Consider the following 119903-nt stretch of genomic DNA (forward strand, 5'->3'; position numbering starts at 1 on the left):
CAAGATCTGCAGTGCTGCCATCCATTTCAGGCAGTGATTTAAATGAGAAAAATGTTTTTAAACTGACTAGCTACTTGAATTTTTGCCCTCTGGCTTGTTCTCCCTCCCATTGATAGCAAAACAAAATCCCACCAATTTTTAACAGTTCTGCACTTCATTCTGTGATCATGTTTTAGAAGACTTAAAACACCACACATGTTTTAGAAGACATTTATAAGGTAAAAGAGATCTATTTTTAAGCCACATCTTGCTGTCTACAACTATCTGAAAGGAGGTTGTAGCATGGAGGGTGTTGGTGTTCTCCCAAGTAGCAAGTGATAGGATGAGAGGAAATGGCCTCAAGTTGCTCCAGGGGAGGTTCAGATTGGATATTAGGAAAAAAATCTTCACAGAAAGGGTTGTCAGGCATTGGAACAGGCTGCCCAGGGAAGTGGTGGAGTCACCATCCCTGGAGGGGTTTAAAAAGCATTTAGACGAGGTTCTTAGGGACATGGTTTAGTGCTAGAGTGAGGTTATGGTTGGACTCGATGATCCTGAGGGTGTCTTTCAAATGAAATTATTGTATAATTCTATGATTTTGGCTGTCACCATGCTGTACATTGTGATGGCCAGGTGATCTAGGCATGCTGAATAAATAAATAAATGCTGTGTTAATGGTGGAAGTGAGGTTATTTGTATGAGCAAGGTTTGCTGTCCTGAGCCAGGGCTGCAGGATTAGGCCCTACATTGCTCCTTCTTGGCAGGGTTTGATCAGTCTATCCGATAAATCAATGAGGGTTTTGTCACTCACTTGTTTACAAACAGGATTGAAACCTACATGGGTTTCTAAAACAGGCAATAAAATCATTCCTAATCTGTTATTTACTTTCAGAAATGTCAGTGTAATCTTAATCTTTGTAAGGAAATGTAGTGTATCCCAATAATTACCGTTTTGACGTCTTTTTGATTGTTCATGCTTAATTTCATGTTGGAAGACTCATTAAACATCAGGGGGGGGTTTAAGGTTTTTTTCACAATCTGAAAAACAGAAATGTATGCAAGGGGAAAAATAAAGCTTTATGGCAACATTTGTGTAATGCCAGTTACAGACTAAAAATGCAAGTTACTGCCATTGCTTTATATAGTGCTCTCAGATTTAAATAGAGATCTTTGCAACACCCTCACAGTATCATAGGTCTTGAGTGACATTAACAAACTCCAAATGAGAGGAAGACACAGGCCCCTGCAGTTTTTCCCTGGTCCTGTCTACACACAAAAATCACTGCAGTAATTAATGTGTAAACAACTGCATCGCTGCCTCTTCAAGTTATCCTCCAACACCCACTTTTGTCCTGTTGCAAGCTAACACATTTGCCAACAAGCAGTAATTAAGCAGAGAAGCCGTGGGTGACAGTTTACAGCATCAATGTCAACTTGTCTGCGACTCTATTGGGCTCCTGCTCTCTTGTTCTTGAGGTGAATTGTCTTCAACATCGGTGTCTCTTCCAGAAAGGACTCTGTTAAGGGAACACAGACAAGGCAGAAACCTAAACATTTCTTCTCCCCTATTGCAACCATGACCCTGGGTAGTAAATTAACTTATTTTCCTCCTCTGATGGTATTGCTCCAATCTTGTGTTATCACCAGCAGAGGCAACTACAAGAAGCAACACCAAAATGTGCCCAAACTCACAGAAGATGGTAGGGCAGGGGTAGCTGGCTGCTTGCCCTATTCTGCCTTCTCAAAAGGTCAAACCAAGAACTTCACACATGGGTCATGAATAATCCCCGCGCCAGTAGAGGTGAATTTACCCCGCTGGTGTCAGCTGTTATTTTTCATGCTCAGAAGCAAGGAGCATATCCTGGGATATGGTAGATTTCAAAAAATGGTACCAGATGATACCACCACCTGTCCAGCCCCTAAACTACCACTTCCTACCCCTGAGCCACTGGGTGTTTGTGGCCTGGAGGATGAACACGCTGTAATAATGTCAGACATGCAGCTGCTCTGTGGGTGGCCACACTTGAACAAGTTTTAGGCAGGAAGGATCCTGCCAGGCTTGTCCCATCCATCTTGCCATAGGTTCAGTTATTGTCACCTGAACAGGATGGGCTCATGGTGCCTGTCCTCCCACACCAGTAAGGCAGCATGACCACACGTGTCCATGCTGTGTCCAGCTCCTGCCCACTCCACCTTTCTGTGTGGATGCTGTGACCCCATGGAACAGGCAGGATTCGGACAGAGCATGGACACAGCCCCCCAGGATTCTTGTGGGACCCAACTCACAACAGCTAGTGGGACTGAACCAAAGAGGTGGAGGATGCATTGGGAGATAAGGGAGGTAGGTCTAAAACAGTGACTTGGGAAGTGTGAAAAAAGAGGACCCAAGGTAAAAGAGTAGGCAAAGGAGAATAAGGAAGGTGGGAAATAATAAAAGATATGAACAGTAATGCTTAAAAGCATACTAGAGCTGCAGATATTAAAACGAATTTTCCATTTCAAGGTCTGCTTGTTAATATTATCAGCTGTACTCAGCAGACCAGTCCCTGCTTTCCTAGGCAGTTTTACTCATACTTTTAACTGGCGCTTCCTTTTGCTGCTCCCAGATCTAGATGCCAGGTTTTACAGGAGAACCAGTTATAAATACAGCAGGTAAACATGCATTCTCCCAGGCCTGAGGAAACTGAGCCGCTGCCAGCAGTGAGAGACAGTTGGCCATTCCCTGGTGAACATCAGGGAATTCACTGAAATCCCAGTTCGTGCTTTAAGCACAGTACAAAGACACAGTGCCTTACCCCCAAACGCTCACAGCCCAAGCAGAGACGGGAGATATAACACATCATGCAGAGAAAGCTGTGTGAGAGCAATACATCATTGCCACACCTTGAGAGAAAGTGGTCAAATACCAACCCAGAAAATTTAGAGTGAAGAAAAGGAGAGAATAAGAGAATTATAGAATGGTTTGGGTTGGAAGGGGCCTTCAAAGCTCATCTAGTCCAACCTCTGCCATGAGCAGGGACATCTTCACTCAGATCAGGTTGCTCAGAACCTCATCCAGCCTGGCCTGGGATGTCTTCAGGGATGGGGCATCCACCACCTCTCCAGGCAACCTGGGACAGGGTCTCACCACCCTCTAGCATAAACCATTTACTCATGTCTAGCCTAAATTTACCCTCCTTTAGTTTAAAACCATTATCCTGCTGTAACAGGCCTGCTAAAAAGTCTGTCCCCATCTTTCTTAGAGGCCCCTTTTAAGTACTGAAAGGCTGAAATGAGGTCTTCCCTGAGCCTTCTCTTCTCCAGGCTGAACACCCCCAACTCTCTCAGCCTGTCCTCCCAGCAGAGCTGTTCCAGCCTCGGATCATTTCTGTGGCTCCTCTGGCCCCTCTCCAACATGTCCATGTCTGTCCTGTGCTGAGGGCTCCAGAGCTGGATGCAGAACTACAGGTGGGGTCTCACCAGAGCAGAGCAGAGGGGCAGAATCACCTCCCTTGACCTGCTGGCCACACTTCTAAGGCTAAGGAGTTTGGTAGGAAACTGAGGCAAAGGCGTTTTAAAAGAGGAGGAGAAAAGCAGATGAAAAACAAACGCAGCTGCCCTCCAGCCCAGGCCAGGAGAGCGCAGTGAGGGAGCAGGTCTCACTCCAGCTCGCTGCTTTGGCCATAGCTGTCCCAACCTACCCGTAACAAACAGCCCCCCAGCTGTTCTCATCACAGAATCAGAGCCTGAGACATGTCATGTCCCTCTGGCCGCAAAGCTAAAGTGCTCCCCACAATACATTCAGCTACCCAAGCAGTGTCTTGGTGAGGAACTGCAGCTGTAGTGCGCTTACAGCCACGTGATGGCTTTAGAAGGACAGAACTCATGAGAAACTACTTGTTTCAGTTCTCTTTTTCAGAAACAGTTACAAAATGGCTTCAAAAAGCAGCGTTTCTCTTGTAATATGAGAGCAAAAAGATCTCATCTGCACCACAGTAGTCTCATCTACCTATTGGTCCAAAGTCCTTCTTAATATTTTTGGCCAGTGATGGGTTACATTCCCAGCTGCTTTGCAGAAGTGATGAGAACTGCACTGAAATATGCAGTTTAATTTTCAAGACAAAAAACCTCACAGACTCAGTGAGAATTCTTAAAAATAACATTGTAGCTAGTCAGTAATTAACTATGGCTCCCTCTAAGCTTCCAGGCCTTTACTAACTGCCAATTTCAATGACTAAACTTCATCCAAGAGCAATAAATACAAGTGCTACTTAGCATTGCTTCACAGACTGGAACACAAGCTAACACCACAATCTGCTGAGTACACAACTGGAGACTGTTGTTTATAACATTAGGCTGCTTTCTCCCTGCCCCCAAAATCATTTTTAGTAGCCCTTTTCTCCATCAGCATCACGCTGTTTCAGATTTTTTATTTCAAACACAAGGATGAGACTTTTCACTGTACAAAATCCTCCCCAGGAGCTGTTTGAAACTCCCCAGATGAGCAAAGTGCATTGATCTCCCCATGACCACCCCCCAACACTCTCAAGACGATGGCAAATGAACTTACCACCCTGGAAGATCTCCTCCTGCGTGGTTGTCCTGCCGTAGCCTGACGTTACTCCCAACTCTACTCACCAAGAGGTAGCATACATGCTTTTCGTCAGCAGATTTATTTCAGAGTCTTCTGGTTTTTTCCTCTTCCTGCTGCAGATTACTTCCTCCTAAACACTGCGTTTCACAACACGCACTGACAGAGAGAGACCCGAGTCATCATCTAGCTGTTACTACCCAGTTCTTAGACTCCAGGTCCTGATCTCCACCTATTTGGTATAACTTTCTGCAGAGCTGGACCTGGCTCAAACTCTGTTGAAGGGCCAAGTTCCCACCATCTTCAGTGGTATAAGATCAGAGCCTTTTCAGTTCTAGAAGACACTGGTTGAAAGGACTGCTCAGCTTTCAGTGGTTTGTCTCCCAGACACAGCAGCAACGCCATTGCTTCATTCTTAATCCACCAGAAGCTTCATTTTATCCCAAGGAACAAACCCTCTAAAACTGCCTCTCTACCCAGTTCCTCTTGTGAGCACTTTCCTGCCCAGACATCCTTGGACAGACATAGGAGAGCAAACTAGTTCATTTGAAATAATACAGCTTTCCTCTTAAACAAACGGTATGTGGAATTCACAGTGACATTGTTGAGGGAGAAGGTTATATGCAATGTCAAGTTTGAGACAGTTTCTAAGAAATTATGTAGAAGTTCTGTACAAATCTAAAGGCTGCACCTCAGTTGACGCAGCTCAGTATGCTGCTGTTATTCTCCAGGCAGTCCCTCGATCCTGTTGAACCGAAGGATGCAGTTCCCTAGCTCAGTACCTGAGGAGGGCTGCTGTAGGGGGAAAAACAATGGAGAGACAGCTGAGAGGCAGCAAGGATCGCAAGGCTTTATCAGACTTTGTGTTAAGCTGCTGAAGATGGGAAAGTAAGAGGAGCCAGAGGATAGGTGAGGTACGGAAGAAAGAGGCCTTTCTCTGGGAATCTGAAGGTGTCATGAATTCCCTGCTTCCTCTAGGAGTAAAACGTAGGCACTAACTCAGCGAAGGCCAAAAGTGAGAGAAAATAAGATAGTTGAGCAGATAGGATCCCTGTCTGACCAGCCAGCTCTCTCCTGAATTTAGTGCTGTACACACATCTCCTGTCACTGGGGCTACCCCAAATCTCCATTAAATCACGTCTTAAAAACAAGGCAAGGGCTAATGCCACCCCTTCAGGCTCCAGTTACCAGAAAGCTGAAGGCAGAATCCTGCTAGACCAAGGCTTCATCTGCAGTCAGGGAAAAGAGGCAACTCCAGTGAGCCACTATGCTAAAGGTCCAAATATCCTCTGGGAAGTGTCCCTGTTCCCCGGCTGACTCCAGAGGCTGAGCATCCAAACTCAGTGTTTCAGCGGAGAGCCCTACGCGCTGGAGCCCGTGCGTGTGCTGTATGTGCCAGCGAGCTCAGCGAGGAGCTGCCGTCCTCTGTTTATCTGCAGGACTGAAATCCCAGCATGAACCGCACTGATATAAATCGCAAAAGCTCTCACCAACCTCAGTGAGTTCAGGATCAGACCACACAAGCAGCAGCACATTTGTTTGAAGTTCAGGACTTATCGTTTGTTGCTCCAGTATCACTAGTTCTGTTCAAACTGGCAGAAGCTGGGTCCTGCCAGGGGGGACAGCAGCTTCCAGAAAACAGAATTACATTTCTCCTCCTCCTTGGCAGCTCTTTAACCACTTACGGCTTTGATTAATCTCATCATCCTCCTTCTCTCCAGCTTGCAAAGGCCTGGCTTATCTGATCTCACATACCAGCTCAACATCAACTACGCATTTCTGATCCCACGAGCAGTGATGTAGCTCTGAGGGTTTAAGGACGGAAGCGGGTTTGTGGGGAGAATTGGGAAGAACATGGTTTATTTGACCAATTCATGCAATCGGAGAGAGGAAGGCAAAAAAGACTGCCAAGTTTCAGGGCAAACAAGTAATCTTTTTTATTCCTTCTCTTCCCCGTCTCTCAGACAAGGCTCCTTCTACCAGTTGCTCTGGTTGACTTGCCGCCTTCCCACACACACAGCAAATACATTTCTCACCGTAAAGCTGGATGCCACGCTGTGGTTAACATCCTCCCTCTAGAAAGTATGATTGGGCTCCAGTTTGTTAGAACGGTACGTTAAAAGATACCGTGAAAGATCTTTTAATGCCTATGTGGGAGGTTTGCTAAGAAGAAACTGCAAATTAACAGGTTCTCATTTACAAGAGCTAATAATAGACAAGAATGTCGCTATGACTGCAGAGACTACTACAAAACTACACTTTCCATTTCACAAGGACTGGGTGGCTGGGCTCCCAACACCAGCAGAAGGATGGGAGGCAGGAACAGGCAGGGTCCTTATGCTTGAAAAGAAAAATGCTCTATTTATACTTTGTGCCAAAAGTCTGTATATTCAAATGAGCTGCGGAAAAAAAAAAAATAGAGAAAAGTCATTTCGGGACAAGAATTGAGAAGTGATTCAGCCAACAAGCCTAGAGAAAATGTCAAAGTCTAAACAAAATGGTGATTCTTTCGTTTGGAAATATTGTTAAAGATTTACTCAATTTCCACTTTTTTAAAAAAATCAATAAATTAACTAAAATATTTAAGCATGGACTTGAAACATTTAAATTGAACTATTTTAACACTTCTTTGTTCAACCTAAAATTAAATGCTTGTCAGCTGTATTTTGTTTTGAAAATATCTCAACAGGAAAAAAAAATAGAAATAAACAAAACCCCCACCCAAACAAAACCAACAACAAACACAAAACAAAACAAAACAAGAAAACTGCAGTGATTTGCATAGCTCAAGTGATTGCAGAGCGCCTGGTACCGTCTCAGTTTTGTCACTCCTCGTGTGGCACTCGCACCTGGGAGACATGACCTACAGTTATCAGGAAAAGCTTTGGTATGTGCTGCCTGGCTTGAATGTGACTTTGTATTACAAAAATCACACTCTTTCTCTCTGATTATACAAAGCACCTGGCAAGCCCGATGCAACCACTACCTTCACATCCTCCTGAAGATAAAGAACATCTCTCTTGCTTGCACAGAGGTTGCTTTGCCTGTGGTGAAGGTGTGTTGTGGGCTGTGTCACGACCCATCTGCTTCCATCCAGCCCAGCTACCAGTGTCTAGGGGGAGATCCACTCCCTGGGAGAAACGTTCCACCCAGAGACCTGCTATCTGTGGTTATGGATGTGCTAAAGCCACAGGTCCTCTTGCTGAAACCCAATTTCACCCGTAACTCTGCATCTTTCCCTATCTACAGTGTTTCCAGGTGCCAGGCGGATGCCACATTTTGGGTTTGTATTTTTTTTTTCCCCCTTCCCCTGGCTCCTGTGAGTTGGGTGTTGCCAGAGGCAGAAGCGTTACTGTTGAGCAAACCTTTTCTGGCACTCGCTCTTTTGGCAAGTACAGCATTTTCAGTAATTTCCGTTCAGAGGAAGAACAAAAAGCTTAAGGAGGGTAGAGTTCTAGTGAGAACTATTTTCCTATGTTCATTTTTCTTGGCTTCCCTTGCTCAGCCCATGCCATTCAGAGACCTAAGAAATCAATGCATTAAAATAAATAACTTTTTCTAGATGAAGCGTGCTCCGCTGCACAGGTGCTCCAAGTCTCTGCAAAGCTGCATCCAAATGGGTACAGCCCCACAGCCAAACCACCCACTGCCACCCCATGACAACCCCACCCCACCAGCAAGAGCTGAGACCAGCAGGGCTTTGCTCTTCCAACGCTCCACAAAGGCCCTTGTTGAAAAAGGCTCCACACCACTGCATGGGCAGGACCCATCGCACAAAGGTCTACCAGTAGATCTTCACATGACATCAAGCTGGACATGACATCAGGCTGGAGAGTTGAGCGGGGAATAACCTAATGAAATTTAACAAGGGAAAGTGTAGCGTCCTGCATCTGGGCAGGAACAACCCCAGGTTCCAGTATAGGTTGGGAAATTACATATTAGAGAGCAGTGTAGGGGAAAGGGACCTGGGGGTCCTGGTGGACAGCAGGATGACCATGAGCCAGCACTGTGCCCTTGTGGCCAGGAAGGCCAATGGCATCCTGGGGTGTATTAGAAGGGGGGTGGTTAGTAGGTCGAGAGAGGTTCTCCTTCCCCTCTACTCCGCCCTGGTGAGACCCCATCTGGAATATTGTGTCCAGTTCTGGGCCCCTCAGTTCCAGCAGGACAGGGAACTGCTGGAGAGAGTCCAGCGTAGGGCAACAAAGATGATGAAGGGAGTGGAGCACCTCCCTTATGAAGAAAGGCTGAGGGAGCTGGGGCTCTTTAGTTTGGAGGAGACTGAGGGGTGACCTTATTAATGTTTATAAATATATAAAGGGTGAGTGCCACGAGGATGGAGCCAGGCTCTTCTCGGTGGCAAACAATGATAGGACAAGGGGTAATGGGATCAAGCTGGAACACAAGAGGTTCCACTTAAACTTGAGAAAAAATTTCTTCTCAGTAAGGGTGACAGAACACTGGAACAGGCTGCCCAGGGGGGTTGTGGAGTCTCCTTCTCCGGAGACATTCAAAACCCGCCTGGACATGTTCCTGTGCGACCTCACCTAGGCGTTCCTGCTCCAGCAGGGGGATTGGACTAGATGACCTTTTGAGGTCCTTTCCAATCTCAAACATACTGTGATACTGTGAAAAATGAGGACATGTCTCTCCAATGACTTTAAAGCTCCGAGGAAGAATCCTGCGAACCTTGCTCAAGGCAACACCTTCTGGTGTTCCCTTCTGCACACACAGAACATCAGGCTCTTTATCTCCCACTGCAGATGAGGACGTGGAAGAGCTGGGCAGGATGTCAGCTGAACACTCAGTAGGAAGACACACAGAGATTATTACTTTCGCCATCTATCCTTCATTTTTAAATTCTGCCAGAGAGCATTTTCATTATGTTTCAAACAGTTTTGGCCACAGTTCCACTACCTCTTGTGCTTATTCAGTCGGACTGTTAAAAATTAATGAAGTGGATGCACTACTGCTTTCTGAAGGGCACTTTGCAGAGCATCCCGACTCCAGGACCACTCCACACTGCTGGGGAACTCATGGAGAGGCAACAGTCAGTGTGTAACCCAGTCCCAGATTTTAGAGAACACAGAAAACCTTCCCTGCAGCCACAACACACACAAACTAAGCTTAAGAAAGCTTTTTTAGGAGACACAGAATATTCTTTTTTTTTAAAAAAAAAAAGCACAAAATCCCTCCCTAAAACCTTAAGCATAAAAGGGCTCATGTCCAAGTATCTAATGCAAAGGTCACCAGGGGATGGGAAGTCTCCCACTGATCCCAGTTAGATACTAATATTATTCTTTTTCCCTCCCTTGTGTTTTAGTTATTGCTGGCAAACAAGGCGATGTTTTTATCAGCACAGCTGTGCCAATGCAGAGGAGGCGGTGGCAGAGTCCCACACGGCACCGAGCAGGCGGGGGGAGGCTGCAGAACCTGAAGGCTGCGCAGACGGGAAAGAGGAATTAGTGTTATTCCAAAAGTGCCAGAAGGATGAAAAGGTCAGACAACTGCAGGAGGGAAGAACAGTGATGGAATGAAGGGACAAAAAACAGAATAATTTCACAAACTCCAATATATATACATATATATATATATATATAAGGTGAGAGTAAAACGGTGATCACAATAATGTTTTTCTATAGTCACACACCCGCTGGGGCTGGATTTAACTACCACTGTTAATCATGGCAATGAAATAAAGCAGTACTAAAAATTAAATCAAGTGTCACCACTCCATAGTCAGAAGCAAGACGGGGTGACGGGGACTTCCAAACTTCAACCCTGTGACGGTGGCGACAGGGAAAAGGGGACTCCAGTACGACTGCAGAGGGATCTGCCCCAGCCAAAGGTGTCACCAGGATGGACCCAGCTACACCGTGACTCTTCAGTTGCTGACAATTCTTTCATTACTCTGTATTTGACATCAATGTAAACAGGCAGTTGAAAAATTTAGTCCACCAAACACATACTCCCTCCCCCCAAATTAACATACAAAACCCAGAATCATTGTCACATGATAAAAGAATGATTTATTAGAGCAATTTTATGATAAAATTATATAAAATAACAATTTGCTTTTTAAAGACGTCCACAATATCACCTTGAAACAAAATGTACAGATACTGCCTATAATCCAAACAAAAATAAATTACCATTCAAAAAAAAAAAAGTGAAAAAAAAAAAAATCAGGGCAGGAGAAACAAATCAAAATTATACACAGCATTTCAAGAGGGTGTGGAAAAGAGAAAGTCATTAATTGATTCAAGTTATACAAACGTGTTTCAGCTTTACTCTCAGACAGCTCAGCTTGCATTTGTGTTGCATGCAAATGGAATGATCCAGTGAACAGTTCAGAACAGCAGAATCAGCAGCATAACAACAGCAGAGAGTGAAATAGGCACAATTCAGCACGGGGCACATTGAGAGTGAACAGGTAGCTCTGTCTGGTCTTTGCAAAAGTTATACACATTTACGGAACTTCAAAAATAGCTACTGTGATCTGCAAAACAAGAAAAAACTAGTAGTATCTTGCACTTAAATACTTTACACTTTGTCTTTTTTTTTTTTGTCTCCTCTTTTTTTCAGTAGGCTGTATGTAAACATTCCACTAGTTGTACCTTTACTAAAATACTCAAAGATGATGCAGACGTTCTTTTCTCCTGGAGCACGACCACGACGGGACATCACCACAGATCCATTTGGGTCCCTGCTCACAAAGCTCGTACATTCTCGCTGGAATTTACATTCACGCCATGAGCACAGAGTAACAGGTTTTTACATTTGAAAGCATCGAACTGAGAACATGATTTTCAAGTATACTGGAGGAGCTGAGGGCTGGGATTTTGAAAGGTGCTCACAGCATTAGGCACCCAAGAGAGCCTGGAAACCCAAAAAAAGGACCTGAGCACTTGTCTTCCCTAAGACTTTGAAAATCCCACCCTCCATTACATTTCTTTAGTCAGACACAACACACAGACAGCAATATGGTACGAGAGTGACCCACGGGGCAGTGTCACCCCTACCGAGCTTAACGCAAGGCCCATGCGCAGCTCTGGGATCAGCCAACACTGACCCTGGGCCACCCAGAGGCATCACGACACATCTGTGACAGTCACACCACATCTGTGACAGTCACACCACATCTGTGACAGTCACACCGGGGTCACACAGAGGCATGTTTTTGTGGTTCCATACAGTACTGCTTGTAAGAGTGAACAGTGACTGAGGGAGCTACAGTCAGGTGCCTCGCTCTTTGGCTTATGTGGAGCAGACAAGTGCAAATGGGTTGTACTTCCAAAGCAGCGAATACAAGAAAAAAATACGTTGTGTTTCGTCATTGTCTAGCAAAACTGTTCTAAATGCAAAGATCCAAGGATGGATGTTGTGTCAGGACATAGCAGCGTTTTATAGTTTGGCTGAGTTGCAAATCAAACAAATCAAGCTGCACATCCTCCCTCCCCTTTCACACACACATTTCCAAATTATAAACAGACACTGACTGTTGCACCCTTATCAGTCACTTGAAGAGGTACCATATTTTGTGGGTTGATTTCACTGATGTAAAGTGTCTGCGGGCTCTCCCTCATGTTCAGAATAGAGCAACCAAGGAAGAGAAATCCATCCCTGATGTGTTTGTGAATGAAGGAAGAATCAAGCAATTTTCATGTGAAAGTAAACAGAAGTCCCATCAAGGGCATGGTGTAGAGGAACAAAATCCACTAGAGCATAGCCATGAAGATGTGGGAACATGGGTAACCAACACTAAAAGTCAGATGTCTGAGTAATTCACGTGTCTCTACAGCAAAACAGAAACTAACAGCAACACCTTATCTGTGAAGGTCCTTCAACTCCTAGTGAGTTGGGGTAGCACCTGGTCGGTTCAAACCCTAACCAAGAAGGGCTCCAAAAATTGTGTCTCATTTGTCAGGAATGATACCACCACTTACGATATTCATCAAGGACACAGTCAGGTATTTCAAGAAAAGACAGATCAGAATAAATGACTGAATGCACACGTTCAGATAGTGCGCATATTACAGGCAGAAGAACATCAAGAGCAAATTCTTTTTTTACTCTGCATTCATCTATGCGAAATCTTCATGGAAGAGTATCCCCACACAGGCAGATGAGTCTTATAACCTACTGGAAATCTTGGAAGGATATTTGCACCTACTGTTTACCAGCCAGCATCTTGCACACTCAAAAGACACTAATGGCCTGTTGGCAGACTCCCATTTGGGGAACAATCCTGTTTCTGCTGAAGTGGATAGAAAGCTCCCACTGGCTTCACCAGGAAAGCAATCACGGGCTTCACTAGTGAGATCAAAGACTTTGTGAGCATCCCTATTTATTTAAACTACTTTAGCAGGTTCCCACTGTTATGACATTCTAGCAGAAAAGCTCAGGTAACTACTGAAGCTAACTAAGGAATCCACTACTCACCCCAAAATATAAAGTCAGCACACAAGAAGCAGTCAAACTTGGGAAACCATTTTCACTGGTTAAACTACACACTGTATGAGGGCAAAGTGGAACTCATCTGCTCACCTTTCCCAGTAAACGCATCCTCTGCAGCTACAAAAGAATTTCTTTACCTGATTACTGTTTATTAACCCGAATGAATGAAAAAGGAATCGATACAAGACAGAAAAAACTGGGAGCAAACACATTTGGAAGAGGTCCCCTCAAAACCAAAACTTTTGTTCCTGAAGAAACAAAAATTGGTTAGTGTTCTGCGATTTAACAGAAAGACAGAATACAAAACCCAACTTTTTTAAAACAAGAAATTGCTCAGTGCAACTGCACATAATCCTTAGTGTTTCTAGGATTATAACAGACCAAAAATAAAATCCAGACAAAAATCCCAAATGTAGCAGAGCTCAATACTGTTGAATAGTTTCTGAGGAACACCACAAAATGGTCTTCAAGAAACTCTGAATTGAAAAAGAAACTCATAACAGAACCAGCCATCACGGTGGAGCTACATTTAAGCCATTATTCTTTTCAGTGCTGTCAAGTGAGCACTAGTTCACAGCAACTGTGCAATTAAGTTTATTACATGAGCCATTGGAACAGATGTTTTTCCTAACAATCAGCTAATTGCAAACATCTTAGTCTCTGGCCCAACCAAGAGCATTTGTGGCTCATTGTAAGAAGTCAGTATACTTTTTTTTTTTTTTTAAAAAAAAGCAGCTTAAAGACAATATTTGTACCGAAATAATGAAAATTTGGTAAGCTAAACTGTAAAATCTGACTTTTTGTACCTGCCTCAAACTTTGGGCCTGAAACACCATCAAAAGTATTAGTAATTTTTACATTCATAGCATTAGTAATTTTTACACTTTCCCAAGAGAAAAAACAAGAGGGTTTATTCTGTCTTGTTTTGGCATTTGACTGAAAAAAAGGATGCAGAGCTTCAGTGTGGTTGCCTTTTTACAACTGCTGAAAAGGACTTTACACAACTGCACTGAGGGTTTCTCCTAGAAACCCGCGATATTGCACCATCATTCTGTTGGATATGCACATTGATTCCAACATATGCTTCACTTGTACACTTTGAAATAAACCCAAACAAACAAATAAACTGAATACAGTACCAAAAAAAGTGGTTTTTTAAGTTGTGCCTCATTACAACTGAATAATTATAAACAGGCCAATGCAAGAACACTTTAGCTTCGGCAGTACTGAATGGAGTGTATGAAAGCCTGTTTTCTTATGGCACGCTGGAAGAATAAGTGAGTAATTTTCTAAAAATCAGTTTGCCTCTATGCTGAATATGTGCTGCTCCACAGTGCTCGTCTTGTTTAAAAGGCATAAACAGACTTTCCATCCACCCTCACAGCATAGATTATATTTTGTTTTGTGCAATGTGTTAGCAATCTAAACAACTGCTTCACACAAACTGCCCACAAACCACTCATACACAATACTAATGCGACAGTAGATTACAATATGATAGCAATACAAAATATTGTATCAGATCACATATTTCTCTCCGTCTGGAATGAAATTTGAATCTTGTAAGCTAGAAGACCCACAGTTCGATTTCTGCGTGTAGTTTCTCATCTGTGCTGGGGACAAAGTCTCCAGTGTGGGCCCAGAAGTGTTAGCAGTCCTGATTTTAGTGGCTGTAGATTGTTTAGCAGCAGAAGATGCTTTGTTACTGGCAACTACATCCAAGTTTCCAGTAGGGTCAACGATAGCGTTTATGACTGGGGAAAAATAGAAGAAAAGAAAAAGAATAAAAAAAAAAAAGAGAGACATATGAGCAGCATTCAGCAGTTTCTAAACAGAAGGTTGTTACCTTCATTTTGAAGGCAGCAGAACTGTAGGCAGTACTCTCATTCATTTTAGTCACGATATTTTCTTCATTAGTACCTTCAGGCCTAAGCTGCTTTAACAAGCAAAACGTCTCGCAAACTGAAGCTACAAGGACACTGAACTTTCTGGTTAAATTGTGAAAGACAAACTGCAGCAGCCAAATTGCAAGCTTTAAGCACAAACCCCAAATGATGCCTTTATGTTTTAGTATGTCTTTATTAAGCCTCTCGATGATGCAAGAGCCTGTCTTGCCTTTTCTAGAGCTCTCTGGGCAAAACTGAAGTTCAAAAAGCATAGCACAGCTTATTAGCTGAAAGAGCTGTCAAATATTATTTCAGCTAAACAGACCTTTGTCCATTCATCTTACGGGAATATACTAATTACCACAAACAAAACATTTCCACAGCAACAGCTTCCACATTTCAAGAGTCAACAACTTTCTCAAAAATTTGGCAGCACAAGATAATCTAGTGTTCATTCCATATGCAGTTGTCAGAGAGCACCGTGCTAACAAACTAAACTTCTGCGTCCTTTCCCATCTTTCACTGGTACATCAAGCCACATTATTTTATTTTGTGCAAGTTACTGGCATCTGAGATTAAAAAAAATAAAAGAACATTTTAAATGACCAACCTTCAAGCTGTTTCTGAACTCTCCTGAGCTCCTTCAGGATAGAACTGATTTCCTAGAAGCAAATGCATGAGAATAGAAAATTAAGCAACAAAGTACTCAACTGATGCAGGAATGTAGTCTTACTCCTGCCTTATCTAATCAAGAAGATTCGGAGTCAGTTCCAGCCTTGCTTGTTTAACAGAAAAGACGAAGCTAGTTGTCTGTATCGAGGTGCACGGGGACCTTTGCTCTGCATCATTTCACCAAGTGCTACACCACCACCCAGTTCACAGCCACAGTGGTTTTTAGATTTGAAATGCTGGTCAGGTCAACTGAACAAAGTCTCCTCCACTTCCTCCTTAATGCCGAATACGCGAAGATATTTGTAAACTCAACTCTTAGACCAGACAAAGCAACTGGCCACATATATACTGCTGTAGCACCGAGCTACACAGGTCCTGCACGGTGTTAAATGTACATTTAGGATTAATCAGATTTGCTGGGTCCGTTATTGTACTTAACTCCCCACTCACAGTCCTCACCAACAGGAGGTCACGAGCACAAACACCACCCTGGGACTGAAGCTTTTTTCTCGACCTATTATCAAACTGCTACAGGTGAAAACAAAGATCCAGGACAAACAACTGTGTAGGACTGAAGCTGTGGCAACCACATGGCAGGTGAAGCTTTGGTAGACGTTTAAATGAGGCCTAACGACCCTGAACTTGAACACCTGCTAAGGGACTGGGTCTTTGAAGACGAATCACAAAGGGAGAGGGGAAGAGTGTGGTAAAACCCAACAGCTGAAGGAACACATTTTGTCACCCTTCAAACAGCAACAAAAACCAGCAGTTCAACACATGCAAATGGACTAGAAATTTCAGAAAATTATTTGAAAATGGCTAGAGCTTGTTATTTTGGTCTCTTACAAAGCCTTCATGGACAAAGGCCCTCCATATTTCATTTGTTTGTATGGTCTTACCTTGTTAGATGTCTTCAGAATTGGCACTTCATTTTCTGAATTAATTTTGGCCTCCATCTCCTCCCAGGTCCTTTCTGAGTTTTGAAACAGAATCCTGCAGCACAAGAAGTGGAGCAGGTCTTAAAATTGCCATCCAAAAGCTGCTTGTTTAAAAGACTTAATTATCACAAGATGTGGCAACAAAGGAGATTAGTGGATTAGCAACTGGACAAAGCGCCTTTGAGCTGATTTAGGAACAATCCAAAGTCCTTCCCTAACTGATCTCTTCTAGAACTACAAGCTTTGAAGAGACTTCACAAGCTTGGTGACCTGCAGGCTCTCCGAGAGCCTTGGGACAGAGAAGACAATCTACCAATTTTCTGCTGTATGTTTGCAAAGGCAATATTTCAGGGTTAAGGCAACAGGCATTACAAATCCAGCATGAAAATTTCAATGGGCAAACATATGAGGAAAAGAGATGGCAAATAATCATACTACCCCTTGTTCACTACACACACAGTTTCCTACTTCTAGCTTCCCTGTGTCTTGACAACCAGACTTTCTGAAGTGACAACAGCCTTATATTGTTCCCAAGTGGCCAGCCCCTCCTTCCATGACCTGTAAACTCCCCTCTTCCCCTTGAGCTTACCCAGCAGCTCCCTGTTTAACCACGCGGGTCTCCTGGCTCCCTTCCTTGACTTCCTACGTGTCAGGATGCTCTGATCTTGAGCCTGGTAGAAGCACTCCCTGAATGCCAACCAACTATCTTGAGCCCCTTTACCTTCAAGTAGCCTTTCCCACTGGATTTCCCCATACAATCGTTTGACAAGGCCACAGTTGGCCCTATTGAAGTCCAGGGTTGTAATCCCACTTGCTATTCTGTTCCTGCCACATGAGATCCCGAACTCCACCATTTCATGGTCGCTGCAGCCAAGGCAGCCCTCAACCTTTACCGCTTCCACCAGACCCTCCTTGTTAGCGAGGATGAGATCCAGCAGTGCACCTCTCCTATTCGGCTCCTTCACCCTTTGCATCAGGAAGTTATCAACGCACTGGAGGAACCTCCTGGACTGTGGCTGGCTGGCTGAGTGGCCCTTCCAACAAACATCAGGGAAGTTAAAATCCCCCACAACAACCAGGGCATGTAATTGTGAGGCTGCTCTCAGCTGCTTATTATCTTCCACAAGTAGCAAGTAACAACATTTCAGGGTAGAGACAAAGTTACTTACTTCATTTTTTCAGCTAGGTTTTCTGTATTTTCACGGATTGTATGTGATAACTGGGACACCGGGTTTAACATCAGATTGTCAAATATCACCTAAAATATAAGGGCAAATCAGAAAACTTTTTAGCAAAAGTGGCATATTACAAAACTGGAAATTTTTTACAGTAAGTGATCTCCACTGAAACATCTTTATCTATGTGGATAATACTTGAAGCTCAAGAGAGATTAAGATGATGTGCAGCTTTGTTGCAGCACTTTGGCAAAAAAATACTAACTCATTCAGATTTTTTTTCTAGAGACAGAGAGACATAGCGGTCTGCAGTAACGCCAGTATTTTAAACATTTCTGAAAGAAAAGCTGAAGGCTTTCCAAGACTCACAGGCAGCTCCCCCCCAAAAAACCCCCAAAAACCAAATCACAATGCAAGAAACCATCTAATGTGATTTATATGAGTTCAAGTCACCTTCACAGCCAGGTATCACACCACGTTACAGTCTGCTTTACTAAAAACAGAACCAAGAAATCTGAAATATTCAAGCCCTGTGGCTCAGCAGGGCTCCCCGGCTTCTGCCGGGAAAGCCCATATCAGCTGAGGGCACTCTGAACCCACACCTTTTATTCAGCCTTGGCACCTGTCCACAGCAGCAGGACACTGCTTCCACCAGCCATGGGATAGGACCAGTACCTCCCAGTTCTCCCCAGCACCATCACCTCGCTACACCTTGAGTTTCAGGTTTCCTCAACCTTGAGCATCATCACAGTGACTACCCTGCTCCCACAGCCCAGAAAACCTGCATCAAATTGCGTATGTTGGAGGGGGCGATGGAGAAGAAGCGGCTTGCTGTCTGCACAGCACAGCATCCAGCTGCGCCGCAGCCCTCCAGCCCAGCTGCAGAAACTCCTCCTAAGGTCCAGATTCTGCCACTGCTGCTCCATGGGCAGCTCTAATCAGGATGCCGGTTGCAGTTTCATGGCATCTTATTTTTCTATCCGCGCCGCAGATTTCAAAGTTGAGATTTTTGTGGTTTTCTTTAAAATAGCAGTGAAATAGCACTTAAATTTGAGAAAAAACTTCTTCTCAGTAAGGGTGACAGACACTGGAACAGGCTGCCCAGGGAGGTTGTGGAGTCTCCTTCTCTGGAGACATTCAAAACCCGCCTGGACATGTTCCTGTGCGACCTCACTTAGGCATTCCTGCTCCAGCAGGGGGATTGGACTGGATGATCTTTTGAGGTCCCTTCCAATCCCAAACATACTGTGATACTGTGAAATAGCTCAAGTGGGCTCTGACACTAAATGCCTCCTCCCAAACGAGTGGAGTTTTACACAAGAGAGGAAACTTCCAGTCAGTATGGGCAAGTAGGGTGATTCTGTTTCACCCCCCCTTTTATTTTTAAACACTATGCTACACCTACAAGTCAAGGCTAAAAGCCATTTTTTTTTAGTAGCCTCCTTTGGCAGTTTAGAAAGACTAGGCACATATACTGCAGCTTAAAGAAATGTCACAAATAAAGTAAAGAAAAAGGTGGCCTGCCTCCTCACGGTTTCTTGTCCTTGTTTTTCTTGAGGGATCCTCTTCTCTATTATCGTTCATATTTTGGTCAAAATCCTTCAGTTCCACTGATCCCGGAGGCACCTTCTGGTAGTTCAGACTTGCTTCTGGAATGTGCTGCACCAACTTGGAAACAATGAGTAATGAGTCATTAAAAATGAGCAGGGAAGGAGGCACACAGGCACTCACTGCAGGTATTACAGATTTTCAGGCAAGCCCCAGAGAAACACTGATTCATTTACATCTTGTTCAGACAGGTATGGGTTCCTAAGCAAATTACTAGACCCCAATCCTGCAAGCATCTACCCACTGGAGTAGTCCTACTTAGTGGAGCTATTCCACTATAATTTTGAGTCTTGAGCGCATAGTTGAAAGTACATCTTTGCCTTTTTTGAATTTAGCTAAAACTCAAAAAGGGCCAGTTTTCCCATATCTTATGTTTTAATATATCAATGCAACATTAAAGCCACACTAAAATTAATCAGAAACCATTTAGTAACACATGGGAGAGATGAAAAAAGCAATATAAAACCACTGATAACACAAATAATTAACAGGAAGAACAGAAAAGACAAGACTGGTTGACTGACAGGCAAAAACTAAAAGAAGGGGAGGAAAATAACAGTGACAAGACAGAGATATAAAAATAATGGGATGGAAAGTGCACCTGAGATGGATATGCCAGCCGAAAAGATCTACGAGCAATCTGTGTTAAAACAGAAACAAAGAGATCAATGCTAGTGAATGGCTGTGACAGCAAGTATCAAAGAGAACACGTGGTTATTTTGTGTTGACGTTCCCAAAAGCGCATTCCTGAGGACCAGGGCTCGATGCCCACCCCCCGCATGCACTGAAGCCCATGAGGTCCTTGTCACCAACCGTCTCTGTGGCCTTGGGCAGCTTCCCAGTTACTGCAAAATGGACTGTGCTGAGTGAAATCCAGCAGCCCTCGGAGCACAGAGAAGGGGCTGAACAACCCATCCACGTGGCCCTTTGGTTGGCAAAGCACACGGCTCTTGCAAGGAGACCGTGTGCCATCCAAGGTCCGGGCTCCCCACACTCTGTGCAATAGCACTTGGGTTACACACAGGCAGAAGGCAGGAGATATGATGGCACAGTGGCACAACAACCAAGATATTTAGCTAATCAGCTTCTCCCTTTCAAGCATCTTTTTGCAAAGTGCAGAAACAGTAAGTCAGGCTGCTTGTAGCAGTGAAACAGTGCCAGAAGGGAAGGAGATATTCCTACAGTCCAGTAGTTCTCAGCACAACCAGCTGAAAACACAGTGAGGACAGCACCTGCTCCACCATCATCAGGAGATTTCATATGTCACCTGCTCTCTTCTCCTCACACCTTCTGTTCTGTCACACCCGTAAGTATTTCCGCTTGTCACACCACCACTCATACTGAGTATGTCAAACAACAACTTAACAAACATAACTGGGCTCTTGGGTTTTTGCTATATCATTATCAACTTTAAAAAAAAAAAAAAAAGACCAAGCAAAACGATTCCATGCAGAGCTAAAATTTGCAGAAGTGGCCAGTGATGTGGGGTGACCCACTTGACTACATTCACAGCAGCTGCTCGGCTGTGCAGAAAGCTGAGTCCTGTAAAACCCACACACCCACAACCCAAGGCTTCCCAAACAACCCCTGCCTTTGGTAGACAGGAATCATCAAGGTTTCATCCTTGCTGAACTCTTTTTTTGTTTGTTTGTTTTGGGTTTTTTTGCTTAATTTGTAGCAGTACTCAGCTCAGTATGCAAAGAATCTGGGTTATTATAAACTATACAGCTGGGGCTACAAAAACAAACAAAACGGCTCCCAACATGAACTGGGGAAACTGAAAAGCCAACACTGGACCTGAAAAGACAGGACATGCAGATTAAGGTTTACATTTAAGGCTCCATCTTAAAAGTTAAGAGAACACTCATTATTTTAATCTTTAACCAAGCTTTGTAACAAAAGTAATTTGAAAAGCAACTCATTTGAGGCTGACAACTGCTGTGCCACACACTGGTCCAAAGTGAAGCTTCTGGTACAGCATTAAACCCTCAAAAGTGATTCCAGCATCAGTACTTATTTTTCCTGCATTTTTCCCCACTTTTTTAGAACAGATATAAATATGTAATAGTAGAAAATTGAGAGCTACCAGAACGGCACACAACACTGCAACAGCCAGAGTGGTATACGAGACAGTCACACGCAGCAAACATTTCTTGTTCATACACTTCCTTTATCAGATGTTTCAATACATAACTACTATAACCACAGCAGCTATTTTTCATTATTATGTCCTTTCCTAGGATATTTAATATAAAGTTGTTTAATACACATTCACAAAATTCACAGTGCTTAGCATCACACAGACTGATCTTCAGATACTTCCTAGCAGCTTCCCTGCAATAAGCCCAACTAATTATTTTAGCACAGATTAAGCAGCACCTAGACGGAGGGAAGCATGTCCGTTGATTCTAGTCCAGTTCCAAAGACGAGATGTGTGTTTATTAAACCCACATCAGTTTATATTTCTCCCATTCATAATGTGACCCCCAAGCTGCACTTTTCAGCATCCCAAGCTATTCAGGATTCAGCTTCACATCTCAGCGTCGCCAGCAGAAACTCCTGCTGATTTAACCTGCTCCTGGCTATCGCTAACACAGGGAAGCTCCACTGATGTGCAGTGGCATTTTGGATGTAACCCAAATGTGCTCCCAGCCACCGGCCCTGCTGAAATCAGGGTGCTATCCAACCCTGTTTGGAATGGATCTACTTTAAAGCCTTTAGGGTGGTTTCAGTCACCACTGGCTGAAGACACCAAATATTATGGCTCCTGATCTGTCTTCATAGGCTCCTGCCAGTGCTTCTTCCTTTACACCACTGTGAGATCTCAAAAACTGGTCAACCACTGGGTACTGCTGGGAGCATTGCCTACAGTGCGGCACAGCCCTACAACTGCTGTCCTGACTGTGGTGAAGGGATGACGGGTATGTCCCAACAGCAGCACTGTGAAGCCACATTGCAGATAAACCCCCAACTCGCCTGGGTCTGAGCAATCCTGGCTTTGTGATCCTGCCATTCAGCATCACAACCATCATTTCTGCACCAAAATATTGTGTTTTGCACGTGTTTCTCCTCTAGCAGCAGAGGACGTGTCCCTCTGTATGGGCTGACTTATGGTTGTACCCTTCAGTGGCACCCAGCCAAAAAATTGGAAGGAAGCGAGTGCTGAGTACCGGCCATTACCAACCCACAGCAAACATTTCATTTGCAAGTCAGAAGTAAGGCAGACATGTCACCTTAACTGCTTGAAAAGAAAGGCAGTTTTTCAGGTGTGGCACTTGCAAGGAAACAAAGCAACAAAACACTATCTCAGAGCCTAAAGTTATTGCGAAACATTTGTGCACTGCAGCTCCAAACAGCCTCAGGAAAAACCCCTCCCTGAGCAGGCTGCAGCTCACCTTGGCTTAACACAAGCACAGCCACACTGCCCTGATCTGCTGTGTATCTCCCTAAACTTCTGCTTTGCACCCTCAGTAATAACCACAGCAGGGTCACAGAGCCCCCAGGTACTCTCTTGGCAGGGTAACAGGTTTGGTCCTTAGCTTTGAACTCTGTTTAGGACAGGTCTGCAGTTCTCACAACAGAGGGTCAGAAGGCCCATCTGAATGGCAGATAAAGAGAGTTGTGTATTTTAAGCCTGCACTGATGGTAGACAGGAGGGAATTTGGATTTAAATAGCAGCAAAGGCAATTTTGCTTTGGCAGCTGGAGCAGCCTGGTGACCTTGCAGCCAAGTTTGAGCTGAGCCGAGTCCCGGCGCTGCGACACTGGTGAGCCAAATTAAGAAATTGCCTCTCCCTTCCCTGCTCCAGTGCAGACAGACTGTGTTACGCAGTTTGGGAGCTTCACTCAAGTGCTGGAATACAGCACTTCCCAAGCTAACTTGCTTTCTTCCTCGCCTAACTTGACGGCTGGAAAGCAGAGCCCCTGCCCTTGCCCATCAATACACAGATGGAGAGGAGTCAAGAAACACCTGCACAGCGTTTCAACAGCCCTGGCACAAAGGACACAGCAGAAGTACAAAACACAGAGTTGATACAGAGCGCACAGCCATCAGCGCCTTGTCATAAACAAGAAGGGAGGCTCAGGCTCCCTGGTACAGCAGCACAGCAGCGCACACCCACCCCATCCTGTTCCTCAGATGCAAACTTCAGCAACATTAATCCAACTGGAGACCATGAGATACTCAGCAAATAGTACGAGGAATCTAACATTTTGACACTGGGGCACTCCTGCTTTCTGGAGGCACTGTAAGAATGCCCCAAACAAACGCTAAACCTTCCCAGATCTTGACCCATGCAGCCCACTCCCACCTCTTGCAGGGTGGCTTGTGGCACAGGGGAAGGCAAAATAAAGAGCACCCTAAATAGACTGCGGTCAGTCTTTCTGGTGGTGTTTTTAAGGGATGAAGGTTTTTCAGTGCAGATGCTGCCCTGGTCTGCCACCACAACTGTGCCCCACATGCTTACAAGTGTTCAGAGGCAGAGATTTCTGTCCTTTGGGGTCTTACCTCTTCCCTCGCTGATATGGTGGAAGCAGGAGTGTTGGGCACAGAGCTGAGGGAGGTGCTTGGTCCCGTCCCCGATGAACTCTGCGAGTCCCCATCTCCAGCAACATCGTGAATCTCTCTAGCAAGGATGGCAACATCCTTCACCAAGGTTTGGCTGAGCCTAAAGCACAGGGAAAGCAGCAGAGTCATTAGGATACATGATGCGACAAGCTTCATATTCATAAAATATAAGAAGAGCAGCCACAAAAAGTTTGTGGGAACTTCTGCAGAGGCTATGTAGAGCAGGTTTGCTTTGGGGGTGCCTTGGCAGAGTGCCAAGGAACACTGTCTGCATACAAAATACATCTGCTCTCCTCCTGAACCCAGCTTCAAAGTAGAGATTTGATTAAAAGCTAATTCTACTGACTACACACTACCAAAACGTACTGGAGACAATCCATAAAGAAGCTTTATGTTATTGCTCCCCCACGCATCCACTCTATTTTTTCTTCTCTCTCACTTTTTTAGGAGGACACAGTCAATTTTTATTCCTGGGACTTCTTTGTTACTTAAATAAAAAAATAGCAAATCCTCTTTCCTTCTTTCTTGTGGTATATATCAAACTATGCCTCCACGTTCTCCAGAAGGGCTGAGGGATTACCAGGGTAAGCACAGCATACCTTAGAGAGATCTGGTTTTCAGAAACCAGGTCTTGAGACTTCAAGCCCCTTGACAGGTGTCCAGTCAATACTCAGTGATTGCACCTTACTTGCTCTAGATCTCAGAAATAGTTTCTAAGTCTCTGGATTGTTGCTAGCAGAGCTTAAAAAAACCCCCAAACCTTCAGACCAAAAGTAGCTGTTGTGGTAATGTTACAGAAAAGTTTCTGAGAAAAAAAATAAATCTTACAGCTAGCCAGCTTCATCTGAGACACTTTCTTTAAATGGAAAAAAAAAAAAAAAAAACAAGAGAAGTGATAAAACCATCAGTTCATCAAAACATGTCCTCAGAAAGAAAATGCATAATTGAACTAATAAAAAGCAGTTTGATATGCCTGCCTAAGGTGCTCCCTGTCCGTGCTGGTTCGGATAGAGCTGTCACCCAGCACATCCATTACGTGATTCACTTACGGTAAACAAGTCGCATTTTCCCTTTTAACTCTCTCTGACTCCTCTAAACCCCTCCCAGATAATTTGGGACCAGCAACGGAAATCAGAACTGCAATTATGAAGCAGACTCTGTGACCGAGCCCTGCAATGTGCAGCGCCAGACAAGTCTGACGCAACCATTTATTTATAGCTGCCACAACCCAAAGCTGGGAACGCTGCCGGGAGGGAAACCAGTGTCTCCCGCATGCGGAGTTTGTGTGGCACAGGTAACACGGACTGGTTTGGAGGCTGACACACTTTCTAGCAGCCTGACAGCAACGTTCATGCAAGAAAATCCCTTTTGAGATCAGTGCAGCAAGTGACACGAGTGACGTAGAAATGCTGACCCAAAGAAGACGGAGGACGGCTTCCTCAGTCAAAGGTATTTCAAGTATGACCAGTACAATGGAAGACCAGTATTTCTGGAAAGTTGGCATAACACAGTTGCATATTAGAGATGTCAAACCTCAAATGCCACTGTTTAAAAAAAGAATCTATTTGCTTTACTGCCGAGAGGTCCTCCAGGCAACCACCAGACCACCAGTACACAACAGGCCCCGTATCCAGGAACATCAAGCTAAGAAATGACTCATTTATACACAGGGGCCCAGACAGATTTTCTTGTTTGGATTCAATTGTGCAAAGCAAAGGGGTTTCTGCCCCGCAGTGACTGTTGACTGCTCCCTCACCCGCCTCAGGCGGAGCAGCTTCAGCAGTTTACATGTTCAGTCTTTGCTAATCCATTTGACTTCCTCTGCAGAGAATTAGGACAGTTCACACCAACCAGTCCGTGCACACACGGTGACTTCCAGCAGAAAGCAAAGATAAGCAGGTATAGACAGGTACATCTTTTGGCAGAGCTAAAAGAGGATACCCATCCACAGCTTGAACAAGAGACAAACCAAGATACAACCCATCTTCCCTGCACCTTGGCGTTTGCTAGAGAGATGGTGCAACCAGCACAGGCTGTAAAACTTCATTAAAACCTTCCAAGTTTGAACATACTGATGTTCAGATACATAGGAGATGGGGGACATGCAACAAGAGAGAGTGTCTCTTCTTCTGCCTCCACCCCTCCATTTGTTTTGAACATGAAAAAAACCTCAATCCATTTTCAGCATGAGTCAATGCACAAAACCCCACCTCACCTGGCTATTTCTGCGATCTCTGCTGTTTGCGCCATGAAGTTGTAGGGGTCTGGGTGGTCATCAAAATCTTCATCATCATCCGTTTCTCTGCCGTTGTGCTTCTGCTTGCTCAGCCCAGAGCCACGTAACCTCGGTGTCTGAGTGGCTGTTGAAGTATGGGAGCGTTTGTGTTTAGGGGAGCTGTGATTTGAGCCATATTCTTCCTCCGAAGTAGAAGTGTAATCTGAACCCTGTGGTCTCCGCCTTGATGCTTATAAAAAATGAATTGGTTTCAGACCGAGGACAGTAGTAAAGAATAACTACAACAGGGCAAAAAGGTAACACAAAACAAGCCCGAGAACACACTGAGAGTTTCTGTGCAGATTTTAAGCCAAACGGCACATTCTCAGAGCTTATTTCAAAGCTGAGTACTTCTATGGCTCCCATTCACTATACAAATTCAGAGTGGGAGATCCCAATGGAAAAGTAAAATGACTGTGTTAACAACTTCATGTAGTAAATTATCACAGACTTGGCTTTCCATGCACAGAAGCTCTGTGTATAAGTAGCACACATTTGAGACTCCTCATAGTCCCACAGAAGTCCTCTTCTAAAAAGAGCCCAATTTTCAAGCCTGCAGACGCCTTTCCAATTAGCTGAAAGTACAAGCAAAAGGAGGGGTCTTTGAGTGAAGAACAGACTATGGTGTTTGGTGTTATTTGCAAGAGTCCACACCCTCACATTCACCTCCTGCCTCACAATTCACCATTAATGTGTTCATCCAGTCAGGTCTGGCTCCGCTGCCCAATTCTCCCAACTGCTTCTGCAGATGTGGAGACACCCAGGTCCTCCTTGTATGGGAAGGATCGAGATGTCCTTATTTGAAAACTGGGCTCCTGCTGTTTGCTGCCTCCCTACACTCTCTACAAACACGGCTTCATTCCCTTCCATCCTTCCCTGGAGAATGAAGACCCACCAAACACAGAACCAGCCGGGTTGTTTAAAATTACAACACCTAAAAGCTTCACTGTGTTATCAAGATTATTATAACACTGAAATACTGCAAGCAAATTAAGCCAGCATAATAGATCATACAAACAAAAGTAATTTGGCATATAAGATGCAGGTAGAAACTATAGATAATTACTGTGTAGTGAAAAAAAGTATTCCTAGATATTGCTATCTCGGCTATAGCTATATAAATGTCTTGTCTTAGCATTTATATATATATATATATATACATATATATATGTAAAGAAAAAATAAATTTGCTCATACTCCATCAGTAGATACATAATTTATTTTAAATACAGGTTTATAATCAAGAGGTCACCCGGTCATTGAACATCAATTTTGAAATGAAGAGCCTGATTTTCAATCCCTGTACACCAAAGGAAATCAGAATTAACGCCCTTCATACAATTCAAATTACACTGTGTAAACAAATCACATACACAGAGCAGCAGGGGAGACAAGGCCCTTAGCTTTCCAAATTGGTAACTTGGATTATTCTGTTATCTGTGCATTTCACACGAAGTTACTTCAGATGGCCAGGCAATCTACTGGCATTTCTTGTCTCATGGCCAGATAGTTCATTCTGTTCTCTGTTAGCAGGATTAACTTTCTCTCACTGGGAGAGTTGGAAACTATTCTGATTAGCTAAACACTTTAAGAAATCCTTGAATAAATCAGCCACATCTGCCTCCTTACTCCCAGGGCTTTGACACTCAACACTTGTATCATGCTAAAAAATCTCTTGATGCCACAGTGCAATACTTTGGTTTATCAATGTTTGTTCCAGGAACAGGGTGCTAGGTGTTGATTCATTATATCTATAATAGCATTAGTACAGGAACACACATCATGCACTTGGTGCAGCACTAGGAAGCACGAAACACACCAGCACACTGAAAGCTTGTGCAAGGCCCACAATCCGATCAAGGAATTAGGAGGTTAGTATTTTAAGAGAAACTAATTCAGAGGAAGGATGAGCATCATCTGCTGCAACTATGCACAAAGGAAGGTGTTAGCGTGCTGCTACAAAGCGCTGGAAATCAAAAACCAATTCATTTAAACCAACTGATCATTGTTCTCCAAATGATTTGCAGTCTGTGGTCCAAAGGCAGAGAGGGTGCAAAGAGTGCCTCCTGTATGGAAAACTCTGACCACATGATTTTGCTTTAAATTTGTTACTGTTTAACAAGAAGTCAATAATAGCATCATCTCAAAAAAGGCAAGAGAAGAGACTGTACATACTCTTTTAGCTTGTCCACATTCCGATTTACATGCATATACAAATGTGTAAGAAGAAAATCATTGAAAGGGAAGCTGGATGCACTAAAACAATCCAAATCAAAACAAGCAGCAAATAACATTTTTAGCATGCAATAAAAATGAATACTGCAAGAAGGATAATTATTTTAACTGTATGAAAGTATACAAAAAGTATACAACCCAGAACTCTATGACTCCTTACAAAAAACACAGATCGCGTGAAAATACCATCCCTCTCAACAGGCCTGGGAAAACCAGCCAAAGGTGTCTTCCCATCCCTTGTCCCCTCATCATTAAAGAACACCTAAGCAAACACATCTGCTTTGACACATCCATGGTAGGTCAAGAAGTATGGGTATAGACCAGGACTTAGACCAAAGGTGTCGGGGACAATCTCTGATTTCCGATTACCAGGTCACAGTGGTCATCTGCATTGTCCACACTATTTAATTAAAGGCTGATTTCAATATGAGAAACATTGATATTGCAAGGGTCTGCTGAGTGCACAGCTAGGGGACAAGACAGCCCCCAAACCTCCACCATGGGGGAAACACAACTGTGCACCTGCCTTACCTATGGCAAAAGGGAAAGAAATCACACAGTAGCGCAAAATTCCTGGGACAATCAACGTGTAGTGTCCAGCTCCACATTTGCATTTACAGGAAGAACATGGGAACAGCTTTCACAACAAAAGGGCATTTATTTTTTGTTCTCCTGAAGTTACCTGAAGTTTCAGGTAACTTCAAACCTGTCACCTGGGACACCAGCTACCATCAACACCACTGTAAGCTCTCTTGGAGTAAAGTTTGAATCTTAGAAGTCAAACTAAACAGAACAGAAATCTTTGTAGCACTGAAAAGGCACTAAATTCTTCCTATTTAACAGAAAAATTGCTAATGTGCTCCTGTCAAATGGCAATTGGTAATTCAAAAAACAGTCACTGAAAAAAAAACCTAAAACATCGCTATTTGCAATATCCTCACAGACAACGCCACAATAATATCTCACTGGGTATGAGAGATGCTCTGCTGTCTACAAACCCACAGGAAATCTCAACCTCTGTATCACTCCTTAATTCTGACTTTTGTACTCACCGATGCAACGCTCGTGTTACTGAGATACCAATCCTGGGCAACCATGTGCAGCCTATAAATCAGAAAGAGGGCAGTAGGAGATGAACATAAAGCACGAGCACTTACTGGATGAGGAGGAATACTTGACACTGCTGGAGCGGGTCCTGCTGAAAGGCTGCTTCACAGAGGCAGCAGCTGCTGTTTTCCTCGCTGCGGCTCTCACCTCTGAAACACCCGTCTTCCGATAGGACTCCACACTGCGGCCTGAAAACCCCGTCCTCGACTGTGCCGTCTCGGAGTCACTGGGCACTGTAAACGAACCCGCTCGTTTCCTCGGCATGGCGAGGATGTCCAGCCGGGAGAGCTTCTTCGTCTCTGTAGACTGCTTGGGGCCCTGAGTGGTGGCTTCAGGGTTGGAGGCTGTTTTCTCAGTATCAATGCACTCATTGTCTGAAGCATCTCCCAGCCGGGCACGACGTAGCTTCGAGGCCCTTGTGGGTCGTGGGGTGGACAAACTGTTGGAGCGGGTGAGAACTTGCTGGATCTTCTGCACATTCGATGTAGTTTTGCTGTGGTCCTCCTTGGTGGCCTGAGTAAAAGGTTTCCTTCTGGGAATTGGCCGGGTTACCGAGTGCTCGTGGTCAGACACAACCGCGTCAGGGACCGGCAAGTAGGGCAAGCTCGAGCTTCTCTCATCATCCGTGAAGTCGAGTGACCCTTGCGTCCCAGCACTCCGCTTCATCTGGAAGCGTTTGGTGGCCTCCACGTGGTTTGACGCCTCTGGTGCTTGTGTCTTCCGCTTCTCCGTCAGCCTGTCCCGAGCGCTGGGCTGCCCACACTGGTCCTGGATGGACGGTGTGGAGGAAGATTTCTCCTTCTGCAAGCTCGCAACTGCTTTGCGCTTTGAGGCACTCGTTGGGACATTTTTGCCGCTCACCAAGCTGACCGTGCTGGCAGTGTCCACGTCCGAGTCCCCCGACAAGGAGTCCTCCAGCTGACCAGCAGTTTCCGAGGGCTCCAACTGTTGGCTTTGACTAAGTAATTTGGCTTCCAGTGCTGCCAAAGCAGTTTCAGTATCCTTAAGGAGAAGATGAGTCTCCTGACCAAAGTCCATACGAGTTGACCGAACAGCCTCTAAATCCTTAAGCAGAGGGTGACTTGAAATATGTGGAAGTTTATTTTGAGGAACACCAGTGTTTGATTTATCTTTGGTAAAACTTTCTTGTCTAACAAAAGATGATGTTTCCTTTCCTGCCATGTTTTCTTGATCTTGAGGAAGAGTCTGATGAAGGGAAATAACCACTTTCCCAGCTGCATTTATGTAAGCACTAACATCTTTGACTGGTGGTTTTCCAGGAGCTGGTGTGCCAGCAGACTTGAAGGAAAACTCCTGATCCTTGCTGTCTTTTTCTGCTCGAGCATGGGACACACTCAGAGAGAACTTGGATGGAATCCCCACATCATTGCTGTCATCACCAATGTAGAACGAAGTAGAAACTGGCTCACTTACAGCTCTCACATTTGAGACTCGGGAGGATCCTGGCTGCCGGCTCTCTGATCTTGTGTCTTCCCCCATCTGCTCTAGCATTTTATTGTTCTCTTTATATTTCTTGCCTTTTTCCAGGCTGAAGCCATCGTCGGATCTGCTGGCATCACTGAGGCTATCTGGATCCAAGTCTTCTTGGATGAAGAGTCGGCTGCTGGTATCACCATAGGCTTCCACACAGTGGTCCTTCACGATGGTTCTCTTTGTAACCTCAGAATAAGAATCTTGGCAAATCAGGACCGTGGGAGCGGGGCTGTCTGACTTATCGCTTGGTGGGAGTTGGGGAAGAAGGCGCCTTGTTCTCAAGGGAGCAGAGTTTTCTGGTTCCCCAGGTTTTGGGGCTGCACCACTTTCTGAAGAGAGTTAAGTGGACAAGAATCAACTGTTGTACAACTATAGCACTTATTTATTTAAAAAGAGCTTGATCGCACAAAGTACAAGTCCACAAAAGTGTTTAGAACTAAGCTTTTATGCAATACGAACAACAGTGGGGCCTGGCTGGTGCTTGCAGCCTCAGGTTTATCAATACAGACACCATACTTAATTCCTTCGGTGGATCAGAGTGCTCAACACCTTCCCTGTCTCAAGGCAGGATTTCAGGCTCATCTTCCCAAATATACCTCTCAGTACAAGCACATACTTTAGAGGATAATGGCGGTGCGGACATTTATCTACCATAACGGCTGGACTTGATGATCTTAGAGGTCTTTTCCAATTAAAATGATTATATGATTCTATAAATCAGGCCACGGGAATAAGACGAAAGGCCATCAGGCAAACCTCTGCAGTTATGCAGTGTTTCAGGTGTCATTCTACACAACACAGCCCATTTGACTAAATAGATGATGTTTTTCACAGTGTAAGTTCTCATATAATCATATCCCACAGCAAAGTCTGAAGAGAAAGATCTCATACCAATTAAGAGGTTTTGAATTAGAGCTCACCGCCCCAGTGTGGGTGGGCTTATCAGTACGGACACATTTCATAAAATGAGTGCTCTTATTTCTCCCATATCTGATACTGCCTTTAAATACCAGGATAACTGGTTATTTGACTATGGTAATATTTCAAACACTCCAGGAGTCAGGTTCCCACACAATGTGAAAACAGTGGCAGTGACCTCCAAAACAAAGGTTTCTTCTAATCTTTACTGTGTCTCTCTATAGCTGTTAATGGCATGAGGGTAATGGCAAATATTTCCAACCAAAAAAGGGTGAAAACGTTTACAAAAGCCAACAAAACGTTCTTCCTTTCTCATGTTTCAACAGGACCTGGGGCTCTGTAAACTGCCTTCCTAGCTGCAAGAGGAGCATGATCTCCTCCCACTCCCCTTCTCCCCTCCATATCCTGTTTTCTACACTAATCTCCACACTCCAAACCTGCCACCCTACAGCAAACCCCACAACAGCCTAAAATTCCCAGCACAGCCAGACACAAGAAAAGCAGAAGTCAGCAATTATGTCCAAGATAACTTGTAAATGGTTTTCATTTGGCATCACAAGGCAGTCTCAAGAATCACTACTCAGGGCGGCTAGTTAACACCCAAGAAGGCCCTTGTGATCTTTCTCTTTCCCAGGTGCTCTTTAGTCATATCAAACATAACATTTAAGAACTTCTCGGATGAGTCTGAAATGCAAACCAGAGGCTATCTCCATCATTATTCCACTGGGAACATTTCACTCTCTCCTTCTCATCCCCAAATACATTAACTACAACAGAAAATAAGTCACAGCCAGATGCACAGGAACCCTTAATTTCTGCTTTTCATATTCTTCTGGCTTAGATTCAGTCATCTTCAAATAGTGATGTCAGCATAAGACTTACCTGCACCTCCATCACCCTGCCCAGAGACAGATTCAGAGTAACTGTCCGCAAGGCTTGCCCACCTAGACACCCACTTCTGGCTCCCCTGAGATGCTGCAGACATCTACAACGAGATGGGGAAGGCAGCGTGAGAAATAAAGTTTGTAAACCAAACCCAGGCCACAAAATCTCACCTCTCATACACACACCACTCAGCATCCTCAAAATGGAAATCAATCTACGCATCACATTTCCGTCCAGACGGAAAACCCATCTACACCTCCACCATCCCAGCAAATCCACCTGGACTGCCCGTACCTGCGCATCAGCCTGAGATCCACTCACAGCTTTTGAGGCAAGTGCCTGGAGCAAGGGTGACTTCTGACTAGTGCCATTTTCACTGATTAGATGCTGATGAGAGCCAGAGTCATCTTTTTCTCCTTTAATTATTGGTCTAAAGGCTGAAGAGATTCTGGAAAATTCAGGAGACTCAAAAACACCAAAAACCTGTAAAGGTTTGCAAAGGAAAGATTAAAAACCAAGAAAACTGAAAAATATTAGCCCAAAACCTAATCCATAAAGCATTAAGTCAAAACCCAAAGGGCCAGAAACACTTGCCAACACTTCCATGCAAGCTAAGTAAATAATTTTCTTCTCTGTTCCACAGTAGCAGCTTTAAATACATTCATTCATAGTTCATCCCACTCACTCCCACCTTTCTTCTCACCCTCATTATTTTGGTGCATTGCCTTTAACAATAATAACTTTCACTGAAAAGGAGCCCCTTTTCAACCCTGAGAAATTCAGGATGTGTCAGGAAATCTATCTACCAGCTAATTCACCAAGAATTAGAAAAAGCTGAGAAAGCTCCATCTCCAGGGTCTTTCAGAGACTGTAACAGCAAGTGGGTTGAGCAAAGCAGCCTCACACTGACACGTGAATTCCTGGGAAAAGATGCACCTCAGAGTGGGGTGAGAGTTTGAGCTGGCTGGCCAGGTTCCCTCTGGAGAGGCTTTCCTAGGGGAGGTGACCAAGATCCATGCCTCCAAAGGGCTTGTTTCTCTTCCCTGACTACAAGTAGTTCAGAGGAAGATGCCACCACGGATAGTATGTAGGCTGGGCTGAGATGGCCTTAGAAGTTCTCCACTCTCATTTCTATTTGAAAAAAAAAAACAACACGTGCATGGGGATTGGGGTGGGGAGAGTCACCTCAAAACCTCAGCGAGTCCAGAATTCATATAATCGTTCTTCCTGAACAGAAACACTGAGGTCCAGTTACCAGCTGTTTCCCCAGTGGCAGGTCTGCACTGCACCAAGTCCGTGGCAGAGTCAAGAGCAGAACTTGGCCGGCTCACCTGCCTCAGTCACACGGCTGCCAAGAGTACCCTCCAGAAATAATTGCAATTTTTGTGGCATTTTTCCTTGTATTTCCCCATCAGAGCAATTACCTCATGTCAGGACTAGGGCCTTGCTGTGGCTTGAACACCCTGCCCTGAAAGCTTCCGATCACATTTCAAACAAGATTTAAGGAACAAACATAATAAACAAATGAGGGAAGCTAGATCCAGGCTCACAGAACACTATACACAGCTCTAAAGCCAGGTTCAATTAAGGCTTCCTTTAAACCTCACCATCCTCCTGCCTACATTTCACTAAATCTTCATAGCCACTTGCCAGTTTTGTTTTCATCATAGACCACAGATGAAAGTTAAACCTGAAAAATCAGCCAAACTTTGGTTTGCCCTGTGGTTGCTTAGTTGCGGGGCAGGGGGGGGGGGAGCGCGGTTTAAGCCTCTCCCTCATCTCTGGGTTTTGGTTTTTAAGGGTTATCATTCAATTTGCAAAATTCAAACAAGTAGAGATCCATCTAAGATTGCCTCTGCCCTAGACCACACCCTTCACTAGCTCTACCAGCTGCCACTTGCCCTGCCAGCAAGCTCTCCCCTTTCTAACCAGGCACAGCCAAACACAGAACCACCTACCACCAACGCTTGTGAAGGACCGAGAGCAGCAGCTCCTGGCCTGCATTTCCTTTGTCCCACCACGGGATGCTGCATCAGTGATGGGATGCAGCTCCCGTCTTCCTAACAGCGGGCAGGAGGTGATGCAAGGCCAAGGCAGAGGCTTGCGAGCAGCCCTAGAGAGCAGAGCTGCTCTCAGCAGTATCAGCCACATCTTCATTCTGCTCTTGCCTTTCCTCTAAACAGATGGCAAGCCTGCTCTTGCACTTTTGCATCCAAATCCCATTTTGGAAGCAAGGCAACTCTTTGCTGTGGGCTCACCTTGCCTTCCTGCACTCTGTGGGATTTTTGTTTGTCATTTTGTTAGTTTTTTTTAAAGATCAGCCGCTCACTTTGTCCAGGCCTATCCTTAACACAGGTCACCCAGATTTCCCAACCTTAACCATAAATCCCCACTGCTCCTGACAGCTAATGAAGTTAGGCCCTCCAGCACAAGGGCAGAAGCCCAAGCCTTCACAGCCTTCAGCTTGCTGACCAAGCACAAAAAACCAGCATTTACCTGATCTATCATTTTTCGTGCTTCCTCCACCTCTTTATCCTGCGACTCCGTCTCAATGGTGTATGTACCTGTCTCGCTCACGCTGTCCTCCTCATCATTCCTCCTGCCCTGGGCTGACTTTACCTCCGGGGGTGGGGCAGGGGCAGACTCTGGTTCTGATGATATAACCACACGTGGAGCTACCGGCATGGGCAGAGGCGCTGGTTTCTCAGCGCTTGGCTTCCCAGACTGACCAGTCTCCCGCAAATACTCAGCCATAAAATCCTGAGCCATCTTAGACTTCCTCCCAATGCTCCCGTAAGTTTTGGCTGATGTTCTGGAAGCAGAGGAGGACGAAGAGTTGATTCGATCTTCTGTCTTCTCTCTCTTGAAGGAGCCAGACCTTTGGGTCCCGGAGGAGCTGTTATTCGGTTTGCCTGCCTGGGCGCCAGAGTGGGACGGTGGTACCGTGTTTCCCAGCTTCTCTGCTGGCAAAGCATTCTTACGCTTCTCGACCTTGGTCTTCAGCCCCTGATCGGTGTCGCTCTGGGAGGAGTGAGCGCTGTGCGTGAAGGACTGTGACCGCTTCTTCCGTGGCGTGTCCTCAAAGAACTCGATGACGAAGGCCTGCTTGTTGTGCAGCATCTCGTGGGGATCACGCCTCATCTGGCGCTGCAGCTTGGTTTGCTCCGCCGCACGTTCGCTGCCCGTTGTCGTCTCCTTCTCCGCCTTGGGTGCCACAGGGTCTTCGGAGTCACTCTGTGTCCCGTCCTCGTGCCTATTGCCTGGAAACAAGGTATGTAGATTTGACTTCCATATTCTCCATTGCCGTGGCCCTATCATTACCTCCCAATTGAAATTTAGCTTTTCAGTTAGAAGAAAAAAAACTTATAGGATTAAACAACTCCAAAAACACCTGCTGTGGTACAGGGATTGCACCCCTTCGGAGGAAATAAAAGAGAAGGCATCTGTCTCCTGACCCCACTCTTCACAACGGATCGGCTATCCAAGTTATTAAAAACCAATTCAAGAAATCATTTCAACCCCAAGGGTTTCTGATTTTGTAACACTGATTGCTTCAGATACCTAATGTTTGCTTTTTCTTTTTTTCATTTAAATAAAAATGATGACATTATTTTCCATTCTGTCCAATTACTGTAGTCCAAGATCACCTTGTTAGGTTCTCTCTGTCAGAGAGCAGAAATCCCTCTCTAGGATCAGTAAATAAATCCCATACGCTGCATCCCATGAAACCAAATCCCCATAATGAAAGACCAGATCAGTGCGTTACAAGTGCATGCACCTCTGAGCACCCACCATATCCCATTCTACAAGGGTGAAATAAGCCAGATACTAACAGAAAAGTGGGATTGCAGGATTCATTACTTTTTCTGAAGTTTTAAGAACCACACCATGAAATCCCCATGAGTTACACCATCCTATCATCAGCCAAGCAAAGGTGAAATTATTACTTAGAGTTCACTAAGCTTAAATAGTTTATTTTCACCCATGTTAGTGCCAACCATCTTTACAACCTTCTCTTTGTATCAGTGATGCTTTGCCCCTCAGCACCTTAGCTCAGGAATCTCAGAAAGTAAGTTAAACAAAAAGTTAAAAGTAAAACAAAAAACAAACCTTTTTTTGGAGAAGGAAACGGGTGTGAAGGCACACAACACGATTCAGTCAACGACCAGGAACCTGTCATCGGGAGAACGGGGAAAGAGGTCTCTGCGCTCTAGACTGTAATATGCAGCAAGATATACTGGCTAAAATACCACGTGTTTGAAAGGAAAACTGCTCAAACCTACTTTGCAAGTTCTCCAGACACATGGGTGAAGACCATTTATTACCTCGAGTTAGCTGTGAAAGATTAGAATTTAATACAAGATCCATTCAACCCAGCAGTCAGTCCTCTGAAGAGTCTCCCAACTCCCTCAATGAGGGAAACCAGCAAACTTTGCATTGTGCCCAAGGGCTGATAAGCTTCGTCCTTAGAAGGGAAAGTTCTTAAATTAAAAGGTCTTTGCTACGATTGCTGCTGAATGCAAAACGGTGAGGACACAAGGAAAACCACCCACCATGTGCATGGATGTCCCAGCAGAACACCATGCATGTGCCCTCACGCTGCTAAGGCCTGAACTCTCTAGTCTCGACAACAGGCTTTATGTTCACATTGTTCCTGAAAGCGAGCAAATGTTACTAACGAACCCCAACGGTGAGCGTCTCTGATTCTAAAGACCCAAACCTGGTAAGCAGCCAGCAGTAGCCTCCAAGACATCTTCAAAATTACCCCTGTCAGTAGAACACGTTACACAGCTATCGCAGATAAATGACACCCTGTCCTCTGCAAAGCAGAGCTGGATAAACTCCTCAGGCCACCAACACTGTAGCTTTTAATCACATGTCCAAAGAGTTCATTTCTTGATATGCAAATTATGCATTAAATCACCCCAGCTTCTTTCCATGCCTTATGGACTGTGAAGAGGCAAGTGCTGCCAGTCTAGTATTCCTGTGCATTGCTCAGGAAAATCCTAGGATGAGCAGCACCTCCCTAACTCCCTAGTTTTCTCCAAGAGGAATGAGCAAAACTACTGAAACACACTTGTATTCCTGACAATGTTCTCCAGCAAGTCAACAAAATCCAGTATCATAATAACAAAACAAAGAAAAAACACAACACACCACCAAAACCCTCCATCACACAGTTACAGTAGACTGAAAATTAGACCCTAAATAATCAAGCAGGGCACTCCAACACTGTCCCTTATTGGGAAGAACTAGAAACAAGCAATGACAACAAAATAGTTCCATTCGCTGGGGCTGGAAATGTGAGATCTTTTGGACCACAGGAGCTTCTCAAAAACTGTACATAAAACAGCAAGTTGGAGATGCAATAGGTAAAACTCTTCATATTATGAGGAGGTTTTTTTTCCAACAAGGACCAAGCAAATACTCCTGTAAGGCAAAACAAGGTATTGTTCTCTTTTAAGAACGACCTCAAGCACAAGTAGGTCTGGTAACCTTCAATACGATTTTATCGCTTAAAGGTGCAGTTAAAACCGACAGCTTTTCCAGAGGTCTGCAAGGCAGTGAAAACGCAGCAATCAGTGGTCTCCTCCTAGCTGTTCAGTGCATGGCCCAAGAGAGACATCCAGGCAAGCCCAAATCTTGCAAAATACGTGAGAATCATGCGACTCCCACCAGCTGCACTAAGAACCAGACCCCAAACTGCAATTCAGACCTTTGAAAATCCCCAAAGAATCTTCCACAGTGACATATTTAACAGGACACAGGTCCACAAAACCTGAAGTTTTTGAACAAGGCAGGATTTCAGTGAAGCTTTACTTTAAGAAAATAAACATTCTACAAGGACAACAATTTCCTTCACTGGTGATGACATATATCTCAACTCTATCACTAGTCTCCATGTTAGGACATCTGGTCATCCAATCAAGTAGCTCTGGTCATTACAGTCATCAGGATGATCCTACTTTGCCCATGCTGGACTACAGTTAAAAAGAAGTCATTGATCAGCTAGGAGGAGCCAAGAGAAGAAAATCCACTGAAATACCTGTGTTCACCAGTCTGCCTGACCAGATGGAAATAATTTTAGACATTTAAAAATCAAAATCCTTTTTCTAATCACTGTTACTGCTGAGCCAGCATTACAGAGGTAGAGGAACCACATTAGAGTGTCCCCAGGCCAGCACCACACATGACTTCAGGGCCAGGTGAAGAGCCTGCTTGCTGGATTCAAAACCATTAACAGCCATTAAAGAAATGCTCTTTATCTTGCAAATCTGGAGCAGAGACAATTAAGTCTAGTTCTTCTTGGCAAGAGAAGGGGTTTCCCCCTTTATTATGCTGCATTTGCACGGCCAACAGAGAACTATGTCCATATGACAAGACATTTACTCACCTTTAAGCGTCCTCACATGAACCGGCAGGTCACTCTTAGTACTGTACACATCTTCTCCTGGAGATTGCCGTCTCATCAAGCTTGGGTCATTCTGGACAAGCCAGTCGGCCACTTTGCTCTCCGCTGACATCACTTCTGTATGAGCCGGTTCCTTACTATATGGTCTTCTCTGTCTGAGTGAAAATTTAGTTACGTGATCTTTTATCTTTATTTTACCGGGGGTACCATCATCAAATTCAATGGTGAAAGAGGCGTGACTCTGTACAACAGGGGTTACTACGGCATCAACATCCTTTGTTGGGATCTCATGGACCTGTGTTTCTGGAGATTTTGATGGCTGCTGAAATTCTTTAGTTGGAATCTCAAAGTAACTTGGCTCTCTCCGGAAGGCAAACACAGACTGTTCTTGGGCATCTCTATAACCAGAAATATTACCATTCAGTTCCTCTTCATGCTGGGTTATCTCTTTTGATCTTTCTACAAAAGGAAAAAAAAAAAAAGAAAAGGCAAAACCTTAAATACACAAACATTAGCTGAAATGGATTAAAGAAAAAAATACAAGTTCTGTTTTAGATACCTTTGTACTCTGGCCTCACCACTGAAATCTGTGATTACTGCACTGCTGCAGCCTCACCAATGTTTATTATTTTATTAACTTCGTCCTTTCTTCCATTGCCCCCCAAAGAGAGAGCTGAGCACACACACACAGTTGTACGTTTTGACAGAACCTGTGTGGCTGGTGGCCTTTAAGGCTGCCTTAAGGATGCCTGGGCTGATGCAGAAGGAAGATCCTGTTTGACTTTGCTGAGCTCACTTCCACGCACACCTGCTCAACTTTCCACAGTTCAAAGGAAAAGCTTGAGTGTGCAAAGCTATTCAAGGCATGGTTTTGTTGGAAGAACACCTCATTCTGTAACATCACCAGCAATAAAACCACATTTTTTTCAGTAGGACCCAAACATCTTGGCTAGAGGGTCACTTACTTACCTCAACCTCTTGGGAGGGCTGCTAATCACAAGCCCTCTCTGCTAGAGAACAGATACGCTGCATGCGCATCAAAATAAAACGCCCTTTTGTGCAGTAAAGCATATGCTTGACAGAAAGATCAGGTTTAGGGCACATGTGAAAAATAATGCATTTTCCATGCATACAGATTCACAACAGGACTGGTAAGACTAAATGGCTTTCAAGGATGATGAGGTGAGAAACAGATTGCTTCCACATTAATCAAATCCAGCCAAAGCATCAGCTCTTAAAGCACCTTCTAGGTAGGAAACTCCTGAGAGACAAAGTGGATGTTTTATCTGGGTGAGTTACACACAATCACAGATACAGCACTGCTGTAGAACTAGGTCTCAAACAAGCTTACCAAAGCCTTTCTCATCCATACTGCATTATTCCACAACTGCCATTTCAAATATTTTAGGGGAAACACTAATTTTCCCTTATTCTGCTTTCATCAGCAGCTCTCTACACATAAGAATGTGCACATACAAGCACCAAAAAAAATAGTAAGGAAAGCCTCAAAGCAGGATGGCTTCACACAGTAAAGATCAAAAGCATGCAGAAATTGTGTCCACCCCCATCTTCTTCCACCCCAAATCACCTCTGTTACCTGAGTAATGTTCTTCTTGCCTTCTGTCCTCCTTGTTATTTGCATCATCTTCCCCCCACCAGGAGGGCTGCCCATAAAGAGGCGTGCGGTAAGTACTGGTTTCTAGGAAGAGGATAAGCAAATATTTTGGCACAGAAAATATCAATTTACCAGGTTCACAGAAGTCAGTCACATGCCAAAAAGGGAAAAGCAGCAGGATCAGATGACATCATATACCTGTCACATTGCAGTTGTAACAACAGCAAATTGTACATAATAATGAGTATGTCCCACCCCCCACTTTTTAATTTTTTACATTCTGCTGCAAGATGCTGACTCCAGTGCTTTCTGTTGTCTTTCATAGCTGTGTTTCCCAAATACCAGCTTTTCTCCCTCTCTAGCCTCATTATGCACAGAAAATTGAAAGGTTTTGGCAGGACAAACTGTGAAACACCAACCACAAAATTGTCTGCAACTCATCTGCAATTCAGGTGAAAATCAGACTTCTTTCCTGGTCTTAATTAGGAAGACTTTAGCTCTGCCCTTTGTCGCCCCACCATATCCTTGGATGTTGTGAGGCCAGGGATTTTTTTCCAGCTACTCACCACTCCCACTCTAAAGTGACACACAGCCACAACAGGAAATTCTTGATGCGTTACAAATTTAGGGAAAATGGTAAAACCACCTCTTTGCACATATATAAAGAAGTAGTAAACTCATGCTCTCTAAAGCTTAAAGTAAACCAAGTGGATTCTAGAGTCCTTGCAGGACAGAGGTTTTTCTCATGGAGAAGCTTCCCCTAGAAGAGCCAGACTTGCATCGTTTTCTCTGCTCAGTGAGGATGCACTGGCAGATCAGGGCTTTGCTGCAACAGCTGGTACCCAGAGGAGCTGATCCACTGCTTCTCGCTTTGTCTTCCACAAGATTGTGTTTTGGCAGTGCCTTGGGCTGCTGCTTTTTATGCAACAAGAAGAATACACCTCAATTTACCTGTGGTATAGTTATTAATATTATGTTTTTATAATAGATTAAGAGAAGCAAATAAAGCAGCTTTTGATCTTTCATCTAGAGGTGATATAGACGCAAGGATAGGTCAGGGGCTGAGGTTAAGCTCCAGCTTTGTTAACTGCTTCTGCCTCTACCCATAACAGCCATCAGCACACACTTTACAGGCCACGTTTTAAACGCTGGCTGCAGCTACAGAGCCGTAGCCAGGCTTCTACCAACAGCTGCTGCGCGCTCGGCTTGTGGTTTTAAAACCACACGCTGCCCTGTGTAAAGCAGCCCTCAAACAGCCCTGCAATTGTGCATTCCCTGCTTTAATAGGGACATGACAGAAAGCAGTTGTTAGCATAAGGGAAGCTGGGAGAGGAAGGGGATTTAAATAAGTCGAAGGAAAAAAGGAGCCTGATTTTATGCTGCTGTTTCTAACGCTACACAGACCCAACAGCCACTACATCACATGGATTTTTCTAGAATAGTTCCAGAGATATATGAGCTCATACATTGACAGTCCACAGGCAAAAATTTTGCTTTACAGATGCAGCCCACAGGCCCTTTTCAAGAGATCTTCGTGTTTCAAAATTAACCACGCTGCCTCCCTTCACACTGAGGATCAAAAGAGGCTGAAAGCATTGCTCCCCTTTCCGCCTCGAGTGCGTGGAAGACAAACCGTGTTCACTTTATGTAGGCGGCCTTTGAAAGTTCAAAGGAAGAAGCATTTCTCACCATGAATAAATTGAAATTGCTAAGCAGTACGTTTCATAACTGAAGATGGGTAAACCACTCAAGGGGAAGGGGAAGAAAGAAAAAAAAAAAACCTGTTCACAAGGCTGTCAATGAAGAGAGGCACTCAAATGCAGGGTTTGGTCTCTGCTGGGCTGAGACCTTCTGTCATGGAACCTCTTCATGCCATGACTTGCCCACTAGACCCCCATTCCAACCACACAGGATCTACTCTACTGTCAGATACTTCTTTTGGGCACACACTGCAATGGACTATCACCCCCTGAACTGCAGTATTGATCTTAGGGTTGACAGCCAAGTGATAGTGAGGGTCAGCAGAACAATACATCGGGTGACGCACAAATCCCAGCTATGTCTGGGGTAACTCATGCCTGAAGGTGAATGGGGCACAGTGAGGGGCTCAACTCTGAAGAAACACATGAGATTTTGGATACTTGTCTCAGATGAATACAATCAATTCTGAAAGCTCATCACTGGTTTATTTTAAGTTGCTGGTGGAAGAAATCCTGAGCATACTACCCTACAGATGAAATGCAAAGACTATCCCACACCCAACTCTTGCTCAAGCAGCATCTTTCCCAAGCACAGGTGCTGTTACCACTTGCACCTTGCAAGGACTTGCCTCATTACAGCTCATCCAGCACATCCCAGCCCCTCACAGGATCCCAAAGCCCCCCTAGTCTAGAAGCTTCTAGTTATCTGTTCCAAGAAAATTTTGTTTCCAAAGGGGCAGAAGTGAGCTAAGAGAGCTCACATCCATCTTGCAGGACAAAACTCTTTCCAGAAGCTGCTCCAACCCCAAGATCTCTGTCTCGCCTGCGTACTGGACACAGTGGCTATTGCCTTTGTCCCCAAGAAGCTTTTCTACTACAGCGAAAAGGCAGCTAGGGGAGCAAGTCAATCTTGGTCAGACTTTTCTGTTGATGGGGAACTTTGGGATTGCAAGGAAAGCTGAAGGAAAAAAAGATGATCTATAAAGAATAATGAGCCAGCTCTTCTGCCTTCTCAATTTTCCCCCTCTACCCTAAAGACCCTTAAGAAGTCCTTGGAAATTCCCTCTCTGACAAAAGTTAGCACAAAGCCAAAACCTCAGGGCAGGTCAAGGAGCACAGACAGAGAGAGCATCAGGGTGGCCAGAGTGCACAGATCTGTCCACTGGGGATCCTGTGTCATGACACCGAGCTCATGTGGCCCCACCTGCACCACTCTGTCACAGCGTGTGTAACACTCCTGCTCGCTTCTGTGGGGGTTTTTTATATTCCTTCCCTCTCCCAGTCTCCACAATAAACTGGAACTTCATTTTAAAGACTGCCAAAAGCACAGATGGAAAGCTGAGGAGTCAACGTCTTGATATTTGGGGACAGTTTCAATATTTTAAGAGCAATTAATGTTTCCACTGAGCCTTCATATTAATTTGCATTTTGAATAATATTATCAAGTGACACCGCCACGCTCATTCTTAGCTACTGCTGAAAAGTGGCCAGATCCTCAGCCAGAGTAAAATATCCCTGACTTCAGAAGAGCTACAGGAATTTGCTGCCCTGCTTATGTCAGAAGCTTCTGCCCCTTCTAATTTGCCAGCACAACCAACCTGATGCCTCTCCCTGCAGCAGCTCTAACACAACAATATTATATACAAAGGGGAGGGGGGAAGGCACGACAGGAAGGCAGCTCAACCAGATGGCTGTGACAGAAGCGGTGCAGGGAGCAGGTACACACGTGGCTGTGCCAGGGGCTTTGCTCTTCACCAGCAGGGATTTTTTTGGGCAGCAACCTCAGCCCAGACCTGCAGCATCCAGAGCAGCACATCTTGTGTGTCCCGAGACACACAGTGCCTGTCTGTTATATTTTAGTGCAAGATGGAAGCTCTTACAAGAGCAGAGAGACTCAAGGCTTGCCCAAGTCAGCAGTGAAGTGAGGAACACCAATGAAGACTAACTGCTCAGTCGTTTCAATGACACAATACTCCTTCCAACTGATGGCAGCTTGTTAACACCTCTCCCCACTCTGTGCCAGGCTGCCCAGATGGTGCCAATTCACTTAGACATATTTCTTGGCTCATCAATTCAGGCAGACAGCCTGAAAGCCATCCTTTTGGATAACTGAATTGAGGTCAGCACAAGCATTCAGCCAGATAAACACTGAGCTATCTGTGACGGTGTAATACAGGGAAGACCACTGACATGCACCTGTTCTGCTCCTGCATTTCAGTCTTTGAGGCAGTCACTCAAAAGAAAAAATGAAGGCTATTTCAGCACAGAACAAGGGAAGTCCATTTGTTTCACAAGTCTGACAACAACGTGGCCAGTTAAATTAATACAGAATTATTGATCATCTGAAGAACAGGCACCGCCACAAGAGAAAATGAGATGTGTTGATAAAAAAAGATGTATTTATGGAGAAGTGAATCGCACAGAACAGCAGGGCAGGACCAAAAATACAGTCCAGGTGATAAAAGGGAAAGGAGAAAGCCTGCGTTAATGCCGCTTTCCATCAGCAAGCGGGCAGAAGAGCTTTCATGACAAGCAGGCAGTTCCCACAGAGAGGGGTCTGATTTCCCTTGAAGGTGTCACCTGTAGCCAGGACAGGACCGAGGGCTGCACTTCACCCAGGTCCTCACAAAGCTTCAAACTATCGTGAGAGAGAGAGACAGACAGCAACCACAAATTTCTTTGCTGACAGAAGCACACACAGCTTTGAAGCTGTCTACAGCAAGTCATAACAAAAGCATGAGAAATCCTGCTTGCTTTAAGTCAGGCTGGTTTTGATTCATTATTAATAACGTTAATGTCTATCTTCAGAAGATGCAGAGTAGGCTTCTTACGGCAGAGGCCTTGGGGAAAAGAGAAGATAATCTAGTTATAACTTTTTAAAATTAATTCCTTACATCTCTGCTTTTTTCCTCCTCTCCAAAACAGAGAATCCATACCTAGTAGGAATAAACAGAAAGGAATTCTCTGACTCTTTGCTGCGATATATATTTCACATGCACATAGCAAACCTAAGCCCTGATCTTCTTTTCTACCTGCTGTGAACATACACTTCCCAGAGGCTTTCAAATCAGGCTGATAATCACAAATTTATTTCCACCAATTACACGGTCAAGCGTTTAACATGCTGCAGGTACCAGCACCCTAGCTCAGATGAAAAGCAGATACACCACCAACCACTCCCCTAAATTAAAGGCCAGGGCAGAGCTGTGTGTCTAAATAGTTATTACCATGACCTCATGGGGAAAGCAGCCAAAGACCATGGAAACCACTCCACAACTGGGCACAACTCGCACTGCCTCCGTCCACACCGCCTGCTGACCTCAGCCCCGGACACCAACAAGACTTTCAAGTCAGCAGCTCTGTGAAGGCCATTCCCTAATGACATGGCCGCTAAGTCAGCGAGCTGGCCTATTTCACAGATCCCAGGAGAAGCCCTGCTCCTGCAGCTGGTGATGCCCATTGCAGCTGGACACTGCAGGCGCCTCCACCCCTGGCAACCCAAGCCTGCAGCAGTTATTCTGAGGTTACTCATCAGGTCCATCTAGTGCCATCAACCCGTGAGGGCCTTAAAATAAAAAAAATAGATTAAGATCAGCCCGAGGATTAACTACGTGTTGAGAAAAGAAGAAGACAATGTAGCTTATCTCATCCAGTACCTCAACTCAGGTAGCAACAGACAGAGATTGTGAGAGTCTTAAAATCTGCTCAGTTCAAGGCTGTACCTGGCCTCCTGATCACTTAGACATGAGAGCTAATGGCTATTTTTAGCACTAACTAGCTGAACTGTGGGCACTTTTCTTATTCATACATTCATACCCATATCCAATGCACAGGGCTTACCAAGCTCCTTGCTTCAAACATTTCACAATGATTTTCTGCTCACAGGCAACATACACCCAAAATCTGGGAGTTCAACCGCATAAAGACTAAATGGCTGAGGCGTTTCTCATTCACTCTGGATCTCTTTATCCTCAGCCCTTCACCTCCTCCCATTTCTAAGCAGCCCCAATTGTTCACATTGTTTTGTTAAACCCCCTCCCTGAAAGCTTGCATTCCCTTTGCCTCTTTTCCACCCGGCCCTGGGAAGAGATCCTTCTAAAGGCTTTTGTCATCCTAGACCTTGTTTCAATTAGTCAATGCAAATTCCCAAATACCTATGGGCTTAGCAAAGCAGCTCTCTCCCCAAAGCCTCTTTCTGCTGCCACTAAGCAAGCCCACTCTCAGTAAGAACATTACATTCTTCCTTCCACTAATCATTTTACATTGTTGCCACTACTCCAAGCAACCAAGGAGAAACTGTGCATGTGTGCAGCTGAAGACAAGGTGAATTAGTCACACCACAGATGAAAATGGGACCCACTGATCATTCCGCTCGCTTAACAGAGACGCTTTCTGGAGAGCAAGGTGCTGATCTAACGCTCAGACTCCCTCCCTTGCTTCAACAGGCTTCAGTCCAACCCAGCAAAACATTTCTGACAAAACATCCTGAATTCCTCTGTCTTCACAGATTTTTTTTCACATCTGTCAGTCCCACCGCACATGACACACTTCAGCACTGGCCCCCAGTAAGTACTCACAGTCCTTTTTGCCTTAGACCTACGGTCTGTGCCCACTAACGATGACAGAAATGCAATGCAGGTCTGCAAACCACATGCTAGAGAACTGGGTCACCTTGCTGAAGAGTCACTCAACATCCTGATTTCGAAGGTGTTCCACATATCAAACACTTACACTATGTAGGTTAAAACCAACCGGTGTGTATTTTGGAAGGTGGCAAGAATAAAAATGAGAATGCTCATAAAACCACGCAGCAGCAAACACATAATCAGTTATTGTTAATGCTGTTTAAGAACCGCATGTTCCTTGCAAGGCAGCTGGAGAGTTCTCCCCCCCATGAGGTTCACCTCTTCTCACCCTCCGCAGTGTCATGGTTAATCACCACCAACTTCATCCCTTTAACCGCACGCTTGTGAGGCAAAGTCACAAATGCCACATCCATAGGGGAGGACAACACATTGACACAGCTAAAGGAACGCTAAGAAAGGTTTTGCAGTGTGGAAAATCGGAGTAGGGCACAAAGGCGCGTGTGCATGTGCTTCCTTGCACAGCTGGAGGCAACAAGACGACCAAGGAGAAAAACTGTGCCGTTTTAGTACACTGTGTCAGCTCAGAGGGATTTTCATAAAGACAATACACAGGAGATTAAGGTCAGCCAACCCACTCCAATTAGTTATCAGGAAACCTTAATGGATTTACGCAAAGTTGTACACATTTCTAGAAAGCTGCTGTCTCTATCTCTAGGTCACCTCGCCCAAGGTGATGTCTCACCCTTTTACTTGCCCATCCCCTTCCCTCCATTCACACCCCCCGAGCTCTTTACTCCCAAAAGACCAGCGGGCAGTCTTTCTGGTAATCCTGAAGTTTTCCAATCACTATGCCATGTGGCACTGCTGGCAGTCATCTGTCACTATGATACTTTAAAACAATATTTGTTTCTCCTGTGCATCATCAAGCTCTAGAAGGCCACCAACTGATACCTGAGCAGAACTGGGGAGAGACCTGCCAGGGTAGTAGGTACAGGAGGTGGGTGAGACAAGACTGCTGGGGAGGTCTTAACCCACTATGATGGGGAACAGGGAGGAGGCAAGTCTGACAAAGGGTCTTTAAAGGAAGGCAGCAGTGGGTATAGAAATTGGCAACGAAGGAATTTTTTAAATGGAAAAGGTTTGCGGCGAAACCAGCGAACCTGAAGGAAACGACTCCCAGCTTGGCAGTCAGTTTCAATCCCACACATTGGCACCTTAGAAAATACAGCCATTTTAAGACCGTACATGGCTTTGGGAATTAAATGGCTTATTGTTTCTTTGCCTGTCTGCCTGCCAGCACCACACCACAGCAGCCATACATCTTCTACTCTGAGTCACCATCTCTGTTCAAACACCAGCTCATGATTAGGAAATTAAAAATGGACCAGACAGGTGCCAAAGAACTTACCAAACCTGCTTGGCCCCAGGTTCTCCAGCAGACACACAGTGACAAGGCCTGCGTGGGCCACCAGGCCAGCTGATTTTTTTTGGAGGCTGAACCTCCAAAAACTGAGAGTCTGGCATACTAAGACATTTAGTAAGATGACCCTTCTGGAACTGCTCCTAGACGCAACCCACAACACTGCACTGTCAGAATCGTGACCCAGTGCAGGGCTCAAGCTGTACTTTGTTCTGAATCTTGATTAACTGGTTTCTGAGCAAGTACCTGTAATTGCTTTCCTCTCTCCTTTCTCCAGCTTTGCTTGTGGGGACTCTGTGTAGACACCATGCTCCATGGGCTGCTCTGCCCTCTTCATCGCCGTGCCTTTGTAGTTCATCTGAAGTTGGCTGGTGTACTTCTCATGCTGCAGAGACACAAGCAACAGTTGCAGGGTGCCCGTGCGACCTGTGTGCCAACCCAGGGGAAAGATAAACCACCCTTCCCCACAAACAGATCACGCAAAGATCATGCTGCAGCTATGTTCCACAACAAAGAGAAAGCACACCTGAGCAGAGGCTACAGAACAGCAGAAATGCCATTTGGAAGACATTAAGTGACAATTCTAGTCCATGAGAAGGTCACTATGACTTAGCTTGCAAAATAGCTAATTAGGAAACCCTTTAAAGAATAAACTGAGAAGAATCAGAACTTAAGCCACTTTCCATTCAGGATTCAAATCCTGAAATCCCCTTTGTTCTTAAAGCAACATTATAAATTATTTCAGGGCATTATCTCAGATTTTCAGCAAAGGCAATTAAAAATATTTAAATTACTTCTCTCCAAACCCTTTCTCCAGCTAGGAAAGTGATTCTGCCTTAAAACAGGCTCCACATTAACATAGTAAATGAGCTATTTAAAAGTGGGTTTATTACAAGTAAATTAATAAAAGGGTGTAGCCATTCAGATTACCCCTGAGTAAGTCCAATGAATCATTTCCCCAATTCTAGCTGTTCTATTTCCGATCCTTTCCAAGTCATAAACATGGAACCAGGACTAAGACAACAGTACCTACTATGCAAGAGGTGATGCTTGGCACCAACAGCCGGGTCCCTCAGCTGAACATACAACTTTCTTGCCTAGAGGGGGTTGCCTTTCTGCCTTAGATAAGAGGATGCTTGAATATTTCGTACCTGCAACTGAGCTCTTTGTTTAAAGAGCACCTCACTCCTAAGAGGACTGCTCAGTAAGTAAAAATTGGGAGCTTGGAGGCAAAAATGAGATGATATACAGGAATAAATTAAGCAAAGTTCAGCCTGCTGGAGGAAGCGTGATGGAGCTGGCCTAAGACACCGTGCTCAGAAAAAGGCACCTGTGCTCCACTTCTGGGAGAGAACAAGTTCTGCTGTGCTTCACCCACAAGTTAATGTGCTGACTGTTCTTTAATATGCTACAGTTTTAGTAACCCTCTTTGTTGGCAGTCATGAAATCATAAATAATTTCATCTACATGTTAGCACAGGGATAAGAGAGATCAAAGCCAAGATAACTGGGAAATGGGTCTGTTCTCAAAGGAAGGTTTTAAGTCCCAATCCAATGTGAGCCTCACACTGTGGAACATTTCACTGCCATCAAGAGTATTTTATTATTTCAGGCTGTTTGACCATTACTAGAGCACTTAACAAAAAATAAAAAATAAATAAATAAAAGGCACCTGCATCCAGACATCCTTACCTTTAATGCTTCTTCTGGGACTTTGTGTTGAATTTGCTCCAGGACGTACATGTTTGAATGTACAGAACACATTAAGGAAACGGCGAAGGAATCGTATGGACAGAGAAATCTAGCATTTAGTCATAGAAAGAAAACAACATCATAAAACCAGAGAAACTTAAAATACACAGGGAAGCAACAGTTACCTGTGCTGCATCCCCACTATAGTCTTTGTCATGAACATTTTGCAATGGCCTTTCAGCCACTGCAGTTTCCTGGATGAAAAGTAAATCAGGTCATGAGCTGCTGTGACCTCTTAGGAAGGGAGGCATTCAACATGATTGAGCCTAGGCAATAATCCTCAGCAACACCATGTTAATAAAAAAAGGAAGCATCTGGTAATGTCATCGTGAACAACCCAAACGGGACAGCAGAGAGTAAAGGGGAAGAAAAAGGAAAGATGGAAAATGTTAGACTAAAAATAAACCAAGTGATACCGGCATAGCAGGGAAACTCCACACAGCCTGCAAGTGAAGCTGTAAATGGAAAAGAAACAAATGCTCTTTGAAACAGCGCACAGCCAACTCGAGAGCTCAGGAGACGCTGCCATCCACACGGAGCTGAACGTGGTGGGCGCAGAAAGTGCCGCTAAAGAGAGCGACACAGAGGCACCAAAGGAGAGGAAGAGATTGCATCTGACACAGTAACTACGCTGAAGCAGAATGATTTGTCTAAAACCTACATTCTTTAAAGTTTTCCTGTTGAGGGCAATAAATTCTACAATTCATAAATGCAATCATTCATTTCACATGAATATCCATGTAAGGGCTGCAGGACTAAACGCTCCAACTCAGCTGCTTAGTGCTCGCAACTGCATTTTATAAAAAGTTTAAACCTGCATCGCAGCCATTAAAACCTACTTACGCTCTAGGCACTGGCTTACACCTTTGCTAGACTGGAGCTCACAGCTAATCTTCTACGAGTTTCCACACACATCTAAGGACCGGAAAACACACAGCTACATCAAAAGAACATTTGCAAAGTTGCAAAGTGAAGGAAAGCTGGAACAGAGGTTGCCGATGGGACTGTAACAGGCTTCATCACGCGTGCGTGGAGAAGCCACCTTTAATGACACAATCCCAGGTGACAGTGCTCTTCTACTGGGCAGCACTGAGCAAGGGGCTCAGACTTTTCTTCCCCCATGCATGCCTGAACCCTCATCAACTGCACCCTGTTCACATGATGATCTGAAGGCAAATAATCTTAAAAAAAAAAAAAAAAATCAGTAACTACCTCTATTAAAAACAAACAAACAAAAAAAAAACAACAAAAAAAACACTGTGAAGCAAGGATTTGTTATTTCTAAAATGGGGAGAGACAGAACAAGACCAAGACCAAAAGTATGATCTTACTCAGGGCCTAGAACACCCTCTTTTCCAGCAGATCCAGGATTGCATGTATTTACACATCCTTGTTGCAACAGCGAGTGCTACTGAGCTGTCACTGCTTAGAGCCAAGGTATCCAGATCCCTGGAGCACCGGGGAGGCTCAGCCTCTCCTCGCTGCTTCAGCTCCCTGGGCTCCAGCAAGGTTTGGGGTATTTCAAGGGTTACAACATGGCCAAGCACAAACCCTTTATCATGGGGACAACAAAAGACACAAGGATGTGGCCCTGGGGTCAAGGATGCACAGGAGTTTTCCAGCAAACACCTCCTCCCTCAATGGTAAAATTTAAGTCTCTGCCTCTATTCTCAGAAGTGTCTGGACTATTTTAACTGAGATTTCTCCACAAAAGGAAAAAGAAACACGGAAAAGATACTTGCTACTTCTACATTCAGCCTGAGTGGTTGAAGTTTGGCAGATAGAAATAATGGAAACTAAAGTGAAAAAAAGGATTAGATTACATGAAAAGGTAGCAATAGGAGCCTCTACTTAGCACTGTCATTCTACAGGTTCAGAAAGGCTTTGCTTATAGTCAGTCATATGGTCACATCAGGATAAAAATGAAATGGATGAGGGCAAAGGTGTTTTAGCGGACACAAGCAAGATTTGTGATTCTGTAAATAAAGCAAATAACTGCAGCCAAGCCTCCCCCCACAGAGGTGGAATCTGCTATTGCTAAAGAGAGATTTACTCTTGCATTTTGTGGCAGAAGCAATTTGCACAGGCAAACTTCAATCAATACAGAGTCAAGGGTCTGACCACAAGCCCCAAAGCTAAATGTTTAAGGCTGAAGACTTGCAAATTGTCTGAAAGCAAGCCTTTGGGTGAAATTATTAATAAAAACAAGTTGGAGGAAAAAAAAAGTAAGATATTAATTCTTACAAAAGCATATGAAATATGTTTGTTCCCTGGGTGGTACCAGCTGCAGCTGCCATCCAAATAAAAAGACAAAACCACAATTCTTCCTTAGAAAGAAACTGAAGAGGCAGAGCCTGATTCAAAGCCCAATGAAGGTAGCAGGCATCATGTTAAAATGCTCTGAATCAGGTCCACGGTGGAGAAACAAAAGCTACAAGCCATCCAAAGGCTCCAGGAAGCAAAACAAACACCCCTACTCATTAGCCACAATTAATACTGTTAACTCTCCATGCAGCAAAGAGCAAAAACCCAATGAAAGACCATGTCCCACTCCATCTTTGGAGGAGAAGGATATCATAGCCGAAGCGAATGACATCATTCAGTTTTAGGGTGATGTACTTCTGGTCAGGAATCCTCACGTCATTGACGAACGTCTGCAGGAAAGAAACAGAGGAAGGATTATTGAGTGAGGGTATCAAGGTGACGCATCTCAGATGGACGGTGCTCCCGGAGGGCACCCATGACCATCTGCCAACGGCACCGCGCACATTCGGGGTGCAGCAGCACAAAGTCAGCCAGGAGAGGAGCTAAGTCCCCTAGAAAAACCAACATCGGCAAGTAGCTCCCATTGGCAAGTTAAAGCACCCAAATTATGCTTCAAAGCAAGGTGCTCTGAAGGAACCTCTGGGGAGATTTACCCTTCCACCAACTGCAAATGAAATTTTAGCCCCCAACTTGAACACATAAATGAGGTGCCTGAAGTCAAGAACTCTCAGTTCTTCTCCACCCTTCACAATCAACAAGTGCAGCAAATGGTGCAATAAAAGCTACAGTAAGTCGTACTCTAATTACTGAGTGGGGAATCAGCTTTCTGCTGGATGTCAAACAAGACCAGTGTTAGCCTTAAGGCCTGATAAGTTAACAAGCAAAACCTGTCACAGAGGAAGAGAGAAATGAAAATGCACAGGAAAACAAGCATTTGCAGTAGCATCACCAGGATGTCTGAGGCCACATTGTCCAAGACACCATGTATCAGTACGACAGGCTCCTCACGCAAAAGATTCACATGCCCATTTTTCCTGTGCCCCTGGCAGTTAATTGAGGCCCAAAGAAACCATGTTATCCTTCTAAAGGTGCAAGAAATGTATTAATACTTCATAATTGTGAACAAATGTCTCAGATGCCCGCTCTCCAAGGGGACCCCCTAAGGAACGATTCTTGCAGAACAATGGAGGAAGAAATCAAGCACTTGTGGATACCCTTCGCAAATAAACGCACATACTGTTGTGATAACCTGGGCCAAATAACAATAAATCAAGAATTTGGGTGAAGAAGCACCAGCATGCTGATGGGGATCAGGCACCCAGTCACAGCTGGGGCAGTCTCCCCACGTTGTGAGGTGAGATTCACCCAGCCCCACAGATCGGGAGCCTGCTGCTGGGTCTTTGTAGCCTCACGACAAACGCAGCTTGCTCTAATGAACCAAAATTATGCTAGAAAATTAATTTACATGCTTTCACGACTGAAGCACAGTCTTCTCCTTCTGCCTTCTCACCTCAGCCAAGCCAAACATGCATGATAAGACCAACTATTAACCACAGAGGAAAAATAAATGGTAGAGCAGGAAACTAGAACCTCAGCAGACAACAGCCCCCAGCTTCCTGGCAATTTACAGAAGAGCCTGTAATTTCAGAATAAAAGCAGGGCAGGTGGTTAAAAGGCACAGAATTCCTATTTGCATGATTTTTTTTGAATATTTTAAAATCCTGCAACAGTCAGATCTGGAACAGACATAATTATTTGCTGAATTCTGTGCAAAACCAAAGTCTGCAAGAAAACTCATTTTGATGTTGCTACCTGTTTGTCCATGGTTACTTCAAATAAAATAACCCAAGGAAACTCTTAATTGCAGATAGAAAAGCTACCTTCAAAGCCAAAAGACCCTTAAGAGAGACTGCAGAACCACATAGCATTATAATAAAAACAATATAAAACATTCAGAAAGTTAGTATTAACCAGATTATCCAGCAAAGCCATGTAATGCACTGTTGACAATACATGAAGTAAACACACAATAAAAGCAAATACTGAAAATGGAATTAAAATCAAGGTCATCAAAAGTGATTTCTTTAGTTGCAGGGGGGAAAACATGAAAATTTCATGAAAATTTTCAAGTTAGGACCTACCTTTTTTTCATGCAAAATAAATTCAGTTTGCCCACAATAGTCTTCTCCAACAGAAGTGTGTTTGACCAGCTGCAGAAGACACGCACTGCTGTGCCTTTTACTGCGCTGCCTCTCTAAGCATAAACCTGTTATTAAAATGTTGCAAATTCACATTCTTTAGTCTGAGAAGACAAAAATTAGTGGTATGGGCCTCCCTTCTCTTGAAAGCAGAATTTCCAGCTGCTATTTTTGCCACCATGAGTTAAATACCACAGGTTTTGAACCAGGGATCTAGCTAGAGCCCAGACCACTTACTGGAAATATTCCCATTTCAGCGGGGCTCTCTGCCTTCAGCTATTAGGCTGAGAAGGATTAACACTCATTCTTGCTGTTTTCGGATGCCAGAAGAGGCAGAACAGTTGAGGTTTGCTTTCAACACCGTTTTTGTACAAGTTTCGGGGTTCATCTTGTGGTTTTGTGGCTGTGATGGTGAAGGGCTTCTGTTTCTAAGCCCAAAACAATGACTGCAGTAGAACCCCTACTGGGAAGACAATTATGTGAATCTAGCCTGGACCTGCTCCTACAGGGGAACAGCTCTACTGGTATGAAGAAACAGCCAAAGACAGGAATGCTGTGACATTGGGACAGTTTTAACTATAATGGCATATTTTTTAAAAAGAACACAGAATTCAGGTAGGCAGACAAAGCCCTCATTGAGCTGCCTGACACCACTGTGTGAACTGGAAACAGAGCAAGGGTTAAGATTCAGGCAGGCTCAGCTCTCTGTTCTGGGCTCACTTTATCCCTTGGTCTTCACACAAATCAGGCTCAAGGCCGTCAAAAAAGCCATTTTTATTATTAAAAAAAAAAAGGCGGTTTTAAATAGTTACTCCCCAAAGAAATTAAATATCTCATCATGCCATAAATCACCCTATGTACTGACAACTGAATTGCCAAAAGGTCACCCTGCTCATGCTGAACAGCTGCTCCAGAATCTTCACCAGTTTAATGTTAAAATCCACAAAATGAGACTGAATTTATTTCCTCCTCTTTTGCAAGAGGCTCTATGATTTTGTGAGCCCTGAAGTGCTCTGCAAGGACACCACAAGAGATGGAAAAAGAAATACAATATTCACCAAAGCCTTCCTCTTCTAAGATGAGATGCTATATAACCTCCATCTCAGGCCTTGCAAATAATTATGTATGTTTAGCTTAACTCATGCCAACAGTAGCAGTGATCCAAAAGGGTCTAACAGTAGAATTAAGTAATTGCACAAGGGCTTGCAGACTCAGCACATTGCTCGTTCACCTCCATCGGGCAGGAGGTTTGTTACTTACGCCGTTTAAGCTCCCGAGATCCTTCACCCAGTGCTCATCTTTCTCCTTGTCATAGTTGATTACAGCGTGCTGCTTATCGACACTGCGGGACTGGCAATGAAAGCACAATGAATGTGAGACTGGTCAGGCATAGGAGACACTGTTAATCAAAGCAGCATTTAAACATTCATTTGTTGTGGGATAAGGACAGAGTCGGGGGAAAAAGCAGGAAGGATTAAATATTATAAACAGTAAATGCTTCCATGATTGTTCTAAACAATTCACTGAAGACAATACACTATTTGCATTGAGAGAGGAAATAATAATAAAAAAAAAAAAAAAATCACTGAAGGCTGTCAACGCTATGCCATAATTTCAATAAATTATATCAATACACACTGAAAACAAAACCAGTCAAACTGAAAGCCTGGGGGCAGGATCTCAGCCAGTGTGAACTAGAAGAGCTCCATGTTTCATCAGCTAAAGCCAGTGGCCGCATCACTAGGGACATTCCTATTTCAGATTATTTCTTCTTATTTTTCAAAGAGAAAAAATAGTTTTCTTAAGTTACAAATCAAACTTATTCACAACAATGCATATACTGTTCCCAGGACTATGTCCCAGAGTTGACTTAAATTCTAGGATGTTTTCCAAGTTGAAGGGAGATTAGTAAACTTGGGATGAGAAAGAAAGCTACTCCAGGGAAATTCATATTTAAAGCTAGGTTTGAGAACACTGAACTGGGCTGTGATTTGGCCTCACTGGCTTTGCCACAGTGCACAAGTACCATCTTATCATCAAAACAGGGTATGACACTCCAGTAGGAACAGCCTCAGGCTTCTGAGGAAGAAGTGTTAGAACAAAACCTCTGACTTGTTTTGAAATATGGCTGAAGTCTTATGGCCATAAAGACATCAGGCTGTCTGTACTAAGATCTACTGCTTCTCGTAGCTTGAATTCTTCCCGCGGTTGACCCCAGCCAGTCTCTGGAACCAGTCACTCCATAAGCACACGACACCAAGACCTCCCTGGTCTCTCAGGCCAGGGGAGGGCAGGACATGCTACCAGAGCAGGGAGACGAGCCAGGCTCTAAATCAGCTAATCCCCCTTATCCTGGGCATCTACCAACAAGTTATTGGTGAAAAATCCTTCCCTTCTCCCAAGCACAAACATGCTGGTTTCCACAGCACCGCTCTCAGCAAGCTATTACCTACTTCCTTGCAAGCATGCAGAGGCAAGGACTGTTTCAGGGGAATTCCCTGGTGAAAACAAAGGTTTTTTTCTGGACAAACTGCTGTCTTTTGCAAGAATTTCTTCCGCCCTTGCCAATGTCAAGCACACTAGTAACATAACAACAGCTGATAAACAGCAGCTCCTCCCGTTGCAGAGCATATGTCAGCCCAGGAGACCTGTCGTCCAGAAAAACCCTGACGTACCAAGATGAAGTAAGCACGTACTTGGTCAGAAGACCCTTCCACCTTGTGATGTCCCTCACATCATTCACAACATGTCACTGCAAGCAGAGACAATGAGGAGAGGGGCAGGTGACTCCAAACCTCCAGCGGCCTCACCAATACATCTATCCACACACTGCTGAATTTACAAGGTGCCAGCTCACAAGAAACTTTACACTGAGGGTGGTGAAACACTGTCCCAGGTTGCCCAAAGTGGTGGTGGATGCCCCATCCCTGGAGACATTCAAGGCCAGGCTGGATGGCACTCTGAGCAACATGATCTGGGTGAAGATGTCCCTGCTCATGGCAGGGGTTGGACTAGAGGACCTTTGAAGGTCCCTCCCTACCCAAACCATTCTCATTCTATGAAATAAACAAGGCAGCATTTGATGCTTTGCTGCCCAGCTGATGGTGCTCGAACAGCAATCACTCGCCAAAGAAATAACCATGAGCTGGTGGGACAGGCAGAGATAATGTGGTCATCATCCATGGGCATTTATATGACTACATTTCATCCTGCTGGAGTCAGACAACCATGCACAGGGGTCCTGCCCGCACAACACAGCACAACAGCTCTTCCCCACTCCCTCTGCTACCAAAAATTGTGGACATCGTTGTTGCCAATAGGACATGAGGGAACGCTGATTAACTGGTGCAGCAGTGTTTGCTTTAGCTTTTTACAGCATGTCACAGAGACTCATTTAAAGATTAACAGAATTTAAAGGCAGAACAATCCCTCTCTTCCCCTTCCAAGGGCAGAAAGGCTTCCACCCCAAAAAGGTAATCCAGACCAAAAATTAGGGTAGATTTTTATCTGGTACAAAGTCACAGGTCATTTTAAAAAAAGAGGTTATTTCTGGGAACCAGCTGTCTCCCAGAAAGTCAGTCTGCCCTAGATCTGACCCTGATGTAAGTCAGCACAGCCTTTGGGCTCTTGTGTTTTACAACAGCTGACTACAGCCACCCAGGGGTCCCGAACCAGACAAGGGTCATCACAGGGGAGCAGAGATGTATTCCAGCAGCATGACGTTCCCCTACATAAAAGCAGGAAGAGGTAACCAAATAAACCAATTTATCCCAAAACTTCCCATCTTCCAGAGAAGTTTCAGCTGTGTTCAAGACAGAGTCAAAATAATATGCAAAAATTTGACCCATAGTCCTGATACTGCCTCTCAGCATCTCTTTAAAGAGCACATGAGGAAGGCAGCAAACTGTTACACAGATCGCACTTCTGTGAAATTTCATGCTTTTGCCGAGAAGAGAGGAATTTTCTCAGTTCTGTTTATGTTCAACCAGCAAACATCACAGGAACTGGCAGCAGGAGTTCCTGAGGGCTCGTCTCCAAGGAAACTCAACTTAAAATATCTAAAAATCAGACCTTATTTATTTTGATGCAAACTTGCCAAAGGTCACTCTTACTTGAGAACTGAGGTGTGGTATAATTCAACATCAGTCACATTTAACATAAACCGCTCTTGCGTGCAGTGATAGCAGCAACCCAGCAGCTGATACCGCTTTTGTTCTCGGAGAGGAGCAGACTGCCTCTATCCCACTTCCAAAGAAAAGACTGACCAGTTTCCAGACTGGTAACGGCTGAGAGCCTGAGAAGAGCCCTGCAGAAGTCACTTCAGCCCAGCAGGCCTGTGTTTCCTAATGCATGATCCACTGAATAATATTGAGTGACATAAGAAGCCTGAGACAACAGACATTACAAAGCAGCCCAGGAGTGCAGAGCTCCCAGTGGTCTGTGATTCCACTGGAAAGATTTTAGGCATCTGTAAGTTGAAAAGCTGCACTTAAGTTGACCAAATAACAAATCTAGGAGGACTTCCTAGCTGAAATGCATGCTTGCACCAAATACTGAGCCTTCCCTAGGAACAGTCACAACCTCCACAACAAAAGGCAAGATGGATCCGTCAGGAGGGGATACAAGGGTCCAAGCAGTAAAAAAAAATAATGATTTCCAATACAGTGTTAAAAAAACTTGAAGTTCCTACATCCAGATGTCAAAAACAGAAAACAACTGTCACACCCTTGCAGTTAATGTGCTTTACCAGAGAAGCACTTGCGACGGAGTGACCAGCACTCCTCAGCTATGGCAAAGATCACCAAGATTCTCCTTGTACCCAAACAGCAAAACCGGAGCTGGAGAACCTCAGATGAGATCGAGAAGGGGAAAGAAGTCAGGGAAGGGAGGTCTCCTCCTAAGCACTAGTTATCTGCAGGCAAGAAATATGACTACACTCTGAGAGGCTGGGAACAAAGGAAAGAACACAGCATTCTCACCATGTCCCAACACTGGATCTGTTATCAAATGAAAACAACTCTCAGAAAATCAGAAAAGCACACATTGTGTTTAACAACATTTACACTTCTCTGAAGGGAAAGCATGGACACCCATTTGTTACTACACTAAGCTCATTCAGGGTTTACATTTCCAGACATTCAAATCACTTCCTAATATAAGGCTGTATTGCTTCTCCCATCATACTATCTACAGTGCATCATGTTTTAAATACCTAGTAGATGAAATGCACATGTGGCATGTATCTGAAGACAAAGTATTTTATAGCTCTTCTTACTTCCAAGATCATATTAAACAGCACAACTCATAGAGAGGCTTGGCACATCTGGGTCTGCCAGTCCCATACCAACACCATCTTGGATCACCAGTCTCCAGTCAGTCACGCAACCGTCGCTTGTGATTCTCAAAACTGCATGTGTCAGATCAGCAAAAAGCACCTGCTTAGCATGGGAGCAGCAAAAGCAGCTTCAGAAATCTCTACAGAGGTATATACCACGCTGGCTACGTGTGCTGCAGATGCCCCACAGCTTTGCATTTGGTCTGATACAGAGAATAGGGCACTTGGGATGAAACCACAAGCTGCAGAGATGACAAGCAAAACCCAGCAGGAAACAAGACCTGCTTAGGAAGGCAGGAGGAGAAATACAGCCAGACAGCCTGCGTTTCCCCACAGGGCCGGAGAGCAGACGCAGTTCAGCTGTCTACATAGATACAGATGCTGCTTTTTCCCCAGGAGAATTCCCATGGGCAAAAACCTACTGCTTGGGGTTGAGATTTGGACCTCAGCCCTGCCAGTGCCACAAGGCATTGTGGTACTGGAGATAAAATAAACAAACAAGAGCAGTTTCCCTATTCCTCACTACGGTCTGTTGTGCATATCTGGCACAAGATAACTGCAGCACTCGGGCGGCAGCACGCAATAAACATTTGCTCAAATACTTTCCATAATGAACAGGTTACATTTCTGCCAGCACTGTGCTCTGCACAAGTGTCCCAGTAAGGAAATACAAACCTCTCCCAGTGTCCCACTTTAGAAGAGGGACAGGCAAAAGCAACTTAAAAAAAAAAAAAAAAAGACACACCACCTTGCATTCTGGCCTGAAACGTTTTCTGCTCCTCAAAAGTAAAATCCTAGATAGTATTTAATGATAGATATGAACACTGAGTCTCCCTCTTTCACCATGATGCATTTCACAGAGTTGTGTGTATTTGCCACTTCAGTACTTTTCCAGAATATCAGAGAGCGCTCCGGCCTGCCCCAGGCTGTTTGCAAGTGAGACACCCCCACGAGAGGCAGCCTGATTGTTCCCAGGGGCATCTGCTACCGGTTTCTATAATAAATGACTCTTCCTAAGCGGACAAATGTCTCTTCAGCAAGCGTAGCCACCGCACCCTGAAGCTGGACTCACATTACAGCTCTCAAGCTGCAGCGGCTCCTGCCTTCAGCTTTGCTGCCTTAGTGGATCTGTGGCAGGGCCAGGGCCCGAGTATTCATGCAAAAAAATAAGGCACCAAACAAAAGAGAGAAATCCCCTAGGAAAATGAAACCGTAATCCCCACAGCTTGGCAAAGAGATTCGGAGGCTGGCACAGTTCCCATAACAACTTAACCCGTTATTTTAGGGTAGAATGGGTTTTTGCTTACTGGTTTCCTTTTCCCAAAGCAGAGTGCTGGTCAAGTGCCCCAGGGTCAGATCCTGCCCACGGGCAAGGAACATGCTGCCCACACATGCACTGCCTTTCCCTTCATTTTACCTGCCCACCCAGGAGGCATGGAAAAGCATCATCCTAGGTGGAACAGAAACCTGAATTTCTACAGTGCCCTCGAGGTGTGTGCTAGTGCCTGGATCAGGATCTCAGACATGGAAGGGGTCTCCTTTTTCCAGCCATCTCTGGAGAGGGACAAGCCCTCCCTCCATAGGCCAGGCTGCCACTACCTTGTCAGCCTTGTCTCACCCCTAATAACCACCTGCCTGCAGTGCCACCATCACCTCTCTCCCTACCATGACTCCAGCAATGAACTTCCTCCTGGGTTTGCCAGGTCCTGCCATGCCTCCAGCTTCCTCAATCCACATTTCATCGGACAATGTAACCCTCCTGCCAACTGCACAGTAAACAACTGGAGAGGCAAGAGTCAAAAAAACAACTCCAGGCCTGGAAATACAGGATGTGCATCCTTCCTCCAACAGCTGCTGCCGAGGCACCTGGAAACACTATCTGTCAAAAAAGCGGAGCCTTCCCAAGGCTAGATCCCCTTCTGCCCGTAAAACACCCACTTCTCTTGTGACACATAATAAATGACTCTTGGGATCACTGCAGTTCTCCTGGGAATAACCTAAGTGCAGGTTTACACCCTCTGGATAACTGCAGCAAAACAGCACGAGCAGGACATCGCCCTGTCTCAGCTATAACTTCCCACTCCAGCCCCGCACCTCCATGGGGAAAGAGTTTGGAACATAAAAGGCAGCAGAGATTCCCTGTGGCTTCTACTGGGGGCTCCCAAAGCAGGAAATACCTGAGTGATGGAGGGATACAGCTTCTGCACCACAGTGAATTCATCTAGAAGTACCCGGAAAAGATAACCTAACAAGTTCACACCATCCTCTCAGCATAATGATGTAGACAAACCACACCACACCTATTCACACTTGTTTATGTATATGCTTACTAAACTATGTAGGAGAGACATTATATTATCAAGTATGGCCTGGGGAAGGTAAGATACGTCAGGTCAATGAAACCTTGATGTGACCAGATGTCACATACAGGCAGAGTTCACCATCCCGCTGTATTATTTGCAGAGTGTGCCATGCATCCTGCTCACCAAACACGGAACAGATCCTGCGGGGAAAAAAACGTCCAGTAACGACACAATAACAGATTGCATCTTCATGCCTATGTACACAAGGGCAGAAGCAGGATTACACAGGCAATATCCACACTGGTATGTCGTAACTGCTCCGCAGTTATAAACACTTGACTTAGCAGCCATAAGAATGTTTCTTCAGTGCATAAAACATTTGTAATTCCCTAGTTTATTTTACCAAAGCAAGCTAAAAAGAGGAAAACATCTATTCAAGCAGTATCAAGTTACCATTTATCTGATTCACCAACAAAATGAACGTGTATCTTTAGCTCACAAGCCCCTACCACTTGAACTGACTAACTGTTACCACAAGCAGCATGTGATGTTCCATATGGACCAGCGACAGATGCTTGGCTAGTAGCACTCACAGCTATCTGCTGATGACAGAATAAAACCAAGTCTTGAGCCCACCTCAGGCGTACAGGAGATGCTGCTCAGCAGTCTCGTCCTGTAGCGTCCACTTTACCCATGCGGAACAGCTTCGGCCCGATATGCATCACTCTCCACTTTTCCAAGTCCTGCTGCTCCTTCTCTCACCCTGCACAAATGACAGACTCCTTGTGCCTCCCCACTCAGCCAAATCTTAATCTCCTAGTGAGGCTTTAGAGTAGAACCCCAATGATTAAATGCAAAGCTCTGGCTTCCTGAAACACAGGTCAAGAGGTTGAGCAAATACTCTGGAAGTATCATTATACTCTTGGCTTCTCCTCACACTTTCCTCGACAGCTGCTTTGGCCACTGACTCAGAATACCGGGCTAGATACACCTTGATCTAATCTAGCACAGTTGCTCTTAAGTCTAAACCCCAGCCTTGTGCATCCCTGCACCCAGTTCCTCTGTGTTCAACCTGTGACAGTTCTGTCCTCCAATCTGTCCCTTTACCAGCCTCACCCCCAGATGAAACATGACTTAAAACAATAGTGTCAAACAAATCCCTGCTGACCACATGCAAATTCCAATTTTTTTAAAAGGTTTGGAACTTGGTCAAATATATTTATATTATTTATTGGGGGTGGGGGAAAAAAAAAAAAAAGAAAACATGATCACCTCTGACCTAGGCATTCACTCTTGAAAAGCATCACCCCCAGCTCTACAATGCCATAACTTCAAGGAACAGGCTAAATATACTTTTAAACATGAAGAAAACTGCATTTTTTGCTTAGAGTTGCTCACAACAAAGACCGAAGAAGGCAGCTGATCATGTCTAGAACAGACTGCCTAAAACAGATGACTGGAAAATAAACTCTAATCCCAAACAGTTACAAAGTTTAGCAGACTTATAAGCAATGGAAAACAGTGTCTCCTGATAGGAAACATCAAGTTGTCTTAAAAGACACACAAAACAAAGGCATAAACCAGAAAGCATTGTGCCATCTGCACCTGCTCCTGCTGTAACTCACACTCATGTCTACAACCTCACCCAGTGCAGGACAACAGCACGCCCAAACCATTGCTTTAAGGAGAGGGAAATACTCAAGGGAACACTGGGTAAACATTTTGCTTTCCCTGTTTTTCCAATAAACATTTCTTGCTCAAACAAAAACAGGGAAAATCATGACCTTGCTTTCCCTTCTGTTAAATATTTACATTTAGTAAAAATGAAAAAGAGGCTTTGTTTAGGGGCAGAGGGAAAGGTCTTAACGGTTAAGTGAAAATTTTGAGTTTGCAAAATGTTTGTCTCCTGGGTAAATACCCATCACATTAAGCAAATGATGAAAGCTAATAAAGCAACTATATTTCCCAAGAAGAATGTGGATGTGGAGGGGAGAATTACTTTGTTCAAGATGGTCCAAAACCCTTCTTATTTTTGGTTAAAAATAAAAGGTAAACCTTTTCAGATAATTACTTTATACCACCACCAACCTTCACAGAAAAAAACATGCTAGTGCAAGTTAGTGAAGGTCTAGATGTCCACACTCCTGCTGAAGGGAGCCAGTGAGACTGTTGAAGAAACCCAGCCCTGTTCTTCAGAAAAAGGGCAGAACTGAGCTCTTGACTCTCTGTAGCAACACTGCGCACGCCAAGCTACATTACATGGCACTTTTCCCCCATGTATTAACATTCAAACCCAATGTAAATCTCATATTTACTTGTACTAAAAGCTTTACAGAGCTGCAAAAACATTTAAAATATTTCTAATCCTCTTAGTAGGTATAGAAGACATGAAGGTAGATTATGTTTTTCCACTATCAAACCTGCTTAATTTGAAGCTTGAAGTCTCTGATTTTCTTCACCTCTTTGTTAAACAAAAAGGAAGCTAGTACCTGTATGAATAAGTAAACACAGGTGAAACTAAAGCGTGATTGCTTGGTGACAAAGCCATCATTTTTTGCTCTTTAGGGATCTGATACCTTGAGACAACATGTTCCAAGAAAATTTCTAAAGACAAGACACTCCTAAAATAGTAAAATGAGAAAGGTGAGACTGCAAGGTCTCCAGGACAAAGGTTCTCGCTGTCGTATGTTTGTGCACCTTCTAATACACATGGTCTCAAGGAGGAACCACAAACCATATCATGATGAAATCAGAAAGCAGTAACAGTCTTAGAGAAGAAAAAACACTGATCAGGTCATCCAGTTCATTCCCCAGACACTGCCAGTCTGCTCCCAGTTGTGTGCTTTATGGGATTAAATGCCAATATCTTGAAATATACAAGCAAAATAACTGTGCAGTGAATATACAGTTTCAGGGTCAGCACCACAGAAATACTACAGGTGCAAATACTGTCACAAGAGCTCCATCCATCTGCTTTGATAACTGCCCTGCTTCCTAAGCTTTCCCCAAGATAAATGATTGTGCCAGTCTGCACAACGATTTTGTGACATGGGCAGTCACAGTAGGAAAAAAGTCTATTTTTAGATCTCATCCTCCATCTGCTCACACACAACTTTACTTGGATATCAAGTCCCCGTTCACAGTCTGTCTTCTGCACTGAGTCTTACTATAATCACCTCATTTGGAGCACAAGGTAGCTCTGCAAAACATCTTTATAAGCAAACGGCTAGGAAAATAACACACTGTGCTGTTCAAAATAAGACCTTATATGTGAAACAGAAAATGCTTTACGACTAGAGACAGTAAACTAAGATGTTTATAAAGGGCCACATGTAAATCATGCCACAAACACAAGTAGCTGGCTTTTACAGACAATCCAGAGCCTTCATTCTAGTGAAATAATGAAAACCTCCTTTAATGCCACCACCTATGAGCCCCCAAACACAACTGCTTCACTCTCACAGATACTGCAGGCTCCTCCATGAATCTCAATTAATTTACCCTGTAGAAAAGAGCATGACGAATGTAGAGCATCACAAGGTTGCTAGTCCACACGCAATGCTGACAAGCCAGCTCAGACTTGCAAAGAAGCATGGAATACTCCACGTGGTATGGAGTGGCTCACAATCCATGCTGTCCAGTTAACCCCACAAGTAGCCAGAGAAACGAGCACTGCATTTTAAGCATGACCGATATTTGGGTACTTTTATTTTAGAGTGCACAACTTGAGACATGATTCTCAGAGTGCCAAAACCTGATGTTAAAATAAAACCCACAAACTCAAGTACCTTCAGAAGGTATTAAGATGTGCAACCAAAAACTCAGGCTGTTTTTGTAAACTAAGGCCACTGTGTACGTTTTCTCTCCTCAAGTTATTAGAGAACGCAGGAATGGGGTTTCTAGGCAGTCAAATGCAGAGTTACAGAAAATATCAGGATATTTTTAATGTTTCACCCATCAGACACATACAAACATGAAATAAAAGATAGTGTGAGTCATGGGAAAACCCAACCAAATGATCTGCTGTCAAACAGGAATATGCTTCTGAATCCATCACTGCAGCACAGCCGTGCCATTCGCTGCCAGCTAGCAGAGCAGTATAAACACTGCAAGCTCTCCTTTTGTGGACACTAATATTTCATTACAGCTAGACAACACCTTGCCTTCCAAGTACACCTTGTACAAGAACTTCTAACCCCTAAACAGGCCTGCTAACATGTCATACAAAACCCTGCAGTAACTACAAACACAGCCTGCCTAGTAGAACATCAGCAAAGCATTTAGGACATACCTGTGAGTGGGTTAGCAGTGGGAATTAAGAGGAGGGAGTCCTCATTGTGCAGGCAGCTTCCTAATTTTACCACCAACAGGCACATTTGCCACCTCTGCAAAGGGGCAAAAGGGGGGCAAGCAGGCGCAATCAATCTTTTTTTGCATTTCAGTACTCATGCCATGGGTCTACCAGAAACACTAATTGAATTCCAAGCTTCTACAAATTCCTGAGCTAAACTGCTCCTGTCAAAAGCTCTTAGCGAGATTCCAGCTCCATTTGTTTGGAGTGACATCCACTACATTATGCTGTCAAACATCAGACCACAGTCAACGCTTCAGACATGCTGGATGAGGTCCAGCAGAAACCCATGCTGGTATGGGAAGCACTAACACAAGCTGCAGGTTTGCCCAGGTAACACAATTATTTTGGGAAGAGGTCACCACCTTACCCCACCAAAATAGCGATAGTTTCTCTGCTAAACATCACGATTTCCCACCATAATAAAAACAACTAGGTGAGAGGTACAAGCACTGACAATTTAATCAAACCTACAGGGAAAAATAGGAAAAAAAAAAAGCCTTCCCCTACTCAAATCACATATATTAGTAAACAGTGCATATGTCTTAAAAGCTACAAAACACAGCAGCATAATTGCAGATCAGGACAGAATGGTATGTCTTTGCTTACTTCCAGTAGCATGAGGATAGTTAATCTATTTGATTAATCTCCCACCACTACGGCTCCTATCCATCTGATGACAAGGCAATTTGAAAGGAACCTCACTTGCACTTTCACAAACATATGAATTCTTCATGAGAACTGCAGACTCAACACAAAAAAGGAAGTTCCTTTTAAAAGATGTCATTTGAAGAAAGCATGCAACATCTCCACAGATCCCCAGCATTACATTCACACCTACTGCATCTTTAGAAGAAATAACAAAAACGAAAAAAGCCATGTTACCTGGAGCATCAGTTCACAGTCATCTCTGCCAACAAATATCATCTCCCGAGGGAGCCGATGGCGAATGCCAGTGCTGCTCACCAAGAACCACGAAGTCACGCTCATTTTGCCGCTTGGCATTTAATCTTTATACATCCTGAAAACAAACAAAAAAAAAACCACAGCACAGTGAGCTATTAATGAAGTGTGGAAGTACACCAATGCATAGCTGCAGTTCCAAATTCCCCTGCGCCATGGGACCCAGTGCTGCTTTTTGCCCTTCATGTTCATGTCTTGAATTTCTCGTGCCAACAAGCAGTTGTGAAGTGTGTGCCAGGACCTGCTGCCCATGTGCCACACGTAGGAGCTCTGCAGCCCTTGAAATATTCCTGCAGCAAAGTAAGACTCTTGGTCTGAAGAAAGGACTGTTTAAAAGATGAAGCATGCAGCTGAATCTAATCAATGAAATTATAAAATGGGGGGGGGAGGAGGAGGGGGGGAGACATCTTTCCAGAACATTTCATCATTGCTAGCACTGAATCACAGCTTGAGCTTCCCTCATCAAAGATCTGGACCAGCAAATCAGTAAGGTGACACAACCTGGCTCCTTTAACCTTTCACACTATGCTCCCAGGAGCAGTTACATCGGTGCTGGGGAGGAGAACACCCTCCCTATTGCTCATCCCACTTCCACACTGATATAAGCTGGGAGCCCACAAATCACTCCTTCCACACTGCATGAGCTGGTCCAAAAACCAAACCACGCTGCCAGCCCAGGACAGGAAACACAGGCTGCAGTTCCCACCGGCGGGTTTTGGTGTGCACGGCCCCCCTGTCCCCTGCAACAGGCAGCAGAGCTGTGACCTGCGAGGGCAGCACTTATCGGGACTCTCCCAGCCACACCTGTTTGTTGTCGCTGCTACAGCCCGGCTGCGGGCAGCCTGTTCCTGCGGCCTCTCCTCCTCCCTCTCCCACAATATCGCATTTTCCTCTCGCTGGCTGAAGAAAAAAAATTTAAAAAAATAAACTGGCACACATCAGGCTCTCGTCTTCCCCTCACCCACCTCCTGGGATGGAAATTGCATTCCGAAATTCAGCGAGGGAAGGAGATCTCCATTTTATCTGCGCTCTCCGGCCTCCCCCGCCCCGGCGGCCCCGGGGAAGCGCAGGTGACACCCGCGGGAGGATGAACGGCCGCCCCCGGCGGGGCGCGGGCCCGGGGGCGGCGAGGAGAGCCCGCCGCCCTCTCTGCCGCTGCGGACAACGAACCGCTCCGGGAGCCGGCGGTAAAGGCTTCCGTGCCGCGACATGCGGCCCCGCCGCGCCCGTCGCACGGCCCTGCCGAGGATCCGCCGCCTCCCCGACAAAGCGCCCGGACAGAGAGCCGGGGCCGCCTCGCACTGCCCCGAGCCGAGCTGCGGGGCGGCCGCCGCGGCCGGCTCCGTCCCCAGGGCCCCGGCTGGGCCGCGCTCGCTGCCGCGCGGAGCGCAGGCAGCCCCGGCCGGAGGGGCCGCGGCGGGGCCAGGTGCTGCGCAGGGTCCCCCCACCCTCCTCCGCGGGGCGGACACGGCCCTTTGTCCGCCGCGGCCCGGCTTCCCTTCCCCCCGCCCGGCCGGCCGGTGCTGCGGGAGCCGCCCGCCCCCCGCCGCCCCTACCTGCTGCGGCCCTCGGCGCGGTGGCAGGCCGGGCGCCGCGCCCCGCCAGCCGGCTCTGCCTGCCCCGCGGGCCGCTCCCGGCGCCCGCCCCGCCCCCGTGCGCGGCAGGTTCCCGACGTCAGGAGGCGGCTCCAGCCGCCGGGCCCGGCCGCGGCCCCACCGCCCTCCCCCGCTGCGGCCCTGCCTGAGCCCATCGGCGCGGAGCCCCCTCCGGCCCGGCTCCGGCTTCGGGCCGTGGCACCTGAGCGGCAGGTGCGGCAGGGGCTGACGGGGATTCTGGGTCGTGGCTGCAACGCAGGAGCAGCCGTGCCCTGGTTCAGCGTCCCTCATTTCAGGGTCTCTGAGACGCTCCATGGACATCAGTGGAGCCTCACAAGACCTTAGTGAGGTGGATACGGCTGTCTGCGACCTCGGGAGGCCCAGCGCTGGAGGCTGTGGGACAGGGGATGCTGCCTCCACTTGCCAATGGAGAGAGTCCCAACATCACCTCTTCCCTCACACAGGTCACAGCACCAGCCTCTTCCCCCAAACATCAGACCACAGTCAGCGCTTCAGACATGCTGGATGAGGTCCAGCAGAGACACATGCTGTGAGCTGGATCTCTTTAGCTTGGAGAAGAGGAGACTAAGGGGTGACCTCATTAATGTTTATAAATATGTAAAGGGTGAGTGTCAGGAGGATGGAGCCAGGCTCTTCTCGGTGACAACCAATGACAGCACAAGGGGAAATGGATACAAACTGGGACACAGGAGGTTCCACTTAAATACAAGAAGAAACTTCTTCACAGTGAAGGTAATTGAGCTCTGGACCAGGCTGCCCAGGGAGGTTGTGGAGTCTCCTTCTCTGGAGGCATTCAAAACCCGCCTGGACACCTTCCTGTGTAACCTGATCTTTGGGTTCCTGCTCTGGCAGAGGAATTGGACTAGATGATCTTTCGAGGTCCTTTCCAATCCCTGACATTCTGTGATTCTGTGATTTTGTGGTATGGAAAGCACTAACACAAGCTGCAAGTTTGCCCGAGTAACACAATTACTTTGGGAGTAACACAGTTGCTTTACTCCCCCACCCGGGTCCCAGCACCAGCCTCCTCCCTCTGACCCTCCACCGGCTGCAGGGAGTAGGTTGACATCCATCTCCACATGCTTCCCTCAGGTCCTCTCACAGGGCAGTACCTAAAGGCGGTTGACAGGACTGCATCAGTCTCAAGGATCTGACCACTGAATAAGAGCATGAAATGGGTGATGTGAAAGGATGTGCCATTTTATGAGCTGCAGGTAACTAGAAAGTTCCTGAAGAGCAATAAGTACAGGGAGCAATGACAGGGTTTTTTTCACTATCAGGAGGAAAACTGAATATCATAATGGATCCAACTATTTGCCACTGCAAAAGCTTTTTCAATAGAGCCCACAGCTCCTGCAGAAGTCAGTGGAGCTTCAAACAGCAGCAACTACACACTGGCCCTCTGGCTCCAGCTAGCACAGGCTGCTGAGGAAAGACTATAGGAAGACAACAAGTTCATAGCAATATTTTCCAGAGTTTATATTCCAGACAGAAGAGACATCCTTGCATTTATATGCTGTACATCTAGGTTTGAGTACCATTTCTCTGTTACCTGCAGGAGCTTCCCTAGGTGTCTTCAGTGCTGTCTTTAGAATTTTGGCTCAGGATGTAGCCTTAATAATGTCTGATGGCATGGAAACCATAGGTCCGGTATGCCACTTGCGGGAGTCAGTCCTATAGCAGCATCACCCCATGGATTTACTCCTGTCCTACAGCTTACAGTTGAGTTAATGTTACTGTGGCCCAGACAGCAGAGGAACCTGTCCCCTGGGAAGGGTGGTGGGGAAGGTCAACCACTGCAAGGCTGAAGAACCAAGGAGGATGAAGGAAAACAGCATTTCTTCTTTTCCTTCCTCTTTCTGAAGAGCAGGAGGACTTTGTTATTACCTAATTAATGGTATTATTGCCTTCTTTAATCAACGTTTGACTTCTTCCCTGGCAAATACATCATGCCCCAGGGTGATTTCAAGGTGTGATTATCTTCAAAGGCTTCTGAGCTGGCTGAGGCTGCAGCATCTGTGTTTTATTGCAGTGCTCTTGCTGTCTCCTCGGAGCGGAGCACCACGCCCTTGCAGCACGCCAAGTCCCTTGGACGCCAGGCAGGAGGACGGGGTGAGCAGTGGACATTTCTGAGGTGCTTTAAAGGCTTTTGCACTGCCACAATGCAATAGAAATCCTTTATGAGTAAAAATGGACTTCCACCTTATTTGCTTGTCTGTCCTGTCATTGAGTGATGTTTTATTATTGATTTAACTGACCTATAGCTTAAGTTCTTATAAATATTATTCACTTCTTTCTGAACCACGTCTATTTACTGGTGAGGTTGCTGTATGAGCTGATCTTCAGAGCATCTGTGTACTGCTATAAGGAAGTACAATAATTTACTTCTTTATACAAGCCTGCCATCTAGGCAAATCTTTGTTATAAGTTACTATAAAAAGGTTAGTGTTTGCTTTAGTCTCTCTTTAAGTCCAGTTTTACAGTTCATGTATACATGTGTATTTATCTGAGCAGTTGGTGCTTCACTATTTATAGAGAAGAAAAACAGTCCTTGTTCCCACCACGTGCCTTCTGACCTGATTGAAGATGCAGTTGAGGCCAATACACCGGTCCTGGCTGAATGCTGCATTACAGTCTCTTTATTTTATTCCTGTAATCTAAAGGGAATTAAAAAGCTAATAAGCGGAATTCTTCCTTCTCACTCTCCTCACCCCTCCCAAAATAGTATGTGGGCACTGGGGGCTGCAGAACAGCCTGGTGCTACACTCTCATTTCTACATTCTGGGCAGAAGGAGCCTCTGTGGGAAAGAGAAGCTGTTGCAATGCCATACTTTGATTTTCAGTTTTTTTTTCCTATTGGAACAAGCCTCGTTGGCAGCCGCTGCAACCAGAAGGCTGCTCTAGTTTACACCACAGGCTGACCAAGCACATAACCACCTTTGAAAACATGATACTACAGAAACATCTTAAAACCACCTCTTCCCGCAGGGAGGAGGGAGGGTCTGGGAAGACCTCAAGAAGTTGGGTGCAGCAGCAGCACCATGTGCCTCACGCTAAGTTTGTGACAGAAGGTGCTTATCATGCAAGTCTCTCTACATTCATTTGCAGCACTGTCACCTCCAACTACAAGGGACATGCCCATGCATGTATGAACCTACACTACCCAGGTGGCAGGAGGTTCATTGTACTGTACATTGTGCAGGTGCAGAGTAAGGACCAGTCCCTGTCCCAAAGCACTCATCTTCCCAGTAAACAGGGAGTCTGATGGTGAGATAAAATGTCCAGGCAGAAGACTAACAGCAGGTCACAGGCCTGTGGGAAAGCCAGGTTTCTCTATCCAGACAGAGCTGTTGAATCAGGTCATCTGCTCTACTGAAATACCTTTTGTCTGACACTCTGGACCATCGCAGTTTGGAGCAGAACCACTTTAGATCCCTGCCTCAAAACAAAGGTCCCACCATCCTCGGAGGACCTGAACTAAATCAAGCTTTTTCTGCCAGGGTCTGATGTGAGGAAGATTTTTGACAGAGTTCCCAAACATGAACTGTCTTGCTGCAGAGGAGGCTTCTGGTCCTGACTGGTCACAGATCTGATGCAGATATCCCCTGTGGCTTCCCCTGTGAAGGACTGTTTTCCCTGTGGGTAAGCTAAGGGAAAGAAATAATTTTGGTTCTTGCTTAAATATTCACATGATGGGTAGTTTATAAGTAAAGACGTGCAGTACTGCTAGGTGAACTCTGCCCATGTAACCTATCACAGGCTGGTTGAGCTCCAGTGTGCGCAGCTGCATGCACATATATTCACAGGCACATGAGTAGCTTGTGAGTTCCTGACTGCTTTGCACCAAAGAGACTGTAGAAGTAGACGTCAGGTGCTATTTCCCAAGACTATTTCATTTTCTCTTTGCTAACTTACTTTAAGATGCATCAGGAGAGGTTCCCAAGTAGGTCGTACAGGGTTTCTTCACATCCTTCTGCATGGGGGTGGATTCTGCTCCCCAGTGATGACCTTCTTTTCCAGAAAGCCACAACTGCAGCCAGGCCAGTTCTTTGGGCCCCACTGCAGTGAGCTGTGCCTGCTCCTGGTGTGTGCCTGCAGTGTTCTCACTTCAAATCAGGATTTCTGTGGTGATTTTTCATGCGAGCAGGAAAGATCTGTGGACTTCTGCAAGCGGATACTGCAGGTCTGAAGCTGTGTCTTCTATATAGATAATGGTGCTAGATAATAGATATAAATAATAGATCATGCTAGATAATAGATATAGATAATAAATTGAGCCTTTTCCTACAGAGCCTGTGACCAAAGTTTTTCATCATTGGTTCTGGGTATCAGTGTGCATTGGATCATCATAAAATGCAAATAATCCCCTTTCTTAATAGGCACTTTTTAAGTGCCATTTTGAAAATCTTTGCCTTGATATTTTTGTTCATTTGTTTGTTCCTTGATTGGTTGATTTTTAAACAACCAGGTATTTGTCAAGAGCATGGATGTTTATCCTGATTTTTGTTAGACTGATGTAGCAATGTTGCTGAACTGAGTCTGGACCAGCAAAAGCTATCTGCCCCTCCTCTCTGCCCTAGCATCAATCTTTCGCTCTGCCCAAAATCTTGGTTGTGCTGGTTGCCAACATTCCCATCTCCTGTACAGCCGGGAACAGGCCCCAGTCCTGCCTCGTCAACTGGAAAACAATAAGACCATTCATGTGCATGGTTATTCACTTGCATAAATGTTTGCAAAGATACAGTCTGCCTGGGACAGGCCTCCGTCATTTGAATTCTACAAGATGGATTTTCACAAGATTGGTGTTTTAAACCCATTTTTAACACGCTATTGAGACAGATTCTTAGCTGGAGTATAGTAACACTGAGCAAAATGCCTTCAGTTTGGTGTCTTTGTTTTATACCAGCCGGAGAATGTTTTTTACCCACGACATAGTCCCATGTACCAACATGACATTTAGTTTTACTACTGTGGAATTTACTGAAATAAACCCCTATATGTGTTAACACTTGTTTCAGAATGTGCAGTATGGCCTTCTCCAGTCATTCGCTTTTATTCTCCTGCTATGACACAGAAAATATTTTTTTTTATTATGTAGCCTAAATTGTAAAACTATTTTTAATTTATGATCCTCATAACTTGGGGGGAGGGGACAGGCAGGAGGAAATATCAATGCAATAAAAGAGTGGAGCTGTTGTAGCGTGAACATTGTCAGAATGTCTCATCTAGGATTTGTGTGGTATAAAAATTGCTGAAATAATTAAAAACATACGCTTAACTGGTCTCATTTTTGGCATTTTTAATTAACAAAAAATCAGCCATGATGATGTCGTGCTGTCTGATGAGATTAGGTCAGATGATACATGGCTGTATGGTGTGGCATCTTAAATAGAAATCACCTTATGGAAAGTCAGAGCTATTTTGATATCCCATTTAAAGAAATCGCTTCTCAGGGAAAGTTGATTGGTTTCATAAGAGAAGCAGCAGGGTTTTTAGGACTCTTGCGTGGGAGAATTGGAACAACAGGCAGCTTGAGATCATCTCTATTTCATTTTTTTTCTCTTATTATTCTTCAATTAATTTTCGTGTATGTGCGTATTTCTTATGAGAAAGGTTGCAAACCTCCTTAAACAGAAACAACTATTTAATGTGGCCAGGAGAATCCGATGCAATGTGCATGGTCAGAGGGCTGTCCTTTGCTCTCCAAACCAGGATAGAATTCCTTCTCCCATTCCTCTGTGGTTGTTATTATAACGGGAAGGCAAGGATATTTGGTTGAATACCAGACATGTGAGATTTCCTCAAGCAGTTTTGCTCCAGTAACCACCTCTGGTTTTCTTTTCTTTCCTTTTCCCCTAGTACTCCACTTGTGCTCTTGTTCTCTTGTGTATTTTCAGACCCAGCCTGAGGTTTTCTTTGGGAGTACATGCACGGCAGACTGTTCTCTGCAGCTGATCCTCTACTACCATGTCCCGAGGGTTTGCTTGTTCAGAAGATGCTTTATAGACCTTCTCCCATTGGATCAATTTCAGGCCTTTGATTTATATTCATGAAGAGGATGAAAATCCTGGTTTGAATTTAAACACCAGTTTACAGTAAAGAAAACTGATATTGTCATTCAACAGGTTCTCACTGATTTATGAACTGCACAGAGTTGCTCATTGCCTGAGACTTATTAAGACAAGACTTAGAGAATGAGAACTCAAAAACCCGTTCCTGTATGTTTTGATCAAATCATTGTATTTTACTGGAAATGCAAGACTGCTGAAATTTCTTTGCTGGCCTTATAAATAAGGCAAATAAAGAAAGTAGATTTTAGGTTACAGTAGACAGTTGCATCTCCAGAGGAATCATTACTATTGCCTCTGTAGCCAAGTGTTTGCTTTGCTAACTGATACTAGATCATACCTTTCTGGTTAAATGAAAATGTTGGTTCTGTTTGAAACTATCTGTCTTACTGGTTTCTTGCACTATATTGCATTATAACTTTTTCCTGCAAGATGAAAAGCTTTGATGAAATATTTAACAGATACATTTAAAACACAAAAATCATAATTTCATTTAAATGGAAGGGTATATCTACGATAACGTTTAATGTAGAGGTGAAGGCCTTACAGGCAGAGAAGGTTCATAATTTGCTGGCCTGCAGGGAACAATTTACTAAAGCACTTGGAGGTTCACCTATTTTCTGCCCCGTGAAGTTCAAACCATATTCAGCTGTGCTGATCTTCACTGTTGCTCTTCCTTCACTTGAGGATGGTGGAGGATAATGTTATGAATATGGATGAAAAACTCAGCAGTGTCAGGACGAGCCAGCCTGCTTTGATGGGGTCAACTGTAGGGGCAGCTTTAGTAATTTATAGCATATAAGCCATCAGTTGGAGATCTATGTGCTTGTCAGGCATTTTATAAGAACTCATCAGAGCAATATTTATTTCTTCAGGGAAAACAGTTGGATCAGCAGCACCATAGCAGAATAAAAGCCACCAAAAGAAGACCAGCAGAGCAGTATTTTAGAGATGTAGTAGTAGTGGATTCATTACATGCCAATCCTTAAAAGCTTCAGGATACTTTTGGATAATCTTCTTTATTCAGCAGGTGCGTGAACTCCCATGTGTTCCACATGCATTAAATCATCTTAAAACCCTGCAAAATATGGGTGTTAGCTAACTGCACATGCATGTTTGGGGCTGTACTTGTCAACAAAGATTTTATAGGCAGAAACCTCATCCATTTCAGGTAAACAGAGTGATCCCTACTGACACAAGCTCTCAGGTAAGCTGGGCGTGGACAATTTTATCATTTCAACATTCCTGGCAAGTCTCAAGTTCCAGGGTATTTCCATGCTGATGAAGTTAACTCCTGAGAACGGGTTGTGGGCTGGTGAGACGATTGAAAAGGTTTGCTTAAATTGTCCAGAAAATACTCAGAATAACTCTCACCTCCACAGAGTTTCACCATCCTGCAGTATTTTTCAAGATGAATAAAATTCTGGTCCTTTTCAATACCTACACGCAGCAGATGGATACCTGCTGGGAAATAACGGCACCATCCAGCTGCCATTGCTAATATCAGCTGCAGTGTTTGGGGGTGAATTGCAATTTCTACAGGAAAAGCTTTAGAAGAAACAACTCTGAACTGATCGCATCTGGCCACTGCAGGCAGAAGGACTATGTTGTAACTCACTAGACAAATCTAATATCAGAGGGCACAGGAGCTTTGAGAGGAGGATCCAGTCACCAGGTTTGGCTGATGCCACTCCTTTCCCTGGGGCACAGAAGATTTGTTCAGGTTTCTTCTTATTTTCACTGACTTGAGCTCCTCCATGGCAGCAGTTCAAGAGAGAAAAGGAGGCAGATAACAGCAGGAAATGGTGCCTTTGGGAAAAAACAGTGATTGTAACACCAGTCACGGCTGTTCACACGTGCCCTGCAGCTGAGTACTTAGGGATAAGAATGGATTATACTACTAAAGCTCACTTAGGGGCTGTAGCCACCCTTTTTTTGCACTGGGACATGCAGAATAGGTTCTGCATCACATCACAGGGCAGAGCCTTCTCCACGGCACATCACCATCTCAGCCACGTCTAGCTTCATTTTGCCGTTGCCACTAGCTGTTACAGGTCAAATTTCTTCTCTTGAGATCTTGAAGAAGCATCCTAGAGCTTTCCACCCACTCTGTGAGAGTTGAATTTAAATACAGAGACATTAATTAGCACTGTATTTTATCTTAATTTCTCATTCATACTCAAGGGTTCTTTTCCCCTCTCTACACCAGACATTTCTCAGTACCTGGGCTTGCATATGCATCAGCTCAAGTGGAGAATGGAGGAGCCAACACAGCAAAGAGATGTCATTAAGAGGTTCCTCCAAGTGATGTGCTTTGAGACTGGATGGTCGGGAAAAAAAACAAGCATGAAAGAAAATGCATGGAGAGTAAGAAATGCTGAATACTGTATGTCTAGGTGCTGTACAAGACTGAGAACAGGTGGGACGTGAGAGTTGCCCCACTTTGGAGCTATTTTCCCCCCTGTCATCTGGTACCCAAGTAGACTGCAAACATTTTGAGTCAGGGACTGTCTCTTATACTTTGTACATGGCATTGAGCCTCTCAGCACTCCTACAATACAAATAATCATTCAAGAGAAGCCAGTATACCTGGCAAGGTTGAAAATCAGATCCCTTCGAGACCCTATATAAACTGGAGATAACTTCTTATTAGAATTTAACTATGAAGAAAATAAAGTGAGGAAGGGAGAGAGATGATGGTATAGTTAAGGTTAATGACATGATCTATAATTTATTTGATGGACTGGTAATACCTGAGCAGAAAAGAAAAGAAACTGAGCAATGTCTTTTAATCAAATGATCACATTTATAACAAGGCATCTTATTAACAGGAAGAGAAGATGAACTGGAAATTTTCCAGCGTGTAGTTCAACTGGTCCTATGATCTGTTGTTCAGCCATAAGCTGGTTGCTCGGGACACGTCTGGACAAGGAGAGGAGCTGAGGTTAACCACACTCTGCACAAGTGCCCTTTTACAGTGAATTCAGCAAGCTTTATGCAAATATCTTTTGCAAGTATTTAAAAAGGAGGAAAAAAAAACAATACAATACTATCCTGGTGGCACAAAAGACTTTTGAAATTTCCAGTTAATTCTTCAAAGCATTTTGAACTCTGACTAGTGTATTGGCCAATTATTTGCCATGTTTGTTTGCTCCATCCCTCAGGATGAAAAGTCAGGCAGGAACACTGCTTAGGCTTCCTCACCCCTACAGATCAGCCTCTGTAAATAGAAATGGGCACAACAGCTTTCAAACAGATTACTTTTCCTGCTTTAAAGTGAAACAAACAAACAAACCAAAACACCCAAAATAGTTATCTTTTAAAATGACACTTTTCGTTTTTCCCTAAAGAAAAGGAGGCTGGAATTGGAGGGTGAGAGCGACTGTATCATTCCTGGTACCCTGCAGAGCCCCAGCACAGTGAGTGCGAGGAGAGGCACCACACTGGTGGAATTGGGGTGCTCCCACCGCAGGAACCCCCTGAGTGGCAGGAATGTGGCCCCTTCCCCTCACCTGCCTCACAGCAGCAACCGGCTCAAGCCCAGGGGTGCCCATGATGAGAAAAGCCTACCCAATGTACCATAACCCACATGAAGGGATGTCGGTACCTTCAGAGCCCTCATCACAAGGTCAGGGCACAGACCATAGATGTTGACAGCGTCAGTGATGATGCCATTGGCCATCGGGCACTTCCTCGCGGTGCACTGCTGTAGCTCTGTGCTATATCTGCGCTGTGCCATCAGACTTAAACAATTTTCTTCCACCTCTGAGCTACAGCTGGTTAATTTTTTACACTAGAAGCACTTAGAGCGGATGGCGCATTGAAACCAGCTTTTAAAAACATGTTATGAGAGCTACCCGCTGTTGCAAAATAAATTTAAGAATGCCATTGGTTTAAGAAAAGTAGTGTGCTGACTTTCAGACTAATTTAAAACTAGAATTGAAGACATTTTTAGCTTTGAGAAAATCAATAAGACCTTATGCTGTGTCAGTCATTGCCTATTTCGATGTTTGAAGTTATTTTGGCAGCCAGTAGCAAAGATACCAACGTCTGGGAGGTTGAGTTCACCCCTGAAGGTCCTTTAGGATTTCAGTGGGATTTTCATATTGCTGCAGCCTTGAACAATCAGATCTTAAATTGGTCACAAGTACATTAAATAGAACAGTGCAATAAGCTGGCATTTGGCTCTAGTTTACATTTAGGATGATGCTCGCTTCAAAAGCACTTGTATCACTAGATGGAAATGGTAAAATTGATGATGATAATGTGAAAAGGGCTGAGGTGTTCAATAAATATTTTCATTCTGAATTTGGAAACAAGAAGAATCATGCACTGATGTCATGAGGATGATGCACTTTCCATCCCATTAGTAACCAGGGAGGCTATTAAACAGCATTACTAGAGATAAATATTATTACCTTAACAGGTCCAGACAACTGTCACCCTCACAACTGAAATGAGTTGGCTCAAGGGATCTCTGACCCACTCCCACTTAATCTTGGAGAACTGCAAATGTTTTAGAGGACTGGAGAAATGCGACATTTTGGGTAAATCATAAACAAACAAACAAACAAAACCCCAACAACAAACAACAACAACAACAACAAAACACCACAAAACAAAAAAAAACACAAAGAAAGAAACAAACACAAAAAACAATGCCAGGGCAATCAAAGTAATTCAAAGCCAGTCAAATTGGCAATTCTGGGAAAAGTAATGAAATACTAGTATAGAATTCAGCAAATAAAGAATGTCAGGGGTCAACATGATTTACAGGGAAGAAATCTTGTGAAAGAAACTTGATTTTCTCTTTTCCTTAAATTACAGGTTTGGTTGATAACAGCTACTAAATAAATGTACGATAATTTTGCCTTTTGCAGACTGGCTGATCATTTGCAATACTCTCATAAGTTATGACAATAACTAAGAACATGTGAAGTGTCAGGTAAGTGAATTAAGAACGGACAAACTGTCAAGTCTTCAGTAAAATAGAGACCTCAGTAAAGACTCATGAGAAACAGAAGTGTAACCAGGTTCTGATACTGCAGCCCATATCACCCAGTTGCTTTCTCTAAGGTGAGTGTTTTGTGTAAAACTGACTCAAAGTTGTTTTTAAAATGGGGATGTCGTGCTTTATAGGAGTGCCAGTGGAAGCCAGTTTTGTGTCACTGCCTCCTCTGCAAGTGGCTCTGAAATAATATCACTGTATAACAAGGCTGCAGCTGGTCCCTCTGGGCTTATGAAATCCAGAGTCGGGGGGGGGGCAGGAGCTCAGCCCTGGGGCCTCTCTCCTGGCTGTGGGAGAGGGACGAGTGCCGTGGTTGGATGCAGGAGAAAGTTCATTCAAACTGCTCCACTTCAGTGCCCATGCAGAGCCCCCAGATCCTGCTCCAACCCTCCTGGATCAGGAGATCACTTGCTGGCTGGAGAACGGCCATGTCCCCCTGTGCATCACTCCTGGAAACCTCCCAGTCATGTCTGCCGTGGGACCCAGGGGAGCACAAGAGGCTCGCCATCTCAGATTCTGGTTTTCGGTCACCAAAGCAGTTGTGCTGGGAGTATTTAGCGCAGCTGAGCGCTTCGTCTGTGCTCTGGCTGCTTTCGTTAGACAGTATAAAAATAGAAAGCCAAGAAGTAAACATGGTGATGTGTTAACATCCTTACACAATGAGATTTCACATCCCTGAGAACTTACACTCCAAATTCCTCTTCTAAGAGAGGAAGAAGAGCAGGAGAGGCTTTGAACACCTTCATCTAGTCGGAATAGATCCTTCAAAATCTATTTACATTAGCAGAGGGTCTGACCATGTACGTTTATTCTGCTCTGTACAATTACCACTCTTGCCTCCTGGTAATTATTTTACTATCCATGAAGGATTACAAAGCCATTAACCTGGAAGAGAAAAAGAGAAAAGCAGGGGCATGTGGGAAAGACTTTGAACACCAAATTCATTCACCAATTAGAGGCAGAAGTGCGTGTTCAGAAGGTTAATTAACAAAAAGTCTGTCTCAAGGCAACTTCTGCTTACTGCTAATGGATACCATGAAAATTCATAAATTTGCTGCAGACTGCTGTGTGGGACTGCAACTCTCTGCTCCTTTGCAATGGAAAGGTAGGGGGTGGCCAGAAAAAACCCTCATTCAAATGAAGGGGTAGACTCCTGCTGACTTCAGCAAGGCAAGTTTTTACACACTGTGTCCTTGTCTGTCAGGGACACACATTGCCCCATGCTTGGGGACAGGTTTAAACTGCAGCCTTTGCTATTTGAAGAGAAACTTAAAGCGCTTGACCTAAAATTAGTCCTGCCAGCTGCATTTCGGGCAACACACCAGCTTTTGCTTTGCTCTTGACGTGAGGCAGGAAGGTCCGGACTACAAAGGCTCCCGATGCTCCAGGGAGCTGCTCCCACTGAGGGCAGCCGCATGCAGGCATGGCCAGCGTGTGATGGGCAGGAGATCCAAGAGCCTATATGCGCCCAGAGAAGCTTTGCTGGGAATGGCCATACCCCGTCAGGCAAAGGGCTGCCTGGGCAGCAGTGCCTCTCCCCACAGCCAAAGTGAATTCCTGGAGAAAAACGCTAAAATCCCTACTTGCCCTGGGTATCACCAGCCATTAACAGCTCAAGGCCTTCCTGAGGTCTCTGTGATTTCCCTCTGCTAAACAGCCTTTTGCAAATCTGCCCAGCTGCTCCCTGAATTCAGGATAATTTTTATTATGCACAACATAGTGTTGCACCAAAGAGATGTAAGGCACATGGGGCCATGTTTTTCTCTCCTTTGCCAGGATACAGTGGGCTCCTCGATACTGGTGGAGGCAGTGAGGATGTAGGACACCTGTCTTTGAAGGGCTCACTGCATTTGAAGGCTGTTATAGATCAGCTCACACTGAGTTTTCCTTCAGGCCTTTATGCAATTACTGTGATTTCTTGGCACTGAGCACTAATGATTCACCTGAGTTGAGTCATGCACAAAGAAATGTGGCTCTGGAAGGTTTCCCACCGTGATCGCTGTGCTCAGCAAGTCCGTGAGGTGAATACAAAGGATCTTGCAACTGCTAAGCCTTCTAGGGAAAAGGAGAGGCTTAAAAGAAGTTCAATAGTTGCCTGCACTGATCACAAACATAGACTTTGTAAATCAAGCTTAGCTCCTTTGCCAGAGAAAAGCAACTTCTGTATATGTAAGACTTGAAGGGAGATGGCGTAGCTACAAGGCTGGGGTTGAGGGACAGGGGTAGATGTTGAGAAGGTGGGATGCATTTCTACAAAAATTATAGAAGCCAAGGAGCCAGAGAGCAACACAGAAGTGACTCCAGAGCCCACTCTTCTGCAGCAGACATGGGGTAAATAGCATAGGCTGGAGAGATGGATAAAAACCTGGTTAGGAAGACAGAAGGCAGAGACATGCCAAGAAAGCAGCAGAGATGCAGGATCACTTGACATCCCTGGAAACATTCAAGGCCAGGTTGGACGGGGCTCTGAGCAACCTGATCTGGTAGAAGATGTCCCTGCTTATTGCAGGGGGGTTGGACTAGATGACCTTTGACAGCTCCTTCCAACCCAAACTATTCTATAATTTAGAGAGCAAAGAGGCTGTCAGAGCTACAGGTGGCATTATCCATGAAAACAGAGAGTGGAAGAAACTACAGCATTCACCAGCACCTGATCCAATACCCATTTCAATCAGCAGCTAAGCTGCCTCTCTCTTCAGCAGGATGCGATGGGACATGGCAGGGGGTTGCAGGATTTTGCATAAAGTTGGATGAGTAGCGCTGGCAACTCCTCCCCTCACCACTGGTGTGCAGCCTCTCTACAATCTAAATCAAGTATTATTTTTTTTCTTTTCTATTGACCAAATGACACATCATTTGACTGCACCTGTGTCCATGACATACATTAGTTGCAATGCTTCTGATGTCCATACTGTCTTACTGAAATTACTGCCAGTGTAAACTGAATGCTACCCACATGCTTTCAAGGTGGGATTGCAATAGGATACCCAGAGCATATGGGAATGAGGCAGGGCAGGAGACGAGGAATCAGCCCTGCAAGTCAGTGGGCAAATATTCACACACACACTTGCACACACACTGCACAAAACCACCCCAGATACAGATGGGAGGGCATCAGTCCACACAACTCAGCAACCTGCAATTAACGTCTTGAAGAAGCAAAATCCAGAGCAGCCTTGGTGACACAAACATTTTTGCTTTGATTTTCAAGATCTGTGTTGCTTGAACATGAAGATGGGTTAAGTGTGGAAGAGGGGCAGGTGTGAAGACCAAGCTCCTGACAGATCTTCCCATCTTGGTGAAACACAACACATGGCTAGGGTTTCCAAAGAGAGAGCATTGCCATAGTTTCATACAAGCAAGACTTTTTTTCTTCTTTTCCCTTCTAGTCTTTCTTAGAAATAGCTAAAAAAAAACCCTTGGCTTCAGTTATGGGCCTGGGGCAAAGAGAGGATGGAGGGGTTTAGCACAAATGACTAAGCCTCAAAGAGTATATCACTAAGTGAAAACAGGTTTATGAGAGGAAGTTAGAAGTAGCCCTGCCAACCTCACCTATAAAAGGCATTATGTCAACTGAGCTCGATATTTTGTGGTTTCAGTCCTCTCCAAGATTTATAATAGGCTGCAAACTTGTTCCTTTATGTATTTGATCATGTCAAGAGATATTTGCATTTAGAAAATCATTTGGAGAGTGTCTAAATGAAATAAGGGATTTAAAGATTCCCTTGTGTATAATGGACTTTGTAAGTTTCTGCTTTTGCTGTGATTCCTTCAGCTGTTTCAACACCAATTCTGTACAGGGCAGCACATTAATATTGCAAGGATTGGTTTTACATATAAAAATATACATGTTTGTATACACTAGTGCATGCTTAATCAGAAAACAACCCAAAAACACCCAACCTTAAAGAATCTAAGAATGTGAACTCTTATTTTTTGAAAACTAAATAAATTTATTGTAATGTAGCCTTCCAGTGTAAATGTAACTTATACCTGTCTAGCCATCTTCCCTTTTATACTGAAAACTGTGCCTGCACGATATAGAGAGATGGGTGAGGAATCATCTCACATAATGATGTCAGTATAGTTAAAGAGGTATAAACAGAAATTGAAAATGCTTCTTCACCTGAATGATTACATCTAGGGTGCAATACAGAGCTGAAACAGGAGCAGGAAACATCTTAAAATGAGCCCTCCTGTGATGGCCACACTTGCTGTGGGGCACACAGATGATCAGTTCCTTTCAGAGCACTCACTCAAAATTGCCTTATTTAATTTTCTTACTGCTCAGTATTTTATGTCCCTTCCTTGAAAAACAAATGCTCTCAAATTTCAGGTCCTTTTCCCCTCCCCATTTCATTTTGGTTTTTAGCATAGACTTCCTTAGGTATAGGACAAAGCTTAGCTGTCTCTCATGTTGAGCCTGGTCCTATGTTAGCCTCAGGCAACCACATCACAACACCCCACATATAAACAGATTAGGCTCTACCTTGAAAATCACTCTGGGCTTCTCTTCCCAGTACTCTTGCCCACAAAGACATTCTTCCAGCCCCAAGAGTTAGAGGCTGGCTCATTCCCAGCCAAAACTACTCATGGGACAACCTGGATCTGCTGATCCTGGTGCCAGCACTGAAGCCAGAAGCCAGATTCACCCTTCCAGTGCGTGGTCCCTGCACCACACCGCACTGCGGCAGTGTGGCCAGAGACGTGTCCGCTGCCCCTTCAGCTGCAGTTTGCTTGTCTGGGCCACACTGGCCATCTCCAATACCTTTTGCATGAGAGGTGATGGTGGAAGAGCATGCTTCATGCCATGCAGTATGACAATACCCTGGAAGTAGTCCCTCCTCTTCCTCACCAGGACTGCTGCCTCCAACCTGGATGCTCCTCATTTGTGCTGAAGCAAAATTCACAATGGTCACATGAACAAAGAGAAAAAAAGAAGAGCAAAAGACATTGGTTTAGCCCAGGAGAAGTCTTCAATGGCAGGACTGCTCCCTTCAGTGCCACACCAGCCTCAAGAGCTGTAAAAGAAAAAACCCCACAACCTCAAAGGTGGTTTCACTTACCTTTTCTCATTAACAAAAGACACTCATAGTCAAAACACGCCCCTTACAGACATCACTGTAATCTGTAAGTACACATTTTAATTCATTGTAAGGTGTTTGTCTGCAGCAAGTCTTCCATTTTTTACATACCTCGCCATACCTCAAGAGCTCCTGTCTCATTGCTTCCCCCTGCATTTGTCTTCCTTTCACACAGAGCGGAGTATCCCAGGCATAGTCTCACCAGCCTCTGTACTGTGGCCTTCATCCCTCCATATATCTACTGGAAATATATCCCCACACCTTACATCCTGGGCATGTTGGTGGCTCAGAGAAGCCACTGAGGTGTTTTCCTTCACAGCCATTCCTAAGTGTCAAGCACCTATTTCATGGCAGAAACTCTGTTGTTATTCCATGAGCTCACGCTCATAGCAACTGAATTTCATCCTCTTGTCCTACTCTTTCCACCTGTGCCCTGCTGTGACACACCGTCTCCTGTATACTGGCAATGGTTTCCCAGTCTCCTTCTCAAGGAATGGCTCCAGCAGCCTCCTCCAAGGCCTTCCCTGCTGCTCACATTGCCCTGGCCAATTCTTTACTCCACCAAAACACTCCTACTAATTCCCATCTTAATGCATAATTTCCCAAATGGCACTTTATCAACTGCTTTGAGAGACAAGGTGGGTAATGTATGGATGCAGTAGATCTTATCTGGAAGATCAGTTCTTTGTCAAAGAAAGCTAACAGGTTAGGCTGGCATGGTTGACTTAGGGTAAGCTCTGTTGGATGTTATCTCATTTTGTATTTGCTTCCATGTCGGTAAGTGCTCATCCCTTCAAAGTTTCTTTGAAAGCCTTTCATCCCACCGAGGTGAGATTAATCTAACCTGTGGCTGTCCTGATCTCACCCTTCCTCTCTGCTCGCTTCAAGTTTGTGCACAAATGGAGTGTGTTACTTGCCCTAATATGTGCTTTTCTCCAAATCAGAGTCTATGTGTTGCCTCCCTTTAATGCAGAAGTTTTCAGCCATGTTTTGCCACACACTTTTAGCAGACAACAGCAATAATCCACCCTGATAACAGGATGGTTGCAGTACTTTGTGGGACCCGACAGGAAAGGTGGGGAGGGACTCTTTATCAGGGAGTATAGTGATAGGATGAGGGGTAATGGTTCTAAACGGAAAGAGGGAAGACTTAGATTACATTTAGGAAGAAATTCTTCACCATGAGGATGGTGAGGCACTTAAACAGGCTGCCCTGCTCCATGATCTACTCCACACACATGCACATGTAGACACACAGAGCCAGGCTTGCAGTAGACTTTCTGCAAAAGGAGGTGGCAAAAAGAAATCGTGTCTGGGCCGTGACTTTGTTGGAGGGGGGCTAGTTTGCTAGCTGAGGAAAGCCAAAATGCTAAGGCGTAGTGGGGCAGGGAAGGAAAGTATGGCATCATTTCTCCTGTTCAGGTATTGGAGCTAATATGTTGTCATTGGCCACGTGTCCACCCACCTGTAATGTTTATACAGCTCCTCATCATCTTTTAGATGAGCACTCAGGATAACAGGTTTGTTCCCTCTGAGGCAGGAAAGGTAGCCTGTTTTCCATCTTACAGGAGAAAAACTAAGGCACAGGGGGACCAGATTTGTGTCATATAATAGAATAAATATATATAAAATAGCCATCTAATGGCTATTTTAAAACCTTCAGCTGCACTCTTCATTATGCACCATTTTTAACAGTGCAGTGAAAATCAAGACATCCCAGTGCAGGAAAACTGCTTACTGTTACCGAAAATATAAAGTAGGTTTTCACTGTAAAAGAAAAAACCCCACAACCTCAAAGGTGGTTTCACTTACCTTTTCTCATTAACAAAAGACACTCATAGTCAAAACACGCCCCTTACAGACATCACTGTAATCTGTAAGTACACATTTTAATTCATTGTAAGGTGTTTGTCTGCAGCAAGTCTTCCATTTTTTACATACCTCGCCACTTCAAAACATTTAACATTATGAAATGGTTTGCTCTCAATTTCCCTCAGAGTTTTATAGTTGAGAGCTGCCCAACTGCCCCACAAAAGTCTCAGCCCTGCGGGGTTTCCAGTGCAAACTCCTGCTGAAGCCAGCCCGGACGGGGAGCAAGCACTTACTGCCTGAGTTTGCATTTGCTTCTTTAGCTGTCATCTTGTGTTGCCTTTTACCATGAACTTCATGCAGGGTTTTTGCTCCTTTGCTCTGACAATACAATTTTTCCCAAGGCAACCAGGCAAGGGACGTTTAAGTATTACCTTAAATGTACACTAGAGGATGCTCTTGGGTCGCCACCGAGAGACAAACTGCTGCTTTCCATTCTCGATCTGCAGTGCTTAAAGACTTTTCAAGGCTCAGAAAGTGTTTCAAGGCTTAGCCAAAGCTTAGACGGTGTTTCAAGGCTTAGAAAATATAAGAAGAGAATGTTCACATAGGGACAAAAGTGTAATGTCAGTGATGAAGCAGTGACAAAAACTACCCTACCTGCTTTTGCAATGCTGTTGCCACTCAATACACATTTAAAAGATGCATACAGGCAGGCAGGGACTTCGACAAGCCAAATAGTTTGTTGTTGTTTTTAATCACCTATTCATTATACTTTACGTGGGACATAATTTTGACAGATAACATGAGGCAAATATCAGATAAAGGACTTTTCCAAATCCTCACACGCTGTAATCATTCTCATAGACAACAAGGAAGGAAAGGAGGAGATTTGGGCTGGTTGTGCATTTCTGCAGCGCTGTGAAGAAGCACCCACAGCACCGCAGCACCCACTGCACTGCAGCACCCACTGCACCGCAGCACCCAGCTCCCACCGGGCAAGAGCTCCCAGGACTCAGCAAAAATCCTGAATTTCAGCCTCAGGGACTCTCTGGTCTCAGGCCCCGTCTTCCCAGCAGCTCTTGGGGTATTGCGGGGGAGTTTCTGGGTACAAGACGCCCTCACACAACAGCCTGGAGGCTGGAGACCAGCAGAAAGTGCTCCTGTTGGTCCAAGATTACATCTACATGTGTAATCCAGACATGCAGCAGTGCGCTCACCCCCTCTGGTAACTAGGAAACTTCCGCAGAGATTTGGTTTTGTACCAAACACTTGTTTATAATGGCAATAGTGTCTTGCCCTGCCGTGGGTTTATTTTGCTGGTTTGAAAGACTTTCTCTAAAAACCCCCTTTTCAGCAAACTGCCTCATTTTGCAGGACAAAACCTGTCACTGCTCACTGGAACAAATCCAGTGTAACAGAACACCTGGATGCAAATTCAGACTGTCAGGTGAGGTTCAAACTAATAACAATTTTTTAAAAAAGGATTTTAAATGCAGGTCTTGCAGTTTCAGGAGGAGATGGAAAACCCAGGGGGAATTTTTGTTTTTTCAAAATGGTGCTGGCATTCTCAAAACAAAAGAGAAAGGAAAACCCACCGTAAAAAGCCCCATTAATTTCAGTATGAGGTGACTAGAGGATGCCGTGTCCGTAATAACCACGTTAAAACTCCAGCTCGGGTGACTCTTCAGGGGACCAGCACTTGCAAAGCTGCAGCCAGGAGAAACCTTTCCCAGGAGCAAGCCTTGCTCCAGCCTTCAGCCTTGACAGTCCGTCCAGCAGAGCTTATTTCACACACAAAACTCTCTGTACTTTGCTCCTGTCTGAAAAGCAGGCAGATTTTGACCTCTCCTGCAGCACAAAGTCACGCATCGACTGGACTGGTGGGGGAAGCTATGAACACCTTTCCCACCCACAAACAAAACCATCCAGCCCAGTCCCTGATGTGGCCATGAGGAAGAAGGTAACGTAAACTCTATGACTGCTGGAACTCCTCCAGGGGAAAAGTTTGTGCTGCTGGGTGAACTAGTGGTAGGAAAACCAATTATAAAGGCAGATTAATGGTGTAACTGGTAGTCATGATGCTCACCTAGGATGCAGGTTACAATTTGAGACCTTGCTGCAGCCCAGAGAGCATCTTAATTACTCAAGCTGAAGCTGAAACTCCTGCTCTGAACTTCAGACCCCTCATTCAAATTCGAACCTTTTTCCTCAGAAAATCTGTTTTTTGTATAAATCACCAGATACCTTTTCCTCCCCCAAAGATGTGCGAAATGTTTGGCCTAAGCAGCTCCATGTGGTAACAAATCCCAAAGGCTAATTGTGTGGAAAAGCATTTCCTTTCATCAGGTTTAAATTTTCTGCCTTTTAGCATCGACTGCACCCTTCTCCTTGCATCATGGGAAAGCAATGTTTAATGCACAGAGCTGGAAAGAGCCCAAGACCACCGAGCCGTTGCATGAAGACCAGCAGGCTGCCAGCAGCTTTAAACAACTGTTGATCACCACCACAACCGAATTCCAAACAGATTACCAAAAAAGGCCAAGGCCAAACCTCTTATTTCTAGGCTATAAAAACAGATTCTTCCAACTGTTGTTACAGTGAGGAATTCAGCTCATTTGCAGATGAGATACAGAACGGAGCTGTCAGTCGCTCGCAGGAGGAGAACACCCAAGACTTGGGAAGTTGTACCTTTCTCCCTTATTCTGCCTGGGTCGTTGCTAACATTGCAACAGTTTTTCAGAAGAAAATGCCAAATCAATCCTCTTCTATTTTGAAATGAAGCAGTAGTTATTCTGACTTTCCCGAGCAGCATCTCTAGAGTGTCTTTGCCATGTGAAGAGGTTTCTTCCTCCCTCTCCAACTTTACTTTGTCCTCCCAAGCACCCACAGGGGCTGGTGGCTCTGAGGACACATTGGGAAAAGCCAGACCAAGGGATGAAGGGAAAAGCTGCCCGTGTCCCTGCTTTGCTCTTGCTAAGGAGCAGCAGCAGCTCTGGACACAAGTCGGTTCAAGCCCACCAGCCCAGTCTGATTTGAACAGCTTCAAGCCCATCTCTCATGGGAGTGAAACTGGGATGGCAACACAACAGGCAGCTTCAAAACACGCAGCCCACATCAACCTGCAGGCAGGGGCTGGAGGGGACATAATTTCCCACCTGCGTGTGGCTGTGCCATAGCAAGGGAGGTTCGGGCTCAGGCCCCCTTTCCCGCTGCCACCTCCTTATAGATGCTCAATCCCCAGCCTATGGCAGAGGTTGTCACCAGGGATGCTTCAGGGTGGAGCACACCCATCTTTGCCTTAAGAAATCCCAAAACAGCCTTGCAGAAGAGGTTATGCACCTGCATCCAGCCCTTCCAAGAGCCAGGAGAGCACCAGCTATGCCAAGCATCCCCTTATCTGGCCTCTAAACACATTTTTGCTCCAATTTTTGAAGGAGAATAACTTAAAAATGGCAGACCCGCCAACAGGCAAATAAGTCGAATCTATGCATTTTCTCCACCTCATTCATATCTTTGACACTGGCCAACAAACCCATCACTCCCAGTTCCATCTGCTTCTGCCCAACGTTCCCCTCTGGCCATGCTCATGTCAAGCCCCCTCCTGGGCACAGACCCACGTGTGCTGGGCAGCAAGGGCAGCAGGTTGGGAAGCAGCAGAAACTGTCCCCAAGGGCTTCTGAAACGTTTCCTTCCTTCGCATGAGTACTCCTGCATCTGAGCTCTGCAGAGCGAGGGCAGAGACACTGACTTTGTCCCCACAGGTAGAGCATTCCCATGTTTTATCGGACCAGGTAAGACACAGGTTGCTCTTGTGCCTGCAGCTCTGCTCACCCACCTTGCTCCCTGCCCAGCCACTACCAGCGGGGATGAAATAACTAGCTGATAATCCTAATAAAAATGCAATTAAAAATTGAGCATTACCACCCAAATCCAATGTACAGGGTAAGCTTACAGCAGATTAGTTGGCAGCTCCCAGCAATCCCGTATTCACATGCATAAACTCCACTTCTCTAAAATAGCTGTTCCTGTAACCTGCATCCTCAGATAAACTGGCACTGCTTTGCTCCCTTCCCTGAGAAGATGTGGAGTGTGGGGGACAGGTGCTCATCAGAGGCAAAAGAGCTCTGGGATAAATCCCCTTTCATTATCTGTAAATGTAAATGGAAAGGCTTCAAAATAAGTCAGTGCAGAAAATATCTGGCTACTACACATGAAAATGTGGTGTTAGGGGAAGTTATCTGAAGGGCAGCAGCCTTCTCAAGGCTCAAATCTGCTTCCATTTAAATCAATACAGATGAACCTCGGCTAAACTATTATACTTAGCAGATTCAAAATCTTTGGGTGAAAGAAAGTACAGTTATGACTTTTGCAGGTTTATGGCCAGGAAAATGTAACCTGGTTATTGTAATGGAAACAGTGTCACTCGTATCACCACGGGGACAGTGCCAAAGTTGTGGTTGAGATGCAGCTATGAATATGCTTTTTCTGGGTAGAGTAAAAAATATACCCTTTTGGTTCAACAATATAGCCAAACACAGAATATAAGTAAATTTCTAAAGTCAGAATTTTGAGGGTTTAGTTTTAGTTTCTAAGGTGTTGGTTTGGGGATTTTTTGCTATTGAAATTTGAAAATGGCACTTTTTCAGGGAGGGAGACGGACTGGCTGAATTACAGTTTTGAATACAATCTCCTTATTTAACTGCTCTCATTTCCTCAAACAAAATTCCTCTAGGATAAGAAAATACTCTACTTCATCCATCTTCACAGTTATCTTTGCTTTAAAAAAGTTTCCACGTTAAGTTCAACATGAACGTCTTTCCTGTACACATCCCACACACATTCAGATGGGCAGTTATGTACGTTCATAACCCCAGCAGTTAAAATTTTGTTTAAACACAACTCACCTCAGAGAGCTCAAGAACAAGCCAAATGTGTTGCCTGCTGTACACAAGCTTCAAAGTGGAGTCTGTTTGCATTCACATGTCATTAAAGACAATATTGATGAGTTAATAAAAGGTAGAAGTGGAGCAAGGCATCAAGCACTTGACAATAATCCAGGGACAATTTTATATTGAGAAAAGAACTGTTCTAGTCAAAAGGAGCAAAAAAAAAAAAAGAAGTCAAAGCACAAGCAGATGCTAAAACAGCCTCTGCATGCAGAGGGGGAGACGAGGGAAGAAACTGAGCTACAGGTTCTGCTTGTTGTCAGCTAAAACCAGCTGAAGATAATTTTCCCATCCCAGTTTATTTCCCTTTTTTTATGCTTATGATGCAAGTACAGATTAACATGATTTTAAACAAAACCTGAACTGCATAAATTCAAGTTCTACACATAGTCTTGAGGAAAAAAAAAAAAAACGTCGAGTGTTTGAAAACCCAATATTAATACAACTGGTTTCTTTAGGAGTGTGGAGGTGATTTTGTTATGTTTCTCTCTAACAAACAGCCAAATGGGTATTATTGCCTTGTACCTCAAAGAGTAAGAACTTGATGAGATTCAGCTTGAGGCTGGGAGAAAACCCACATTCTGTGAACATCTCTGAGATACCTTCAAATCCATCTTCCTTCTGCTTTTTCTGTTGCCTTCCCACTGCTTTTCTCCATCTTCCTTGTATAAAGAGGCCTGTGCTCATGGCACCCCAATACTGAGGTGGAGGGGGCTCATCTTGGCTTGCTTATAACCGGCTGTCCCTCCTGTACTGGAATGAGAAGCTGGTTTGGTTTAGTTCAGCTTGTTGCAGTTTTGCACACACACGAGGTTTGAGGAATCACCCAACAGGCCCAGTTTCACTTTTTTAAGGGATTAAGAGGTAATATGGAAAACAGCACGTCAAGAATCCTCTGTGACCTGGGTTTCCTTCTCCCACATCCCACACAACAAATGTTTCATGCCCTCAATTCAGTTCCTGGGTCATTCTGGCACTTCTCCCAGCCCCAACCTCAATAGCAGGGTATGTGGAGTAGCTCAGCACAGGGACTAGACCTCTATCCATCATCCCACCCTGTTCAGGCACTCCCACCCTCATGCAGAGCCTGGTTTGGCCAAAACCCAGTTCATGCAGGGAGCCCATCCACACCATCTCACCTTGCTCCATCACCACTTTCTGCACAGGTGGAAGCACCTCCCAGTTGGGTCTGCAGGGCCAGGCACCCAGGGCAACATTCCATCCTGCTGCTGGGGACAGCAGAATGCTCTTTCATTTCACAGGACCCATGATTTCACCCAAATATCTTCTGCTGTTTGTTCTTCTAGGGAGAGGGGGCTTTCTGTGGGAGATGGCAGTACTGCAGAAGTGACTTCAGCATTATTGGCTCTACCACAGCCAAGAGACAAACGCTTTCTGCTGTTTACCCCTCAAACTGTGGTCAATATTTACTGTATTGCTTTCAATGTATTACTGAAGACGTTTACTCACATCCACTGCTTGCCAAAAAGCAAGTTAATTTAGCTCGGGGATACAAGTCAAAGCAGTTTGAGTTATCTACATCCCTGCCTATTGGTGTCCAGACAGACACCGCATCCATCGACATACGCATTAATAAAGACTTAAAAATAGACCATTGATTCCTTTAGACCTGAAAGAACACATCTGATTCCAGGAAAGCAAAAGACTCAACAGGGACAACCTCAGCCAAGGCGGGGTACAAGGCAGGTGATTTTCCTAATGTATCTTCAAGTGGTGGTGGCCAGGTCCTTCTGCTCTCCTGGAGCCCATGGCTGAGGAGGGGGTACTGGAGATGCTCCAGCACGGCTGCCACCTCGGCTGGGCTTAGGTGCTGATGAACAGCAGATCAATTATTCATCAGCTAAAAGGCAGACTTCTATTACAACAGATGTTTCTCCGAATGTTTGACACTGCCCATTAACTCACCCTTTAATTTTAATTGCTTAACTAATGGATATGTTCAAGGTTAAATGAGTTTAAATTTTCATTCTTCTCTTGCGCTGTTTAATATAAAGTTACCATCCAACCTGATGGGGAAAATAGAGGGAGAAGGAACCAAATCAAGTATCATTGATGGGATACAAAAAAGTGGCCAGTTAATCTTCCACACACCTGTCCAGGGGTGGGCACAATGCTCGGACACGGTTTTCTCTAGAGCAGAGAAGTGATGGAAGGATCCCTCAGGCTGAAGGTGGCCATGGGGTTGCAAAGCCAGGCTGGACCTGGAACCGCAGTCAGGAAGGAGGCAGCATGGGGCGAGCATCCTTCCCGGAGCCAGCACAGAGAACGCACCTGCTCATGGAGGTGGGAAGTGTTTGTTTCACACACGCTGTTGAGGTAGCCTCCAAACTGAGAACTCAACTTATGTAATTTAGGTTTGTTAAGTCACAGCAGTGTTGGCCCGGCATAGTGCTCCTGTGCTTCCTCCTATAAATACTTATAGCCCATCTGAACAGTGAACATCACCGGCCAAGTGGGGAAGGAGCTCCTGAGGAAGAGGAGACTTTCACCCCCCTGCCTGGGGCTGCAAGGAGGGATTCATCTCCCAGAGGATACAACCCCCAAGAAGTGCTGGGCTGCAGGGCAGGGGATGCGGTCCCTGCCTGCTGCTGCCATCACATCCTTCTGGCTGATATCTCCACTCATTTTGTATCAAGTGGGACCACACAGCTGGTGCTCGGCAACTTAGCAAAATCATAAACACACAAATTTCTGCAGCATGCATAGCTATGGTCTTGCTATCTGCCAAGCCAGTAAATACCATGAATTTCAGCTCTACAACTTGGTATCCCTGAGGAATGAGCAACATAGATCCTATTAGTGCCACAGAAAGAAGCGCACCCCAGTCCCCTCTCACTGCTCCCCACTGAAGGCATTAGGATGTACTCACAGCAATACTCACCTTCACTGGCAGGATCAGTCCCCTTAAGTCAGACTAGAAGAAACATAAGGACTCATCCTGGAGAAGCCATGTCACCAAGCAGGAGGCTTTTCCTCAGCCCAGGCAGGCACAAAGAGATCCTTCACATCTCTTGGCATAACTCGAGAATATGTTGCACCATTTTTTCTAGCAGGGCCCATGAATTTAATTTGGATAGTTCAAATCTGCCCCCCAAAAATAAATTACCAGTACCAGTGCGAATAATGGGAAAGGCAGGACCAGACCCAGCACTCCTCAGCCCAAGGAGCAGCAGCACCACACCACCCCCATTCCAGGAGGGACTGCACACATATGGTCAAGGAAAACACTTTATTCTCTGTGTCTTACCACACTAAGGGCATGAGGGAAGGGAAGAGGAAGCAGGCAAAAGAATAAGCATTTTTTTTTCAACATAGAGCAAAAAAGGAAGCGCGTCTCCTCCCTTTCTGGCTTGCTTTCCTTCCTTTTATCCCTCTTTCAAGAGGTGAAGTAGCAGAGATCAACACACACCATTCTCCAGGTTGTTCTCACCATTCAGGATATGTTGGTCCAGATATTTCTTGTCTGTTTTGTGAATGGTTTGGAGACTGAAAGGTGAGTAGACCCCATTCTAGAGCTACAGGAGGCTAAGGCCTGATATCTTCTTTGCTGGTGTAATCTAGCTCAATTCAGTCACTACAGCCAAACCAGGCTCTAACATTTGTACTAGGATCTTGTAAAAACCCTTTGGTTACATCCCTCACTCAGACTCAGGAAACCTGGTCCCCACTTTTTGTCCTGGAAACATCCAAGGCCAGGCTGGACGGGGCTCTGAGCAACCCAGTCTAGTTGAAGATGTCCCTGCTCATTGCAGGGTGTTGGAATAAGTGACCTTTAATGGTTCTTTCCAACCTAAACTGTTCTATGATTTACCAAGGAGGTTACAACCAGTTACTTCAGTACCATCATGCATCAGCCACTAGCTACAATCACGACCTAGACCATGCGCAGGCCTTCTTTTCCGTGTGGGAAGAGCAAAAAATGTTAAAGAACATCAGCCTGTCCCCTGTTGGTACAACCAGCGTTACACCACAGATGTTAGGCTCAGGGGCTGGCCATGGTTAAATATCCCTCCTGGCCCCAGGGACAGAGGAGATGCTCCATCCTTCCTGACGGAGTCTTCCCCACCCCTGCATGCAGCAGGAATGTTTCCCAGTCCTTCTTCCCAGCTAAGCAGTTATAAAGTGGAACAAGCCTCTTTAGTTTAGTCTCTAAACTCAAAAGAAGTTCTTAGGGTTTGTTGTTCCTTTTTTCCCTCCAAGCAGGCTCACGAAGACATCCACTCATTTGATTTTTGGCTCCAGCTCAGCAGTGTTCGGTAGGGACAACCATCAATCCCGCCAGACAGTCGATGGCACAGACTGCTAGGAGTGGGCGATCTCCATTTTTTGCAGCTACACTGCAATTTGCGTGGCAGTTCAACGCTCGCTGGCGGGCAGCCAGGCCTTCAGCATCCTCCTCCCACCCAGAAAGGTGTCTCTGCAGAGCAAGGTGCTGCCAAGACCACAGCGTGAACCCTGCCAGTCCTGCGAATAGACACTGGATCGCAGAGCTGCTAATCCTACACATTGCAGTGTCGCAAAGTTCACCAGTGAGATTTTTTTGTTTTCCCCACCCACTGAGTTCAGCCTGAGTGGTATTAAGTTCGATTTATGGATGGTTCAGTGCAGCCCAATTTTCAGCAGAAAAGGGGAAGGCTACACCAAGCATCAGCAACGTCAAGGTCTGGCTACCAGCTTGCCCCTGCCCTTTAGCAAATATCGGATTTCTCAGTGCAGAAGTGAGGATTTCATTCTTTGTTCTTGAACTCATTCTTTCCATCCCAGGGGCCACTGGAATGTAATCTCTCCAGATGCCAGCACCTCTTAGGAAATTGTAATATAGCAGCTATACACTGTAAGTGGCTTATTTGTACATGGAGAAAAGAATAGTAATATCCTTGGGGAAGGTTTTGAAACAGTGCGCAGTGACACAGTCCCAGGGACAGGCAGGATTTACTTCAGCTGAGGATCTGTCTCCAAACACACTCGTTTTCAAGAGGAACAGCAGAGCTGGTGTTTCATGTTTTGCTCTTGGTTTGTTTAAAGTCTTTTCTTGCTGTTTAAAACCACCAGTGCTTCCTTCCTGGGGAGGGAGGCAATGCTTTTAGGGTTACTGTAAATAATCAGAGCCAGAACAATTGGCTGAGTAAATTATCCTGTCCGTTGACACTAACAGACTCCACCAAGCTACTAGGAACCCAATCAGCTTTCCCCCCCACACCTTGCTACTATTATAATAAAATAAAGATTTGCCCAAAGTCCCTCTTTGGAGCAAAGCAAAAGCAATGCCTCGTGGAGAGCAATTCCAAAGAGCATTCTCAAAGCTCTCAACTGACCAACTTCGAATTAAGAGGTTTGTCAAGAAGGAAAAGCATGCAGGAGAACAAGGGAGCCCGAAGAGCCAACTGACAGATCACCGCACAACAAAGCTAAAAGAGAGCTCCAAACCCTGCCAGCGTGGCTGCCCGCAGAGCCTGCCAGGACACAGATGCTGCCCGGGGGATAATGTTCTCCAGGGCTGGGGAAATGGGTGCTTCTCAGCCCACCGAGCTGAGGACAAGGGGTTGGAGGGGCACCCCAAGCCCATCTCTTCTATAAGAAAAAGCCCAGAGAGAGGCAGAGGCCTCTGTGGAACAAAAGGAGAGGAAGGAGAGGGAAGGAGAGGGAAGGAGAGGGAAGGAGAGGGAAGGAGAGGGAAGGAGAGGGAAGGAGAGGGAAGGAGAGGGAAGGAGAGGGAAGGAGAGGGAAGGAGAGGGAAGGAGAGGGAAGGAGAGGGAAGGAGAGGGAAGGAGAGGGAAGGAGAGGGAAGGAGAGGGAAGGAGAGGAAAGGAGAGGAAAGGAGAGGAAAGGAGAGGAAAGGAGAGGAAAGGAGAGGAAAGGAGAGGAAAGGAGAGGGAAGGAGAGGGAAGGAGAGGGAAGGAGAGGGAAGGAGAGGGAAGGAGAGGGAAGGAGAGGGAAGGAGAGGGAAGGAGAGGAAGATTTGATTCTTATCCAGAAACTCCTTTGGAAAAAAAAAATAACTGCAAAAAAAAAATTTGAGTCCTTCCTCCTTATGCAAAGCAAATCATCACTCGCAGCAGTGGGATAGCAAACAGGTCAGGCAGGGGAAGAAAGGACACATAACTGAGGAATAAAGCAAGATGTTTTGCAGAATGAGGAACCAAACTGCACACATTCAGGAGCTCAGCGCCCTCCCCTCTCCAAGCAGACTTTCATTAGTAACCAGCTCCGACAGCTGGATTACGCTGAGGGAAGGGCAAGTTAACACAGACGCATTGGTGTTAATATTACCCTTGAATGGAAGTAGCATAAACACAAAATATTTGTTTCGCTGCTACTGTGCAACATCTGTTCCTGATGACTTACTCACTCTCTGCTCTCCCTCCCTCGGGGTTTCAAAGTACACACGAAGAGGGAGAGGCTCGCAGGTAGCCGATGCCGTTGTACCCGCTTGGATTGCGCAACCGCAGAGCCCGTTCCGCAGCCTCTACCCGGGCAAAAGTCTGCGCCGCTGTGCCGGAGTTTGCCCCACCAGGGCAGAGATTTGCAGGCTAGGGCCAATGAAACAGGCGCTTTATACAGAAAGTGCATTGTATTTTCTACAATTTGGTATTTCCACATGTGAAAAATCTAGAAGTATGGCAAACCTGAACGCTTTTACCTGAAAGGCTGCAAATCTAATATTAACACTTTCCTTAGCAGATTTATATTTTAAATATTTTTTTTAAATAGAATTTTAAACGCCAATTTTAAAACCCACTGAATCAGCTAGCTTTAGCTGCAATGCCAAAAGCCAGCGATGCAGTAAGTGCTCTCACTGCATCTATTTTTCTTCCACAGAACCCTTTCACACCACACAGTTGTAAAAGCTGAGGGAGCTTGTGCCAGGTCATGATGTAGAGACAGGCTCTCCCAGGGAAACTCCCAGCACTGACATTTCAGCAACAGGGCTTTCAGATATGTCAACTTGAGAGGAGAATTAAGAGATCCAGATATCATGACTGTGCATGAGATCATCCTGGGGGACAAACTCGAGTTTTGTAGTTACATTCCTGATACCTACGTGCACTCCCCGGTGCTCTGTCAGCTGAACACAGCAACATCGCATACCCTGAAGAACCAGTAAATGGAGAAGAAACACACACAAAAATGCATATTTTTTTAAAATTATTTTCCAAGATAAACCTCCTGTGTTTCTTTATTCTGAAAACAGTTGAATTTTTTGGAGGGGTTTGAAATGAATGAAACAAAAAGCCAGAACTTCTGATTTGAAGGTGAATAATAAAGCATTGCAAGAACTTGCCAGTATGCTATTGGAGGCACAGTGAAACACTGCGCGAAAGTCACTGTGCTCATATCGTACCTCAGAGGAGCATTCAGTAAGTTTTGGCATCTTTTGATGTTTGCAAATACTGTAGCACAAAGTGTTGTCTGATCTTTTAAATTCTAGTTTTCCAAGCAGCAAGCCTTGAAAAAAACGAGCCAAATAAAGCAGGTGGCTTTTGTTGTTGAAAGTCTCGGGTGACTTTTTAGCCTAATTTTAGAATTAACAAGAGTTTCTGATTCTGCTGATGCCAAGGAGTTAAACACAGCACTCAGGACGTATTGCAGTTTCTCTGTCCCGCTGGAACTTGGTGCTACATACATACAGACCAACACTACCACACACTACGCTGTCCTGCACTGGTCCAGCTCCAGTCCAATGGGTCTCACAGTCAGTCCTGGTGTAGCCTGGCCCCCTTTCCTCACATGATGTATCTGAACACCCGCCTTCCAACTTAATGCAAGAAAAATTAGTTTCATTAGTAAGAGGCTAATCGGGTTATTTCTGAAGTCAGAACAGGACGTTCATTTTGAAGGCTACAAGAAAGGGAAAGCAACATAATTTGTGGGGGTTTTTTCCCCTAAAAGTTTCAATGGTGTTCATTAAAAAGAGACCAAAATTCTACCTTAAGCAAAAGTGTAAGACAAGGGCACAGGAGGACACAGCGTACTTTTGTCCAAGCAGATGGAGGTCCCTAGAAGTTTCATGAAGAACAAACATAGCACTGAGGTCTTACCCTTGCACATTTTACAGAAGCCACTTCTGCACATGTTGACCCAATGGCTCATTTCTCATGCTGCCCACCTACAGACAACAGCTTATGTGCTGAGGCCTCCTGTATCTTTACCAACTACGAAATAAAACAAGGGGGCTTTAGAATAAGCTTGTTCTGCAGGTTGGCTGCTTTGCCCGAGACTTTGCAACCAGGTTTAGTTTATAAATTGGCTCGGTTCACCACATAAACCCATTTTTACAGCTCAGTCCCCACACTTCCAGCAGAGCTTCCCTCCTTATCCACCTTAAAGACCAACGTATCAGAGCATATGACCTGGGCTAGACATTAGGGGGAGAAAAAAAAAGGTTTTCCAGGCTAAGGGACAAGTGGGCACTGTGACAGATTGCCTGAGGAGGTTCCCACAAGCAGGTTAGACACATATTTGTCAGGTAAAATTAACACTGAGTTCACCCTGCCCAGAAGCAGGACAGACCAGATGCCCAGACAAGGTCTCTTCCCGTCCTCTCGTGTATTTTGTGTATGTTCTTTGACAGTAGCAGGGCAAAAGGGTTTGCTTACAAAACGTTCTCAGGAACAAAACTGTTAGATGTGTAAGAGCATCTCTAAGGAAATTATTAAAAGGAAACAAGCTTCTACTGACAGCTGATTAGACATCAGAAAGATTGAAATCCTGCTCACTGCCACTACCAAAACTACGGTATTTTTATTTAATTTACAAAGTAAGGGAGATAGAAGCTTCTGCTCTTCCAAATGTCACTGGCCCTCTGTAAAATAAAGATAGCTTCTGGTACATGAGAAAAGTCATGACCCATTCCCGGTCCTTGTTCACTGCTCATCGCCATAACCTATTGCACAGATGTGATGGATTTTTGAACATAAGATCTATTATGTTTCCTGCCAGAGGCTCAAATGTGTACAGGCTTTCAAAACACCTTGCCAGGCAGTTACTTTTTATACTGATGCAGTTGCTTGCCAGCAGTTGCTTGCCAGCAGTTGCTGCCAAGCATTAGCTTGAGTCTTACCAATAAGTTGGGGAGTTAGCACTACTAATTAAATTCTTCATATTATCTGAAAGATCATCCTCCCCACCATCCCAGAGCAAAATGCAAGCAATTCTCACACACGAGAACCTACCCCAAGGCAAATGATTTGGAATTTGTGATACCCAAGGCAGAACTGGCATCACCTTTTCTGCCCCCCTCTTGCACCCAGCCCAGTCCCACAGAGCATTTGTTCTGCAAAATACTGTTGGACTAGAGCTGCCTTGTTGCCCCATGGGGGAATTGAGAACCTTATTTCTCTACCCTGGAGACCCTGTACTTATATACTTGGACTTTCGAGCCCAAGCTCTCTCAGTATGACCTTGGGAACGAAGATGGCACTGTCTCATTCCCGCCTTGTGCCTGCCAGACGCTGCAGAACATCATAAAGTGCAAGGGAGGTTCTTCCCTTCCACAGCCAAAGCCAGAACAGCCATTTGATAATTAACCAACCGGATTGAGCCAGACAAGCCACGACGATGAAGGTGAAGATGGCTGTGCTATCTCACACAGCCTGCACCCCGTGGGGTGGCCGGGAGGAGGTCGGGGCTGACCCCAGCCCTTGCTCGCAGGCACAGCAGCAGATGCGCTGGGCTTCCCCATGGTCTCCCCCTTGCCTGGCAGATGCTGGCCTCTCTGGGAAAGCACTAAATGGATTCTGCTGAATCACTGCAGCAGATGGTTCCTAACACCACCTGGATTGCAAAAAAAAAAAAAAAAAAAAAAAAAGGAGATAAGGAAAGGTTGGGGAACAGAGAGTACCTAGTGTGTGGACTGAGTTATCCCCAGGGAGAAGTAACCTGTGGATAAGGTAATTTGAACTTCTGTTTCCCCAAATTCCTATGTCACCGAGACTGATAACATCCTTTTCATGGCAATTTTGTCCTGAGGTCTACAATGTATATTGCTTCAAAGCCCCTCGGGATGCCAGGGCTCACCCTCTGGCACTGGTAAATGCTGGCAGCACCAGCCTCTATCCCTGCCTGCGCCAAACTCCTCTTGCTGGGGCTGGGCACGTACCAGGCTGATGCACATACAAGGCCCAAGAATATTAACAGGGGATTTGGGTGGGAGGGTGAGTTTGTTTTGTTTGTTTTTTAAAAACCAGGTTGGCAAGTATTTTTCTTTTCTGCAATAGATGATTTTGATAGGGCAGAGGAGCCAGCTGTGTACAGAAGCGTGCAGCTGTGCGAGAGGGAACAACAAACAGGAAACAGGTAACAATAACCAACGTGTTTGCTCACTCTCCTCCTGTTAAACAGCATTCGTGATTTTTTTGTTTGTTTGTTTAATCGGGAAGAAAAGAGCCAGGCAGGAAGAGAGCAGAGGGCTACAGCACACACACAAAGGGTGCACACTCAGAAAGGGCTTGGCATCCTTCTGCAGCAGCTCATCCCCACATATAAGCAAGAAACCAGGATCCCTCCGTCCTGTCGTTACGAAAGACACTTTGCTGCACGAAGTTGCTCAATCTGCGGCACTTCCAGCCAGGTCCTTCCCGGCACAAAACATCAAGTTATTTGAGACAAAATGTTCTCTAGGCAGGTCACTCACAGCCCCGTTCACGATTCCTCCTCCTCCTCCCAGGACAAAGTATTTTCACACACCAACTGTACTGTAGGCTCAACTTCATTTCACTTGAGCCCAGCTTTGTCCTACATAGGCTGTTTTTGCTGGGTCACACCTGCCATCGATTTCCTCAGATAACAGCTGCTGTTTCATGTTCTGCTGTTCACCTTCCTCAGCAAAACAGCACACAAAGATACTCACAGGCAAGCAAAGCTCAGGATGGCACAACGCAACCCTGAGCTCCAGTAGAAGCTGGATGGTGACGGTACTGCCAACAAGCTTGGCGAGACGAAGATCCCTCTACCCCAACTACTTCTCATGGGGGACCTCCCTCATTAACATGTTTGGAGGCTTATTTCACCTGCAAGAATCTAATTTAAGTAATAAATACAGTCGATCCGCACAGTCCTTCCCACAATGTAGCATCCAACAGGACTGGGCACCTCATATGGGACATCCCTTTGGGTGAGCATGAACTTTCTTCAGTGCTTGGGAGGCACCCTGTCCAAACCTACACCCCACCACCCAAGCTAGGAAGAAGCCATTCCTCCATGGTCTTCAGCTGCATGGTTGCATTTGGTTGACACATGGCCAAATGCACCCAGACATCCGCAGCCACTCCTGTGCATACCAAGGCCAGACCACCTCCAGAAGGCACTTAACGCTTCAAAACAAAAGCTAAAAATAAATAAAAATGTTTCACAACACTCACCCCAAGGATAATCAGGCCTTGCAAGGGCAGCAAGAACCCAAGCTGCTGGCATTGGTAAGACTGACCCTTGCCAACCTAAGGAGCCCATTACGTGCTGTGCTCCTGAAAGATGACAGCCCTTGCAGCCTGGGGTTAGGACAGCAGATGCCCCCAGGGGTCATTCCCTTTCCCATAGGGAAGGGCAGGATTGGGCCCAGTGTACCCACGAGTTGACCAGAGGGACCCTATTGCTTATTCAGTACATACGCACCCCACACCCCCCTCATTACCAGTATCCCCTTAGTGGCCTGTTTTCTCCTCAAAGCTTTTTATATTTCACATTCCTAAGATTTAATTATGTTATCAGAACAACAGGCATCAGGATTTGGAGTGCCAGAATTCACATTAGCAATTGCTATCAACAAAGAAAATGGGCACAGCATGCCCATGCCAGACTAGATGTGGGCTGCTCTCAATCTACTCACAGTTATTTATAGCCTGTTTGCAAGCCATCCACCTCCCAGGTTTAGCTTCCAGCTTGCTTCTTTCTGAGCAACCCCTCCCTCAAAGAAAAGGCTTTTGCATCCCCATTCCCTAGCACGGCACCCAGATTTGGACACATATAGTTGGTTTTGGTTTTTTTGAGTAGGGGAAACACCTTTGAATCTTCTTCCATACATCCGCAACAGCAGGAAAGACTGAAAACAGAGTACCACAAATAAGCAGCTGCAGGGACACCCACCCCCACCAATGGTAGAAATAAAAATAAATAAATATTGTTTCTAAGACTTCACCACATTGGAACAGGACCATGGCCCACCCCCAACAGCTCTCTGCCTTCCCCACAGGTAAGGATGGAGGCAGAAGCTCCGCAAGGCAGGACACATGCTCCAATGCGAAAAATACCTGCCTGTTTTGAGATGATTGCAAAAAAGCAGCTACATGATAGCAGGAGAGACAGTTGTGCCTACACACCAGCATTAACTGTAATTTGCCCATCCCTCAACCATTTCAATGCTGTCTGATTCTGCCAGGATCCTTCGTCTCCAAATCATTAAGAAATATAAGATGCAATGCACGTAGTACAGGTGCAAACCTACCCACCAGCTTATTTTCCTCCCCTGAGCAGCAGCTGGCATACACAGCTCACACCTTCTTCCTCCTAATCCCAGCTCCTGCTAAACCCAACCCAAGTTTTAAGGAGGACATTAGCGGGAGTTGGGTCAGACCTCAGCTCTCCCAAGCCTGGGAGAGATTCAGCGCTTAAGAGAACCCCTTAATGCAAGTTCACCGACGTGGCTGTGGTCAGGCGTCAGGCTGGGCTGGTCCTAAGCTGGCTCAGGGCATCAGAGGCTAAGTTGAGCTCATTTAAACCTTCTTGATACCCTGGTTAAAATGCAGAAGTGCTGCGGGGTTTAGTCCTGCCCACTAACGAAACACCCGGTCAGGCTCTGACTGAGACATGGCAGCTCCTCACATGTCTAAAGCTCCACGTGGCCCTGAAAACAAAAGAATTATTAGAGTATATAATAATAACCATTAGAAAGCAGCACAGCCACCTGTTAGAGATTAATAATAAAATAATTAATAATAATAAAAAACCCAAACACCACACCCCTTCTGCTAAAGGGGGGAGGAGGAAGAGGCTCAAGCTTACAACTCTAGCACGTTTTATTTTCTGCAAATTTATAAAGACAACAATCCTAGTCACGATTGTCACATTGTACAGCACATACCAACACAGTTGCAAACAGAACTCCACGCAAAACTAAGCACTAACAGTAGCCTGAATCACTCTTCCTGCGATTGTCGTATCTAGACTAACAGTATTACACTAACACTGAAGAAAAAATAGTTCACTATAAAACAGTGATAGAACGTTTTTATAAAATATATTCCATTCCAATAGCTTTTCTACATACTGTATACTATAAAACTCTCCCACAAAAATTAGTGTCTTTAAATATACATATTTAATCTGAACTGCACCAAGATTAAAAACAATTTAAAATATCAATTTTTTTCTTTTCTTTTTTTTTTTTTTTTTGTACATTAACTTCACAGTATTTGTTTGTAGTAGAAGACAAATCCAGTGTTTAAAATGCAGAGCAGGACCATCCCCTACAGAGACGGCAACCGCCCCACAGTGAAATAGGTTTTAAAGAGACGAGCGTAAGTGTGCAATGTTTTCAGTACTTCTCTGTAGAGTCATGAACCATTTTGAAAACATGCTCTGAGCTATTGCAACTTAAAAATAAGAGAGACACACAGAGAGACAGCCAAAAAAAAGTCACCTTAAGAACAAAAATAAGTGCAAACATTTTTTTTTTTTACTTTAGAAATTCAAGCTATGAGGAGCAGGAACACAAATACCAGACTATGAGAACAGCATGTTCATGGTGTAGTCAAGAATGAGAAAGTCTTTTTGTTGTTGTTGTTTTTTAAAAAAAAACTTTTGCCCCATATTCACCGCAGTACAGACCATGCTCATAGCATCAGTTTAATGAATTATCTCTATACTAAGATCAAACACAAACTTGTTTCAACGTTTCCCTGCTCCATACACTAATGATGTTCTTATGGCACATCCTATTTTATGATCTTAAAAAAAAAACAAAAACAAAAAAATTACAAAACAAAACAAAACAAAAAAAACAGTAATTGAAGACTGAAATGCAAAAAAAGTGTCACAAGAATGCAAAATTAAGATTACCAGCTTCAGTAATGCTGACTCTACTTTAAACTCTTTACATGTTGTTCAACATGCAAAACCCATTGTTATAAAATTTAAAGTGAAGTGTAAATTAACTAGTTTTGAAATAGATTAACAGTAATAATCCCACTTCAAAAAAAAAAAATCTAATAAATACTATATCAAGTATCTTCAGGAGAAAAAAAATAACTTAATTTTAGTAGAAAGAAAAATAACTTAATTTTAGTAGATTTTGTTCAGTGCTATTTCCAATCACAGCAAAAAGAAACAAAAAAAAAAGGAAGAAAAAACTGATTAAGTAAAATAAGACCACAGTACCAAAGCCACTTATGTTCAAGATACAGTACTCTCCCACAACTTTCATATGTAACAGGTTCAGCAAAAATATTTTACAGTCGGAAAATTAGACCGAAAACAAAAAACCTCAAAACTATAAATAGAAGCAAAATTTCACATTACATGTACATTCATAGTTTAAGAGATGAATAATAAGAGGATGCTGTAACAAGTAGATCCTGATTTTCCTAAAAGAGCAGGAACTTATTTTTAAAAAAAAGAAATCCCATATTATTTATGTAGGTAGTGCTCAGTTTTTGGACCAGAGGGGGAAGGCATTGGGAATTATTTTCTTCATAAGATGAATTACAGTATTTTAAGCACAACTTTAAAAAATAATCTAACTCAGTGCTTCAAATTAATTTTAAAATAAACACTTAAGTTTCATAAAACAACTCCAGGAGTGTCAGGAAAGCTGGTGAAGCAACGTTAACGCAGCAGAATGACATGCAAAACCCTCAGATATTATTATTATTATTATATTTCAGTCCTGTGTACATGTACCATGAATGGGTAATTTGGCTGGAAGGGAATAATCTGATATTTATTGACATGCACAGACCAAAGGATGCTCTATTAGGCAAGTAATTGTGTTATTTGGAGTAAAACTTGTTATAGTTACAGGCAGCCTCAGTTTACAAACAAACTAAAAAAACACCTAGAAATACCCCCAAGCCCCTGAAAAGGTGGGACATGGGGAAAAAGTTGGGCCATGTTTTCCCTCCAGCAGTTTATCTTCATCCTGCCCCTTCAAAACACCAACAATTGCACAGAATTTGGTCCAGAGGGAATTACCAACTTCATAGAGAATAAACTAAAATTCCGAGCTGCTGATTTTAGCGTAGCAGCAAACCTTTTGGACCAGATAGCAGGGTATCTCCTAACACGTCGCATTAGTTATAAGACTGTCCAGGAGCCTGATATCAAGGTGGGGTTATTTAGTTGTTTAGGGCTGCTGTTGTCCCTCCACCAAGGGGAACAGGATCAGCCCCTGGGCATCAATATGGGAATGAAGATACTAATGTATCTCATGATTTTTCATATGTCCTACCACACATTCTTCAACATTTCAGGAGTGAACACAGCGCAGACAGAAAGAGTTTTTCCATCCATGTTTCATGCTCAAAAGCAGCTTTTCAGTAGGTCAGCCCACACATGAGGATGGATGGGAAGGGAAAATTTAAGTCAAGTCCCAAGGCAAGAACTTCTCATTCAGAGTTCAGGACCACTTGCAGAACTATTCTAACACTAAAAAGAGTAAGAAATGACCAGTACCAAAGATGCAGCCAGGAATCCTCAACCCTTTTACAACTGGGACTAATTTAAAGGCTTGTCTAGCCCTAGAAAATAAGAGTACGGCTGCTTGCTCTGCGATATGCAGACAAGTTTCTCTACACTGAAATGTATTTAAATCATAGTTCATCTCTTTGGATGTTTCTATGCAACACGCAGAGAGCATTAGGGGAGCTTAATGGAATCCAAATTTTTCTCCGGAATTTGCTGATAATCTTTTTTGAAACTGAAAAAAAAAAAAAAAAAATAAAAACACCAACCCTGACCATGAAGCACATACTTCCAGCATGAAAACAGATGCTAAATCACTGCAGAATTACTTAGATCATTTCACATTAATAATGTAACATGGGTGCGCAAGAGAAGACCTAAAGGACAGGGCCAAGAAGGGAGGACAGCAGGGGAACTGAGGAGATGGGGAGGTGGAAGAATTGCATTAAAAGGCCTCTGGAGTGTATACCTCTGCATCTTTTTAAGATGGTACACCTGAAGTGAATATCAACAAAATAAAATAAAGGAGGGCGGGGAAATAAAATTCAGATGCTGCCTTATTTTCCTGGTTTGTTTTAAAATGGGGTGGGCGGGGGGGCAGGGAGGGAATAAAAATAATAAAAAAAAAAAAATGAAGCGTCTCAAACAACCAAGGACTTTACAAGGCCACAATGAAATTTGCGGATGTGTCTGTACAAATCCCCAGACTGCGTGAAGCGTCTCTCGCACCACTTGCACCCGTGGGGTTTCTCCCTGGTGTGCACCACCGCGTGGCGGCTGAGGTTGTGGGAATACTGGAAGCTCTTGCCGCACTGGCCGCAGGTGTAGGGCTTCTCCCCCGAGTGAGTCCTCTCGTGCCTCTTTAACGTGTACATGCAAGAAAAAGTCTTTCCGCAGAGGGTACAAGTGGGGACGGACCCATCGGGGGACAGGCGGGTCCGCGAGCCGTCCTTGTCGCGAAAGTGAGAGCTCAGGTGCAGCTGAAGGATGTGGGGGCTCGGGAACACCTTGCTACAGAGGGGGCAAATGCAGATATGCCCAGGAGGCACGAGGACACCCGAGGAGGAGATGTCCGACGAATCCATGTCGTCCTCGCTCTCATCTCGCTCTTGATCTATATCCTCCTCTCGGGCATGAGAGCTGCCATTCCCCGCGAACATGTGTCCTAACCCTGTCACTAGGCTTTTGGCTGAATTCCCAAAATGCTGACTCTCCGGACTCCTGGCTTCGCCGTCCTCCTGATCTGACAGCAAGTCTTGTTCATCTTTAACAAGTGGCTCGGTACCCTGCTGCTGGCTGTCGGAAGCCAGCTGTCCAAAGACATAGGAGGGGTGTAAGGAATCTCTCCCCGGCACGGGCTTGAAAGACAAATCCAGCGCACAGTCCACATCACTCGAAGCCAGGGGATGGTTAACAGACCTTTGGGACAAAGGTCCTGTGGAACTATTGACATTAGCCTTTGTTTTTCCAGCTGCTGCAGCGCACGGTTCTGCCTCTGTCGGCACAGAGCTGACACTTATATGATCAGAGGACCAGGCAGGGTGACTGCTGACCTTTTCTTTGCCTGCTGCTCTCTCATATTCTGCAACGCTGAATTTTTGTTTGTTTCCTGGGTCAAACTCGTGGACCAGGGGCACTCCGGCGTCTAGAAAATGCTCCGCTTTCTCCAAACCAGCCGCCTCGTCATTAATCTTCTCTTCCAAACATAATTCTTTATCTTTCAACTTGCCCTTGCAGACTTTCACAATGTCATACATGTGAAGGTAGCTAGCCGCAGCCAGCACATCTTCCACCGGGAGACTGTTGAATTCCAGCTTTCCCTCGTACATGAATTCGAGCAGCAGGCTGAAGGCAGGGGCTGTGACAATGTCACTGTTCAGATGCACAATATCCCTTTTGTCTAACTGGTCCCTGTAGAAAAGATGGAAGTACATGCTGCAAGAGGCGAGAACGGCTCTGTGAGCTCTGAATTGAGCTTCTCCAACTAAAACAGTACAGTCACACAGGAAGCCCTGGTGACGCTGCTGACTCAGACACTGCAGCAACTGGCGGCTATGGTCTGGAAACTCCATTCTTCCTTCATAACCTGTTCAAAACAGGAAAAACTTGAATGCTACTGTAAACTAAAGCCTCCTAGCAGCTGTAACAAACAGATCGGCTTTTTGGTAACACAAGCCAAAGAAACAGCCTTGGAGATAACATTTACTGTTAATTGTCTGTAATAGTTTTATTGGGGGGGGGGGGGGAGGTAAAAAAAAAAAAAAACCAACACAACACAACATGCTTCTCATCCTTTCGCACCTGCTCCAAACAGGAAAAACTTGATTGTAAGTAAACAAAAGCTAGTAAAGCAGCAGCCCCTCCAACCTTTGTTTCTGCCACTAAGCACTTTAGTAAAATTAAGAGGTGGAAAGCGCACACATACACACACACACAAAAAAAAAAGCATAAACTCCCAGGCTGTCTTCCCAGCAATGCTAACTCGGGGCATCTTCTAATAAAGCATATTACCCACGTCACGCACATACACACATGCACATTTAAACTTTATCCTCAGTCGTTATGCACCGAATCACAACAAAACAGCCGCGGCTGGCGCTGGGGAAGCGGCGTTTTTTGCAGGAAAGGAGCAGGGTGGGGAGGGAGCAGGGTGGGGAGAAGTGGCCCCGCATGCGGGAAAGGGGGCAACGGGAGGGGGGTGGAAATAAAGGGAAAAAGTTTCCCTTGAAGTTATTAAAAGCCAAGGAGGAAAATAAGCGGCGTAAGGACAGGGAGAGGGCAGGGCTGAGGCTGCAGCCGGCTACCTGCGCGGCCGGGCGCTTACCTTCCCGCGGGGCGCGGCGGAGCCGGCCGCGGGCGCGGAGCCGGGCGGGCAGGAGGGAGCGCGGGTGCGAGTGCGAGCGAGGCGCGGCGGGAGGGAGGGCGAGAGGCGGGAGGGAGAGAGGGAGGGAAGGAGGAGTGCTCGGTTTGCTAATTACACCGCAAGCTGGAGAGTCAGCTGCTCTGACTTCACTGCGATGGAAATGCTACCTCCAGCTGTGCGCCTTTTAATGCCATATGTTACTCCAAATCTCGCTACCAGCCAACCACAGCTTGCTGCCTTTTAAAGTTCCAGCAGCCCCATTTATAGCCCGCGATTAAATCCCACAAACTTGCCCCGAGCCCGCCCCCCCCACATACTCCCCCCCACCCCGGACCCCACCTCCCTCTGCAAAGTTGCTCCCCGCAGCCCGCCGCGGTGACCTTCGCGGGCGCCCGGCTCCGCGCAGCGCTGGGTGGGGGGTGTTACCGCGGAGCCGCTTTTCGGAGCACCCCCCCACCCCCAGCTTTGCAGCCGCGCTCCCCAACTTTGCAGGGAGGACTTTGCCGGAGGGAAAGGCAGCGGTGGTGGCTTTGACCCTCCCGGCCGCCCCACCGCGTACTTACCGTCTTGCGGCGGCGGGGCTCGGCGTCCGCATGTGCGCGGCGCTCCGCGGGTGCGGCGCGGGGCCGGCGGCGCGGCGGTGTTGTGGAGCAGGTTGTTAGCCGGCCGCTCTCGCGATACTTTCCCTCCGAGCCGCGGGTGTGAGTGTGTGTGCGTGTGTGTGTCCCCGTCTGGTGCACACAATAGCCCCCGCCGCCCCGGCCAGCCCCGCCGGCGGCGGCCGGTGCGCACTGCCGGCTGCGCCCTCCCCCCCGTCCTTCTCCTCCTCCCCTTCCTCCTCCTCCTCCTCCCCTCTTGGCCGCTGCATTGGCAGCGCCGCCGTCCCGCTTCCAACTCCGCTGCGCCGCCGCGGAGAGGGCGCGCACGCCCGCCCGCTGCAGCCCGACGTGCCGCGGATGGGCGGCGGGGTGGGCTGCCCAGCCGGTGGCAGAGCTGCCTCCGCACCCGCGGAGGGCCAGGGGGAAACGGGAGGGGAGCGCGGCAGCGGGAGTTGCGCGGCGCCTGCCCCGCGGCAGGGATGGGGCGAGAACAGAGGCGCTCCCCGGATTCATCTTTGGTTGCGTGTCAGCTGATAAATACCAGATGCCTACGGATTTTTCAAGATGACCTTTTCGATAGTTAATTTGAATTTTAAATTTTAATTAGCTGTAATCCCATCAAAAGTGAGCGCCTTTCGGGGTGGGGGGAGCGTAGAAGCGCGAAGCCGGAGTTCCCACCGCAGCGCTTCTGGGCAGACCCGGCCGCTGCCGAAATCTGCTGCAAAACTCCGGCTGCTGCAGCCCTGGGTGCTGCCATCGCCCCGCTGGAAGGGGGAATATCGCTGCCATGGGGTGTCCCGGGAGCCCCCGAGCTGCAGCAGCGCCAGGAGAGCAGGCAGAGGTGACTGCAGGGTTGAAGCGTTGGATTTGGGCACAGGGTCCAGGTTGATGTTTAGGGGCTTTGGTGCCCTTGAAACGAAAAAAGGTTGAGTTTGAGAGTGCTATTAGGGTTCGGTGAGTGGAGGGAGGAGTGGAGCACTGGGGTCACCTCAGAGCTCCTGTGCAGACACCCTGCATGGTGCCGATTTGGGTCTCCAGCCTGTACTTTAGGGTCCAATAAGTAAAGCAGGGAACTCCTTTCTCTTCCTTCCGCTAGACTGACTTGTCTAGATTAGAATATCTGCAGGATAGCAACTTTTAAATATTTTTTTAAATGTATGTCTTTTCCAATGCACAGTGATAGCATTAGCACCTTAAAACATCAGTTTTATTGCTTGCTGTATTTGTTACTAATTTAACCCAGTCTGTTGGTATTTTATGTGTAGGCTTTGTCAGAGAAGTCAGGGTCTACATTGCCGACGCTGCTTTTCTCTCAACTATTTAACTCCATTGCAGGGAATGCCAGCATATTTCGGTGGTTTTTGAGCATTAATGACTTCATTGTCACAAAGCTCTTCCCTAGTATTTGGTAATAATATCATCCATAGTGTTCAAATCGGGAAGCTCCAGCCAAGAATGTGGAGCTACGCAGCTCCAGCGAAAGAGTTAAAGGTCTTGGGGTTAAATCTGTCACCGTTCAGTAAAGCCTAGAGCTTTATCTATTTGCCCACAATCACTGACATGACTGGGAAACAGGAGCTCTCTGTCCTTTTGAAGACTATTATCCCACAGTTGCAGCCTGTGGGAGCCAGGCTCTACCAAAAGTGGAGCAATTTCTTCCCCAAAGTGCAAGTGCAGTTTTCATTAAGTTACTCTGTGAATGTGTTGACTTCTAGAGTTTTGCTGTCTTTGTACACTGGAAATGTTAGGCAGTCTCTCATATGAATTATGGTGCTTGGCAGATATCCTTTATTTTGTGTAATTAATTGTTACTTTTTTCCCCCCTCCCCTTTGATAATAAGAGGAGAAATAATAAGATGGAAGAAGAACTGATGTTTTAATTCTTGTTTGGGTTCTGTAAGCTAGGAATAATTGTCTACAATCTAGCAGTCTCTTAGTAAATCAATTACAATTTTACAGTAAGTCTGTGGTCATTACTGAGTCTGAAATGTCAGAAAATGCAACAGCATTCTCATTTTCTCTAGGTATCCATTTTGTGCACTGTTTGCTTGCTGTTTAAAAACTCAGAAATACTATACTTGCTTTCACACCAAGGCAACGACGGGTACAATACAGGTGTTGTACTGATTTAACTACGGTTGTATAAAATACTGGTAGTACAACTCTCTAATGTAAACAAGCCCGAAGTGATTACTGGAGGCAAGGCAACAGGAAGAACTGCCCCAGAAACTTTATTCCGAGAGCTCCTGCGTTGCTGAAGGCCCTCGGGAAAGCACAACGTGGTAAGTAAACCGTCTGCTTTCATCGCTCTGGCCCCCGAGCCCTTTGCAGGCAGCAGGCTCCCCACCACAAGCCCAGAAGAGGCTCCATTTTCAGTCCTTCCCCGAGGGAAGGGAGCCAGGCAGCAGCTGCTTGGCTGATAGGAAACTCTCCGACCAGTGTCCGTGCTCTGGGGAGATCACGACCGTCACGCTGCCAAACGTGAAGGCAGCTGAACGTGAACGGGACTAATGAAAGACATTGGGAGCCACCATGTTGGGCATCCTTCTACGGCCACGTGCGTTCCTGGGTCCAGCTAAAACTCTTTAGGGTGCCAGCAAGCTTTTTGCTGTGGAGCCTTCTGGAGTTGAACAGAAAGCCTGGGTTTAGGGCAGGGAGAGCAAAAACCAGTGGTGCTGGCAGGGCTCTCGTTTGCCAAGCAAGGCTAGCCCTGCTCCTGGTTGTTTATGCTGCCTGGCGACCAGCCAAAGCCCGCAGAAATTAGTAGAAAAACCAACTGGATCAGGTCCATAAAGCCTGAGGACTCTCTTCCATTCCTACCCCTTTGATCCAACAAGAGTATATATTTACCGAGTGGGGCCTCTCTAGCCCTCTTTGTTGGCCAAATGCAGAAGTGGTAGCAACAGGTTTTTCATGTGATTTAATAGTTTTTCTCTCTCACTGCACTGGGCAGAAGCCTCTTTGTGTTTGTTTCTACATGATTTCGATGCTTTTATGTTCCTTTTTTTTTTCTGTAGGGCATCTTCTTTGTGGTATCCAGTTACATTTCAGAGAGACAGTCAAGGCCAAAGATTGCTTGATACTTGCAGAATTGAAGATACTTGCAGTGCATTGGTCATAGTGAGGTTTATTTGTAGAAGTTCTTCCACACTTTTCCAAAGGTTGATTTATCCCATGCAGACAGCAGCAGGCATTAGAAGGACTGAATGCTTCATTCCCTCCTCTGAAACAGGGAGGAATTTAACCCCAAATGATGCTGAGCCCTGTAGTGTTAAGAGAAGGAGCTGCCATTCGTGTCCACGAATCTTCCCCAATTTGCAATCTACTCCAGCACTTTACCCTGCAGTCAAATCCAAGGTCAGCATTTGGGGGGTTGCTCTGTTTGTAGTCAAGTCATAAAAGTGGGCATGACCTTCCCGAAGATCTTTTCAAGCACGTCATCTAAGACTCAAGGAAGCATTAACTTGCACTATTGCCATTCCAGACATTAATCAGAGCATATATTGCAGACGGTCTCCTGAGTAGTGTGCTTATGTGAGTCGTATTTGTTTTATGGCCGTCCTGCTGATTTCTCCCTGATAATGAGACCCTGTGTGTGCTGGAGTATTTGTGAGTCTATACTGTAGCAGCTAGAGCCGCTGTCAAATCATCCTCACAAATGGGTAGGCTCATAGCACTAAGCCACATATTTAAATTACATATTAACTTGTATTTGCTGTAACATGGCTATCAATAGGGAAACACCAATCTAGTGACATGCATTAAGAGCACAAAGGACTCTGCGGATGTACCGCTGTGGCACAGGTCACGTTTGACTCTGCAGCAAGAGCTTGGAACATCCCTGTCCGAACCAGCCAGGCATTTAATATCACACCTGTACTTGTCAGCAGCTGGGAGACAGCCTCCTCTCAGTTATTCATCTTCCATAGTTTCACTCAGCTTGCCTAACCCTCAACTTCTGCTTGTTTTTGTTACAATCTGCCGTGTTCTGGATTTCTAGAAATGGTAAATGAAGGGATGTTTTCAGCCGAAAATAAAAAATATTGGTTTTTTTCCATTAAGGGAGCATACTTCTTGGTTTGCAGTGGTGAAGGAAATTTGCATTTGGCATTAAGAAAGCGCACTCTCTTCTTTCAGAGGTTTTTTTTTCCTCTTTCACCCTTGCTAATCACCCTGGCAGCCATATTGTAATGTTGTTTGTGTTTTGTTGCACACCTTCGGAATACAATATAAGTTTACTTTAAAAGAATCTAATACAATAAAGCAAGTTATTTCCTTTTTAGTATTTGTTCTATCTACTTATCAGTTCTCAGGAAGGAAATTTGAGACCCGACATTATAAATTAGGAGGTGTATAGAAGTTTGTAGCAGGATATGTAGAGAATGACAATGAAACTGTAAATAAGTGTGGACAGTGAGAGACAAAATTGGTGTCTGCTTTGGGACTAGGCATAAGATTTATCAACCCAGACAAAACTCTTTAAATCAGAAGCTGATGTATTCTGTATTCTCAGATAAGCTGAGCAACACTGGTAGGGTCTAGTGCAGAGTTACTACTTGCTTATTAAACAAGAGGTTCTTAATTGGCGTTGCTCTATTTGTAAGTGAATAATACACCATATTAACAATGCACTTTATTTTAGTAACTCCCAGAAGAAAAGAGGGCTAAATACTGTAGAAGTGTTTTGCTAGATTAGGACTGAAAAATCTCACAATGGAAATACTTGCTAAGCAAAAATATAACCTAAAATCAAGGCCTTCATACTAGTGATGTTCTGGCGCCAGTTTAGCAGCAGATCTTCAGAAAATGTTTTGTTCAGGATAAATTTATTTTACCTCCAACCATTACTCTGAGCTTTGTAAGGCAGAGACTTGGTGTCCCTATCTCACTGTCTGCAAAAGGTTTCTCAAGCAGGATCTGTTTCTCTCTTGGGACTTGTGGGCTTGGCTGAACGTATTCATAGGACAAGTGTTGTGATCTTTATTAGATAAATTGGCAATCTCAGGGCATAAAAGACTCTATCTTTTCCCATGTGTGCGGCCTATAATCTCAGTCTTCTCTTGATTTTTGCCTTTCCGTGCGCTTTCCAAATTAACCCAGCATAAGCAAATATAAACAAGAATAAGCATCGCAGGTATGGGTTAAAAAAATAAAATCTCAAACGTTTCACTTTTCTCCATTCCCCATACAAAAACCTTTTAAGTGCCACACAGTTCACACTATCGTTGCTACAATCTCTCTATTCTTGGCCTAAATGATGCCCACTTCTGCCCTCTTAAACCCATGCAGATAGCTGCAGCAATCACCTCTATTATTTCTTTATCCTTTTATCAGCTACTGAGTCAAAACCCACCTCCAAGACCCTCTGTAATTTGGAGCGCTTGCAGTGATGTCATCTAGCTCCCTTTGCTACCCTCCTTGGGCATTTTTCCCTCACCCTTGTATCCTTCCTGTGCTGTCCTTTGGGACTAGAACTGCCTCCATGGCTCATGAAGCCTTTTTTCTTCCATTACAATCAGTCTTTCTGTCTCCAGATGCAGAAACTACCAATTTTGAACATATTAGGTCCCTTCAGCATATATATTATAAATATCTCAAGGGTGGGTGTCAAAAGGATGGGATCAGATTCTTTTCAGTGGTGCCCAACAATAGGGTGAGGGGCAATGGGCACAGACTGAAGCACAGGAGGTTCCATCTGAATATGAGGAGAAACTTCTTTCCTTTGAGGTGCCAGATCCCTGGAACAGGCTGCCCAGAGAGGCTGTGGAGTCTCCTTCTCTGGAGACATTCAAAACTCGCCTGGACGCATCCCTGTGTGATCTGCTCTGAATGAACCTGCTTTAGCAGGTGGGTTGGACTAGATGACCTCCAGAGGTCCCTTCCAACCCCAACCATTCTGTGATTCAGCATGGGCACCTGTCCTCCTCTTGGCCATGCCTCAACCCTTCTTTGGTGACACTATGAGTCTAGTTGGAGAAGCTGGGATGAAGATTCTGGGAGAAGTGGCACTAGATGGGAAGGATTTTGGGGTGAGCCTGGGAGCTCTGTGCAGAAAGAGGCTGGGCTCAGTGTGCTCCCAGCTCCTTGGGGAGCCTGAGTGCCAAACCTGCACCTCTGAGAGCAGTCCAGCCTCAGGCAGTGAAGAGAAAAATGGGGGACTGGGGATGGGGAGAACAAGACAGACCATTTTTCTAGTCAGAAAGGGCTGCTCTGGCCTTGGGGCTGTATAGTAGCCACAACACTGGTCGCTCCACTTCCCTCTGATGTATTCCAGGTGGAGGGGAAGTCCAGAAAACGTCATGTAAGAAATGCAAATAAAAATATGTTTCTAGACTTCCTTCTCTTATGTGCTGTCTGCCAAAATGTTTGCTCCCCTCCTTTACTGTTTTGCCTATGGATGTGTTTTATGCTTTTATCTTTTTCCTCTGGTAAAAGAAGAAGTACTTGCTGGGAGTTTACATAACTTGCCTTTTACTGCTCTGGAAATGAATGTGGAACTTCGGTCTTAATTAGACTCTCAGTATAAGTCCTGTTTTAATGAGTCACTGGAATAGGTGAATAACATAAGCTTCAGAATATGGCTGCAGAACTGGATACTTAAAGCCGGTCACCTGGCTGGGTCTATGGGGAGATGAGCACTTAGCACCCAGGTGAAGGTGGAGTAAGGAGGGACTCCCCAAAACCTCAGTAGGTTTGAATTCAGCTGCACGTAGACCCCTCTACCTGTGGAAGAGTTTTGACTTCAGAGCCTGTACTTGTGTACTGAACTCTTTGCTCCTGCATCACAGCTTCACTGTGGAATGAAGTGACAGACTTCACAGCTTCGGTTGTTCAGGCTGCAGTTTGAGATCCAGGCTATTGCATTACTGAGTTCATCCTGCAACGCAGTGAGGAGCCTGAGCTCCACCCGCAACCATGGAGGAGAAGGTTTTCAGTAGTTTGCTCTTGGAAACAAAATGGTATGGTAGTGATATCAGGAAAAAAAAAAAAAAAAAAGTGCAAAACCTTGGGAAAAAATACCAGCTCGTTAAGATGTACTCCTGATGCTTTTACAAAGTGTCAGTCTTGTCTGGCAAACCTGGTGACACTTAATAAAGAGCATTCGGAAAAAAAAGGCTTCCAAAAGGCACTCAGGACTGTGCTTGGCTGGAGGTCAGCCTGGGCCAGTTAATGAGTGAAAGGAAACAACCTGAAATGGCAATCACCTGCCAGGGGCCTGTGGGGGTCACTTGTACAATGTCACCTGGTCAAAGCAGGGTGGGATGGATGGACCACTGTTGTGGAAATGTTGCTGGTGACAGTGTTGTCCACTTGGTATACAAAGGGGTTTCGCAGAAGTTGACACAAAAGCAAAAAAAAAAAATGGACTAACCTACAAGTAGAACTAAACAGAGTAGGAGAGTTGCAGAAGAAGTAGCAGTCAGCCAAAACACCATGGTTTTTATATCTCCCTTAGTTTGGCTGAGCTTCAAGACCCAGACTTGAGGATGTGACTGGATGGTCCATTTGGCTGCGTGACTGTAGGACCTTGGTTTGTATAGCCAATATCGTACACAAAGTGATGTAATGCCGGTCATGTCTGCCTTTAATTCCATAGTCCAAAAGGCTAAGTACTTATTTTCGGCCAAGTGAAGCAGACATAGCCTCCAGTTCAAGTCCAGAGCAACGTTCAAACTACACCTTGGTGATCAGGATACTCTTAGACTCTCTGCTGCGTCTTAGGGATGAACACGGGGGAGGATTTGTGACTACACGTGTTTAGACCAGACTTATAAGAAAATAAAAGAAAAGCAGAGGTCCTTTTAAGATCAGTTATGGGGGAAAAGTAATTTTGTTTTTTTCTTTGATTATTGGGAGTTACACCTGAACCCTCCCAGCTCTTCCAGCGCCACATTTGATGCAGAAGCAGTATGGAGAGGAGTGGCTCTGATGCAGAAACTGAAATCCAAACAATCTCTGTCTCCTAACTAGGAGATCAGATTGCTGATTTAACTCATGTCTACAGGTAAGATGGGCAAATGTAGAGAGATGTATATAGAGGAGAGATTGGAAAGAAAGAAATCGCAACTTAAGTAGTGTTTGAAATGATAGGGAACTCTGGGGAAATAGGCAAAACCTGAAGAGCAGCAAAAGGATAAGAATGGTGAAGTTCTCTAGAGAGGCTGAAAACAGTACATTTTATTTACTGGAAAAATAAGATGGGTAAAGGCTAAATCCCACAATCCCTTACTCATGCAAGGAATCCTGTTGACTTAACTGCTTGTGTAAAAGTATTTCTGTGGGTAAAGGATTTGTTGGCCTCTGTCCAAAACTGGGTTAAGGTTGATGTTTTCACAGAGACAGCAGTCTTTCATACGCCACCCTGCGCAGTAAACGACAATCATGGGACACATTTTACTGGACGCACCAAATAAATAAAGAAGAAAAACTCTTTGCTTAAGTGCGTGGGAGGTTCGGGGTGGCAGGGGGCTGACAGGAAGGTGACTCAGTGAACCAGGAGCCGGGTCGGTGGTTACGACTCTGCCGGGGCCGAGCGCGGACCCTCTGCCGGAG

At 45.0% G+C, this 119903-nt stretch overlaps 2 protein-coding genes and 1 long non-coding RNA gene across 4 annotated transcripts; all 3 read right to left on the bottom strand.

Moving 5' to 3' along the window:
* Positions 1-927: 927 nt before the first annotated feature.
* Positions 928-6302, bottom strand: LOC309442448. Its single transcript, XR_014184615.1, has 3 exons — positions 6044-6302; positions 4529-4708; positions 928-1017 (listed from the first exon to the last, which is right to left on the bottom strand). It is a non-coding gene; the product is annotated as an uncharacterized lncRNA (long non-coding RNA).
* A 4247-nt stretch (positions 6303-10549) lies between these two features.
* CEP170B (centrosomal protein 170B) lies at positions 10550-69297 on the bottom strand. 2 transcript variants are annotated; one of them, XM_082059527.1, is made up of 21 exons: positions 69218-69297; positions 67584-67719; positions 55970-56059; positions 52820-52900; positions 50187-50243; positions 48742-48880; positions 40772-40873; positions 39157-39633; positions 36873-36935; positions 35259-36022; positions 33057-33245; positions 32760-32862; positions 29516-31288; positions 26064-26313; positions 23789-23948; positions 19884-19922; positions 19199-19342; positions 17669-17757; positions 16461-16554; positions 15500-15551; positions 10550-14757 (listed from the first exon to the last, which is right to left on the bottom strand). In XM_082059527.1, exons 2-21 carry the CDS (start codon positions 67701-67703, stop codon positions 14522-14524), a joined length of 5022 nt encoding a protein of 1673 aa, XP_081915653.1. In that variant the 5' UTR covers positions 67704-67719; positions 69218-69297; the 3' UTR covers positions 10550-14521. The 2 variants fall into 2 exon arrangements, with proteins under 2 accessions (XP_081915653.1, XP_081915654.1); XM_082059528.1 differs by lacking the exon at positions 36873-36935.
* A 39169-nt stretch (positions 69298-108466) lies between these two features.
* ZBTB42 (zinc finger and BTB domain containing 42) lies at positions 108467-111333 on the bottom strand. The gene is made up of 2 exons (XM_082058079.1): positions 111315-111333; positions 108467-109974 (listed from the first exon to the last, which is right to left on the bottom strand). Exon 2 carries the CDS (start codon positions 109958-109960, stop codon positions 108530-108532), a length of 1431 nt encoding a protein of 476 aa, XP_081914205.1. The 5' UTR covers positions 109961-109974; positions 111315-111333; the 3' UTR covers positions 108467-108529.
* Between the last annotated feature and the right edge of the window lie 8570 nt (positions 111334-119903).

This window comes from Streptopelia decaocto (assembly GCF_964273445.1).
Source record: "Streptopelia decaocto genome assembly, chromosome: 7".
Taxonomy (NCBI): Eukaryota; Metazoa; Chordata; class Aves; order Columbiformes; family Columbidae; genus Streptopelia; species Streptopelia decaocto.

Excerpts from the sequence above, each read along its gene's own strand:
- CEP170B (XM_082059527.1), bottom strand. The coding sequence starts at position 67,703 with ATGCCAAGCGGCAAAATGAGCGTGACTTCGTGGTTCTTGGTGAGCAGC. Across the intron at positions 39,634-40,771 it reads GCAAGAAGAACATTACTCAG|AAAGATCAAAAGAGATAACC; the intron begins GTAACAGAGGTG and ends TTCCTTTTGTAG. Across the intron at positions 15,552-16,460 it reads TTCTGAAGACATCTAACAAG|GAAATCAGTTCTATCCTGAA; the intron begins GTAAGACCATAC and ends ATTTGCTTCTAG.
- ZBTB42 (XM_082058079.1), bottom strand. The coding sequence starts at position 109,960 with ATGGAGTTTCCAGACCATAGCCGCCAGTTGCTGCAGTGTCTGAGTCAG.